General features: G+C 41.5%; 3 protein-coding genes across 4 annotated transcripts in view; all 3 read left to right on the forward strand.

The window, feature by feature from the left end:
* The first annotated feature begins 56861 nt into the window (after nucleotides 1-56861).
* Nucleotides 56862-57622, forward strand: LOC118016915. Its single transcript, XM_035014683.1, has one exon. The coding sequence runs from the start codon at nucleotides 57031-57033 to the stop codon at nucleotides 57580-57582; it is 552 nt and encodes a 183-aa protein (XP_034870574.1). The 5' UTR covers nucleotides 56862-57030; the 3' UTR covers nucleotides 57583-57622.
* On the forward strand, nucleotides 57420-120318 carry CPEB4 (cytoplasmic polyadenylation element binding protein 4). Of its 2 annotated transcripts, XM_035014664.1 has the most exons (9): nucleotides 57420-59867; nucleotides 76411-76492; nucleotides 94966-95016; nucleotides 105920-106093; nucleotides 109485-109574; nucleotides 109950-110068; nucleotides 111818-111932; nucleotides 113250-113431; nucleotides 115887-120318. In XM_035014664.1, the coding sequence occupies exons 1-9, from the start codon at nucleotides 58743-58745 to the stop codon at nucleotides 116112-116114; spliced, it is 2166 nt and encodes a 721-aa protein (XP_034870555.1). In that variant the 5' UTR covers nucleotides 57420-58742; the 3' UTR covers nucleotides 116115-120318. The 2 variants fall into 2 exon arrangements, with proteins under 2 accessions (XP_034870555.1, XP_034870562.1); XM_035014671.1 differs by lacking the exon at nucleotides 94966-95016.
* Nucleotides 120319-138281: 17963 nt separating this feature from the next.
* The window catches only part of CUNH5orf47 (chromosome unknown C5orf47 homolog), a 14725-nt gene continuing 8827 nt past the window's right edge, over nucleotides 138282-144179 (forward strand). Inside the window, exon 1 of the mRNA XM_035012515.1 lies at nucleotides 138282-138564. Within this exon, the coding sequence (XP_034868406.1) occupies nucleotides 138282-138564 (283 nt within the window). The remainder of the gene's footprint in view (nucleotides 138565-144179) is intronic.

Below are 144179 nucleotides of genomic sequence, written 5' to 3' on the forward strand. Positions count from 1 at the left end.
GATCAGGGTGCCAGTGTGGTTGGGGTCCCATACACGGTCTTCCCTCGGTTTGCTGTCTTCTTGCCGTGTCCTGTGGTGGAGAACAGAGAGAAAGAGCCAGCTCTCCTCCTCTTCTTGTAAGGACACTGATCCCATCATGGGGCTCCACCTTCATGACCAACTCACCGTCCAGCCCCAACTGCTAATACTCCCATTCCGTTGGGAGTAAAGGTTTCCACCCATGAATTTTAGGGGGGACACAAGCACGCAAGCCATAGCAGAGGAGAAGAGACAGCTTAAGAGCCAGCAAGATGTCAGAAGGTTGTGTGATTTGAGGTGATCTTCCTTCCTTTGACCTTCAAATGTCCCCAAATCTACTCAGCTAACTTAATTGCTTGTTTAAGTTGAAGTTTTATGAAAACCAATAATGAGGCTCAGTTTCCAGTCCAGGTGGATGTGAAGTGGGCAGGAGGCTGGCATGCAAAATCAGGAGACCCTAAGGGCGGTGAAGGCGTGGCCCCACAGAAATGTGAAAATGAATGGAGAGGGGCTGTGGTTTTCAAGCCTGTGACACTGGGTTGCTCCCGCCCCAAATGCACAGGCTGTGCACCCAACAAGGGATCCGTCTTCGGCTTCAAGGGCAAACAGGGCTGAAACCCCCAGACAAGCTGCCTTTTCCTAAAATGCTTATGGTCTAAACCTTAGGGCATTGGGCAGGGTGGGGGAAACTGGAGTATCTGGTCTGTTGTCTCTGGCCTCGATGAGGCTCAACTATTTACCCCAGGACACCATCCAAGCATGATCGTTTCCTATGTGTGATGTGACTCGAAAATGTTTGGGAAGTCCTACTCTAAAGCTGCCAGGCCCACTTCGGTAGAAATGTGTGTCTAGTACAAATTGAGATGTGCTGTAAGTGTAAAATATATCCCAGATTTCAAAAACTTAAAACAAATAAGAAACTCATTAATAAGTTGCCTTATATTGATTACAGGTTGCAATGTTAATATTTTGAATATACTGGGGCACCTGGGTGGCTCCGTCAGTTAAGCATCTGCCTTTGGCTTGGGTCACGATCCCGGGGTCCTGGGATCAAGCCCTGTGTCAGGCTCCCTGCTTCTCCCTCTGCCCCTCCGCCCTGCTCCTTCTCTCTCTCTCACTCACTCTCTCAAATAAATAAATAAAATCTTTAAAAAATATATTTTGAATATATTAAATATGCTGCTAAAATTATTAGTATTACTTTCTTTTACTTTTTCAATGAGGCTACTAGAAAAATTTAAAGTGGCCTATATGGCTCCCATTATATGTATGGACAGTGCTGCCCTGGGAAGAAAGTTAACATTCTGCAGAAAGAGGAAGTGGTTTTGTGTGTCTGCAAGGGGAGTATATGCGCGCGCGTGTGTTTATCGGTGAGTATGTGTGCGCTTATGTGGATGTGTGTGAGGGTGAGTGTAGATGAGCATGCGTGTGTGCCTATCTGTGTGTGAGAGTGAGTATGTATGTGTTTGTGTATATGTGTATCTGTGTGCGAGTGAGTGTAGACGTGTGTGAGAGGGTGAGCATATAGGTGTGTGTGTGTGTGTGTCTGAGAAAGCAAGTGCATGTGTTGGTGTGTGCGAGCGTATCCGTACGTGTGAGTGTGAGTGTGTGCGTGTGGCTGAGCCACTGGAGGGAGGCAGAGGAGGCCCGGGGGGCAGGCCGGGAGACGGCGGTTCAGCAGCTGGGGCGAGGCCGCCTGACCCGAGGAGACCGTATGGAACGGCCCCGAGAAGCAGAGTGAAGGCGACACGGGGGCTCTCCCGAGTCCCCGGAGCCCCCAGCTGCAGCACAATGCAACTGAAAGAGGAGACGGCCAACAGTTGCGAGGCCCACGTTCACACCACAGGTTCTCGGGCACAGGCTAGCCTGGTGGTTAAGAGGCCGGGCTTTGGAGCCAGATGGCTCAGTTCAAATCCTGACTTCTCCGCTAACTACCGGGTGAGCTTGGGTAAGTTACTTGACGTTGCTGGGTCTCGGTTTATTCATCTGTAAAGAGGGCATCTCTTTATGATTTGTAACTATGCCATTGGGTTGTTATGAGGCGTGAACGTGTTCGTAGCTGTGAAGTGCTTCAGGCAGCGTGTGGTGGGTCCTGCTTGGTCCCAGGCGCCTCTCTGACTTTGCGCGGAGAGTACGGTCGTGTGATTAGATTAGCCTGGGTCTTGTGCCCAGCTCAGGTGGACAGGCAGGCAGCTGGGTCTGTCACCCCACGAAAGGGGAGAGGCAGGGAGGTGTGCCACCAGCTGCCCCGTCTACTCCACCCTCTTGGCTCTGTGACCTTGGGCAAGTGGCTCAATGAATCAGAAGCCCAACTTCCACATCTGCAAAACCTTCCTAAAGGAACTGGAGGGATTACAGAATCTCGGCCCCATGGAAGGTGACCAGCAAATAACTTAAGGCGGTGTTGCTGCAACTGGCAGTGAAGAGCTGACTTTCGGTTTGGGCTAGACAATGACCCAAACTTGGGAGCTGTTCTTTCTGGGGATCGGATCACACGTCAACCTCTCAACTCAGTGTCAACAGAAAGATCAGCTGGGACTTCTGGGCTGAGACCTGCTGGGTGGGTCCTGGCCTGTGTCTGTTTAATAAACATCCCCTAGCCTCCTGGAAGGCTTCCTTCCCTTGCTACGCAGTTTTGGTCCAACCTGTTCTTTTGTAGCTGGGGTTTTGTAAGAGGCCAAATTCCAGGCCGGGGCAGAATAAACAAGATTGCATGGCTAATGATTGGTGAGTTGGCCTGGAATGCAATTTACCACAGGTTGAGGTGGAGGGGAGTTGGCCACCCCCTGGACAGTTTACAGGGAGGTTGTTAAAACAGGAAGTAGGGTCCAAGCTCTGCAGGATGGCTGCTTGGCATTTTTCTCTACCCTTTTTTAAAGGAATGGAGACACCTGCTACTAACTGGAAATTCTCTGCCTCAACCTGATTTACAAAGAAGTAAAAGCCTCTCGACCAAAGCCTTACATCCGTCTGACATTTTGTAGCTTACTCAATTCTACCACCACCCCAGTTTTGCAGGTGGGGAAATTGGAGCTCAGAGAGGGGAAGTAACTTGCACAAGGACACACAGCCGGGAAATAGCAGGGCCAGGATCCTAAAATTTTCCACAAACCAAATGAGGCAAAAATAGTGTTTGTGCTCAGTCTTCTGGATTCAAAGCTAACCCTTCCCTCTGGGTAGGGACACATGAATTGAATGAAATCTGAGAGTGAGGGGAATGGGGTCTAATGTGGGTATCATTAGGATAGGATGGGGAAAGATTTTTCTTTTTTCCTAGCTCAGAATTTTAGAAATCTGCTTTCTTGACCTCACACTGTTCCTCTCTGCTCAAATGAAGCCCCAGTCTCTCCAACCCAACTCTGATGCCTGCCCCATTTCTAAAGGGATTGCACGGTGCACAGGCCGAAGGAAGAGATCCGAGTTCAGTTCCTGCTGCCTGACCTGAAGCAAATCACTCCCTTTCTCTGGACCTCAGTTTTCTTATCTGAAAAAGGGGTATGTAAAGTCTAGATGAGCTCTAGAAGCCCACCCATGCTTCTAAAGCTTTGTGGCCCCTGCCTGTGGCTCTGCCACAGAAAAGCCCAGGCCCAGGGCAACTTCTGGCCCTTCCCCAGGCCTCAGTGCCCTGTCCCACTGGGGACATGTGCAAGTCTCCCCAGGTCTCCATGGATGGCCCCAGCTGCCCTCTCTGGTGAGCTCAGCACAGCATTCGTGAGAACTGATGGTGGAGATAAAGATAGACATGCTGAAATGAGGCACACTCTCTCTCTCTCTCTGCCCCACGCAGCCTTCCTCCCTCAAGGCAGCTGCAGACTGGCCTGGGGGAGGACTGGTTGCCATTCCAGAAGGAGCAAAGCTCAGGGTGGGCAGGTTCCATTAGCTCATTCTTCTAATTGTTCTGGCTGGTTATTGTTTCTCCTGATTTATTTCCAATTAGCACTAGGGAGCCCAGCTTGGGTTTGATTCTGCCAGTTTCCCTGAGCCAGTTCTCAGCTATTTCTGGCTTGGCCAGACCCAAAGTCTTCCTGCTTCCATGCTAACTGCCACTCGGGGAGGGCCCTCTGGGCACTTACACCCCATTGCCGCCCTCACGACAGCTCTTGTGAAACTGGTCTCATCGTCACCATTTTACAAAAGTGGAAACTGAGACTCAGTGAAGCAGAGGGACTTGCCCAGGGTCCCACCAGCAGTGAGCGAGTGGTGAAGGTGCATGCTGTCTTACAGATTGCCAAATGCACACACATTTCAGTACAACCAAGGTTGCCATGCTCTTCTTTTATTGCGCCGAATGCACTGCCTTGCCATTGCATTACTTGAGCTATTTAGAAACAATTAATCCACAAATAAACCCCAGGCCTGGTCTTCCAATCGGAAAACCCAGATTCTGGGACATTCCGGCCGTTTCTGAGCTAGCCGGGAAATCTCCTGGTCATATTAGGAATAAGCAAAGCCATTTGGGTTTTAATAACATGGTGGGAAAATGGTGTGACTTTAAAGTCTTTATTAGCCCTGGAATGCATTTTCCAAAGCAGGAATTAGCTGACACAGGCAGAGTGTCAGCTGGAAAAACAAGGTCTGGGTTAGGTGGCCCAGAAAAAAACCTGCTTTGGTGCCTAGAGCCTCCCATTGATTTCAATTGCTGGTTAGCACAGGCCAGCAGAATAATTGTCCCATCGGTGAATGTGCCATTAGAAATGACCCCACATAGCTAATGGAGGTTTAATACTGGCTTGCTTGGTCCTTGGTAGGGTTCCTGTTCTCATTTTTAGTAAGAAAATTACCTGTCTGTCATTCCCTTTAAACTTGCACAGTAATAATTAGCCAGGCCCCAAAGAGAAGCGGGTTACCCTTAACCTTGGCTGGATGAAGGCTCAGTGACCCATTAAAGTCTGTGAAGTCATTTGACTCTGGCTGGCTAGGGAGGTAATGTAGCAGATATCTGATAGAAAATGGTTATAATAACTCACATCTGTTCATCATTTCACAGTCTTCAGAGCTCAGGGTAACCTTGGGGTCATGAGCAAGAATTCTCACCAAGGGGTCAGTAAACCATGGCCCACCGGCCAATCCGGCCCACCTCAGATTTTTGCAAATAAAGTGTTATTGGAATACCTCTGTGCCCATTCGTTTACATTGTCTATGGCTGCTTTTGCATCAGAGACTGTATGACCTACAAAGCCTAAAATATTCACTATCTGACCCTTGACAGAAAGAGTTTGCTGACCTCTGTTCTAATTCACAAAAGCCAAGTTTGAATCCTGGATCAAGCACTCACCAGCTGTGTGATCTTGGACATACTGCTCTATCTCCATTCTCTGCTTCAGTTTCTTTATCTGTTAATTAAAAGCAATAATAGTGTCTGTGTGGTAGATGCTACCAGCCCTCACTGACTCCTTCAGTAGCACCCACTCCCTTAAACTTGGGCATGACTAGGGGACTTGCCTTGAGCAATGAAATTTAAGTGCATCACTTCTAGACAGAAGCATTTAGAGCCGGGATGGGCTTCCCATGCCCTTTCTCTGCCACATTGACCAAGGTGACCATGTGGCCTAGGTTCCCAAGTACAGGATTCTTGAATGACTAAAATGCCTAGAGACCGCCCCCCCCCCGCCCCCCGCCCCCCGCCCCACTCACGAAGGATGTTGTAGTGAGAAATAAATCTTTGGTGTTTCAACCACTGAGATTTGAACATTGTCACTTCAATATAACCTAGCTTATGGTGACTGACCCACTTCACAGTGTTTTTGTTAAGATTAGATGAATTAGGTGTGTAAAATCTTTAGAATAGTGGCTGGCATATAGTAAGTACTCAATGAATGTTAGCCGAAATTACTAATATCATGATGTCAATCATTATTAATAAAAATGTATCCTATTTTTCATAAATTATCTCATTTTCAAGCTCACAATGACTATAAAGTGGTGACTATTATCTTCATTTTTCTGTCCAGTAAGCATCTAATGGGCACCTGTTTTATGGTGGGTAATATGCTAGACTCTAGGGCATAAAAATAAATCAGAGAAGATTTTGGCTCATAGAGGGAAGATCTGTCTAGCTCAGACTTTGGAGTGGAAGAGTATTATAGGAAGGCATCGCAGAGCTGAATCTTGGAAGGTACGAGGGGGTTTACCAGATGGAGAAGGGAAGGAATGGCTTTCCAGGCAGAGGGAACCAGCATATGCAATGACATAGAAGCTGAAATTATATGCTCTTTTGGGGAAACATCGAGTGGATTTGGTGTGTTAGACAAAATTTTGATTAGGAATATAGCAGACAATGTTGCTTGGCCACTCAACAGACATTTACAATCCACTTCTCCCTCATCAACTATACCACACAGAGAGAAGCAAGATACATGCTTTAACAGAATTCACCTTGCTAGAGATGACCATGTGACACTGTCTCATCCAAAAAGATGTCAAGAGATGCCTCCTGGGAGAGCTTCAGATTAAAGTAAAGAAGGCAATGAAGAGATCTCCTCACTGTTATGTATGAGGGTCACGTCTGGAGCTGTGGCAGCCATCTTGTGATAAGAGGAAGGACAGGAGAACTGGAGAGAGAGGGATCCAATATCTGGACCTTAAGTGCTGCTAAAGCAACCCTGGAAGCGTGTACCCCCAGACTTCCTAACGAGTAAACAATATATGTCTTTGTGATTTAAGTGACTGCTCATCTGTTATTTGAAGCCCAAAGGAATTGTGAGAAATGAGGCTGGAGAGATTAGCAGGGCCTAGATTAGGCAGGATCCCTAAAGGCAATTGGGGCACATGAAGGACTTTGCATAGGGAAAGGAAATTCAAGCTTACAGAGGGTAAGTCACTACTCAGGATCCCACTGCTAATAGGTGTCAGAGCTGGGATTTGCACAAAGATCTTCCAAGCCATAGACCCAGCCTCTTCCCACTGCTGTGTAGGGCATTTTCCTCTTCAACTTCCTCATCGCTTGTTTTGGCCCATGCGTTATTTCTAACTGCATGCTGGATGAATTGAGATTTTGCCAAAGCTTCTTCCTAATTTGAGACTAGATCTGTGAATTTCATAAATAAGGAGAGAGACTTTGGAGGTGGGGGAAGCAATTGCTGAAGGTGAGAAGGTGAAGTAACTTAGGGCCAAATTGGCTTGGGGGAAAGACTCACAAAGACCAGGACAGGGGGGAAACGAAATAGGAAGGATGGTGCCAATCCTTCCACCATCTTGGTTTCATTGGCCAAGAAGTAAGGTGCAGCTACAGCATCCTCTCTTGACTCACCGTGGTTTGCATCTCTCCAACACACATTGCTCTGATGGGCATCTATGAGACCCTGAACTCCTCAGGGCCAGGACAGTGCCTGACCCATCTATATCTCTCAGAGCTTGGCTCCGTGTACGACCTAGAGTGGGCACTTACCAGAATCTACCCCATTAAACTACAACTTAAGACAAGGTGAAATTAGGGGTGTCCTCATCTCTAGGGTAGCCACCTCTTCAAAAGATGACCACAAGTCATCCCCATTTTTTCTCCCCCAGTCTCCTTTAGCCAGGTAGACCCAACTCACATAGCAGATCCCTCCCCTTGCCCCCCCCCCAAAATCCAGCACCAAAGACCAGCTGATAGTCAATCTAGTTTAAGAGTTAAGAAGGCCAGTTACGAGACCCAAAAGGCCTGTTTCTGTCACTTCTGAGCGTGACTGTGGGCAAATAATTTACCACCTTTATGTCTCAGTTCTCTCATCTGTATTAAGAAAGGATTGATTTTATATACTTGTGATGATGGAGTGAATTAATACCAGGAAATGCTGACATGTGCTAAGCACTTGATACATGTTATTATTGTTATATTATGATTTTATCAATTGTTATTGGTATTATGCTTCAAGGCAGCCCTCAGGGCCCTGACTCTAACTTAGACTCTACTCCAGCTTACAGTACACAAATCAAGTCTTGGCCAGGGTACTCCTAGCGGCTGGCACCCATCCTGCCATTACCTGCTCTGGATTTGGAATCAATGTTCTTGCCTCAGGGCTGGGAGACGAGCATTCCCCCACCCCTGGATCTTGGCTTATCCAGCCCCTCAGGCCCAGTGTCCCTTGTTGCCCCTGGTAAGACCAGCCTTGACCCCATTCCCTGTTCCCCGCCCCCCACCCCAGGCTTGCCCCCTTCCACCAGCTTTGCACTCTCATGGGTGGGGGAGGGGAAGTATGCCCTAGTGGCCCTGCTACCCTGAGCCTTGTCTGTGTATTCCCACCTTCACGCTTCAGTTGCTGTTGCCCCTGACTCATCAGTTAGTTAACAAGTTCCAGAACCATTCCTCTTCCCTGTGGCACCTCGTCAAACAGCCCATCTTGCCTGCGAGAGTGCGGGCTCCGTGGGGATGATTCTGCGGGAGAACTTTGCTTGTCTGTTGTTCTATGTGCCTGTCCTCCCTTTCTCATTGCTCCAAGAGCATCTCAAGGGCACAGGCTCGGTCTCTTCTTTCTTTTGCAGTTTGTATGTATGGAGAATTTTGCTTCTCACAGCAGGGAGTCATGGGCCATCTGGCTGGCTGATCAGGAAGGTTACTCGTTTTAACAATAATAATAGTGGCTCACATTTACTGAGCACTTACTATAAGCCAGGCAGTCTAAAAAGCACTTTATGTGAATTAACTTGGAGAATGTTTGCAATAACCTTAGGATGGCAGATGGGTTTTTTTTAAATCGCTATTTTCCAGATAAACACACTGCAGCTCAGAGACTTACTTGCCCACATCAGGCAACTAGTAAGTGACAAAGGTAGGATCTGACACCAGCCTGCCTGCCTGACTCCAAAACTGTGTCCTAAATCTTCTCAAACTTTTGGGGACATACGGATCACTTGGAGACCTTTTGCAGATCTGGGTTAAGACTCAAGATTCAGCATTTCTAAGAAGTTCTCACATGATGATAAGGCTGATTGGAGCACATGCTTTAGGTAGTGAAGATCTAGATTAAATTATATTTTCTCCTGCTTTGCTCAATTGACTACAGGGTGTTCACTTAACTTTTTCCTGGAAGGAATTTCCTGAAATAAGTCATGGAGAAGTTTCGTGGCTAAGAGTCCTGGGTGTGAATTCCTGCACTGACTTAGTTACCATGACCTTGGGCAACTTCCACTCAGAAACTCCGTTTCCTCATCTGCAGGATGAGGCTAAGTACCACCTGATGGATGATTATGAAGGATCAGATGTGATAATGCCCCTGAAAAAACGGGCTTTGTAGACCCTACAGAAAGTATGGGTGTTAGAGTAATTTGCTATTAAAGTACTAAAAACCAAAATAATAATATTACTAATTACAACTCCCAACTGAATGGACCATCTTAGAGTCCTATGTCATGGTCATTCAAGTTGTCACTCATTCCCCAAACTCTCTTTTTTTTAAATTTTTTATTTTTTTGCCATCTGACCATCAAGGGTGAAGGGATTCATCAGTGTTTTATTGCACTAATTAGGAGCTTTCACTGCCTCAGTATGTGAGTCTTATAGAACTTCCTGTGAAGTGTTTTATACCCATAAACTGATTCCCCCCAAGCCCCTTCTATCTTCAGCATTATGGATGAAACAAGAAGAAAGCCTTGGTCCAAAAAAAAAAAAAAAAAAAAAAAAAAAAATGAGATCACAGGGAGGGTGTGACTGAGCAGGAATGCGGAGCAAAGCTGATGGCCACCACTGAATTCCCAGCCATGGAGGTCCTGCGTGGAGAGCAATAGATGGTTGCCATAGGCATCGCTAATGTGACCAACCGACAGATTAGCAGAATTTTAGGCATTTCTCATTAGGTCCCTTGATTTGTCCTCTGTAATAAACTAGAGATGGTGGGTTCATGATAGCTACAAATTCTCTGCTGCTCCTCCTATTAAGAGGTGAAATCTAGCTCCTGTCCCCTGAACCTAAGCTGGGCTTGAGGCATGGTTTTTACCAATAGAATGTGGCAAAATGATATTCTGGGGCTTTTAAGGCCAGGCCTTAAAAGAAAAACTGACAGCTTCTGTGTTCTCCCTCTTGGAAGCCAGTTGCTTCCAAGAAGTCTAGGCCAGACTACTGAGGGGTGAAGAGCCATGGCATGGGAAGAGGCCTTGAGGGTTGAGAGGCCATCTTGGGTGTCGTGACAGTTCCAGCCCTCAGCTCCACCACGTGGAGCAAGAGAACCACCCAGCTGAGCCCAGTTAACCTCCAGAATTGTGAGAAATAACACATTATTGTTGTTTTAAGGTTTATTTATTTATATTAGAGAAAAAGAGAGCATGAGCAGAGGGACGGGCAGAGGGAGAGGGAGAAGGAGAGAGGCAGACTCTCTGCTCAGCATGGAGCCCTACGTGGGGCTTTCATGATCCTGACATCATGACCTGAGCTGAAATCAAGAGTCGGCACTTAGTGGACTGAGCACCCAGGTGCCCCACATTATTGTCGTCTCAAACCCCTACATTTGGAGATGGCAAGTTACACAATTGATCACTAAAACACTAGACATTTTTTGAATCTATTTGTTTTCTAATTTTCCTTCAATTTATTCCTCCCAGTATTTCCCACGTGTGAAGCCAGTAGCGCTTGGTGAAGTCCCTACATCTGCAGTGTCGCCATCACTCAAAAACTTGTTAGAAATGCAGTCTCTGAGCCCCACCTCAGATCTACTGCCTCAGGAATGCTGAGGAGAGACCCAGCAACCTGGATGAGCAAGCCCTTTGAGATTTTCTGACACAACACTCAAGTTACAGAACCACTGGGCTAAGCCAATGGTGCATCTTAATCACCTGGGAACTCAATATACACTGGCTTCAGAGAGTGCGCCGGACGTCCTGAATGAGGCGAGGCTCAGAGGTGTTTGACACGAAAAGTTTCATGTCGACTCTGCTGCACAGCCATGTCCCACGGAGGAATTAGAAACATCCCTCATGAAGTTGGGCCCTCTAGACCAGGGCTTAATGCATAAAGGCACAAATGATTTACCTGAAGCTTTGGTCAAAAGGCAGATCCCAATTCAGTAGTTGTGGGGTTGGGTCTGAGATATGTGTTTCTCCTCATAAATTCCCAGCTGACACGGATGCTGCAAACCTCACGTAGAGCAGCAAAGCTCACGGGAGTCACCGTCCCCTCCAAAGGGTGAATGGCTTACACAGCCACACACAGAAACCCACGCACACCCTTCTAGAAAAGCTTCAATCCGAGGTAGCTATCCCACCGTGGCGGGGGCAGCCTATTGAACAGACTGTGAGCCCCTGCAGGAGATGCTGTTTGAGTTTCGCCCTGAAAGATGATAGATGAAAAAGACTTTGTCAAACAGACCTGGAGAAGAAGAACATTCTTCTTTTTTTTCCAATTCTTTTTTATTATGATAAATACGTATAAGAAAAAATGTACCATGTGAACCATTTTTAAGTGTACATTTCAGTGATATTAGGTACATTCAGGGTGTGCAACCATCACCACCATCCATCTCCATAATTCTTTCATTTTTTTAAAGCTGAAACTCTATACCCATGAAACAACAACTCTCCATTCCTCTCTTCCCCCCGCCAGGCCCTGACAACCACCGTTCTACTTTCTGTCTCTATGATTTTGACTACTCAAAGTACCTCAGAGAAGACCGTCTACGTCCTTGTGTGACTGGCTTATCTCACTTACCATAATATCCTCAAGTTTCATCCCCACTGTAGCAAGTGTCAGAATGTCCTGCTGGTTGGATAATACTCCACTGTATGTCTACACCACATTCTGTCTATCCATTCATCCTTCGACTGGACACTTGGGGTGCTTCCCTGTTTTTGCTATTATAAATAATGCTGCTGTGAACACGGCATACAAATATCTCTTTGAGACCCTGCTTTGAATTCTTTTGGGTATGTACCCAGAAGTGGAATTGCTGGATCATATGGTAATTCTATTTTTAATTTTTGGAGGAACTGCCATACCGTTTTCCACAGCAGCTGTCCCATTTTACATTCCCACCAACAGTGTGCAAGCGTTCCAATTTCTTCACATCCTCACCAACACTTGTTATTTTTCTGGTTTTTTGACAGTAGCCATCCTGATGGGCGTGAGGCTGGAGAAGGCCATTCTAAGGCCACGGGAAGGGTCTTGTTAAGGAGGCTCCGAAGAGCCACTCAGGGTAGCCAGGCAGCATGGGGACAGGGAAATAAAGCCAGAAATGGTTGGTGGCTAGATTATGAATGACCTTGAAAATTAGGCTAAAAAATCTGATTTTTTATCTTATGGGCCATGGGGAGTCATGGAAGTTTCTTTAGCAAGGAAGTGACCACTCTGCAATCACAACCTGGTTCCCACAGAAGGTGGAAGGGCTGCCCTGATTGCCATGACACCCGCAAGATTTATATGATGAGACAGAGTGACACCAGAAAGACTTGAGGGTTTGGTGTCAAATGCGTCAGACCAATCTTTTGAAACTGTGGTGGCTTGCCTTCCTTTAAAGAGAACACTTCTCCAGTCAGTTTGAGGAATTGTCTTGGGGGCGAGGAACAGCAAGGTTTCCACTCGCAGAGAGCATAGCTCTGCTCACATGTTCCAGTAAGTAATGTTCTCCTTGCCGCGACGAACAGAAAAATGTGCCTGATGGAATGAAAATCCCCACTGCCCGGCTAACCGTGGGCAGCCTCCGTTACTATGGAAAATTTCCGATTAAAGGCAGCAGATGAGTTTTCTAGCTAGCGACTATTATTAATAGGAGCTTCAGCCTTGCTCTGACATTCCAGATTGGGCTCTTTAATATGTCATTTCACAAGCCAGGTGATTAAACCCCTATGGTTTTTAAAAGCAAAGAGAATGCACCCACCTTCGCCAGACTGACTACCCTCTTTAATAACCCACGCGCTCCTGCTCAGTTAGCACGAGAACAAAACTGCAGCCATGAAATTATTTTAACAAGACCATAAAAAAAACAATTTGCCTGAGTGATGTTTAGGGAGGGGGGGAACCCACCCTCTCTCTAAACTAATTAAACTGTACTATATGTCCTTGTGTAGTTCCTGACATTTTTCTGGTTCACTCAGTTTGAATGATTGCACAAGGATCGGCGCCAAGGTCCCAAATGGCTAACTCAAAAAACAAAAGCAGGGTCTCCAGAGTATTCCTGAGCATCCAGCAAATTCAGGGAAAGTTATTTTGGGTTCATCAATGTACTTCAGTTGTAATCACATCTTGCCTCATAGAAAAGACCGAAACAAAGAATCACTGTTTGAAGTCCAATTCAGGATGAACTGGAAAGTGACGTTGGCCTTACTGAATTCATTTTATTTTTTATGTTTTATGTTACGTTATATTTAATTTTCTATGCTATGCTACGCTACGCTATGCTATTCTATTCTTAAAATCACACCCTGTTTTGGCTGAAACTATTGACAATGGTCCCTCATTTCCTGTCTACTCAACACCACCCCCCTGATAATTTATGTCTTTCCCACTCACACTAGTTATTACCGGAAGCCACTGGCAGTTTCCCTGAACATCTTTACAGGCAAGTTGTCTATTCTCAGCCTGGTAGGGACTAGACATTGATTAATGTCTGGGAACTTTGGTTTCTGGCAAGACAAGCCTCAGTTTAAGCTGGAGAGGCCATTGGGTGTTGGTCAGGCTCTCGTCAGAGTCAAATTGAAAAGCATAATAAGTGTCTTGGATGCAACACAATTGTACATGTGTTAGATATGAAACCTTCTTCTGAGAAATGAGCCCGAATATCATGCCCTTATACTCTTTCAAACTAATGTTTGCCAATCCCTTTGAAGTTTAAAGAAAATACTCCCCTTTGAAAAGCTCTTTAACATTGACAAGGCAATAAAATTTGTGGAGTATCAGGTCCCTTTAGATTCCAAAGAACCGTGAAGCACAGATAAGACATGTAATTCAGTTCATTTCTGGTTAAGCAACATACAGTGAGCACCTGCCATGTGGGAGATACTGGTGGGGACTACCCTTTGGGTGAACAGGATGAAACTGATAGAGATGCTTCCTTACTTCAAAGAAATTAGACTGTCCAAATTTAAGAGGAGAATTGGGATGATAAACAGTAGAGCTGCTCATTGATAAGCCGTAACATTTTCATAACCCTCTACAAGATGCAAAGTACATGCCTGGATGTGTATGTGTACACCCGGCTACAAGGCTTTTTATCTCCAGGTGGTAGATGCTGCTGGTCTCTAACTGCTCTCCTACTGGTTCATCCAAATCAGTGGCGGAAAAAATCAGCTGGAGTCACAGGGTCACTCTTAGAGGTGAAAATGACCAGGTGATGGGGAAGAAAGTAAGGACCCTCGGAGTCCAACAGAGATGTGAGTGCTGGCTGTGCCACTTGCCAACTCTGAGCTTGTCAAATGAGAGACACAAGGCCCACTCTCGGGGTTGTTGAGAGGCATCTCCAAGATAAAAGATCTCACCAAGGCATGGTACATGGCTGGCTCTCAATGCCTGCCATGTCCCTTCCCCTCTTGAGCGAGGCTTGCTTTGTCAGTCCCAAGTGGGCCTTGCACGAGGTGATGGGCCATGCTGACCCTTCCCAGGGTCACCTAATCAGTGCCATTACACACTCTGTCTCCTGCCACAGAGCGCCATAAAGGGTATTGTCTCACTCTGGAAGAGCTGCCTCGCCTATTTTTCTGCAGGAGGGGCTGCCGGGAAGGGAAGCTGCCAGGAAGGACAGCAACCCACATCAGGCTACTTCCTGTTTTGAAACCCAAGGACTTGCTTGCAATCAAGGATGAGTAGTAGACGCTGGGGACAGCCAGTACCAGTCCCGCAAGCATGAAGGGCTGCTGCCTGTCTCCTGGGGCTAGCATGACTGGTGGTGGGCTCTTGAGCCCGCTTCTGGCTTCACCACACACCCTTCCTCTATGGCATGCGTTTTCTTAGAAATCCAAGATCCAGGAAGGGCGTTACTTGCTGGCCTGACCTGGTGTGGGAAAGACAGCCCATTATTTGGGTTCTGCATGAGCCCATGGCACATGTTGCCCCACAGGTTTAGCACAAGGCCTAAACCTCAGCTCTACCACCACAGTCACCCCCCTCTGGCTGACCGCCATTATGTGTTGCTCAGATACCTGCAATGGTCTCCTAATCACCGCTTCCCACGCTTTCACCCTTGCCTTCCCACAGCCCCTAGTCCACGCAGCAGTCAGGGTCAACTCTCAGAACAGAACTCTGACCCAGGTCTGGCCAGGTGGAGTACAACATGCCCCTGGTCACCGTGCCTAGTTCAGGGATGGGCTGTAATCCAAGCTGGTGAATAATTAAAACTCTCATCTATTAAGCAATTGCTGTGTGCCCGACGTGGGACAAAATCCTTAACCAGCAGCATCTCACTTCTTCACCCTCACAGTAATCTTGGGGGGTCAGAGCTATTGTTATTAGAGTGAGTGAGGAACTTGCCAAGGAACTCAATGAGGGCACAGCCAAAGAATGGAACTCAATTCTTCCCAACTCCAGAACCCACCTTTGCACTTTGAGTGTGAGCATGGACACAGAGCACTCTGTGGATGTTTTCTCCAAACAATAGAATTTGTAATTTTAAGACTCTCTTCTAGTGAGGCCAACATTATGGAGCAATACAAACAAAATGAAGGAGAATAGGGTCCTGCAGCACTCTCTGGCTGCCCGAGGTCTGCCCCTCTCTCCCTCCTACCAGCAATGTGAGGGCAACATAGTTTCTGTCTGATGATATGGGCATTTTTTTTTTCTGGATAAAATGCTACCGTGTTATAGCGATCTGGTGGATTTTGGTACATCTTGGTGGATTGATCAATTTTTCCCTCTGGAACTGATGTGGACAATTTTGCACATTCATCCCGGGATGAAATCTCCTGCAAGATTCTTCCTTTTTGGTTCAATATGAAACAAAATTGGCCTTGTGACCGTAACTCACACCCTCAATGCATTTAACAGACTCCCCCGAGAGAGGAAGAGTCTCGTGCTTCAGACCAGGAATCTCAGGTCAGAAGGACTAGTGTTAAGAGCTCTCTGATCTCCAGCAAGGTACAGGAACTAGCTAAATCCATCAGTTGATGGAATGATAATCCTACCTCTCAGGTCTGGTGGAGAACTGAGCTCATTTAGGTCACCTGCTTAGCATAGTGCCTGGCATATAATAAAGACTCAGTAAACTGTAACTCTTTTTATTCATTTTTCTACTGAGAAGAAGAGTTGATTTCTTAAATTTATGATTACTTGATTAATTTACAACCCCAAGTCCAAACACATGTTGCTGATGCATAAGCAGCCCCATCCTTCTTCCTCCTTATGTCTCCCTTTCTTAATCAAAAAATATTTCTCAGGCACCTGAGTGGCTCAGTTAGTTAAGCATCCAACTCTTGATTTTGGCTCGGGTCATGATCTCACGTTGTGAGACTAAGCCCCACGTCAGGCTCCATGCTGGGTGTGAAGCCTGCTTAAGATTCTCTCTCTTCCTCTCCCTCTGTACCTCCCCCTCCTCAAAAATAAAAGTAAATAAAAATAAGTTTTTCTCTCATAAAATGACTGCTAATACAACTGATTTCTATATTTTTAACTGGAAGCATGCACATGACATCACTTAGCTGTCTCTCTATAAAAAACCCCTGTGAGACAATTCTCTCCAGATTAGATGCCAAGGAAAGCTTTCCTCCTGAGATATTAGTATAACTTATTTCTTTAAAAAAAAAAAAGATTTTATTTATTTATTTGACAGAGAGAGAGACACAGTGAGAGAGGGAACACAAGCAGGGGGAGTGGGACAGGGAGAAGCAGGCTTCCTGCGAGGAGGGAGCCCGATGTGGGGCTTGATCCCAGGACCCTGGGATCATGACCTGAGCCAAAGGCAGACACTTAACAACTGAGCCACCCAGGTGCCCCTATTTCTTATATAATGTAAATAATGTAGCTGGTCATGTTTCTTATTTGTTCTGGCCACTAGGAAACTCAAAGCCAAATTTGTGGCTCAACTTTGATAAAAGCCTAGAATCTTCTGTTTGCTTATTTATGTTATAACTAACTGCCTTCCTGGTCTTGATCTATTAAATCTACTTTTCCCTAATCTTGATTTAGTCTCTATCATTTTCTATTGTTTACTGTATTATTTTATTGCATTATAGTATCGTACATACATAATATTTAATGTATTATTATAAGCTGCCCATAGAATGGGATCAATTATATATAGTCATTGGGATGATAATTTATCAAAATATTAAATATTTTTTAATTTGCCATAATCACATAATCTGGCAAACCCAGATGATAATGAAGCAAGCTGTGGGAGGGGAAGGGGTATGTGTGTGTGTGTGTGTGTGTGTGTGTGTGTATGTGTGTTTGAGAGAGAGAAGCTTCAACCACAGCATATACAACTCTACAGTGGGCTTGAGTCCCTGGTGAGTTTGTCACCTGGGACAGTTGGTGAGCTTTATCTGCTATCTTCTGATAAACCCTGGTGACTCATTTCTGTCTGGTCTGTACATTTGTCCCAGCCCTCTGGCCCCTCCCTGGACCCCAGAATGGGCACCTTTAATCCACTTCCTACTGGATCCCTGAGTAGTTTTCTTTTTGTTTTTAATGCAAATATGAGCATGTGACTCTCCTGCGTAAGCCTTTCAATATTACCCACAAAATAACCTTAAAACTTTCTAATCCCGTGCAATCCCCTCATTTTATAATTGAGAAGAATGAGAGCCAGAGAGGCAAAGGGCCTTTCCTAAGGTCACACAGCAAGCGAGTAGCAGTGCGGGGACCAGAACCGAGGTTTCATTCCCCTGTTCATTCATTCCTACATGCATACATCTATTTTTTCAAAAAAATATTTCTGAAGACGAAGAGGCATCAGGCATATGCAGGCTCCAGAGACACAGCAGTGGGCGAGACCGACGCAGCGCCGGCTGTCTTAGGGCTCACATGCGAGGGCCGGGCTCACACAGAAATGGACAGGTTGCGCTAAGAGCCCTACAGACCATGGAGGGGCACCATGCTAGAGAGCGAGTGGGCGGGCGTGGGGAGGTGGTGGAGGCCACGTCAGCAAGGGTGGTCGGCGAGGATCGCTTTGGCAGGGATGTGGGAAGATCTGGCTCTGGGCGTGTGCATGAGGTCCTGGAGAGGGCACTGGCTTGGCCGGATGGAAACATGCTCAGCAAGGCTGGACGGAGCACAGGGAGAGGGCCTGAAGAAGGTGGCGGGAGGCTGGAGAAGAGGTTGGAGAGGCCGCAGGGCCCTGGCAAGACCTCCTGCTCTGCCATCACAGCGCGGGTCTCCGAAGCTCATCACAGGCTCAGGTGCGCGTTCAGACCAGAGGCCTTTGAAAAACCGCAGAGGAGCAGGAGAGGGGCCTTTCCTTCCCTACCCAACCCAACCACAGCTCATCCCTTCTCCCTGGATCAGATTTACACCCGGCGGTATTTTTAGCCTTCTCTCTCGAGCTCAGTGAATGCACCCCACATGAAAGAGGAGACAAATTTATCTCTGTGGTTGAGAAATACTCACATGTGAGAGGCACGTGATAGCAGGAAAGAGCATGGGCTTTGGAATGAAGGGAAGGTGGGTTTGAAGCTCAGCTCTGTCAGGAAAGAAGGTGCTGTCCTTTAGCAAGATTCCCTCACTTCTCCACACCTCCGTGTCCCACCTGTAAATAGCATTAGTAAGAACCAGCATTTGTGTAGCCCTTAGGCTGAGCCAGGCGTTTTTCCAGGTCCTTTATAAATAGTATCTCAAGTCATCTTCCTATGAACCCTCTTCTTGCACTATTATCATCAAGTCCATTATACTGATGGGGACACTGAGACCCAGAGAGGATGACCTGGCGTTCAAATTCAAGCATTCCCGTGTCTTACATGTGATGCCATGGCTGGGAATCTTAAAAGCGCTAGAGCCCTGCCTGGGCCCTCACAGTATTTAATCAAGCTTCTGTTTACCCTGAGGAAACAGATGGATAGTGTCGCAACCAGATGCTCAGTGGTTGCAAGTGGAAGGCAGTGGAGAGAGACAAAGCTGCTTGGCCGTGTTGCTCACCAGCATCCCTGACCCACCAGCTAAATGCCCGGGATATTCCTCCTGCCTTTCTGCCACAGAAAAATAAATGAGTTTGACTTCTTCCCACTCAACTAGTGGGCCCTCAGCAATGACATTTTCCTCTGGATTACAATATTATTCAAAGAGCACTGGGTCCCAGGCAGAGCATGTGTCTCCTCTGGGCTCCCATGGCACCGTGTACATCCCATATCACAGTCCTTCTACAACCGTACGGGAATTACCTTACTTGCCCAGGGCAAGAGCACAAATAGAGGCCCACATATCATATGTCTAAATATTAAAAGTTATAAATCAAGCTAACAAACTGTTAAATAAAGTATGTTCTATCCACATACTTTGACAGATATACACGCCTAACAATCTGGAAGGCCAAGATGGAATTAGGACTCTCAAGATGCCTCAGGATTTTGTGACTAAATCTGGGGACATAGGAAGGCTGCTTTCAGCCCCAGGCCTGGCCCTGACCCCCAGCCTTGGTCTCTGTCCTATACTGAGATGGGCCTTCGGCAGGCAAACAGCTGAGGCTACTCCGGCCTCACATCCAGTCCCTCTACCCACCGACAGCTGCCCTTTGGCATCCACTGAGCTTCAGGGTTTGCATAAGGGCAGCTAGAGTTCAGCCTTCGGGAGGACAGACCTGAGAAAGGAGTCTATGCAGTTCCCAGAAATAGGCTCTTAGCCATTTGAGCACGACATCCATGGTCCCCACTCTGTATACATGGAGCATGTTCCAGAACGGTATTATCTAATAGAAATACAGCGTGAGCCACAAATGCTAGCCACATGGCTAGCGTTGGAATTTAAATTTTACTCCTAGCTCACATTAGAAAACAAAGGAGTAAAAGAAAACAAAGGAGTAAAAAGAAAGAGGTGACATGAATTTTAGCAATGGATTCACCTAATATTTCCAAAATGCCATCCTTCTAACATGGAATCAATTATAAGCAATTATTTACGAGAAATCTGACATCGTGGTACCATTCTGCTTTGACGGCACATCCGGTTTGGGTCCTGGCGCATTTCAGGAGCTTGGCAGCTACTTGCCTGCTAGTGGCCGCCTCAGCTGGTGGCTCCGATGTGCGCCTCGGCCGCTCCAAGGGCGCTCTACGGACCAGCAGCGTCTATCCCACCTGCAGAACCGCAAGCACTCCCTGCACCCTGGACAGAACCAGCATTTTCACCAGATCCCCAAGTGAAGGAGATGGGCATGAAAGCTTAGCAGGCTGGCTTCTATAGAAGGCTCCCTGACCTGCTGACTCTAACCAGAGAGGGCCAGAGAGGGACTGGGAGCAGAGAAGGGGCGCTTCCTAAGGGTGGTTTTGCCAGACTGTTCCTAGTGATCCACACTGCCTCCCTGGAAGCCCTTCCAGCTGGGCAGAAAGGCAACACAGTGTGAAAAGGGCAAGTGTGGGGGGCTTGGAGAGTAAGAAAAGGACACATAGGAAGTAGAAGTGGAGACATCTGTGTAAAGGGAAAAAAGACGAGAAAGAGCATGGTCACAGGGGGACACCAGGCAGGTCTGGGGAAGGACACTCTGAGGAGACTGTTTCTGCTGGGAGAGAATGGGAAATAAATAGTTTGTACTGGTTTCTGAGCATGACTATATGGGTGTCTAGTAAATGAGAGTGGTCCCAGGTCACCACATGGGAGGCTTCTGAAAGACCTGTATAGGGAATTTTTTTTTTTTTTTTTTTTTTGAGAGAGAGAAAGAGCACATGCAGGGGGAGGGGCAGAGGGAGGGGGAGAGAGAGAGACTCTCAAGCAGACTCCCTGCTGAGCATGGAGCCTGACACGATACAAGGCTTGATCCCACGACCCTGAGATCGTGACCTTAGCCGAAATCGAGAGTCAGATGCTTAACCAACTGAGCCACTTAGGTGTCCCTATGCAGGGAAATTCTGATCACAAGCCCTTATACTGCAAAATCAGGGCTATGTCTCAATAGATTAAATTTGCCAATGGTTTGCATTGACATTTTGTCCTGAGGGTAGAAGCCAGTCCCATCATGTACTTTTCAAGGAGGTTTCTCAAGCATGCTGGAGGTGAGAGGTTCCATTAGAAGTTATGTAGTGGAAATTTCATTGTCTTTACTCTTAGCATAAATTTTTTTTTTTTTTAAATGCATCCTGGGTGCATTGCAGACTGTTAGTTCAAGCTAAACCTGTATCAGGTTGGTGTTGGGGGGGAACACCTGGAATGAAAATGAGAGACAACGAAAGAAACGAAGGTCTACCAGCACTACGGCTTTGCTGGCCACATATGGAGTCTCCATGAATAGCCAAATGCTTCTCTCGAGTGTCATTTTATCTGTTAGGGGTTTTCATCAGCAAGTAATAGGATATGCAGTTAACAGTGGCTTAAAGAATGGTTCTCAAGACGTGGTTCACCAGCATCATCAGCATCATAGGAACTTGTCAGAAATGCACATTCTTGGGCCCACTGCAGACCTACTGAATCAGAAACTCGGGGATAGGGCCAGCAATCTGTGTTTTAATATGCCCTCTGGGTGATTCTGATGCATGCTCAAGTTTGAGAAAGAACAGCTTAAACCGTAAGGCCATTTACTATTTCTTAATGAAATGTCTGGAAGCAGACTCCACACTGCCAAGACTGTGAAGCAGCATTTCTGGGATTCTCTTGACCTTTCCCTCACAGTCACAAAATGGCTGCCATAGCTTTAAGCATCCCGTACTGTACTCACCTTGCAGTGTCCCAAACAGAAAGGACAAGGTGATGGCAGAAAGGGGGCTCCTCTTCCTTCTCTTTTATCAGGGAGGAAAACACATCTCAGGAACCTCCTCAGCAGACTTCTCTTCTCAATTCATTGCCCAAACCTGGGTCTCATGCCTGTCGCCAGGCAAATCTTTGGCAAAGTGGGATAGAGTCTGACAAAGACTTAAGCTAGCACGGCTCATCCCCTTGAGTTCACTGCTGTTCCTCCAGCACCTGAACAAAATCATTCTCTATTGGCAAGAACAAATCAGGGGGTGGGGAGAGGGGATGGCTGCATGCAGGTAACCAACAGTGTCTGTTACAATTATTGCCCCCATTTTACAGATGTGGAAAGTAAAAGCTCAGGGAACACCACATACCTAGGAAAGAGTGGAGCTGAGATTCAAACTCACTTTTTTCTGACTCCCCAGATGTTTGCATTGCCTCATTCCACCTATGGATTTACAATTACCCAGAACTGGTAAGGCAGAAGAGATTGATTCTGTGACTTTCTGCAGCGGCAACCATTCGGACCTGGATTATCATTTGGAACACATGATGTTAGTAGAAGAGAGGTCACCAGCTGGACACCTGTGGGCCTGTGCTTTATCTGGCAAGAGATTTTTTAAATTTTATAAATTCATGTTCAATATTTAATACTGGGAAATTTCACATTCAAATTCCAACTTCTCGGTGCATCTGAAGAAACATGAGAAGCTCTTGCCACAGACCCAACATCCCCTCGTGGCAAGAATCAGTAGGAGCTGAGTGGCCTAGTTTTTCTCATTCCCCCACCATTCTCTACCACCTTACCCCTGACCCAGTTAACATATTTGTATCACTGGACTTGTCCCACTTGGCATTTTGCACGCTCCCACACACTTGCCTGCCCCCGTGGGGCCTCTGCCTGCAATGCTGATGGTGCGCTCCAACAGCATCTCTTCTTCACCCCAAACCCCCAAATCTGCAGCCAAGAGTCCTTGGGGAAGGGATGGGGTCGAGGGAGCTTTTGGAGGGAAAAAAAAAAAAAAAAAAAAAATCTGAGTTTTCCCATGGGACCACCAGCACTGGAACTCCGTAAGACTTCTCTGTGGTCCCAGCTCTTTGGGCTGAGATATGGCCCCAGGAGGAGGTGTGGGGAACCCCTCCACCCCCAGGTGTATGGCATGGCAATGGACCCCAAGGCTGCAAGCGGTTTGGGCAAAAGGTCTGAAATCAAGGTGGTAGGGACTAGCTGGGCTGCTTTACCTCCCAGAAACTGGTTTCCACTGAAACTCCCCAATGTTCCTGTGCAATGTCTTACTACTCAGGGTCGCCTCTATGTCCTCCAGGGCTTGTTTTAGTTGTAAACACTACCTGGGGACTCATTGTCCTTTTGCTTAAACCACTACCAGAGGAAATTGTGTATAAACTTTGGGCCTATTTCTTTATTTTGTTTTTCAATTCTGAAATACCGTTTGTTTGCTTTTTCTTCAGTACACTTAGGGATTTTTCTGGACGGTGTTGCTCCAGGAGCACTCCGTTACGAAAGGAGAAGCCACAGCAATAATAAAAATGCTGATGATAATAGTGTAGCTAAGAAATGAGGTAATGCGCGGGAAAAGCCCTAGCTCAGCTCTGCGCCAGCTCTGAGGACACAAATACTCAGGGAATTCTCCGTCTGTCCGGTGGGAGAGCCAAACACATCAACAGGCCATTCCAATGGAATCTGATAGGGCATCTCCAGAAGTAAACAGAGGGTGTTCTCAGATCTGGAAGGATCAGCACCTACCCTGAGATGGGAAAGCTTCTGGAGGAGGCGACAATTGAATCTTAACATAAGAATCAGCCAAGGGAAGAAGAGGAGAAGGATGCTCAGGCAAAAGGAGGTGTGGGAGCAAAGGCCTAGAAATAGGTAAGAACATGGTGCATGGTGGCATCTGCCTGTTCCTGAAACTCACAGGGAAAAGTTAGGGAAGGAGGCAGGGGAGGAGGCTGGAGGAGTAAGGAGCAAGTCATGAGGTCCATGGATTTCTCCCGGGAGACTGGAGATGTCACGAAAGGCCTTAAGTAGAGATGTGACCAATTGTGCTTGTTGGTACGATCACCCAGGCTTCAGATGTCCTGAGAGTACAAGAGGGCAGTGGATTTGAGAGGACCAGCAACTGCTGAGTACTATTTCCCACTAAGGGAAGAGGGAGTTGATATTGCCCTCTGTCTCCAAGGTTCTCCATCTCTGCGTTCCAAAGGTGTGAAAGTGGAAGTTGCAGATGTCCTAAGGCCCAGCCTTGAGGGTTCCACAGCTCACTTCTGCTGGATTCTATTCATCAAAGCGAACCACAGGCTCATCCAGGTTCTAAATAAACTCCACCTCTTCATGGGAGAAGTGGCAAAAATTAGCAGCCATCTTTGTATGTACCATTTCTTACTTGCCTATCCTCTGAAATCATCCGCTACAGAAGAGGATGTATAATAGTTGCTTGAAGAAATATTTGTTAGGGATTGATTGCTTGATCAATTAGTTCAGTCATTTACTTATTAATTTATGTGGGAATCACTGACCATAAAATAGATCAGTAGTCTTCTTGGAATAAGGGAGAAGGCAGCTCCATGTACTGAAGAGAGCCAGCCAGACCTGTGGTCAGACCTTATCTGTCCTATGACCATAGAGAAAGTCACTCTGTCTTTCTGGAACTCAGTTTGCTCGTCTGTGAAAGGAGGATAACTATACCTACAGAGGAGCGTCACAACACCCACCTCACAAGGTATATCCAGGTTTCATTGGTCATGCATCCTAGCCCCCCTGGTTAGCCTTAAGGTGGTAAGACTGAGTAGAAGAAAAGAATAGTTGGTCTCCAGAGAAACAAGTTTTATTTTGAAGCAGAAAAAAAAAATTCTTGAATTACTTTAGAGCACTTTCATTTGGACTGAATACTTAGAACACTACCAGCAAAGAAGACACTAACCTTTTGATTTACAAAGATAATTAATTGAAGAAGACCCATTACAGAGGTTGCCTCTTGGGGACGAAGAATTAGAAATGGAAGGGAAATACATGTTTTACTCTTTACTTTTTGGCAGCATCTGAAAATTTTTCTCCCAAACATGTATTCTTTTTCTAGTAAAATAATTCAAATATGAGAAATTCAAACACCTTTGAAACATGTTGTCCTGTCACAATGACTTTGAGAGCACAGAGTTGGTCATTAATATAATTCACAGCTTTAAAAAGTGTCAATTCCATTTTTCCTATAACGAAAAGTCTTGAAAAGAACAGGGTAGAACCCCCAGGGTTCTCTCTCTACCCCGACGCAGTTTCCTTCCGGATGCTCTACTCTTGGAATACTTTTGCATTTGTTCATTAAATGCCTGCCCAGGCTGGAGGTGGCTCAGGCGATGTCCTGTCTTCGCTGTACATGATACACACTACACACTCATGGCCTCCTCCTCACCACACAACCGAATCAGCCACCCCAGCTGCTGCTTGGCTTAATTGTTTGATTTGTGATTTCCAGGCAGCCTAATGTCTGTGCTTCTTTTTAAAGCAAGATCATGATATGAGAGCAAGTCAAGGAGGAGAGAGGAAGCCTGAAAGAGGAAGAGACAGAAGAAAGGGAGGAAGGAAGGAAGGGAGGGAGGGAGAAGTGCTGATTCTTGCAGTTGTGCAGACTGCCTCTCCAAAGTCTCTCTTCTTCCCGACCCTTCCCCACTTGCCCCAAGCTTCTCTTGTCCCTCCACCTTGGCCGTCTCTTGCTCTTGCATATTGCACAGACTAGCACAGATCAATAAATGTTACTCTGAAAGACAAAAAGAAGGGTTTTTTTTTTTTTTTAAGTCTTCCACATCCCCCAGTTGCTACACACATTGAATGCACCTGCAGGTGCTGTTAGGTCTATGAGAATGGCAATTAGTCCCACCATCCACTTCTCTAAGTCCCCACCACCGCCATCCTTGTCAGTCTAAATGGGACCATGAGCTGATGTGTGCTGATGTGTGAAAACATCCCCTATGGTTGTTCAAAAAAGAAAGAAGGAAAGAAGGAAAGAAGGGAGGAAGGGAGGGAGGGAGGGAGGGAGGAAGGCCTGCCCTTCGATGTTTGCTGTAGCTCTTGATCTTTTTCTTTTCTTAAATCGTTTTTGCTAAGCGAATCTCCAAGTGGGATCCCCACCCAGTTGGTCCCCAGACTTCAGTGAGAGCTCTGTTGTTGGTTAAATCGTGTCCCTCAAAAAGATATGTTGAAGTCCTGACCCCTGGTACCTTGGAAAGTGACCTTATTTGGAAATAGGGCTGTTGACAGTGTAATTAGTTGAGGGTTGAGGTCAAGCTGGAGGTGGGTGGCCCTTACTCCACTAGCACTCCGTGCCTTACAAGGAGAAGAGACACACAGACACACAGGTGAACGCCAGGTGAGTACAGAGGCGGAGGCTGGAGAGATGCAGTGGCAAGCCAAGGAAGGCCAGAGATTACTGCCAGTACCCGAAGCTGGGAGGAGGCAAGGAAGGATCCTACCCAGAGTCTCTGAGGGAACACAGCCCTGCTGCCACTGTGACTTTGGACTTGTGGCCTCCAGCACTGGGGGAGAACACGTATCTGTTGCTTTAAGCACCCAGGGTACATATTATATTATGGCAGCCCTAGGAAACTTCATGAACAGGGCTCCCCACAGCTGTCTTTGAATCTTCAGTAGGACAAGAGTCTCAGAAGGAACCAGGTGGCTGATTTCAATTGGGTCAACTGGAATAGAATTTTGGAAGTGAAACACTCACATTCTCTTGGATTCTAAAAAAGGCCCACTCCCTTCTATTAAAAATGCAGAGACATTTGAAGATAGAATGTGGCTCCCTTTTTCTTTTCCTAAACAAACAAACAAACAAACAAATAAACGAACAAACGAAGGAACAGGTTCTTGGGATAACAGGGGGCAGAGGGCAGAATGACAGAGAGTAGACAGAGGGAGAACATCCACTTCGTTATCCGCTGCATGCTGCTGTCCAGGTGGATCAGTTAGGGTCCTGGGGGGAAGGCCATGCCCTGCACGTGGTTCTGATGAGGAGATCCTCGGGAAAGGGTCACGTAGAGAGCGAGGGGACAAACCAGGCAACAGAGGGAAGCTAGTACCAGCCGTCGGGCCCAGGGCACAAAGGGAGGAAACCGTGTTATCGGGAACTGCTGTCATGGAGGTCTGTAGCTCCTGGTAGACATGCGTCCAAGCAGGTAGGGGTGAGGACAAAAGACGTCAACCCTCTCTTCGTTCTTTTTGGTTTTTTTCCCCAGCTGTCTCTTCTTTCTGAACTTAATTTTCTGTTTTTGTTTTTGTTTTTGTTTTTTCCCTACCAAATGGCGATGAGACCAGTGACCTGATAGGCTTGTGAGAAGTTAACCTGAATTATAAGCGACCCAGTGCAATGCTTGGCATAGAGGTGTGTCCTCCATAAACATCTTGTGAATAAACAACGACGGATGGAATGAATTTTTTTATAAGGCACACACAATAATTTTCTTTTCGTAAAAAAAAAAAAAAGCCTCAAATGATAGACTTGGATAAATTATGCCTCCACTCCATGTCATAAAAGGTACAGAGGGAATTGTACAGCATATTAGAGATAATTAACTCCAAGTTGAATCAGGGCTGCCCGAATTCAGGAAGGATTCCTCCAGTCAATCTTGCCCTAAAAAGGCACTGAGGCACACACACAGGAAGGAAAATAGAAGCCAATTAATTCAAAACCTTTTGTACCTTTTAGCCTCAAGAGGTTTAGACGGGAGCACTTAGTGACCGTGACTGAAATAGCAAGTGCTTGGGCCACATGGCAAGGTGGCCCGAGCTGATTCGGCCACCATCCAGAGCAGTCCACTTCTAGAGACTGTTGACTCAAAGGCAAAAGACAAGATGGGGTTTCCTTAGGGCCAGTGGGTGGGAAGGGGGTTTGAAACCAAAGGCTCTGTCTCTGGGGAACTTTTCAGTCTTTCCCCAGTTGCAAGAGAAAAGCAAGGGCACCACGGGGTGGACTAGAATGCACCTGCACATGGTCCCTGTGGGTCCTCACAGCACCCGGGGGAGGCAGAAGAGGAGGCAGATGCAAGGCAGGCAGGGGTCTCATCCAAGGTCCCATCGCCGCTGAGTGGCCCAAAAGAAAGGTGAACTTAGGTGGTTTTCACTCTACACCGTGTGTTTCGAGCAGGTCTGCTCTGCTTTGAAGGACTGACAGAGCAGTGACACATGGAAGGACCCTGGGCCCTGATGACACGGTTGAGCACGGCTGCGTCCTCCCCCGCTCATGAGAGTCCCTTCTATTTGAGAACTCCCAGCTCAGGGAGGTCTGAAATGTTCTTATCATTTTCGCCACCTTGCGTCTGGGTTTTCTGTTACTTTTAGTGGAAGTCATCCTACTTTATGCACACAGCCTTTTATTCTTGCTGACGCTCTCCTCTCAGCTGGCTCCATCTCATCCTCAGGCCCAGCTCTGTGGTCACTCCCAGTCACCTCCCTGCTGGCCTGGCCTCCTGCCAGTCCCTCCTTTCCACCCTGCTCAATTTCCTGCAGAACCCTTGGGACTCCTTAAACTGCTCTTTTTTAGGGATAGCACGGCCCTCTCCTGCTAGAACGTAGGCCCCGAGAGAGAGGGCCGTGTCTGTCTTCTTCATCTCGTGCTCCCAGGACCTCGCTCAGTGCCTGGCATGTAGTAGGCACTCACTAAATCATTTCTGGAGGAGTGAGAAGTGGAGGGCGGGCATTCTAAACTGAAGCACCTCCCACCTTGCTAGATGCCACCTTTCAGAACCCTTCCCTTGCTCTTTTTGGATTCAGGTTCCTTGTTTCCCCAGCAGCACAGAGTGCTTGGCTCACAGAGACACCATCCAGTCGATTAGCCTCCCAGGCATCTCCCCCTAACCATCAGCATTCTCTCTTTGCATCTAAACTCTTAAAAAACAGCCGACACACAAGCAGCTTCCTGGTGGGCAGTTCATTTCTCCACCCAGGACTGAGGACCACGTTCTCTAGGTGGAGATCTTGGGCACGGACTTAGAAAGGCCTTCCCATCCCCCTGCTCCCCGTCCCTGCCTTCTCTGCCATAGCCGCCTCCTAACCTGCTGGCTGGGGGGAAAAGCTATGTTGGCGATAGTATCATAGAGCCCAAGAATTCCTCGGAAGATGGAAATTGAAGCTCCGAGGGGGAAAGCGATCTGGTCATAGGCAGTGAGTGGGAGACATGGCAACAGAACCTACATTTCTTTTCTTTCTCCATGTCCCAAGACCTTTTCTATAATTGGTCACTTCTCTTAGATGGAGACAGAGAGAATTGGGATCAGATCCCAGAGTTACCATTATTTTCGGGGTAACCCAGAACATGTCGTTTAAATTCTGTGAGCTGCAGTTTACCCATCTGCATATTGGGGTGCTCAACCAGCCTTCTTTGGGGTGTGTGTGTGTGTTTCTAAGATCATGCAGGGGCTGATATAAGGGTTATAAAAATGTTAAAGCAGCTTGTCCTCTAAGTCCAGGTTCGAGGGACCGCCTAAATCAGGCATTTAAAAATTTGACCTCTTACAAACTTGCAGCCCTGTCCTAGCAAGCTGCTTAACCCAAAGCATCGTCGTCTGCTTGCCTTGTCTGATGGGCCATCTATCCCAGCACCTGGACATCTGGTGCCTGCAGCTGATCCATTAGCTGCCTTGCCTGTCCCCAGAGCAGAGTGCTCTGTCCTCCGCCTCCATCCAGGCCACCATGAAATATTCAAGCATCCCTGACAGCAGATAACTTATTTTGACTGGATTCTGCTAGGGTCGTAGGTTGGGTTACGGATGAGAAGTCTGATCAACTAAGAGAAGTCAGAAGTCCAGAGCAGGGCTGCTTGCAAAATGAGGAATGAACACTCAAAAGTAAATCACAACTCAGGATGCCGCTATTTGAACAAATGCAAACTTGGTGAGCTAAAACTTGCTGCAGGCTCCTAAAGAAGTAGCCGAGGCCTGAGAACCGATTCCAGACAGTGGAGGATTGCAGTCATCAGAGTCATAAAGATCTAGATTTAAATCCAGTGTGGCCGCTTTCTGGCTATATTCCTTTGGTAAGTTACTGAATTTTATTTCGACTTGGTTTTTCTATACCAAGTGGTGGAAAATAAGTCCTACCTGCCTTGAATATGATAAGGTATTTGGAGGGACCTCGTAGATGTTTACATTATGCAAGTTTCCTCCTCTTTTCCAATCAGGGGCTTCTTTTTTTATCTAGGTCAGCTTTAGGAGTGAGAGACAGCCAGGCATCCTCTGATGGCTATAGGGTGACTGAATTAAGGGTCATCTGACACTGGAACAGAATTCACTCTATCCAGGCACTTAGAATGTACCCCCATTTCCAGAATTTCTTCACCATTCACCTCATTCTCCCAAAAAAAGATCTGAAGTTGTTTACTATGAAGTGTGTTTATATTATATATACTACCGTTAGTAAAACAGGAGTAGGAATGATAACAGCTAATGTTTCCAGAGTTCGTGCTATATACCAGGTGCTGAGTTAAGTGACTTACCCACTTTAACGTTTTTTTCAAAGATAAGGAAAAAAAAAAAAAAAAGCAACATCCTGGCAGGCAGGTGGGAACATATCTGCTAAGGCTTGATGGCCCTTTCTGGCTTTAACATCAGCATAACCATGAGTTCTGGGTCATAGTTATAAAAGAAATGGTTTCAGTGGGAGCAAAAACCAAAAAAAGGGGTTTTGGACTGGAGATCTTTAGAGTCACAATAATAAAAATCACTTCTCCTACAGGAGTCCCAGCGGTCAGGCTGTTTCTGTAGCTGGGAGTTCATAGCTGTAAAATCTAAATGTCAGTAGCTCTAAGACTGTCAGAGGAAGTGCCACCCCCTTATGGCCACCGGCTGACTCCAGTGCAAAGCATCTTACGTATTTTTTTACCTCGTTAATCCTCTTTTCGAGCCAATGATAAAGTCTCGAAGCAAATGTTACCACTTCAAAGCCTTTCACCTATGTCCCCTTCGGTTCCCCAGGGGACCCTGTGAAGCTCAGTGCAGAATGCTTGTAGGATCCGGCAGGCCCTAGGGTCCCCCTGCCACAGCCCCAGAACGTGCCAGACTCTGTCTACATGCACGGGTTCCACACGCTCCATTCACACATTCCACTGACAACCTTCCTGTGAGGTAGATAGTACCACCCCCACTTGACAGCAGAGGAAAAGGAGGCTCAGAGAGATAAGGGAAGCTGCCTGAGCTCACAGTCCGCAAGGGGTAGAGCCCCGGCTAGACCCCAGGGCTCCTGACTCCAGCTGCAGGAGTGCGCTGTAATGATGTGCTTGATCACACACGGTGAGCACGTCACAGAGCTGGGACTCAAACTCAGGACTCTCGACTCCAAGTCCAGGGCTCACGCAACAATACTCCACAACCTCCCAGCTTCCAGCCATCCATTTAATAAATATTTACTGCCCACCTCCCAGGCACCAGGAGCTATTGGAAGTCCTAAGGGATACAGCTGTGAGTAAGACAGACAGGATCTGTGTCCACATGGGCTCACCTTCTAGTGGGGGAGACAGACTACTAATAAGGAAGCCAGTAGGTTGACAAAATCATTCTGGTTGAGATGAGTTTCATCATAGAAATATTCAGGGGTTGGGGTGTGGGGTGTGGGGTCACTGATTTAGACAAGGAGGGTCAGGAGAAGCTTCTCTGAGGAGGTGACATCTGAGGGCTGCATGATAAGTAGGAGGCAGACACAGAAGAGAGAACAAACGGGTGAGGGCCTGGAGCTGTGAGGCCTCTGTGACAGGGACTGATATGAGGGTGTGGTGGGAAGGTCATGGATGAAGTCACGAAGAGCTTCAGGTGAAGCTGGACAGAGTTTCGCCACAGGCCTCGAGGACATGTGGAGGGTTGATATTTTCCTAAAAGCATCCCAGAAGCACTGAAAGTTTAGGCACGGGAGCTGACAGGACCGGAATTTGCATTTTAGGAAAATTACTCTTAGCTGCTGTGTGCACGCATGCGTGTGTGTGTGTGTGTGTGTGCGCGCGCGTGCGCACGCGCGCAAGCACGTACCCTGGGGGTGGGGGTGGGGTTGCAAGTGGGGGTCAGGGAAGCCAGCAAGATGCTGCTGGGGGGGCCCCAGTAGGTTTGGACTAGGGTAGCGGTGATGAGAATGGAGGAAGGGAGCAGACTGGGGTCATGTTTAAAAACAAAGTCATCAGGGCCTGTGGATGGCTTGGAAGCGAGCAGTGGTGGGGGTCAGTGTTGAGAATGACTTCCAGGATCCAGGCTCCCTTGAGCATACCAGGTGAAGAATAGGACCCTGTCTTTGGGGCTGCTGGGAAAAGGACGGCGAGGGCAAGACCTGGGGACAGAGTTAGGGCCCTGTGACGAGGCTGAGTCTCAAGTCCCACCCTGTAGCTGCAGCCCTTCCAGCAGCAAGCAGAACCCTCTGCCCGCACAGCAGACGGATAACAAACCCCACTGTGCCCAGAGCCTTCCGGGGGCCCCAGCCAGCCAGGCCCTGTTGCAGCCAGGACACTGCACTTTCTAGATTGGGTTCCTGGAAAAACTGTTCAATTATTGATAAGGAGCCCTGCTGACATCACTGAAAGACAATGAGGCTCACTCCTCACTTAAGTAATGCCTCTCTGCCCTGCGGATCTGGGTCCTCCAGCTCGGCAGTGGGGATACGGGGGAGGTGAACAAGAGGATGCAACAGTTGAAATGCAGCCATAAGGGAAACACTCAGCACGTAATAATGAAGATGCTAATCCTGTAATAATGAACATTTTCTGAACACATGCCATGTGCCAGGCAGGGTTCCCAGGGACCATACTCTTCTTGAGAACTCTAAGAGGGAAGCCCTATAATTATGCCCACTTTACAGGTGAGAAAACTGAGGCAAAAGGAGGTTAAGTAAGTTGCCCCAGGTCACCCAGCTTAGCAATGGCAAAGCCAGGCTTAAACGCCCATAGCCTGGCTCCAGACTCCTTAGAAACACCTACTACTCTGAACGGTCTCCATGTGCTATCACAGGTAGGCTGTTGGAGCTGGTAGCAAAGGAGGCTACTTTCCTTTTCCTCATTTAAAATGAATTAATTAGATAGCACAATGTGGGGAACATATACCTAAATCCCTGTTAGGGGCTTCCATTTACTACTTGACTCAGATATACTAACCCCCTCTGAAATGAGGACTGTCATCAAGCCTATTTTCCAGAGGAGAAAACAGAGGTTAAGAGAGAGAGAAGCATTTTACCTAAGGCTGGGCAGCTAGGGAAGGACAAACCTCGAATTTGAACCTCCGTCATTTAACTCCAAGGGCAGTGCCTTCTCTAACTGCACTGTGCGTATTCATATATGTAAACTGTACGTATAAATTGCTCAAGTTCATTGAAAAGAATATTACTGTTTCAACATAGAGCACACATGCCGTGCAGTGCATCCTGATGCGACTGAGCGTAGCCACTCCCCCAGAAAGGCTGGTGAAAGATTCATCTGCAGCTAAAATTCCAGCAGCTTCTGTGTTTCTTTCTCTGATCTTGGGTGTGTGCCCTTTTATTCTTTTCATGACCTTAGAAGAAAGGAAGTTAGACCCTAGGCCCATTTTTTTAATCTTCCACCAATTTACTGCTTTGAAACAGTCTATTTTTTCTCTTTTATTTTGCGGTCTTTGAGGTTTTTTTTCAGTATTCCTCCTTCTTCTCCAGCTGCGATGTTGTGGGGAGATCACCGGTATTGGGGCAAAACAGGCCAGTGCTCACTGCCCTTGACTGACTAGCTCTGTGGCTTTGGGCCAGTTCTTTTGCCCCTCCAACCTCAGCATCTCCATCTGTAAAATGGGCTAATCCTACAATGTACTCCACATGGGTGGTCACACAAAAGAAGCGTAGTCGCAGCTGTGAAAGTGTCTGATAGGGAACTTGGCATGTGATGGGTGCTCAGTACATGTTGATGGACACTGAGACTTTGGATGTGAGAGGAGGGCCGAGGATGGGCCACAGACCCCACCCTTGGAGAGCCCCTTGCCTAGAGAGAGAGATAGGGCAGAAACAAGGCAGGCTGTGACAGGGCCATAGGAAGGGGAAGATAAAGTGTCCTGAGGATTAGTGGGAAGGAGAAAGGCTTGTCATGAAAATGCCTTAGGTTCTACAGAACAGCCTAGAAACACATTCCTCTCTCTCTTTCTCTATCTCTCTCCGTCTTTCTCTGAGGGGTCAGAATGATGTTTTTCTAGGCCAGATCCGAATCTGCCCTGAATCCTCAGTAAAATAGGGCAGAAGGTAATGAGAAGGAATCGAGGTGGTCCTACCTGTGATTGAGGCCAGCGGGCTTAGACGCTTGAGAAAGCTCCCTCGGGCTGCTCGCATCCACAGGCAAGAGCCAGAAGTCCAAGTCTGCCCTGAGCCTGGCTCTGTCACTTCCTAACCATGTGACTTTGGACAAGTGTCCCATCATCCTAAAACCTCAGCCCAGCACCTACAAAATATGACTAACGACAGTTCCTATATTTAGGGCCGTTATGACGACGGAGAGAACTTAGGCAAATTCAGGGCATACGGAATATGTGTAAGGACCAGCTTTTAACTTTCTTTCTCTTCCTGGTAAGTGGGGGCATGTTGGGGGCTCTTCTGAGACAGGTGGATTTTATTGGCCAATTAGAATTTTGGCAGCTCCAGAACAACTAAAGGGTAAGCACTTGACAATTTTATGTTTTCTATGTTCAACAGAGGAAACTCTCAGAAATAGGTGTGTTTTGAATCAACGGGAGCAAGCTACTTCGGAGAGAGCCAGGATCCTGCACCCAAAAGCCAAGTTTAGGGACAGCACCCATCTGACTTGCTCTCGTGCTTACCTTGCAGGGTGGGTTTAAGATAGACTTGACAGGGAAAATATCCAGGAGTACTCTTTTGGCTGCAACCATCAAACTGGGGCGAGCCCTGCGTGAGAGCCAGCACCATCAATGACGTCCAGAGCTTCCCAAAGCGCGTGCGCGGCGCGCACACACACAGAGGCTCCACTGGGCTCATTCATGCAGTCAGCTCATGCATATGCATGAAGTAACTGTCCAGTGACCAATCGAGGGACATCTTCTGATCAGGAAAGGAAAGGGCATTCGACCAGGGAAGCAGACCTCTGTTCAAATCCAGGCTCTACCTCTTTCATCTCTCTGAACCTCAGTTTCCATATTGGTAAAGATGGGGATAATAGCTAGGGCTGTTTGGGAATATTACGTTAGAGAACTGAGATTAAAATGACCCGACACAGCACTTGGAAAGTAGTAGGGGTTTAATAAATGCTGGTTAAATTGGAATCTCTTGAGGACTACAGGGACTTAAAGATTGAACGAATATTTTTTAGGATTCTAAAGAATGTCAGCCTCGTGTCAGGTTCTGGGCATATGGAGATGACTAAAACACGCCATCGTGGGGTTTATATTTTAGACAATGGGAGGGACATACACAAACATCAGAAAAGAAGTCACAGAAGAAGGCAAATTTATGCCAGTTTTAAAGGACATGAATGCGTTTGCAGTCAGAGACACTCCTGAGCTTGCAAAGTCCTCTGGCTATTTCTGACTTGGAAGAGCTTAGCCATAAAGAAAAGTGAAATTCAATACTCTATTCAACTCAAATTGGTGAAGAGACCCTAGCCAAGGTGTAAGGGACTGAGGGTGATGTCAGGCTCCTGGCTCAGCTGGTATGAGTCTGCCAAGCATGTGTGCCAGCCAGCCCTTTCCACAATCCCTGAAACAGGCCGCCACCATTGAGATGCCAACCTTCTCTTTGCCTGCGAATCCCCAGTCCCAGGGAGGCAGTGGCCTCTCTATGGTTCCATTTGAGAAGCAGTGTTCCAGACATCTTCCCTTTGTCCATCCAGTCCCACACTCCACCCTCTTCCACCCCGCTCTGTGCCCTGGGGAGGCTGATCTAGGTGGATTGAATCAATGGAGCCCCCTTGCCCTCTGGTTCCTGGTTGGGTTCAAACAATGGGGAGCCTGAGCAGGCGATGGGAAGGAGGGAGGAGAGAGAGCAAGGTTTTTATTTATTTATTCCCCTGCCTCCGCCTTGCTGGGCCACTGTGGCTTGGCTGGGTCCCTCTACCAAAAGCCACAGCTCCTGCCAGGTGGGACTCTCCACACAGTACTATCTCAGGGTTCAGGTCACCACTCTGTCCCCTCTCTCTTCAGGCCTCGGGGAGGTGACAGCACTCAGCTATTCCCTGCCCCAGGGAACAGCACTATCCCTGTGGTTTCCCCACATCTTTGTAAATAGCTCCTTTATTAAACTCTCCTCGAATCACTAATTTAAGTGTGCCATCTGTTTCCGGCCAGCCCCTGACTGACACCTCCAGGTTCTCTGCCTGGGTACTGCTTTACTCTGTGCATATATTTTTCTGGACCAGTGGAAAATAAGGCTGGAAATTTGGCCATGACAAGGTTGTCCTTCCACATCTTTGCCCGTCCTGTTTGCTGTTCAGTTTGGGCCAGTCACAAGAATCTGTCTGAACGTGGCCTTGTCCTCCCAGTTTTTCCTCCCAGTTGTAAGAAAAAGTGGTTTTCAGGCTTAATCTGAGATCAGGAATCTCCGATGTATATGGGGACAGAATTCACATGAACCACTGGGGCATATTCACCTACCATACATGGTGCTTCTCAGGATTAATTTGCAATCACACACACCAAGCCCTCAGGAGCGCCCCAACACACACAGTAGCTACTTTTAACCTTACTTGGTTATGTCATTGACTTGACTTTATTCCCTAATGATTCACATAGACTGTGTCCCAAACATCCTCTGCTCTGTAGTCTTGTCATTTATAGATCTGCAACGTGGAGAAACGCACTTCACGTTTCTTTGAACTCCTACTGGGTGCCAGGCACTTCAGGCCATGTGGTAGGGAGTGGGATTGACAGTGAATGGACATGCTTTCTCTACCCACTTGCTGCCTTATCCATTGTCTTGCTTCTAACCTTGAGCCAGCTACTTAAGGCCCCAGTTAATGCCTCAGCCTCCCCATGTGTAAAATCCATATAATAATAATCATCCCTACCTCTTAAAGTTGCTGTAAGGATTAAAGTAGTAAGATGTATAAAGCACTTACACGTGTTTATTATGATTATGGACATGATCTCATCTAATCTTCTAATCATCTCATCTAGAGTGTATGTGATTGTCACAACTTTGCAGGTCTGTCTGACCCAGAGCCTGCTTCTAGTACACTGTGTCTGTGGAGATGATGTGGGGGAACAGAGTGGGGGAAGAGATGTAAGGAATACATTAACAATGGCCGCCAGTGTATTGGGCAGTTACTATGTGCCAGGAACCATGCTAAGCTCCTGACATACATTATCCCAATTCAAACTTAAAATTATGCAACGAGGAAACTATTATCAGCCTTATTTTACACGAGGAAACCGGGGCATCAAGGGTTAAATTACACGCGTAGGGGTCATGCGAACCGCGTGGCTCCCACAGGATGGAATCCTGGTGCTCCCCCCAACCCACCACCTAGACATTCATGTCCTTAACCATGAGGAGAAAACAAAATGCCACACTTTCCAACTGACAAAACTTGGGGATCCCACAGAAACCCGTCTGGGGGAGGGGTTCTGCACTGTGAGCTCCATCCCAGTATAAACCAGGTCGGTGTCCTCGGCTGCAGGAATGAGAAGCTAGCTTAGCACGGAGGCTGGCAAACGCAGGATCTGATGTAATCTATTCCATTACTGAGTGTGCAGTAGCTCCTGTTGAAAAAAAAAAAAAAGGAAAGAAAGAAGGAAAATGGCTGTAGAAATGGTCGGCAGGGAGGCGGCCCAGAAGCCGGCCAACTGAAAAGCAGAAACTGGCAGAACGGAAGCCGATCACCACGGCCATCAGACAGGAAGCAGGGGAGGACCCTAACTGTCCGGGTCATCCTAATTCCCTCCAGCAGGACAGCGAAAGATGAGGCCTCTTTGACAAGGCCGCCTTCAGACAGGCTCCCACAGCCAGGCTCGGTTGTACAGAGCAGGTCACTGCCTCAGAGAAGACCATGTGCGGGGACGAGAGCCCCAGGATATAGGTCCTCCTCGGGGTGGGCTGTCATTTCCAGCTCTGCTTCCCCTTGCTGCTTGCACAAGCGCAGGGGGACACTGCCCAATTTCCCCACGACAGGCATTCCCTCGGGGAGGAGAGAGAAGAACAAAAAGCAACGGGGAAATAGAATCTGGCTTCGTCCACCACAAAAGGGGGTGGGATAAAGGACAATGTGTGTCAAACCTGCCATGAAAGAGATTGGGGACGAGGCTGATGAGGTGGGGACCCTCCTGAGAGAGACGGTCAGTAGGACCTAACAGTGGGCAGCTGCCACTATGTAGGGCCAAAACCTTGCTAGAAGTAGCTCAGCTGTAGGTTGAAATATGGCTCAGATGGCTTCAGGGACAGACAGCCCTGGATTCCACACCTAGCTCAGTCTCCTGGCTGGGCTTCCAGCCGCCAGCCTGTACTCTGTGACCCCGCCCCCGGACACGTTTGATTGGGCCAAGGGAAGAGGTCAGCTGACCCCAGATGGACCAATCAGAATCTCACTGGAAGGGGACCCCCCCCCCCCCCGGGCCGGGGTTTTTTTTGACGTTTTTTTTTTCCCCCCCCCCCCCCCCCCCCCCCCGCCCATTTTGTGCACTGCTGTATCCCAAATGCCTACGATAACGCCTGGCAATGTAGTAGGTACTGCGTGTATATTTAACTGAAACTGTCTCCTCGCTTGGAATCAGGATTCCGCCGGCTGGTCTCTGCAGAGCTGGCACTGAGGTGCCTGCCCTAACTTGGGATCTGAGGCAGCCACGTTCTGCAAAATGGACTAAGGAATGTGCAGAGGGAAAAGGAGGAGTAAGAAACAGAAACCAGAGGGATGGAGGCAGAGAGAGTCCGGACAGGCAACAGGAACATATGCCCGTATCTTCTTGTTAATGTTTCCTTTTCGCCCTAAGCTAGCTTGAGTGGGTCTTGATATTTAAAACCAAATCATTCTAACCAAAACAGCATGTCTCCTTGGAGTCCCTCCCTGAAGGGATTGCTGAGAATTCCTATGCATTCTTGAAGTATTTTTAGCCGAGTGCACTTGGAGGCATGAAGGACAACTGTAATTCTTCACTACATACCTTGTCTGATCGGCCCACTGAGACACCGAGGTGGGAAGGAGGTAGGGCAACTCTAGAGCCCAACTACCTGGCTCCGAGTACTGGCTCCCTCCCACCATCCTGCAACCTATGGCAGGTGATCTAACTTTTCTGAACCTCAATTTCCTCCTTTGCAAAATGGACATGTTAGTAGCATCTACCTCTATGGGTTATTTGAAAATCTAAAGTGCTTTGCACAGTGCTTAGCACATGGTTAGTGCTAGATAAGTAATAATAATGCATCCAATACATTGAACAAGTAGGATTCCTATAAAAGCAATTTATTTTTATCTATCATTTCCTTTATACCTATTCATTGTGTGCAATCTATTCCCTGCTCCAGAATGAGAATTTGGTCAATCCCATGAGTTTCCGAAGCACTGTTAGGTAATAAAAGGTCCTTTGATCACTTTAACTCAGGGACACTGCCTCAATTCAGTACTTACATCCTCTCCCCTCCTCCCCATAAGGTCTGCTGCCAGCATTTCTACTCCTCCATTAGCTTGCTAACCTATTTTCCGGATACTCCAAGAATCACGTGGGGCTAGAGAAGGAAGGTAATGGGGCTAGGAAAGTTCTCAATTGTTTGTATACTGTGAAAGGCTGGCTCTGCACTCTCTGAGTGTGACAAATGTTTTAGGTTGACAGTTTCACACTCAGATTTTCTGGAAGCGTCCCTGCCGGACCACCTGTGATGACAACCTCTCACCTGCCATCGTAGGGTCATGGTGCTACCTTCCCTCCTCTGCCGCCGTCCCCCACTTTCTTGAGCATGCGTCAGACCCAGGCCCACCACATCCCCCACCGTAGGGCACCCAAAACAAGCTCTCTGAGAGTCCCTGAATGACGAAGGGCTAAGGCTGAAGCACAAGCTTCTTTTCCAAAGAAATTTTCACAAAATCTTCCCTAAATCTCAATCACCCAACCCCGTTCTATCCTCCGAAGTGGTGAAGGGCTTTGAGAAGTGTGGGACTGGTTTGGGGATTTTTCTTTTGTAAATTCTTTATTTGGCAGTCCCTGCCCTGCCTACAGAAGGCAGCAGCTGCTGTACCTTGGTGCCTCTGCTGAAACTCCCATTTTGATCTGTTAATAATAAACTGACATGTGCATTTAACCTTTCCGTTCACAAAATGTGATCAGGAGCATTGTCTCAATTCCTCACAGCAACTCTATCAAGGTGGCAATTCTGCTCTCCCCATTTCATGGATGAGGAAATGTGAGGCACAGAGAGGTCGAAAAGCCTATCAGACATCACACGGCTGAAGATTTGGAGGCAGGTTTGCACTGTCTGCCTGACTCCTTTCCATAGCAGCACATAGCTTCCCAAATGAGGAAGGCATGGGAGGGCTCTGTGCCCTTGCTCTGTGCTTGCCTGGCGCTTGGGCTGTGAGCCTTCCATGGCCCAGGGCACTCCTGATTCAAGGGATGTCCTAGAGGCCAGCTCTGCAAGGCCTCCTCAGTACAGAACTCAAACACAGACCGAGACTTCCCTGATGCGGATCGAGGCGGCCAGCCCTGTGACTGGCAGCTGGGTTCAGAGAACCAGCCAAAGAAAAGCCTTGCTTCCTTTGCACATAAAGCGCCCATTCTCAGCCACACACACTGGCACAGACATTCACAGACCAGAGCCTCAGAGGGCTGGACAATGAAACAGACACAGGCAAGAGCAAGAGATTTTTTTTTTTCTTTCCAAATGCAAAACCCAGATAATACTCAACACTTATATATGATTTGCATATGAGCTGAAGTTTTTATAGGAAAGGCAGAGATTTCTTGTGCCAGAGTTTTGGGGGCAGATGGCTGGGGGAGGTGTCTATAAAGACAGCTTTATAGCCTGTGGCCACTTCCTCATGGTGATCAGCACATGCGCCCAAAATACACCAGCTCCCTTTTCCCCCACGTTGCTCGTCTTCTACCCATCTTCCTTTCTCCTACGCCCTCTCCGTCTTTCTCCGTTATTGATACCTTCCTAGTGCCAGCCCTGGGTTAGCTACAGAGATGAGTGATATTCCAACCTGCCCTCTAGGGCCTCGCAGTCAGGTAGGGAGGCAGGAAAGGAAAAACCAACAATGAAAATCCAGGATAATAAAGATGGAGATACATGCAGAGCGCTGTGGGACCATAGAGTAGGGAGGAAGGGGGAGGGAGCGAGGAGATTTTCGAGATATTTTATGACTGGTACAGACAGACAAGGCTGAGTGGTTGCCTAATGCCTCAGAACAGATCCCAGCCTTTACACAGAATTGAGCGAATTTGGCCCATAGTGGACTGAGAGAGAGCTTCTTGGAGGAGGAGATGCTTGAGCTGAGTTGTGAGAGCACATTCATTAGGCAGACAGAATGCAAGATGGGGAACTACAGGCCGAAGGAACAGTCAAGGCAGAGAGGCAGGAGAGAGAGTCTGGTGTGTGATTTCAACACAACAAAGTTCCCGAACGCAAGCCTATACTTCACTGGAGGCTCAATCAAAGAAGTAGTGACCTGGTCCAATGATGGAAACGAAACAATCTTATTGTATGACGCACATCTGATGGGCAAGTCCAGTAATTTTCAAGGGTGGTTTTTTACAATATGCAATGCAGTAGAAGCTGTGGAATTTAATGCCCCAGTAAGACGCAGTTGTGCTATGTATAGCGTCCCAGGCTAGAAATGGGTCAGCTAGTCTTCAGGTTCAAAGGCCCTTAGCTTGGCGGTCATCCTTATGCCCCTTTGTCCTTGGAGTGTCTGGAATCTTCTGATTCTCAGTGGCCCAAATACTTAGATTTTGTCCAAAACCCAGTACTGGTTTTCCCACGTGCAAGAACATAATGAAAATCTAATTGACCCCACTCTGGTCTTGGGATGCTAGCCTCTGATTCTCAACTGCCCCAGTCTTTGTGTAATTAACCTCTTGACCCCAGAAATGAAGGCTCCATAACAGAATTGGAAGGTCCTCTCCAGGACAAGAAGGAGCTTCAGAGTTGAGACCTTGTCTCTTTACTGTCCAAACGTCAAAACTCAATGGAGTATAACAGCCATCGCTTGGATCCATAATTCTAAAGTGACCCAGCCTGACAGGCACCAGATAACATCCAAATTTTACCCTACACAGTGAGAAAGAAAGAAAAATAAAATCAGGCTACTTCATCGTTTTTCTCTCATGAACGCCTCTTATGAATATTTTGCTTTGCTTTAAAAGACTAATGTGCTGAGGACTTGGGAAGACGTATTTGTGTGCATTCATTAAGTCTCCAACTCCGAAACACATTCTGGGACTAATTATTTTTTAACTAACTAATCAGCATGTTTCATTCATAAATTGGGATTTATCAGTATAGCACATGAAAGGAGAGAACATATTATTATTTTAATTTGGTTAATATGCAAAAACGCGCTGTGTTTGTAATGACCTGCTTTCACTGAATAGAAGCAGCCTGGAAACAGTAGCGGCTTCCTCTAATGAGGGTGCTGGCTCCCGGCCCCAGCTGTTCACTACTAGACACTCTGTTTGCTCCCTGACCTACCAGTGCTGTGTGTCTCCTGCAAGGAGGCAGGAGCGATTTCCTCGCAAGGGGAAAAACTGAACGCCAGTGTGTTTGTTCTGCTGATAGAACCAGTTACACCCGCTTTGTTAGTGGGAGGAAGAAACCTGGAGCACAAGGGTGGAGGGTGGTGGGAAGGAGTGTTCACTTTTGTTGGCTATAAAACACGCACATGCACACGCACGCACGTGTGCACACACGCACCCTGAACCTGTCAAGAATAGGGCCCAAATCCATTAATAAGAGATTCCACTGTAATCAAGTGATTCTCGTCTCTTCTCACCCCATTGTGCCTGCCATCCCATGTGTTGTTTGTCTGTCATGCGAATAAATCCTGTTCTGAAGTCCCCGATAAAGGGATTTATTTATCAGCCCAACCTGACTATCCCATTTGTTCCTGCAAATGAGCGGCTCCTCCTTGCTCCCACGCACCCTGACTTAGAGCCACGGAACCAGGGCTGCAAGTTCACCCAGTTTATCAGGAGCCTGGATTATCTCCCCACCCCCTCCAACTGTCAGGTCCTGCTTTGAACCAGAATTGTCTTGCCCCTCTGGCCTGCAGAATCGCTCTGGCCTCACACAGAAGCGCAGTGTGGGGACGGGTGGGGGCAGAAGTCATCGCTGGCCTTTCTGGGACATACTGGAGCAGGGTCCAGCTGCATTCTTTCTGCCCAGCCCTGGTGCCAGTCTGCCTTGGTCTCCGCCCAGGGACATCCTGATGTGGCACATTCTAGATCCAGGCGCTGCTTTTGTGTTTTAAAGAAGGACATTTCCTCTTCCTTTTTTTTTTTTAAATTTTTACTCTAGGAGCTATTTTTAAATTATGAAAGAAATACCCATGCTCATTGTAGAAAATTTAGGAAAAGCAGAAAAAGGACCATTAAAAAAGTCTATAATCCCACGTGCACTCCCATTTGGGGTGTTTCCTTGTGCCCCTTTGTGCCTGTGGCAGAACGGGCCCTCTCGGTGAGTGAGAGCACTCTGGGCTTCTATTCGTGAAGCAGGATGGGAAAAACTGTGCTGTATTGTAATGTTTACAAGCAACAATCAGAGTCACGTGATTGTTAAATGGCAAGAGTGTATCTGTGACTATGTGTAACTCTTCAGAGTATCCCTGTGATTATTTATAAAACTGCATTTAGAGATCATGTCAAAAGGCTAAATTTGAGACCTTAAGCAAACATGAGACCCTGTCAAATTGCTCTCCTGGGTCCCCCACTCCACCCCATGGGTCTTGTATATATGTGTTGGTGCTTTTATTATATTAGAGATCATACTGTTTTCACATTTTTCTATTCTGACTTAATCGTACTTTGTTAACATTTTTACAAGTAAAAAAAAATTCTTCTGCAACCAAGTTTTGATGGCTTCCCAACATTCCATATGCAAACTTACCATCTAAGCTTTTACCCATTATTGAACAGTTCAGAGGATTCCTTTTTTTCCCCTCACTATGATAAATAATACTGCATTGAACACATTTATAGGAAAGACTTTGTGACTTCCCAGGGTGACTTCCTCTGGATGGATTTCTGAAAGGAAAATAACTGAGTCACAGGGTAGGAACATTGTAGTGTCTTGTTTCACGTTACTCAATTTGTTCCCAAATCGGCGGTACTGATTTACCACGAAAGTTAGAACATTTTCCTTGTTTTAATTAATCTTTAATTGCAGAAGTAATTCACAGAATACAGGCTCCTTGTAAAGGAATTTAAAAGGTAAGGCCAAAATCTCTTTCAACCACCTCCTCCGATCTCTGAATCCCTCAGAGGTTTGCAGTTTGGCAAACGTCCTCTGGTAATGCATTTAATTTGTTATCTGAGTGCTTATATGAAATGTGTACCTATGAACTAATAAAAACTTGTATATCTCTGTAACTATAGAAAACATGATATTCTTTGTGTCCGCAAAATGTAAATATCACTTCTTTACACGAATGATAACATGTATGTGTGTACATGACTTCCTCCCCCGCCCTTCAGCTTTCTGTCTTGGAGACTTTACTGGGTATATATAAATCTACCTCATTCTAACTTTCCATACAGTTCTGTGGGATAGATATAGCCTCATTTTGACAACCATTCCTCTATGCATAAATAGTTTGGGTGATCCCATTTTTTTTTTCATTTTTACAAATAGTGCGTGTACCCTTTTACACAAGCAGATTATTTGAACAAATTTTTTCTCTACAGCGGAAACCAAGAACTAGAATGGGCTATGCACATTTTTGATAGACACTGCCAAATGATAGAGGGCATTTTAAATTACTTTCATTAGGGATATTCTAGAATGCCTCGGACTTAGGCTTCTTTATTGGGATGTAGATCTGAAATGTTCTATTAGGTGGGATGTCACCCAAAGATCTGTTCTTGTATTTATTCATTAGCCCATCCATCTCTAGCTTCCGAGGACCCAACATGGCCCTTCAATACAGAGTACACAGTCATCAATGAATGTGGGTTAGGTGCTCTTCTCTTTACCAGCCACACCCTCGAGGGGCCCCAACCGGACACCCGATTCCTTTCCACACCTGCCAACCCCTAGCTCAGCTTTCCAGACAGTGCTCAAATTTCCCCTCTTCTTGGAAGCCCTCCCTGGAGCCCAGGCTGAGTAAGGCAGCTTCTCTCCCGTGTCCCCATGGCACCCTTATTTACAGGCTTATCATGCTTTCTGCACTTTGGAATTTAATCATCTCTCCCCTGTTGCACTGGATCGTCTCGGGATCTTGTTGGTGCATGGCTTTGGGGCATCACCTGATACACGTGTGTGGACCGCTGACTGAACCACAAGCATGTACCCATGGCTGTGTGTCAGCTTCGAAAGGGAACAGGCCAAGTGTGTGCAGTATTTTTCATACAGACCTTCACGGGAAAAGGTTGTAAACAATTAGATGGCTAATGGTTGACCCTTGATGGTGATCATGATGTTGATAAAAATGATGAATGATTGGTAAGTAGAGTATATCATGAACTCTCTCACACACACAAATTTAGAACCATGTCATTCACCTCTCTGGAAAGTGTTCATAACACTCCTCACTTCAATATTTCTCCATGAAATCAAGAAGTTTCTTAGGCAATTTATCTTTTAAAATGCATCACAGGGATGACAAACGGCAGCAGAAAACCTGCTCAAATAGTTGGAGTGTGGCAGCTTCCTGTCATCAATCTCTAGGTAGGGGCTCAACTATGAAAAGGAATGAATGGAAAAAAAAGACTGGAAATACAGATATCGAAATGTGAATAATGCTGGCATCAGGGGAGTTAGGGCAACATGTGAGGTTCTTTTTGCTTTTTTAAACCTTTTGGATTATTTTGCTGTGTATATAAATTCATTTTAAATCAGAAAGCTAGAAATCACAAAAAAAAGTGTCTAGCAATTAATGGCATTTTATTTATTTTAATTTTTTTAGGATTTTATTTATTTGACAGAAAAAGAGAGAGAGAGCACAAGCAGGGGGAGTGGTAGAGGGAGAAGCAGGCTCCCCGTTGAGCAGGGAGCCCGATGTGGGGCTTGATCCCAGGACCTTGGGATCATGACCTGAGCTGAAAGCAGACACTTAACCGACTGAGCCACCCAGGCACTCCAATTAATGGCATTTAAAGAGAAAATTTAAAATAATTGTGAGTGTATACATATATGACAGAAGAAAATAATTTCAACAGGACTAACCTGAGATACCAGCTCTCAGATTACCTAGTTACTCATTCAATATTCACTGGATACCTGGGGAGGACTGGGCTAGGGGCAGAGTGGTGGATGCCACTTTCACAATACTCACATCTAGTGGGAGCCACAAACTCAAACACTAAAGGGGATCAGGCAGCAAAGAGAAAGAAGTGAAATTCACCCACTGACCTACTCCTAATATTTGCTAACATTTGGTGGCCCAGGGAAACAGTGTAAATGGAAGTCCATCTACCATATATCTAAATACTTATAAGTTACAAATAGAATTAACAAACTGAAGTATGGCCTAGTCTCCTACCTTGACAAATACACCTTCATAATGACCTGGAAGGCCAAGTTCAAGTTAGAACTCTCAGACTCCTCAGACTTCCTTACCTGAAAATGCTAATAGGGTCCCTAGCCCGAGGTGCCCCCCTGCAACACACCATCCACACCTCTGTTCCTCCCTTGCCTGACTCCAGCTCACACAGCAAAAGACTGTACAAGTGGGTGGCACCTTGGCCTGCACATTCAAGCTTTATTCCCTTCCCTCCCCACCAAAACACCCTAGCTTTCTCTTGACCATCCCTAAGGCCCAGGGTATGTACTCTAGTAGTGCTATTCACCTTGGGAAAAACTAACTGAGAAAGAGGTCTCCGGAAGCAGGCACAGGTCACATGGGCAGGGGACTCGTGGGTCCCTTGGCACCGGCAGTATGGTCTAAAAAAGGCAGTGTAGGCGTCCCTTGGCTTCATGAACTCCTGGGGAAGGGCACCTTTGGAGAGGGGCCAGAGTGGTGCCTCTAAGTCATGGGGCCAAAGGTAGGGACCCACTTGCCTGGTTCCTACGGCAGCACTATCAGCCGGATGGGTAGGGACTATGGTGAACTGGATGATGAACACCCCATCTTACGAGAACAGCAACTACTTAACTCCAGCCCCAAACTGCCCTATCTGGGAATCCAGATGGCCACATCTTCCATTTTTTTTTATAGATACAAATCTGGGTTTTCTCATAAAAGTGCATAATTTCTACATGTTAGCAAGTAATAGCTTAAAAAAAGTAAATTATTCTGCAGGCCCAATATAAAATATCTGTGAACCACCTGCCTGTGACCTCAACAGAAGGAAAGAAAATTAAAATTCCATTTACACATTCCTTGATCACTCTTTGGCTTTGAAGGTGATATTCACCAATTCATTAGTGTCATTTAAGCCCATAAGTAAATGATATGTCTCCATTGCTGTATATATGTTTGAAGTCCATGCATCTTCTGTTCTCCAGCAGAAATCCAATTTACTTGGTACCTTTCAGTACTGATGAATGTCCCTGTAACCCAGCAGGAAGGGCCTGATGGATGGATCTGCTCCTTTTGCTTTCATGATGCTGGCTTTCCTCACGTTCTCCTCTGGCCTGCCATAATAACCTGAGCACATACCCCTCACTGCACTTCCCATACACTGCTGTCATTAGCTCCTTATGTCTGTCACTTCCAGAATCATCTCCATGTCTGCAGGGCCTACCACAGAGCCTGTCACATGGTAGACACCTAATCTATTTTGTTTGTTCTGAACTGAATTTGTTGGTGGTTGGTGCTCCGTAATCACCCACATCTCCCCAACCACCAATGAATAATAATCGCAGCTGACATTTCTTGGACATTTGCTATAGGTTAGGTGCTGTGCCAAGAGCTTTACGTGTACTGCCTCGTATTATCCTCTCAGCTAACTGCTTAACAATTTTTATCCCCATTTTCCAGGTGCAGAAACTGAGGCTCAGAGAGATGAAGAGACCTGCTCATGAGTCATTCAGCAAATGGCAAATGGCACAGGTGGGATTTGAACCAATCTTGATTCAAAAGGTGTGCGTTCTGAACCTGATTCAAAAGGTGCACGTTCTGAACCAGTAAGCGAGTATGTCCCTAAAATTGCCACTGACAGTCCTTGAGACACTCTCAGGTGGGACACAGGGAAACTCTGAATCACTAGGCTTTTGTTCGGCTCTGTACGTATTTATTTCAGTGTGCGTTAGGAAAACATAAATAGCAGCATCTTTTTATGACGTGACACTGATTTTTCTGCTCACATTAGTGATATAAAATTTTCCTTTTAAACTTATTTAGTTAAGTTCTAAAAAAATTGAGTCCATTTACAAATAAAGTTGGGTGAATAGTAAGATAGGTAATATAATAATACAGCAACAATCATGTGCTTGAGTATATAAAAAAGACTAGAATTTGAAAAACTCTGCCTCATAAACCACCAGATAGGGATTCAAAAGAAACACACACATATACAATGAGATGAATGTTTAAACTCTCACCATGCACTTACAAGTTTGTAAAACGTTGCTTAGAAAATGCATCCCAGACCTTGCCTAAGGAGGGCTACAACCACCCTCTAAACTTCTAAATTTGAAGCATGTTTATTTCTTTTTCCTTTTTCTATTTTTGGAACTTAAATGGCCGAATGGATTAAAAAAAATTGCCTCTAAATAAAAAATGAGCTAGGGGCCTGGAGCTCTCCTCTGCCTCATTTCAACTCCGAGGAAATAGTGAATTACAACACCCCTGGACATAGTGGTTTTTAACTGCCAAGCTGCCAGGCTTTTAAATAACAGCCACACAGAAGTGTGGCCATAATGCTACCTATTTCCCTTGCTAAATTACTTATGCATTTATTTTATTTTACATGGGCTGTTGAACCTGAAGGTACTTTTGTGGAGGCCAGGTCATTTCAAGAAACCCATTACTGAGAATCAACTCAGCTACATTAGAAACTGGTACATCCAACTGTATATGATACTGTTCATTAATATTATATAATTATATAATTATATAATTACTGCCTCTGCATAACTTGATGTGTATGCATATGTATGTGTGTGTGTGTGCATGCACTATCCAATGGCTTCGAGGCAATCCACTTCATTAGGGAGCTGTTTAACATTGAGGGTATATCAATACAGACTAGCTTAATGCAGTCATGGAACTGTACCTAAACTGACTTGGCCAAACGAAGCTATTACCATGTATAATGCGTTTTACACAAGATTGAAGTGGTTTACTAAGTTTTGTTGTTGTTGTTGTTGTTGTTGTTGTTTTTAAAGATTTTATTTATTTATATGAGAGAGAGAATGAGATAGAGAGCATGAGAAGGGGGAGTGTCAGAGAGAGAGGCAGACTCCCTGCCGAGCAGGGAGCCCGACGTGGGACTCGATCCCGGGACTCCAGGATCATGACCCGAGCCGAAGGCAGTTGCTTATGAAGTGGTTTACTAAGTTTATAAACCACTCTCCAGGATTTACAGTGAGTGATTTGCCAGAAGATCAGCAGTGTGGTGGAAGTGTTATGCCAATAGTAACTTGATGTATGCTAATAGGAGATTGCTGTATTTTTCATAGAACAACACAGAATAGCAACAGTAAAATCTAGAGTGTTCTTTGTAAGATTTTCCAAAGTATGCTTATTGTTAAATTCAACTTAACATTTATTACTTTGGGTTTACTTGTGACTTGTATATGTGAAGGGAAAAAAAAATTGATTAATTCAACCTTAATTCAACACACACTCAGTAAAGGCCTACCATGTGCTGGCATAATGCTGGGCCCAGAGGATACAAAAGAGAAAACAGTACCTGACCCAGAGGAGCAAGACTAGTGAGTGGGATCTAAATAGTCATTAACATAATAGTCAATTATATGGCTAAGTGTCTCTGCCCACTTAGGAGAAGACACCCACCTTTGCTGGGAAGTCAAAGAAGGCCAATGAGGGTGCTTGAGTAGGAGCCCTTCTGGAAAACAAAGTAGGTGTTCTTGGCAAACAGACACATATGGAAAGGCCTAAGGAAGTTGTGTGGTACGCATAGGAGACATTTTTTGACTTCTTTCCAAAGACTCTCCCTTTACCTTTGCTAGCAGAATCCTGATTTGGGATTGTTTCATGTTGGGGGTTCTTTAGTCTCAGGGGAGGTGGGCCCAGGTCTGGTCTAGATTATGGCATGTGACCCAGTTTTGAACTAAAAACTGTAACAGGGAGTGTGCTGATGGGCCCTTGGGAAAGACCTACTCTCCTTGATCAGAGGAAAACTCATGACTAGAAAGAAACTTAACTCTTTGAAGCCCTTGGTTTCTCACCTCTGAAAGCCACAGTGTGATGACCGGGTCTGTGGCAGACATCTTAAGACCTTGAAGGAAAGGTCTAGAATCTAGAATCTAGAGATTCCAACCCAGAGTCCTGACATCATTGACCAGCCAGCACGAGCAACCACCCACCTCTAGACTCCTTGATGTGTGAGAAAAATAACCTCTTAATAGTTAGATCATTCTTACTCATGCATTCTGTTACTTGTAGCAAATAGTATTCATGACTGATGGCAAGTTCATGGAACCTCAAGTTTTTCAAGATGCTTTGAACGATGTACTGGGAGAGTTGCACAAAGTGATGTTAAAATGTCATCCAGTTTGTCAGGTGTATGGGATGACATGTTAAGGAGTCTGGCAGTGTTTTTCAGATAGTAGGTCCTTTTCCAGTGGGGTACACGAGATGATTGCAGGTGAAACCCCGACAAGGCAGTGCATACTCTTAAATCACACAATGAGAAATTTAGTTCCCTTTCCATTCTCTGTCAGTCCCTCTAATTATGTAAAGATGTTTCAAGATTGGGCTAGTAAGTCTTTAGCACCTTTCTAACCTTATTAATCTTCCTTTTTAACAAAAAGGAAGAAGCCCTCAACATTAGAGCTTTTGAAATGCATACAGGATCTAGGAGAAATTCATACCATTATTTTGTTTTCAATATTTAAACATGACAATTACTTTTTGGTTACAGTAAGTGATAACTGTTTTTCATTTTGAGTGGTAAATCACGTTGCCTTAAATAAGGTTTTAAGTTTTTTTTAGAAGGTAAACCAACTTACAGAAACATTAAATGTGTGACACTGCAGGAGCTATACTAATATGGCAGAAATTGTGATGCTGGAATGAAAATCACTGAAGTTTGAAAAATACAGTTGAGGGGCGCCTGGGTGGTACAGTAGGTTAACTGTCTGACTCTTGTTTTTGGTTCAGGTCGTGATCTCAGGGTCCTGAGATCAAGCCCCATGTTGGGCCCAGCGTGGCATCAGCTTGTGTTTCTCTCTCCCTCTGCCCCTCCCCCACTCTCTCTCTCTCTCAAATAAATAAATCTTAAAAAAAAAAAAAGAAAAATACAGTTGAGTACATCAGGAAGCCACGGAAAGTGTTTGAACAATGGAGTAATGTAAGTAGACTCCCCATTTAGAAAGATTCAGTGAGCAAGGCCAGGTATTAAGCCTGAAGATAGGAGCTGCAAAAAAATCCAGGTGAGAAATGATCAGACTTGAACCAAAGCAGGATATGGAGAGAAGGAGGAGATGCTGAAGAGAGAAATGAAGAAAACCTAGGGACTAACTATAAGAGGATGGAGGAGGAGAAGGAGGGGTTTAGGATGACTCCTACGTTTGGCTTAGCCAACTGAGAGAATGAATCACTGCACCATTGAGTAAACCAGAGAAAAGGGGAGGAGGACTAAGGCTGGCCACAGTGAACTGAAGGCCCTTCTTAATCCCAGGTGGGGATGTTCTGTGGATCACTGTTTCTCAAAGCATGTTCATCAAACCAGCAGCATCAGCAACTGAAAACTTGTTAGAAACACAGATTCTTGGCTCTACCCCATACCTATCTAATCAGAAATTCTAGTTTGTTTTAACTTGTCCTCCAGGCAATTCTGAAGCATGCTAAAATTTGAGGACTACTGGGTAGAGGAAGAGTTCTGAGTCAAGATACCTGGGCAAAATAACTGAATTATTTTAGACAAGGCCCTTCCCTGGACCTGTTTCCTCAGTTGCAAAATGAGGGCATTGAGTTGGCTATAAGACTCAGGTCAGTCACTAAACTTCTCTAGGCCAAAATGCCTCACCCATCAGTATCCAATTCCCCTTTTCTTCATTGTTAATAGAATGTCACTTTTTATAAAGCTAGGTACATGAGTGTGAAATAAAGACCATACTTCCCAACGTCTTTTGCCCAAGTTGTGCCCATATGGCCAAATGCCCGCCAGTGGGAGGAGAATGGAAGTGATGTGAATGTCTTCTGAAAAGTTTCCTCAGAGAGAAGGGTCATGTCTTTCTTCATGTTTCTCCTTCTTCCTTCAATCTAAAACACAGGCATGATGGCTGGAGCTTGATCAACTATCTTGGATCATAGGCAGAAGTTACATTTTGAGGAAGGAAGCAATGGGATAGAAGGAACCTGGCTTCTGAATGTCTTCTTAAAACCACCCTACCAGCCCTATATTGACTCTCCCAAACCTCTTTCATGTGAGAAAGGAACTTTTTTGTTTTAGCCATTTTTATTTTGTTTTTTTTTTCTGTGTTCTTGTATTATTTTGAGAAAAATCTCTTGAAGTTTAAAATTTTATGAGAAAATAGTATGAGAAAACTTAATCAGAATATCTTGGGGGGCAGGACCTGGAAATCTGCATTTGATGGGCTCCTACTGGGGACCAATGCACACTGAAGTGTGAGGTTGGATGCTTATGAATCAACTCTCTCATAACAGTTCTTCAGGAATATATATACTCCAATAATAGGGGACCAGGAAATTTGGATATAAAAGAAGAGGAGCATCTTTAGTAATTTTTTTTTTTTTTTATAGATGCCTTTCTTTGAACCTTTATTGCTTAAGAGTTCCAAAGTGAAACTTTTTAGGTAGCAAAAATTCTGGCCGAAAGGAAATCACCAGACAAACTGAACCAGTGTCTATGAGTTTATGGCTGTGTTGGGGCTAGAGTTTTGGTCTCTGACTCCCGGCTCTCTGACCTATGGACCCCGAAGCTTCCCTGAAAGCTCTAAAAAGCTACTCTTTTTTCCAGAATCACAGGTGAAAATCCTCCAGCCTATCTACAGGGTGTGAGATGGCAGCTCTTGAGAAGCATGGCTGGGGTTGGGTGCAGGGAAGTGAGGTTGGGTGCAGGGAAGTGAGGTGTGTCCAATCAAAACAGTAAGGGGTAATCTAGGTCAGCAGCCCATCCACATAGGTGGCTGAGGCCTCGAAAGAATCCAAGTCATCCCATGTGATGCATATCACAGTTTGGAAGGTCGACCCCCTGTTCTGCTCACCTAAATCTTTGCCAGGATAAGGCAATTTCAAGTGAAGCATGTCTGTGTCTAGGGCCTTTCCAAGCCATTTATTCAGTAACAATGCATTGGAGGAACTGGCTTCACCACCCCCACCAAAATGCTTGTTAACTATGGACTGTATGTGAATGATAATACCTTAAATGGGAAAGCAGGAGGAAAACAGTGTTTAAAATGCAGAGGGTTTGTGCAGATTATAAAACAACAAACAAGAAGGGAAAATATAACCCAGCAATTAACCATAAAAAAAAACAACACACAAAAAAACGCAAAACACAGTGGTGTTTTCTAAGTAAACGTGCACACTTTTCAATATTAAAACAGGGTGAAGAGCAGAGGTGGGGTTTAATAAAACCTGCTTTCAGGACTTGGCTTTGTTTCTGTCCAGCTTGCCTTCTGGGAGTGAGCATCCAGATACTTTTGGAAAAGAAGATATTCCAAAAGTAATTCCACTCTTCTCTCTTCCTCTACCTTCATAGGACCTACCTTTAAATATTATTGTTATATTCTTTTAATTTCAGTAAAATATATATTCCACCACTACATGAGAAGGCTTATTAATGAAGCTAAGCAAAGTAACCGCTGGGCATTAATCTCTTAGGGGATGGGACCATGGACATGCCCAGACTTGTCTTCTTGCTACAGCTCACTACTCAACAACACCAAGGACACCGTGTCCTTCAATGCCATCACAGAAAGCTCCCGGGCCACCGACTCTAAACTATAAATGGACCAACTGCTTTAAATATTTCTGCATGCAATGAGCATGTACTCATGTAATTTACGGTAGTATCTAGTCACTTTTTTGTACGGGTGTCATATTTCCATAAGGTGCCTCTGTTTTACTCAGATGAACTGAAGCAGGGCTGCCACATTGTACAAGTCCAGGGGGTGGCATTCACATAGTAGTCTGTGGTGCCCTGTGAGTTGTATAGTGCACAAAAGGAGCAGCCTTGGGTGGCAGCCCTGGTTATTAAAGTGACCAGGCAGGCCCCTGGGGAATTGGGTGTGTGCTGTTGGAAGAAGGCTAACAAATGCTTCAAGGGTAGTGGTGGAGGACATCAGAATTGGAATGGGGCAGAGTTCATTCTGTGTGATTATGAGGTGAGATTTATATCACCTGCCAAGTTTTAAAAGAGGCTGGTGAAAGAGATATTAGGGCCATGCTTCGTGGGAGGCTTGGGTTTGGGGTGTGGTTGACCTCAAACCCTAGAGGGGGCTGGGCAGTAGCCAACACGGTACATGCATTCACTAGTCTACAGGTTCTCTGAAGGTGTGTCAATCCCTTGCTGGACAGGGAGGGAGGTTTTTTTGTTTTGTTTTTTGTTGTTGTTGTTTTTAGCTGGTAGCACCTAATGTTTGGGCAGAGCTTAGAGCTTGCTTTCTCTGCAACCTGAAAAGTTCCCAGTGAGCATGCTTCATGGAGGGGCTCTCTTCTGCCAGCAGAGCATTCAAGCCAGCACTCATCTGCAACTGTAGATCCCTCTGGAGATCCTAAATGGAGCTGCTGAATCGTTGTCATGGTTACCTGGGCCAGTTTCTGAGGCCAGAATGTTTTTAAGGAGGGCAGCCTTGAGCTGGGTATCCTGGGTTTCTGAGCAGACAACTGACCCAAGAGACCTGTTTCCCACTTCCCTCTCCCATGCTCCTACTCCCTAACCAGGAGTCTGACGTCTATAGTGATCATCTTAGTTTCAGTCCAGCCCAAACCTACTGCCCACATCTGATTTAGTCTTAAAAGATCAGGCTGACCTAGTAGCATCCTGACTGTGGCTCGGGTGTGTCTCCTTCTCTACAAACCAACACAGGTTCCTGGATTCAGTCATGCACACAGCTGCTTCTAGGCAAAAGACACTTGTGAAATACAAGTTCTCTATGCTTCATATGTTAATAAGGAACTAATATATTTTTTTAAACCTCAGCCCAGCACTTCACATGTAGCTCATGTAATTTACCAACCTAGTGAGAGAGGAAATATCATTCATATTTTATCCATGAGGAACTAGGGGCTGGTAGAGGTAAAGCCCAGGGCAGGACAACTAGGAAGTAGCAGAGGTAGGATTCAAATTACAATGTTGGGTTCCAAAGATAGTCCTTTTTCTTTCAAGTCATGGCTGCCATTTTAGCCACTGAGAACTGGTAGCTGCAAAAGACTCAACCATCTACTGGGTACTGACCATTCATTCATTCATTCATTCAATGATGTTCTGAGTCTGCTTTTGTGCCAGACCTTATGCTGGCCACTAGGGACACAAAGATAAGTCAGATAAAACCTCTGCCCTTAAGAAACTAACCCACTGACAACTAGCAGTAATTTAAAGAGAGAAATCTACAAGATTTTAGAGAGAGGGCAGTCAGGGAAATCATTCTGGAGGAAATGACACCTAACTGAATCAGCAAGTCTCAAGGTATGTCCAGTTGTGGGGAATAAACAGCAGGGTAAGACCCTATGCTCAAAGAACTCGGAGTAGAGTTGCAGAGGTTAAGATTCATGGTCATGATACAAGGAAAGAGAATAAAAATCACTTCTTAAGGCTCTGAACAGGTATTCTACATGGAAGTGTTGGCAGATTGAGAAACTGAGGCAGCAGAAATCAGGGCCATTCAGGGAGGGCTATAGAAATGAAATGGAAGCCACCTTTGTTCATAAGAGTCTTCTTAAAAGTCTTTGATCTCTCTTTGTTTTCCTACTCTGGCTCTACTGTGATTTCTTCTCTTCATTTCTCATTTCCTTCTAAAGGAAAACACTTATTCAATGTCGTTAGAGCCTGTGCTGAGAGCAAGGCATTACCCTAGTCCCTGATGGTGGTCCTAAGCAGAAATGTACAGAGATGAACAAGACACACAGTGGAGCAGCTACTGACAACCTAAAGGATAAAAGTTTGAGAGATGTGAACTCCAAATCAAACAGCAGAAGTAATGAAATAATTCAGACTTGGAAAAGGGATTGTCATTCAAGGTAACTCCACCGTAGTTGGTTTGTTGATTCATTTTTCTCAGCATTCATTCAGCAATGCCTCCTCTCCACAAGGTCCTCTCCTCAGCGAGCCAACAGTGGAGGCCAGGTCTGGCAGACCTAAGCCGCCATTACAATCGTGTGATAAACGAGCATGAAAGACATACACACATAGGACTTACGAGCCATGTATGCTCGTAAGAGCATTCAGAAGACAGAGCCGGTGGTAGCTTTTGAACGGATTCCTACAATGAAACAGGAGTCTACCAAGTGGAGAAGAAAGGAAAGGGCATGTTAAAAGGCACGGAGAGTATCTTTGGAACAGCTTGGTATGGGGCATTTGTTCGGAGATGAGGTGTTAAAATGCACCGCCCACAGAGCGGAAAGGCCTTGAATACCAGACCAAGGAGTTTGGCCTTTTTCATAGAAAGAGATCTGAACAGGTGAGGACCACAGTAAGATTTTTGTGTTGGAAATGTCCCTCTGGTACAGCCTGTACGGTGGACTAGAATAGGATGGAGAAGAGGGCTCAACTACCTACGCTTACAGCAGCTGTATCTTTGTGCCTGACAGACTGCACCAGACGGGTAACTAAGCCAAGCTGGGGAGTGGGGGTGGGGGGATGGAAGGTGAAGGGAGAGTCCCGCGTGAGGGCTACAGGCAGGACGAGGACGTACGCAGTTCTATGCACGGCACAGCGGCTGGGGAGACCCGCCTCCCCTTCCAGATCCCTCTGGGGCGGAGCTCGAGCCAAAGCACGTGATGCCTGGGGACCCACCTTTACTGTGGGCAGGCGTCCCGTTCATCCGCGGTTTCACCGGTCGCCCCTTGGATCCCCAAGACTCTGACTCTTTTTCTTAGTGCTCGAGGGATCTGTTCTCTTCCGTGCATCCCTGTATGCAACTCCTGCAAAGCGTGGTGAGGGGAGAGAAACAGCGAAGGAGTCCTTTGCCCATACTAAAGATGGCAACCTACTGCGCTCACTCTGGGTGGGGGTTCCAGGCGCCAGGCCTCACTGGGCGAGGCCCAGACGGAAGAGGCGTCTCTCGAGATAAGTTTTCGACCTTCCTAGGAGGGGACCTGATCCGGGGGCGTGGCCTCGTCGAAATTCTAACAGCTGATTGGTCTTTCGAGAGGTGGGCGGAGTGCCCTCGGTACCCCACCCCTCCCTCTTCGAACCGGAAGTGTCTCTCGGTCTTTCCAGCTGGTTGTCATTTCACTCGGCTCGGTCCTGAGGAGAAGGACTCAGCCGCGGCTGCGGGACCCGGGCACCGGGAGGCGGTGGCGGCGGCGGCGGCGGCGGCATCGGCGACAGCAGAGGAGGAAGAGGAGGAAGAAGGAGAGAAAAAGAAGAGCCAGGCGGAGTCCGCAACAACGAAGCGGGGACTGCGGGACCGGGGTAAAGCTACGGCGGCGGCGGTGGGGACGACGACGGCCCAGCAACCGTGAGGAGAAACAAAAGCCTTCTAAATTATAGATTTTTCTAAAATCTGGGGGAAAAAAGAGAGAGAGCACAAAGGGGGGAGGCCCTTCTCTTTTAGAATAACTACACTAGTGGGTTTTCCCTTTTTTTCCTCTTTTTTTCCCCCTGCGGAGAATCGAACTGAGAGAACTGAACAAACCGCCCCTGGGTCCCATGAGGGAAAAAAACCCCGGAGCCGCAGAGAGGGGAAGAGGCCGAAACCGCAGGACCTTCCAGGTCGCCCCGTTGGTCCCCGCACCCCCGGGCCGCCAGCTCGCTCTCGTCGAGTCTCGCTAAATCCTTCCTGATCGCGATCCCCCCAAGAGGGAGAAACGGGTGTTTTCAGCCCATTTCATGGGGGAGAGGAGGCCGGGGGGGAGCCCAGGAACAGCGACCGCAGCAAGATCTGCACCCAGAGCCTCAGGAACAGCCCCAGAGGCCAAAACTGCACCCCGTGAAAGAGCAGAAACAGGACCAGGAACAGCAGAAACCTTCCTGCAATCATCTTTCCATTAGTCAATGCTGATTTCCTCTCCCGCAACCAGGAATTCACCTCCCACCCCAGATAACCTAATATAATCTATATATATAAATATATAATATATAATGTTCTTAAATTATTCCTGATTTTTTTTAACCAAGCTGCCAAGAAAAGAACGTATTCTCCTCTTAGCCCTATTCTAATTTTTATGTGAGTGAATCTAAACTGCTGAGGAAGACCATATGTGATTGTTAAATTATATATATATATATTTTTACTCCGCGCAATGCTTATTCTTCTACATCCATAGATGCTTGAGAAGCTGTGTTTTTGTCATTCATGTACATTTTCCTTTGGAAAAAGAAAGCGCCTATTTTACTAACCAAAGACTTGATTTTTACCCTCTTCGTTTTTATTCCCTCCTAGAAATAAGCCCAGTTGGATTCATGTCAATGTTTTAAGAGATTTTTTTTTTAGTTTTTTTTTTTTCCTTTCAGAGGCCAGAATTCCAAATCAGAACTATTTCAAGTGATAAGCTGCGATCTTTGAGCTAGCTATAAATAAGACATTTCAAACAAACAACTGAAATTTTGGGTAGAGGATACAAAGACGTGAGACATCAGGTTGTCATTTTTTATTGTAAGAATCTGATCCTAAAAATAATAAATGGGGGATTACGGGTTTGGAGTGCTAGTGCAAAGCAATACTGGGAATAAATCTGCTTTTCCAGTCAGATTCCATCCACATCTGCAGCCTCCACACCATCACCAAAATGCCACCCCCAGCCCTGCTGCTTTTATAAATAATAACACAGCTGCCAATGGCAGCAGTGCCGGGTCAGCTTGGCTCTTTCCTGCTCCAGCTACCCATAACATTCAGGATGAGATCTTGGGGTCGGAAAAAGCAAAAAGTCAGCAACAGGAACAGCAAGACCCTTTAGAAAAGCAGCCGCTCTCCCCCAGTCCAGGTCAGGAAGCTGGAATACTGCCTGAACCCGAGAAGGCAAAATCAGAAGAAAATCAAGGGGACAATTCTTCAGAAAATGGCAATGGGAAGGAGAAAATAAGAATCGAGTCACCAGTGTTGACAGGGTTTGATTATCAAGAAGCCGCGGGGCTGGGTACTTCGACCCAACCCTTGACGTCTAGTGCATCGTCTCTTACTGGTTTCAGTAACTGGTCAGCAGCGATAGCACCTTCTTCCTCTACAATCATCAATGAAGATGCAAGTTTCTTTCACCAGGGAGGGGTCCCGGCTGCTTCGGCTAATAACGGTGCTCTGTTGTTTCAAAATTTTCCCCATCATGTCAGCCCTGGCTTTGGAGGCAGCTTCTCCCCTCAGATCGGGCCCCTCTCACAGCACCACCCTCATCATCCTCATTTCCAGCATCATCACAACCAGCCTCAGCAGCAGAGGAGGTCTCCTGCCAGTCCCCATCCCCCACCTTTCACACACAGAAATGCTGCTTTTAACCAGCTGCCTCATTTGGCGAATAATCTTAACAAACCCCCCTCTCCATGGAGCAACTACCAGAGTCCCTCTCCTACACCATCTTCTTCCTGGAGCCCGGGAGGTGGTGGATATGGGGGCTGGGGAGGTTCCCAGGGCCGAGATCACCGCAGAGGGCTGAATGGAGGAATAACGCCCCTGAATTCCATCTCGCCTTTGAAGAAAAATTTTGCAAGCAATCATATTCAGCTGCAGAAGTACGCTCGCCCCAGCTCTGCATTTGCTCCTAAATCCTGGATGGAAGATAGCTTGAACAGGGCTGACAACATTTTTCCTTTTCCGGTAAGATTATGTTCCATTAATAGATTAAGATGAATAAGGAAATTGTATGGTGTAATATCTATTTAACTAAGAGGTTTGAATGGTCCATGTACATATCAGAACTCTTCTTAGAAAATGAGTTAATTGCCAGACATTATTTTGGCAGGACAGGAGTATAATTGGGAACAAAATATTCAGCTGTTTGTTTGATAAATTTCTAATTGTAATCTTCCCCATAGATAATAGTATGAATTGGTATAATTATGACTACCAGGTAGCTAGTGATGTTGGAATTATTAACTATAATATCTTTCTAGCCTGACAGGATCATCAGGGTTGTTTTTTCCTACTTTTTTAGGTGAGAATAAATAATATATAGATATAGTATAATTCATTGTGCAAACCGATGATAATTTTCTGCTCAGATGAAGTAACTGTGTAACAAAAAAATTCATTTTTTTCCTCCACTGTAGGATAGTGATTTACTGAAAACCAACTATTGAATTACAGTTTTCTCACTGGTTACACTTTAAACCTAGAACCTCTCTGAACCTTGCAGTCTGAACAGTCTGAATTCATCAATTCAGCAATTCCTCTTAAACCTCTCTGCAAATTCTGGCCTGCCCTGTGTCAGTAAGGACTGGTACAGAAATGATCTAAATGTTTTCTTCATCCCCATTTATTTTCAAATACCATGAAACTGTTGATCTCAGAGTGACTCTTTTATGATGCCTTTCATCCATTTGTTTATTTTCCAGTGTTAACACTAGGGGTGTAGATAAACCATTCCTAAAAATAGATCCAGGCAAAGATCACTTGTCTTTCTTGCCACCAGTGTATCCTTATTCTGCAAGAGTCACATGGTTTGATGTTTTTGAATTAATGAGCAGCCAGTCTAGGTGATAGATATGAGATAAAGGGAATTTCATAGTTAATTGAGCATCAGATGCCCCACTGAGTTTGTATATTTGAAGGTATGATTGTTTATATGTGTTTAGGAAATTTATATGGGATAATAAGCTAACATTGAATCAGTCCTCACAGTGACCCCACAAGGTAAGTTCTATTATTATCCCCATTTTGCAGATGAGAAAATTGAGTATCAGAAAGATATAACTTGCCCAAAAGCACACTGCTGATAAGAGTACAAAGTCTAGGTTAAAAAACAAGGATTAAAATATATATCTGTATAGACACATATGTATATGTATATACACATGTGCCACAGATAGAGGATTATTTTAGAGATCTTTCTGCAAGGACTAACACAGATTACAAGACAGTTGCAATGTCCCCAAATATGATGTCAGCACAAGCAGAACTATCTGTTTGATTAATAATTTGCTTAGTGGGAGGGCAAGTTTGCTAAGAGAATCCTGTGTCATTCCAAGGAATTAAAAGTCCCTTCCCTGAAGGATTCAGGTGGAATAGTTAGGATGTATCTTAAAATACTTGATTTAGTTTTAGATTTTTAAAAATAATTTTTTTGCCTACATATCAGAAAGCTGTTGGCTTTTGCTTTTAAAAAGGGTTTTTACTGAAACTGAAGAGCAATTATCTTGCATTAGTAGCTAGGTAAAAGGCTTTTAGACATTGGTAATTTCATGAAGTCTATTTTTAAAAAGTTGCTTTTAATATTCTTTTGAACGTAAATTTAAAGAAAATTTAGTGCAAAGGTGACTTTTTTGAATTACTCATTTGTTGCTAATTTTTAAATCTAAGGTGGCATTTTATACATTTTAACTGGATTAAGATTGGCTCAGAATTGAATACACTTTTTTCATTTTGCTACAGTACACTGACAGAACAAACTTATATGACTGAACTTATATGACCTCATGGTTTATTTTCCGTTCTCAGTTTATAGACTTTTGATGAAGGTTTGCTTTGGGAAAAATAAAATTTCAGAAAATAAATGAACTGTATACATGCATATTCTCAGTATTTTGGGGGGCTAATGGAATGTGTTTACATGTGAAATCTTTTGGATTAGTTGGAGATTAAGCTGGTTTATGAAACAATAATAAAATTAATTTAAGGGCGCCTGGGTGGCTCAGATGGTTAAGCGTCTGCCTTCGGCTCAGGTCACGATCCCAGGGTCCTGGGATCGAGTCCCGAATCGGGCTCCCTGCTCAGCGGGGAGCCTGCTTCTCCCTCTGCCTCTCTCTCTCTGTCTCTTATGAATAAATAAAATCTTAAAAAAAAAAATAAATAAAAATAAAATTAACTTAAGATTGCTACTAAAAAACTGTTAGAAACTAACTCTTCCCTTAGAATTGTTGTTGTCTTATGCTGAGGATGGAAAAAGGATGAGTCAATATACCTGGCTCAAATATGGTAGGATTAGAAAGTAAATTGTTGATTTCTGCTCATCATCCCCCACCACTTTTAGAAACAGGAGGGAGGGTTCAGGGAGTCAGGAGCAAGTGTGGGGGTGATTTGAAAGTCACACTGGAGTTTTGGGTTTTGAAAAAATCACAAGAAGTTAGTAAACTGAATACTGTATGCTTACTTAATGTATGTAGTTCTGTGTGTGTGCATGTGTGTGTGTTTTAACAATTACTCTTTTGAATTGATTTTGGCAAAAAAAAAAATACAGTTTTGGGTTGGTATGAATTACTTGGTTAAATTTGATATGAAAAACGTGAAGGAACATTTATTTGACTGGGAGCCTGGAAACTAGGTGTGCTCTTTGCCCTATCAGTATAACATTTGGGGGCCTCAGTTTCTCCATAAAATGCGGGGGTGACGGAGGTGATGTCTAAGTTCCTTATGGTCCTGAGGTGAGCTCCTGTGAAATTGAAATTGCTGCAAACACAACCACACTTTGAACTGCTGCCATCTTATTTAAATCTATTACCCTAAACACTATTAATTTTAGGAAAGAAATTTTACAGATGTTAGTAGTTCAGTTTTAATGGCTTTGTCAAGAATTCCTTAGGTGTTATAGAGAGATCTGGAAATACACCACAGAAATGACAGGATCCAGCAGTATACATGGCTACATTATAATATTAGTATTATTGAAAGGAAAGAATTTACCTGGTACGTAACTAATACTGGGCAATGTTTGTTTTGACCCTTACATTAAGGGGAAAAAAATCCTCCCATGTCCTGCCAAACACATCCTGGAATTCCAGTGTCCAAACCAAATGATATATTGGGGCACTTGCCAATAATTTTATTTGAATACAGCACTTCTTTGGAGGGGTGCCTAGATCTTCTGTCCTTACAGGAAAGTAAAGGAGAATTGTGTAGAGTATATTCTGATAGTCTCTTATCTTCAGCTCAGTTATGCTCACACCTCCATTAGCTAAAAACCAGGAAGTAGGCAAAAAAAAATAAAAAATGAAAAAATAAAAAGGAGGAGGGTAGACAAAATCTTTCACAAAGACCATCCCTAAAACTTGATAGGGAGACATTTTAGGATTTAGAACCCATTTGCTCTGACTTCAGACACAGTCACCATGGATTTGTTGTCTTAGCCAGGCAAATAATTCATGTCACTTTAATAACTCTGCTTGTGTTGTCAGTTTATTGATCCTTAAAATTATATATGGCATCTAATATTTGAAAATAGAAAGTTACTGCGTTGCTTCAGTTCTGAAAGTCATGGTGAATTATTACAATTGTCTAAGTATAACCTCATTACACTTTTTGGTTTTTTATATAGTCCCAGGAGGGATCTTTGTATGGGAAACATTTTCTTTGACTTTGTATTTATTTATATTAGAAGAAGGGAAATTAATTTCTTTATTATAAAGTATGGGTTGGATGGTTTTGGCTCCAGCATAATTGAGAAAAAACTTGGGAAAGCATACCAAGTACAATTTTATGCCTTTTTGTAGAAAGCCTTTGAACTAGGTTTAATTGCTTTTCTGATGGAATCAAAACTTGGGCGGGGTAGTGTTTTTTGATTACTTTTTGTTGTCTTCACAGAAGCCATGGAATATGATCAACACATTGTTCCACACCTTTCAGGAAAAACCTATTGATAGCTAGCTTAGTGAACTGTTGCAACTAGAAAGATGCTCTTAGTTCATGGGTTTATGCTTTTAAGAATAATCCTTGTTGGTGTTCATGAGAAAGAAATGGAAAAGTAATCTTAAAGTTAACATATGCCTAGTTTAAATTTTATAGCCTATATTTATTTTTTTAATGACTTTATCATGCTATAAGGAGAATTAGCTTGAAGATCCATTATCACATTTTTTTCAGCACTACATTGTACCTCAGGTTTTAGTCCCATCACAGATAAGATAATGTGTATAATGCGTTTCTCTTTAAGGCAGGGAGCTCATAACATGAGCATTTGTTTTAATATTTCCTGACAAACTCATTTTATATTTAATTGTTCAAAGAAAATTACTCTTGCAGAAATTAAAGTATATTTTTACCATGATAAATTTATAGCAATCTGTAATTTTTTTCACTTCAAGTTTAGTATAGATTCTCATCACATTTTATATTATTGAAACAGAAAGAGTTCCACTTTCAGGTTTTCAGAAAATTCTTAGTAGATAGAATAATAAAGGTATAGTCCTATTTTTAATCACTTTCTGAAGGTGAAACTTGAATAATTACTGAGATAGGTTTATTTTCTGAGGCCAAACATGTAGTAGAGTGAAACATAAGCTCTGGATCCAAGCAGACTTGAGTTTGACTCTGCACTGTAATTAGCTTTGTGACCTTGAGCAAATTGCTTAAATTCAGGAAGAAAACCTCATCAAGGTAATAATACCCAATAGTGAAGGGTTTTTGTGAGGCACCTTAAGTATGTGGCCATAGTAGGTAGCTTAAATTTTTTTTTAATTTAAAGTATGCCTCTCTAAAATTTGTAAAATAATGAAATTAATTACAAATATAGTATCTATGAAAGATTTTGAACAGTCCTTTGTATTGCTTATCTTATTATATGTACTTTACTTCTTAGAGTACTCTTTTGAATAAGCTAGATGTAACCTAGGACAGATAAAACATTTAGCAGAATTAATCAGTTTTCTTGAGAAGTTTTATAATTGTATATAACTAAACTTTCATTAGTATTGGTAGACTACATCTTTCAGTATTTTGAAAGATTTTGCCTATGGTTATTTTAAGAAATTTAGAACATTTGATTGCTTTTGTATACATTAAAAGAGACTATTTCAAAGGAGAATTTGTGATTTTTTTGGATAAGAGATAGGAAGAGTTACCATAGGTTTGAATTGGGTATATTTTAGCTTTTATCCTGGAATTCAGTATTGTTTTTTATATTTTAATTAACCTATTTTTTTTAAAGATTTATTTATTCATTTTGGGAGAGCGAGAATGAGAGAGAGTACATGAGAGGGGGGAGGGTCAGAGGGAGAAGCAGCCTCCCCGCTGAGCAGGGAGCCCGATGTGGGACTCGATCCCGGGACTCCAGGATCATGACCTGAGCCGAAGGCAGTTGCTTAACCAACTGAGCCACCCAGGCGCCCAATTAACCTATTTAGTACATATTTATTGAGCACCTCCAATGTTATGGACTAGGGACAAGCCTAGATATCTTATAAAAGTTGTTTTGGTTTGGTTTATAATGTATTTTTGATCTGTGCTAATCCCTGAATGATACTAAACATGCTTTTTTTCCTCATTATAAACACATTAGCAACTGATAATTTCCTGTCATTTTAATCTATGAGCTGTTTTAAACTTTAAGGCAAATTAACAGATCCAACTTTAGGTATAAAAAAACAGTGTGGTATTTTCAAATATTTTATTAATGGTCACATTTATAAATGTATTACTTGTATGCAGCATGTGCTTATTTAAGTCTTGTGGCAAAATGGTACCACAAAAGGCAAACTTTAACCTATGGGTAGTCGAGTTCGGGTCTCATTACATGTCAAGGAAGAAACTCCATCAGCCACTTATAGGTCCTCTCTCATGTTTGCAAACTGAATTATTAAAGTTCAAAGTCTTAAGATGTACAAGTACTTTTCATATTGTATTTAGATTGGGCAATTTTTGTTTGCTGAATAATTACCAGAAATATCCCAATCATTATTTTTTTATATATCTAAACTAAGTTATAGCTAATCCCTCAGTATTATACATTCTAAAGCCATATTTATATTTAAATATTATGTAACATACTTTTAATAGTAGTCCTTCCAGATGTTTTTGAGGAATGCATCTAGTGCTAGTCAGTAAAATAGCTGTTGTCATCTTACATCTGTCAGAACCTTAAAAAAAAAAAAGTGAGCATAAGAATGTTGCTATTCAGAAAAATCTCCTAATTATAGTATGGAAGTCAGATCTGGGTTCCAGATATGGGTCTGCCACTTACCAACTATATGACCTAGGGCAAGCTACTTAACCTTCCTGATCCTTCATTTTCTTGTTTGCTTTGACTGGTCATCAAATAGAAATATTAATTCAAAATCTTGAAAATAGCACATATTCTTAAAATATTAAATATGGTATAACTTGTATATGGTAATTCGAGCATAATTTTAAAGAAGAATTTCATAAACTAAACTATAATTTTTTAAAATAAAGTCACTGTACTTAAATAATAGTGGGAATCAGGCTAGATGATGTCCTCGTTTTCTTGAACACTGCTAAAAAATTTAGTGACCAACCGTTTTTTTTTCTTTTTTTCCCTGTCTCTATTTTGGTAAAGTGTTTTCCCTCACGTCTTTTAAATTTATTAGGGAAAAATTTAAACATATTCAATAATAGGCAAAATAGTATAACAAACCCCATGTGCATATCATCTGGCTTCAACAATGATCGACTCCTGGACAAACTCCTCTGTCTTCTTCCTAACCTTCTCCCCTTTCATGTTATTTTAAAGCAGTTCCCAGAGATTGTATCATTCCAATTGTAAGTGCTGGAGTCTTTTTTTCTCCCCATAAAAACAACAACAAAGAAATTTCCTAGTGGTTTTTAAGAAAAGATAGAAACCTAAGCAAGGCCCACATTTCTGTTGCACCTGCTCAGCTTGTTTCACCACTCAAGCTGGTACTAATCTCTAAGGAAATCACTGCTGGCCTCATCTCCTCCCTTCTGGACAGAGAAGTTGTTGGTGGTCACATGGCCATAAAAAAAATAAATAAGGGAGGGGTGAGAGATCCAACAAAAGTGCTAAAACATCAATTGGTGACTGAAAATTTGGGAGGAGATTCTCTAGTTTTCCTTTCTCCAGCTTATTCTTACCTTCTTAGCCCAGGTTTGAGCTTCCATGGACTTGTGGGAAGGATCTCTGAAAGGACAGGGAGCTGGGAGCTCTTTGGTTGTATTTTTGCTTGTCTGTTTTTGTTTTTAAAGAAGAATTTAGAGGTTTGGGGCCTTTTGCTGGCCTTTGGACTACATCAAACTTTTTCACCTCTTGCTCTCTTTCAACCTATAAATGTTTGATACTTTCAATGGCCCATATGCTGGGAATACATGACCAAGGCAAGCATGCTCCTTCTCCTCGTGACGTGTACAGTCTGGTGACTTCTTTGTACCTGGGTGTTTAGAAGTGCCTTCTGCTCAGGAAACTCTGGAGAGCTAAGGATGGGGGGGGGGGGGAACTATGAGGGCCCACAAAGGCTGACACTGGGCATAGGCTGCTTTTTGACATTGCTCTCAAGGCTCACAAGAGAGATTTCATAGGTTACAGAACACAAGCAAACCTCAGTTTAGGAATAAAGATTGTGCATTTGGGTGGCCATTTTCTTTGCTGACTCTGGACCCTGATCAGGCCCAGCAGACATAGAACAGAGGAAGGGCCAGAAGGGTCTAAATGACTTCATTCCTTAGGGTTGAGTTTTAGTAGTATTTACCTGTTTTCCTGAAATGAGTGACTTCTTGCCCTGAGTAGCTTATTATGTAGGAGGAATATTTTTTTCTGTTTCATTTTCCTTTGAAAATGGGCTACAGGAAATAGCACAGAATAGCTGAATTATTCAGATATAACAATATCTAACTTAATATGTTAATTTCAGGCTCTTTTGCCATTTCACCAGAGAGAGGAGGGGCAGAGGGAATGTTTATTGAATGGATCTACTAACTGCTGCACCTTTTGTACAATCTGTCAGATACCTTATCTCATTTCTCCTCACCAGTTTTATAAGGGAGGGGTATCATCCTCATTTTGCTGATGAAACCAAGGTTCAGAGATTCTGTGATGTCAAGATCACTTGTCTAATAAGTGGTAATTTAAACTCAGGTGTTGGAATAGAATAGTATTTTGTTGTTTGTTTTTGTTCGTTTGTTTTTTTCTAGAGAGAGAGCATGAGAGCCATGTTGTGGGGGACAGAGGGAGAGGGAGAGAATCTTAAGGAGGCTCCACACCTAGTGGGGAGCCTGACGTGTGGCTTGATCTCACAACCTTGAGATCATAACCTGAGCTGATATCAAAAGTCAGATGCTTAACTGAGCCACTCAGGTGTCCCTTGGAATAGAATAGATTTTAATTATTTCTCTCTGCCAGGCAAGGTGAGAATGTACACATAGTCAAGAGAAGAAGGGGTCTGTTGATCCAGGAACTGACTAAGCAAGTCTGGAATGGCAGTTTGTTTTTTTAAATTCAGTTAAGTGGTGACAAGAAATGTTTACGATTTTAAGGATTTCTAATGCTCAAAATAAGTTGTTTATTTAATGAAGGTGGAATTAAAGAAAGTTTTCTCAAAGGCTTTCTGAAGAGATCTGATTCATCAGTTCACATGGGAGCAAACAGAACTGTTGCTCCAATCGGGGTAATACACCAAAGACATTCATTTATTTAGTTATAGTTTTTTATAGGGAGCATTTAGTAGCCTACAGTCTATAAGATTCTGCCTTCATTATTAAGCATCATAATGAGAAAGTACTGACTAAGAGGGAACATGTTCAGAAATACAAGATGCTACTGAATGTGGTTTCTTTTACTTTAGATAATTACCTCTTTGACTTTAACCTCTGACCCTCGTTCTCAGCATTCAGGCCCTGTGTATAGTGAAGGACGTCATATCTGCCAGGTGTTTGTTTATAAATTGAAATTTCGAGGTCATGATGAGGCTTATTTAAATGAACCACTTTTCTGAGCTTCTGCTCTGAAGTCAGGCTCCTCCACTTACTGTATGACTTTGAGAGCGATTAGTTAACTTCGTATAGCATTATTTGCCTAAAATGGGGATGATACTTGTATACGCTTTACATGATGGTTGTGAGGAACAAATGTATGTAAATCATACATAATCCATATAAGATGCACAACACTGAACCAGGAGGGACATGTTAGCCACTTTAATAATGGTGGCGGTGATGATGATGGGACTACAGTATGCTTCACATATGCTACAGTCTGTGGCTATGGAGAGGTGAGTGGTACTCACAGTCCACTGGGGGGGTAGCTGTAAGGGAACTGTCAACATCATATGGAATGGCATCATGCTAGGGGGATGGGGAAAAAGGGACTTGTGCCTGCACAGGGATGTGAGGATCATCTGGAAGTGGAATCTTGAAAGTTGACTATGTAGTCAATTTTTGATGCCTGTGGTCTTAAATATTTAATCCAAGAAGAACATTTACATTTTGGCAAATCTCAGATTAAAACTCCTGTAGTACCTTTGATTAATTATGGGCTCACTGGCATTTCAAACTTCGTATTTATTTTGGCAGCTGACATACTGGCATATACTTAACTTTCAAACCAAAATATTTTCTTTTCCCTTCTTCACTAGGGAAAGTTTAAGTCAGAAAGAGAAACCTCATCAGCTGATACAGATACATAGCTGTCTGGGAAGTGACGATCACAGTAATGTCTGTCTTTATAGGGAGAGAGTGAGTTAAGGGAGTAGCTGACTTTTGACTTTGGTTCTTAATGATGTGTTATATTCAGTTAAGTACTTTGTGTGTTTTAGACCCCATCTAGTGATGGGAAAACATACTAACTCAAACATAAAAAGACAAGACCAATAATAGAGTGGTCATGGTGGTTGATTTGTTGAAATTGAACTTGATTGTAATCTTTTTTCAAGTTGGGCATCTGAGAGCTTGGAGAGGGCTTCGTTTTAGGTTCTGAGAGCAAGGGCTGCCTCTTCATGTGGAAACCTTAAAATGGTTGATGTAGAATATTTAAGCTGAACTGTATCATGGCCAGTCAGCTACAAGTGACAATGCCACCTGCCTAAGGAAATTAACCTGTTGAATGTAATTGCTTAACTCAGTGCTTCTCAAAATGTGGTCCCTGGCATCACTTAGAAACTTGTTAGAGATGTGAATTCTTGGACCCTACCCAGACCTACTGAATGAGACACTTTATGGGTACTCTATGATTTAACAAGACCTCCAGATGATTCTGATATGCTCTCAAGTATGAGAAACACTGGCTTAGAGTATCCATTTGGATGTTAAAAAAAAGAAAAAAAGCCATGAATGATGATTTTGGTTTGTGATATAATTGCAGTGTAGTTATTCTTCCTGTTGGTAATAGACCAACAGGTTCACATGTTTCTTTTGGCTACTTCTGGAATGTTAGGAAAAGTCATGTCATCAGCTATTTGCTGATGTAAGTCTTCCTATTTTGCCATGGCAGTCATGGGTTCTGATTTTTGAAATACTAATTTGTTTTATCAGAACATTATTATTTTTATTTTTTACCAACTTTGATTTTCATATTGACTTGTTAGAGATCTAAGTATGGTAATCAAGTTTGCTTTGCTGAGCCTTGAAGATAATTGGTGCTCTTCTATTTTCATTCATGATTATTAAGCTCACATGTTGTAGAGTCAGAAGGCCTAGGTTCAAATTCTGCCCTTCCACTTACTTTGCATTGATAGAGTTATTTAATCACTCTCAACCTCCGTTTCTTCATCTGTGAAATGGGATACCTAATTGTGTAGGATTTTTGTGAGGAATAAATAAGATCACGCATGTAAAGCATTAGAACTTGATAGCTGCTGCTATTATCATTATTATTGCTACTCTTCCTACCACTTTTACTTCTGTGGTTGGCAGTAGAAAACCTAGAGAGGCATTTGTGGTAGCTTTCTAATTTGTGCACCACATCTGTTTGTCACCTCAGTAGGAAGAAGGAATATCTTATCAGGCTTCTTATCTTTTTTTTTTTTTAAGATTTTATTTATTTATTTGACAGAGAGAGACACAGCGAGAGAGGGAACACAAGCAGGGGAGTGGGAGAGGGAGAAGCAGGTTCCCTGCTGAGCAGGGAGCCCGATGTGGGGCACGATCCCAGGACCCTGAGATCATGACCTGAGCCGAAGGCAGACACTTAACGACTGAGCCACCCAGACGCCCCAGACTTCTTACCTTTTTAGTACCTCTGATATCATTCCTATATTATTCTTATATATACATTTTGTTCTTTTTTTGATTTATGGAGAAATATTTGAGTGCCTGCTGTTTGCTGGGCACTTGCCAGCGTGTTCCTGCTCCCAGGACCTTTATAGCAGAATATCTCATTCATTCAAATGTATGTCTTAATTAGAGTGGTCCTTTGACTGCCATGACCATTACCTTACCCAAGGAATTATCGCCTGCTTTGGAGGGAGACTTAGGCTTGAATCCCGACTAAGCTGCTGAACTATGCAGAAACCTGTCTGTGCAGTAATTATGGAATTTTCCTTGGTCTTAGTTTTAATCATTAAAACAGGAATAATGCCATCTAACTTATAAGGCGGTATTAATTAAGACAGTATTAATAAAGTACCTAAAATAAAGGCAGGTACTTAGTAGATGCTCAATAAAAGGTAGTTCTGTTTTTCTCCCTTTTCTCCCTTTAGGCTGCCGAGAGAAACTGGCGAAGGTGGCTTGAAGCAAATTTGGTTGCTGGTGTTTTTTTGTTTCACGATAGATTCTTTGCTCCTATTATCTGAAATCAGGGCATCCCACTTCGACCAATTGTTTTAAGTAATTTTTTTTATTTAAAAAGCTTGTTATTTTGCATTATGTATAGCATAAGAAGATGTAGTGACTGTCCTAAGACGCTAAGGGTTCATTTTCTTTCTTTTTTTTTTTTTAAAGATTTTATTTATTTATTTGACAGAGAGAGACACAGCGAGAGAGGGAACACAAGCAGGGGGAGTGGGAGAGGGAGAAGCAGGCTTCCCGCGGAGCAGGGAGCCCAATGCGGGGCTCGATCCCAGGACCCTGGGATTATGACCTGAGCTGAAGGCAGACGCTTAACCGACTGAGCCACCCAGGCGCCCCAAGGGTTCATTTTCTTATTAACCTGTGATTGACCCTCACCTTCTTGTGGGCACAAAGTGATGAGTTTTTATTAGTCATTCTCCTTTACGCTTTGCTTCCTGCCATACTCATCACTATAATTTAAATTAAATCTTGGGAGAGCACAAGCTAAGGATGTCAGGAAGCTAGAATACAAATATATTTTGGAGTTAGGAAAAGGACATTAGAGATCTAATCAAACTCTTTCCTTCTTCAGATAAGCAAAGGTCTAGAAGATGAAAGGGCCCAAGCTCACCTGACACACCAGTGGTGGAGTTGGGGCTTCCTAGTGTCTAATGCTCATTCTTCTGATTTATGCTGATGTTCATATTTTGGTTATCAGCTCACATTCAATCAAGAAGAGTTGTCACTTAGCAAGGTTTCTATTTTATAGTTAGTTTACTTTCTGGGAAATGGATCCAAGAAAATAGATAAGTGATTATGATATTTGGCCCAATTAGCAATCAATACGGGTAAAATCAGAGAATGAAATATGGCAGTCAGAGCCCTCTTGATTTGACACTCTATCGGGTAGGAAAACCAGCATCGTTTGTGCTGCTGTTCTTATTCCTTGGGTTTATTTATTTGTTTCTACTCCTCCACCTATTTCCTAGTGGCACACTTACATTTTAGTTTTTTGCTTTTGTTTTTCATTAGAGGTTAAAAATGGTTGGAAAAGATCAGTGAGAGGGAATAAATCAAGAAGGATAAACTTTAGACCCTCTCTGAGAACAGAATGTTTACTTGACAAAATATGTGGCTTTTGAACTCTTTGAATTGCCAAAGCATCATAAGAAATAAAATGTTATACAAATGTAGTCATTTATAATAATTATAATAAGGTTGGACTGTGGGGAAGAATACATATTGGCAAGGGTTGGCAAGAATGTGGTAACTGTGCCATTGGGTCCTGTACCTTGCACTTAAATCATCAGCAATCTGTCCAGACCCTGTTCTCTTCTGAATCCATACAAAGCCTGAAAATCCTTCCCAACACATTGCATCTGAGGGTCTATACCAGTTGATCAGAGTTTGTATATTGGTATTTATTTGTCACTCTTGTATTAAATCATGACAAAGTATAAAAAGGATAGAGGGTTTGTTTTTAATCCTATAAAGCATTACTTGAAAATTTAAAAATTTCATTTAGGATTTTAATTTTAATGTATTCCACCAATTAGAAGTCAGGGGTTATCTTAGCAAAAATCTTTTTTTAATTGTTATGTTAATCACCATACATTACATCATTAGTTTTTGATGTAGTGTTCCATGATTCATTGTTTGTGCATAACACCCAGTGCTCCATGCAGAACGTGCCCTCTTTAATACCCATCACCAGGCTAACCCATCCCCCCACCCCCTCCCCTCTAGAACCCTCAGTTTGTTTTTCAGAGTCCATCGTCTCTCATGGTTCGTCTCCCCCTCCGATTTCACCCCCTTCATTCTTCCCCTCCTGCTATCTTCTTTTTTTTTTTTTCTTAACATATACTGCATTATTTGTTTCAGAGGTACAGATGTGTGATTCAACAGTCTTGCACAATTCACAGTGCTCACCATAGCACATACCCTCCCCAGTGTCTATCACCCAGCCACCCCATCCCTCCCACCCCACCCCCCACTCCAGCAACCCTCAGTTTGTTTCCTGAGATTAAGAATTCCTCATATCAGTGAGGTCATATGACACATGTCTTTCTCTGATTGACTTTTTTCGCTCAGCATATCCTCCAGTTCCATCCACGTCGTTGCAAATGGCAAGATCTCATTCCTTTTGATGGCTGCATAATATTCCATTGTATATATATCACATCTTCTTTATCCATTCATCTGTCGATGGACATCTTGGCTCTTTCCACAGTTTGGCTGTTGTGGACATTATCTTAGCAAAAATCTATGTTTCAGGCAATATGTGGGGGGAGAGAGTAACAAAGTGGCTTTGCTAAAATTCCAGTACCACATTTAGAAACTCAGAGGTAAAAAGGAAGCTTCTTTATTTAATGGACACAGCTGTCATAAACCAAAACACACTGTGTAATATTCTTTATCAATTGCTTCTCTTCAATGATCTTGTTATTCAGTGATTGGCAAAATGCAAGTTCTGGAAATTCACAAGGTTGCTTACTGCTTTAGTTGCATTAAAAAAAAAAAAAAAAAAACTGAGTACCCCCTACCACACTACCCATTACAGTTATTTTGGCAAAAGAAAACCTACAACGCTACAGCAGGGTGGGAAAATACAAAAAACAAACCTTAAGGAAGTAGAAGGAAAGAAATATTTTAAACATTTACGAAATTACTTGAAGGAATTCATTTATTCATTGCTTTAGCAAACATGTGTACCTTCTACCTGTCAGGTCCTGTGTGAGGCACAGTGATACAGAAATGTAGGACAAGGTTTCTCAACCTGTGTCACCTCATGGCACACCTAGAAAACATAATATTGAAGCAGACATCATCTGCTAGGGAGTTCCTACCGCATCTGTCAGTCCTGTGGGCTTAGGAGATGAATATCTTGGCATACTGTCACCCTGTGGAGTTGTATACATTGGGAACATTTGATGTAAGATATAACTTCCTACCCTTGGGAAACTGGCCAAGGACATAGACAAGTTACTAGACACCGAGAATTATTGCCTCCAAGATTGGTTTTATATTGGAGATAGTAGAGTGGCTGGCCTGGTTATGGGTGTGGTTCATAGATTTCAGAACAGAGGACAAATCTAATAACTGTAGAATGAGTGGAATTTCGTATTAACTTATTTCTCAAATTTTGCCTCAAATCCACTTTGCTTCCAAAAGAATATGCAATACAAGTTTTGATTTAATTCAGTGCTTAAGATGAAGAAGGATAAAAAAAAAACCAGAACAGTATTTTCCTTTTTGTGAACACTAACCTTTAGAAATTCTGATTCTGACCATGTGTCCTCCTTCTTCTCTATTGACCATGTTGAGTAGATGAAGATGATAAGGAAAGAATCAAGAATAAAAGTGGGAAAGATGTTCTGGAGGGAGTCATACCAGTTCAGAGCAGAATAGCATGTTAAGGCACCTGCTCCCCATCCCCATCTTCATCCTCTCCACACACACCCCCCCACCGGAAAAATCCTGTAATACTCTTTGTTTTAAATATTGGATTATAGCAAATATAACTGTCTTTGGACTCCTGAAGTTACAGAGGTGAAAAAAAATTGGTATCGTAAAACAATTAATTCAGTGAACATTCTGATTACCTGCATGGTGGGATGGGGTCAGGAGAAGTGATCCCTATTTCAGGGAAATAGGACAAGTAGTGTTATGGAAGGACAGAGGAGAAATGTCAGGTTGATCAAAAAATGCTGTCCAGTGGAGAATGTACTCTATCAGCCTTAAGGTTCTAGAAGTTAGCTAGGAAAGGGAGAAAGTTTAAAAAAAGTTTAAAGTTTAAAAAAGGGTGGGGGATAAAATCAGGTGAACTTTTTTAAAAAGCCGGAGCTTTGAGTTAAAAAAGTAATGTAAGAGAAAATAAAGCTGAAAAGAAAGTTATAGAATTCTGCTTGTCAAATTCCTGTGGAAGCCCCTTTTTTCTTTAATATTCTTGCAGTTGTGTCCATGTGTGTACCACCAGTTTTATTCTTGAGGTGGGTCAGAAATCTGTATTACTGCTTCTTAAAATGTTTCATCTCTTACTTTTCACTTATCAAGCCACACTTTAATTTTAGTTATTTCTAGTACTTTTCCTCTGGAAGAATGCCAGAGCAGTTGGGTCATTGTATATTTTAAGATTCCTCACCCACTCTTGAAATGCATTTTGTTAAGCCAGGGTTTAGACCAACAGTGTTGACACCCTGTCTTCCCTTTAATTTTAATGGCAACAAAATGAAGACTACTTTGCCACTTAGTGGTCTTATAGACCTTGGATAACTATTTTCACATTTTGGTTTATAAGAAAATATAGCTATTCTGAATAACTATTCTGAATATTGCTATTCAGTAGCAGTATCTGCTGAATGGCAGCGCAGTACATGACTGCTGGAGCAAGTTTGGAAAGTTTTGCCATGTTACTGCAATCTTAAGTGGCAGACAAAGATTATGAATTTTATTTTACATTTGTTTCATGTTGTTGACTATATGGAAACTGGTTTTAGTTGCCTCTGCTTTATTAGTAAAAATAATGCTTTTATTGAAATAATTATTAGAAATCAAATCACTCTTTGCTGAGGCTTGGCTACTTTTGTGGTTTTGATGTTTTGTAAGTGTTAAAAAATAAAATGCAGTAATAATGTACCTTATACATAGAGGGAGTAAAATTGCCTTTTTGATCTGTGTCCCATTGAAAGCAGCTTATTGTCTCCTTTTACAATTAAAAGCTATTTTAAAAGTGGTTTGTGGCTGTTTGTGTTTACAGGATCGCCCCAGAACATTTGATATGCACTCACTGGAGAGTTCACTCATTGACATTATGAGAGCTGAAAATGATTCCATTAAAGGTAACTTTAAAAATCTATTTGATTTTAGTGAATAGTTAAAATTTTGTATTATATATATAATCTCAGGAGCAGTATGGCAAATTTTATGGATTCATATTTTGTATGTAGTCAGTTCCATCAATTTTATACATGTACCTCTCTTATTAAAAACTCAAACATATTTGATGGGTATCCACTGTACGCCCATCACAATATCAATTAAGAGAACTACAAGAGTACTAATTGCTAAGGGTGGGCAGTTAACTGGAAAGACATGAACCATGTACCTCATTTTTTTATATCTGAGGCAAAAAAAATGCTCAGTGCCTCAAACCTGTATGTCTCTCCACCCATGACAATGACTATACACTAGTAGAGTTCAAAGTGTTGGTAGAGTTTTTGGTCTAGTTTCACATTTCAAAAAATGGCCAATGAAATTGTATTCTTGAAATATTTTCTATGGATCATGTTAAAAAATAGTGCTATTTCTACTTGGATTCTGGTCTCAATTCTAATACTAACTAGGTGTGTTATCTTGAATAAGACATTTCATTTTGACTAGGCCTCAATTTCTTTCTTTTTTTTTTTTTAAGATTTTATTTATTTTGAGAGAGAGAGAGCGTGCATGAGTACAAGTGCAGGGAGGGGTAGAGGGAGAGGAAGAAGCAGATTCCACGCTGAGACCCCAGGACGCTGAGGTTATGAATTGAGCTGAAGGCAGACGCTTAACCGACGGAGCCACCCAGGCACCCCAAGGCCTCAATTTCTAATCTTTATAATTAGGGACTTAGAATCACTATGGCAGTAAGGGACTTATAATGGGAAGCTTTAAAAATAAAATATAGATGCCTGGGCCCCATTCCAGGTGTGGGGTAGGGCTTGGCATGTTAGTTTTTAATGTCTCATGTAATGCTCATGGATAACCAGGATTGAGAATTACCAGAGGAGGTATTCTCTAAGGGCCCTTCCAGCTCTGATTTTGTGAAAACTACCCCACAAAATAAAATATTTTTCTGCACAAAAGTCTTTTAATTAGAAAGGAGGGTTTTTTTGTTCTTGTTTTTCTTTGCTTGTTTTTTTAAGAAATTTGGAATGTTTGGTATATTTGGTCATCCCAGTTGTTTATTTGTTCCTTCATTCGTTCGTCCATTCATTCATTCATTCGGTGTTTATGATCCTGCTTTGTGCCAGACATAGCTTTGCACTGGGTTCAAAGGTGGCAAAACAGCCTGTACTTTAAGTGATGACCAGCCTGGCCTGGTTTTCCTTTGAGTTTGGTTTATTACATTACTAATGCAATGAAACTTTTAAGTATTTTTCAACAGACCAACAATGGTAAATTTTTTGATGAGGAGAGCTGTTTGAGGTCTGGAGAGATGAAAAATAATATGTGAAAAAAATATGCATCCAGCTGTTGAGATAACTTTGAAGTAAAAATATTTTGAAGATCTTTACTGAATTCCTCTTGGAATTCTGATGGGTGACTCTAATCCGAATACACACTCTTGTTTCTGAGGAAAGATGATCTCTCATTCAGAGTCAGCTTTATTTTTGCCATTTCTTAGCACTCTGACTTTGGGTACTATTTCAGCCTCTTTGACCCTTCTTTTTGTTTTCTCATCAGAAAAGTGAGGAGAGACTAAGGCCCTTTCTAGCACCAGAAAAACTGCACACTCTTAAAAACTAGCTAAAGGAGAAATTTGAATATGGTCTGTGGATTGATTGTACCAATGTCAGTGTCCTGGTTTGTACTATAGTTATGTAAGATGTCACCACTTGAAGACACTGGGTAAGGGACATATAGGATCTCTCTGTACTGTTTTTGCAACTTGCCAAGAGTCTGCAATTATTTCAAAATTAAAAGCTAAGTACAGAAAAAGTAGTTAAAGGTAAAGGACTTTGTTTATTCTTAATGTGTTAGATGACTTCAGCAACTTTCTTTCTTTCTTTTTTGGGGGGAGCCTCTTACGTACTTGATACTAGGGATAATAACTAATTAGAACTCATTTTCATTATAAGAGCCTATTTCTTTTTATTTTATGATATTTTATTTTATTTATTTTATTTCATGATAAGGGCCTTTCAGAGAAAACACAGTTTACAAACAGTAGCAGATATAAACCATTTATTATGTATTGCTTCTAAGAAGCAAGCCTCTAACTAGTACTTAGGTTAAATATAAGAGTTGCACACATTATTCTAGTAAGACTAACAGTAGCATTTCCTGGATTTAGATATAGCCAGGACATCTCTCAGGTTTATTTCTATTTCTTCTCCTAGTTTGCTAAATCATTGTGTAAAGTTCTGCTTTTATTCTATATTCCCTTTTTAATTTCCTCTACCAACTTTTACTTAAATTAAGTTTCTTTAAGCTGATTCTGTAGGGATAATGAAAAGTTAAGTCTGATGACAGAAAACATTAAATCTGATTGGCCTAGTCTGAGAACATAAAGGTTTTGTAAAATAGTTATTTATAAAAGGAAGTGTGGCAGAGTGGAAAGGCCATGGGTGTTAGAGTCAGGTAGATCTGGATTTAAACTGCCATTCTGCCACTACAGTTTGTGGTGGTTGTGAATATCAAATGGTATGATATATCTATGAAATGCAGCATACTGCCTAGTTCATAGAAAACACTCAGTAATTGGTACAGATTATTACTAAATATGTATTAAGTCTGTTTTCATGCTTATCAAATGAGAAAGTCAGTTTCTACGTAAGCTTAAGTGCCAAAGTGACTTAAGCATATCAAATGAACTTTGTCCCTTTTTTTTCTTCAAAGAGCAGTAAAGAATTCATAGGTGAGTTCATGGTCCTAAAATGCCACATTTTAGTTATGCTTGTTTTTTTTTGTAAACCAAGATGATGAACTTTATATCACTCTAGTCTGTCACTACCAAAATGTAGTTTGGCTCAAGGGAATACTTCATTTCTGGTCAAACTCTCCTTTGATTAGGTAGCTATTAGGAAAGCTATGCTTGATTTTAACAGTGATTCTATTGTGAGATTTTGTTTAAAGATGATAACAAAGTTGAATATCTTAAAAACAACATGTTGTCCTTTTAAAATAAATATAAAAACCTGCCAATCCATTTTGAAAATAAAAACCCCTCCATGTGCTCTGCTACCTTAGAAATGGAGAACACAGAAAATGGACAATGATTCTGTGAGACTAATAGAATATAATATGCCTCTCAGGAAAAAATTATAAGAATTCAGTTAAAAGAATTAATTTGACTGTTTTAAAAAAGAACCCATCATAGGGAGGCAAATTTTATATTTGGGTTTATTTTATCTTAAAAATAATTTCATAAAGTATATTATGAATGACCTCATTTATTTTTATCCTTCATTTGCAGTTCCTCATAGAAATGTGATTTGTTGTATGTATTCAAATAATAAAGCCTAGAGTTGATACAAGAACTACAAGTTGAATGGATTGATATGGCTATATTATTCATTTAAATTTAAAATGCAAACAGAAAACTGAATTTTGCTTTTCATTTTGGGCAAACAAAAACAAAAACAAAAACAACTCCCTTAATGTAGTGCAGTTTAAAATTTTATTTTTGCAGTCAACAGACAAAATGCTTAATATGCCTAGGAACCTTCAAATATAGCTTTTGAGTTCCTTTATGAACGTGTTATTGATTCCAACTGGCTTGCTGAAAACCTTTCATGTTCTTTTTTTAACATTTTAACAAATGTGCAAAAGGAGTACCTGGGTTTCATTTCATGATTTATATTAGTGTTGCTTACTGTTTAAATAGTTTCTCTAAGAATTTTAAGGCTACTATAATTTTCTCCATATACAGGGGATTAGCCCTTTGGGAGGAAAAGGGTCCTCCCCCCTACCATATCTCCATGTCCTTTCTCTGATCAGCTGGCATGTCTGTATGTTATTTTTATCCACGAAATTGTATATTGCCTTCTCCATAACCAATGCCGGTAACAGTCCGTAGAAGCTCTTCCCCTGAGACTGATTTCATTTTCTTTACTACACACCCAGTCTCATAAGCTAGGAGCCTAAGCTACAGACAGTCAAATGAATTTTGATATCCCAGGTGACAGCTTGCTCATTGCTGCAAAATTATTAGGCTTATCAAGTATTTGCTTCACCTGGACAGAAGAATCTTTTACTATTACAGGTAGTCAGCTGATCATTTGGGGAATATTGTATCTTACTGTTATTTGTGCCTTGCTTGCCTGTGAAATTGGTACTTACTGTTTAGAAATGGAGCAGCATGAAATACATTAAAACCACATGTGAGTACATCTGTTTTCAGCCTTCTGAAGCATAGGTTGGACACAGTGAAATAAAGATTCATGAAATGGTATTATATTCAGTGTATAGTAGGAAAGACCTCAGAAAATTAAGGAGCCTTTTTTCTTTTCTGTGTGGGAAGGAAATAAAAGACTGTAGATATAAACCAAGAAGTAGCAGTTATGGAGTGGAAGCAGAAGGAGACCACACAGGAATAAAGACGGAAAAAAAATAGTACTTGAAAATTATCAGATGTCAGATGGAGTAGAACAATCCAGAGTTTCATAATAGTGGTTGAGCATTTTAAATCCTATATATGAAAACAATTTAGTACCAGTGTGCTTCATTTCACTAGAAAGCCAAATGAGACAGCAAAATTACTGAGAGAAAAAAGGCAATCTGTAAATTGTCAAAACATTATAATTGTTCTTCAGATATTAATTAACTAAATTATGAGTCAGAATATCTTATTTTTCCTCAAAATATTGTGAAATTGGAATCTTTTTCTCTTCATATCGTTATAGAATGTATCTTGCTTTCATTTTTTGGAAGAGGGAACTCAACATATCCACCCAATCCCCTTGAGTTTCAGGCATTTTAAATACTTGATATGAATGTAAGCAATAATGATTGCATTCAGAAATGCAGGTTGTTTCAGGTGCCGGTCTTTTACATATCCTATGGTGCCCAAAAAACCTATTGCATATGGAGAGTAAGTAGTGGGAGTATGTTATACAGCTAGACATTACTGCCACACTTATTTCATGTATTCATTTAATAAGAATTTATTTTAAGAGCTGGATCTACTCCAAAGATACTATGTATTTAATTCCTGACTGCGGAAGGTATTGTGACCTTGCGTTTTAAAATATTTTTGATATATGTTTTTCATTTTTTACTGCACGTTAAATTTGGGGGCCCTTCCCCCCACTAGTTTCATTCCTGTGGATTTGTTTGAAACGCTTAAATGAGTAGGCAAGCGATGATTCCATCTGTGCCACTTTTCTTTGTTGCTAAGCAAAAGAATTTATAATGATCTCTCTAGAAGAAAATCATGAAACTCTGTTGAAAGTTTAGTACACAAAGCCTGTTTCATTTATTTTGTATAAGGTTTTTTTATGTCACTGTGAGAGAATGACCGTTGGGATAATTTAAATTCTTTATCTTTACAGTAGGGGGAGGAAAAAAGTTAGTGCTACTTAAAAAAAAGATACCGTTAAAAAATAACTAGGAAACCTTAAATTTTCCTTTGAGGAACAATTTTAAAAATATTTCTATATTCCAAATTGCAGCCACGTAGTTCTCTATTTTAAAGAGCAGATGTTGCAGACTGATACAGATGTTTTAGAACATAAATTGCATACCGGCTTTCTGTAGACTGAGATAGCTCCAAAAACTTTCTATGAAAGTTGCTGAAAATAGGACTAAATTTATTTTTTTATTTTTTATTTTTTTTTACTTTTTTTTTATTCTTATGTTAATCCCCATACATTACATCATTAGTTTTAGATGAAGTGTTCCATGATTCATTGTTTGTGCATAACACCCAGTGCTCCATGCAGAATGTGCCCTCCTCAATACCCACCACCAGGCTAACCCATCCTCCCACCCTCCTCCCCTCTAGAACCCTCAGTTTGTTTTTCAGAGTCCATCGTAGGACTAAATTTAATATCATTGTTATAGATTTGAATTTTGGAGTCAATAAAAATATAAAAAACAAAAGGAGTTCTTACTAAAATAAGTTCTGTCGCTATAATATTAAAATGATTTATTTAAATGGTGGTGAGGGGTATCATTTCTTACAGTATTTAACCCTTTTCTAGTTGAATCAGTTTGCCTCTGGCAATTTGAGAAAAGACTGCTATGCACTCCCCTGCACCCCACTCCTCCATCACTTTTGTACAGGACTAAATGGACATTTTCCTTTAAGGGAGATGTAACAGAGCACAATACAAAGTGCCATACAGAAGAAATGGATAGTGCAAACCAGCTCATTTTACTTGTGGTTCTTAATCAGATTTCACCTTCCAAGTAAATTACCATCACTTGATGTCAGATGTCTTCTGGTGAACTGGGGGATCTTTAAATATTACCCTTCTTCTTGAAGAAGAAGGGTAATATTTAAAGACCCTTCTTGAAGATTCAGAGTCCGCCAGGCGGCTGCTCTGAAAGCCCTGCTGGAGCCTTCCTGAACTCGGCCGGTTCCTTCTAGCTCTGTTTGGATGATACCAAGTAACTCAAAGCAGCATAGCAGGGGAGTGGGCGAGGCCTCCAGAGAGTAGAAAATTGCCTTACTTCTAGAAGCTTCATAAGTAATGGAGTAAGGTACATAGCAAAGAAGACAGTTTAAACTCGGCCACAACAAGCTTCGTGTGTGGCTGTTTAGAAATGAAGTGGTTTCTTCTCCTTTTGCACTCTCCCTTTTATGACTGCTGAAATGGAACATCCTAAACAGTCTCTCTCTTTTGCTTGGCTTAGTTGTGCCGCAGGATGGGACCTGGGCTTCTGTCTTGAGGTAATTCTTTTGTGAGCAAGGAGAGGACAAAGTAGTGGGGCATGATTTTCTTTGTATTACGGATGCAGGGTGTATTCTTAATTTTGAATCACCGTCTCCTTTCTAGTTTCCTACTGGTCAGGATTTGTTGGATTCCTCACAGCACTGTGTAGGCGGAGTTTACAAAGGTGTGGATTTTGAACAGTGTGACTACACTTTTTCAGATTGGGGATTGCTGTTGTTTTTGGTTTGGTTGTTTTGTTTTACGTGGGGGAGGGGAATGCCTGGGAGAACAAAATGTGATGTGTGTGAACACTGATGTGCTCATAGCATTGGATTGAAGTCCTCCTCACTCTAGCCTCTGAACTGAAACCAGCGCAGTTCATACTAAACACTCCTCGTGCGGTGTCCAGATCCTCCTCTGCCCAAGTTACTGACTTAACATGTACTGGTAAGTAGAAAGTAGTGATCCTTTGCCCTCTGTCCTCTACACATTTGTGATAGAATATTGACCCTTGTTTTTATTTGTTCTGAAAGTCATATAAGCAGTTGTCACAAAGGGGGAGTTTGTCTTATGTCATCTGTGATGTGGGTCCATAATTACTAAAGCAGTCCTCTTAATCCTGAACATGGAGCACAAAGAATCTTATTTTGAGTCCATGAAAATTGAGTGGTCCTCTTAAAACATTGTTAATCTCTGATTTTACCTGGGTGGAGGTGAAGGTAAAGGGGGTGTGGGGGGTAAGTGAGAGTGAACTTTTTATAATACTAGAAGGTTCAAGTTCATAAACATTTCTTTAAAAGAGGCTTTTAACTTAGTAACTTGTTTTTTCCTTTACAAACTGTGTAAATATTTTATGGCTGTTTTGACTTAATTTTGTTGGACACCTTCAGAACAGGGACTGGTGATAGTTAACACTTAGAAATATGGAGAAAATAATAACTTCGAAAACAAGCAGCAGTCAGGTAGCAAAGTAACAAGTGCTTTCCCGTAATGTTTTACACTTCCACAGTGTTGTGTACAGCTTAATAAGTATAAGTATTATAATATGGACAGAAATTAATATTATTTTCCATTCAGAAATGAAATTAGGATGACATTTCAGTAGTAAGGTTTTCAGATGTTGTCAACAATTTGTCAGTGTTAAATATTAGGGACCTCTCTACACTATAAACATCGTAGAAGGAGGTCCAGAGTATTTATAGAGATCCATTTTGTTGCTGCTCTGCATCCAATTTAATAATAGAAGTGTACCTTTTGGTACTGTCACTTACTATTTTTCTGTTTTCCCCTTCTGAATTATAAAATTCTATGGAGAAGTGACTTGCTCTCTCATTTTGTGACTAAACCAGCCCTGTATACTAATATCTGCATAATGAAAGCTCTTTTGATAATGGAGTAGTACAATAGCGAGCTGTCTGTGAAGGTCTTAAGACTTTCCTTGATCCTGTTATATAATCCTTGAATGTTATTTGCTGACTTTGAGGGAGGGAAGCAATACCACCTGATTCATAGCTGTCATAAAAATACCCAAGATTCTCTTTGTATTCAGTTTAGTAACAGGAAGGACAGAACCGTTGCACGATTGTGCCACAAAATTATTTCTTCCTTGATATGCGTGGAATTTCTACCTAAATATTGTATGCAGTTGATTCATTTATCACCTACGTATGCCTCATACGGTGAATTTCTCTACCCCAGTGCTCCTTATTTTTTTCCCCTCATGTTGCCACTGTCCTCACTACTAAAGTTAAAAGATGGAAAAGAGCAAAAACTCAGTGAATTTGTTGTTGTTCAGCAGTAAAAATATGCAGCAAAAGGACTACTTTTTACCTAATTCTGAATAGTTACTACTTTTTTCAGTCAGGTACTGAAATGGCCAGGCTGCCTCTGGGCTTCATTATTTTGTCTAACTGACTGATTCCGAATTCAGTCCCACGCCATGCACTCTGTTCTAAAAGCAAGGCTTTGTTTTATTCCGGGAATTACCTGGTAACCAGTCAATTAAGAACATTAGTGGAACTCTGAAGGGAAAGCAGTTCTATAATCTCTTTGGAATCCAGTTGGGCTGGTGCCAGTTGCTATACATTGGGAAAGAGAAGGAGGAATCAACCAATTAGAGGACCCTTTTTTAATTCTCAAGAAACCAACAATAAGTGCAAATCTTAATTCTGAAGAGTAGCCATGATTAATTGAAGTATAAAGAACTTAAAAAAAAATCTAACTTCTACTAGCTCTAATATTCCAAATAATAAGTGCCTGGTATGGTTAATTAAATACAGATATTTAAATTAGCCACTCAGTCTCTTTGTTGTAAATGATCAGTAGTTGTTAGCTTATAACAGACTTTCCCAAATTGTAAGAGGTAAAAAGAGAAGCATTTAGGATTGTGTTTGAGCCTGGCTCTGCCATTAGCAGTTATATGGCCTTAGGTCCATCACTTCTCTCTAGATCTTGGTTTCCTCACCTGGTAATGGAAGGACAAACATCGTGACATTTAAATTACTAGTAGCAATTCCATGCAGTCTCTCTGACCTGGTATTCCTGAGGGACAAAATTGAAGGTTTTTGTAGTTTAATGACTAAAAGTAGTGTATGAATTTCATGTGAGTTTGCGTGTAGCAGTATTTAATATTGAGTGGTTATAGAAAGGGTATACCAGAAATCAGTCAAATGTAGCCAGTTGAATGAAGGCTTGTTTTTAGACAGCATCTTTTCTTCTTGAGATAGGCCTAAAAATATGTTTTAAGAAGCAGTTGTTTAAACTTGGCCTCATGGAATGTTTTTGTTCTCAATGTGTGGACCACAGGCCTCTTCACCCATGGGAATTATTTGATGGGGCCTGTGAATCCATTAGGACTAAGCATTCCAGTTATGTGATAGATTCATTTACATATGTAGGATTATTTTTCAAAACCATGTGGATGCTGATGTAATGCAATTAAAATACATTTAAAGGTGTTGCAAAATTTACAGAAGCCTTGTATTAAGGTTGTTTGTCATTGTTTTACTTGTAGTATTCACTGGAGTGGGGGTTGGGGACCTCAGTTTTAGCATGGTGGGGAGGCTCTCTGAAATATTTTGATTAAAGTTAGTCTTAAATACAGAAGTTTAGGAAATACTGCTCTAGAGAACTTATCTAATTGTTCTGCTTTAAACTGCCCATTACCAATAAGAACACAGCATAAGAAGGAATTTAGTAGAGGAAATGGTGAGGATGAAGACAGAAGAGGGAGGAGGTCACTTGCCCTATCCTAGATTATTATCTCCATCAAATAGCATTTTGGAACTTTGTCTCTGACTTCTGAAACCGTCTGTTTGCCCTGTGAGGCAGGGCTAAGAGTGTGGGATGTTTAGGCTGCATCTGGCACGATGCTAAGGTACAGGGGGAGCCATATGACAAGAGGAATGCACCTTGGAGTTGGGTGTTAGGGGGAGACAGCTCCCCCTAACACATGATTTGGAAGTATCTTACATTTTAGCTCCTGCTTATATTCCAGTTCCACAAATATTTGAGCACACTCTAGGTACCAGGTAGTAGTAGATCAAAGGACACATTCGGTACCAGTCTACATTTTTCTTTTTTGAGATAGACCTGGACATTCTGTATAGGAAGCAGTGTTAACAACCAGTTCCAAGTAAAAAAGCACTTACTTCTGATACTATTTCTCTGACTTTTACTTTGTGCCCCTTCTGAGATTTATATAACTTAAATCCTTACAATAACCTTTTATGTGAGTTTTGTGATCTCCATTTTACAGCTGGAGAAATTGAAGTTCAGAAAGACACAACAGCTTCTATAGTCACTCAACTAACTGGTACCTAGAGGGTCAAGACAGGAGCACACAGCTTCTGACTCCTGGTTCAGTTGCTTGGATATTTATTGTGTAGCATTTAAGAAGGAAACACACATAAAAATAACTTAAACTTTTTTTTTTTTTTTTTCCAGTATGTTTTAGACAGAGAGTAGGCATTAAAAGTTTCTTAATTTCTACTTAGGAGACTGGATATAGAATTTAAGATCTGTATTTTATCATAGTCTATAAAAAACTCACATCTCACATCTGCTGGTTTCTTATTGAAGGGTACATTTTGGGGGTGGAGGTCAAAATAGAATCATTGAGGGAACTTTTCCCAACTGGCTTATTCTTTTCCCTGATTCTGATTCACCAGGTCTATCATGAGACTTAAGCATGTGTATTCTCCAAATGATTCAAATACACTGCTCTCCTGCCCCACCCCCATCTTCACTCCCTTTGTGAACCACTTTGATATAAAGCGATGGCAGGCCATTCATACAGCAAATACATATCAAGAATCAACCACGTGCCAGACACTATTTTAGGCTGTTGGGATATATCAGGGAATAAAAACAAAGACTCCCGGCCTCGTGCACCTTATCCTTCAAATAATTAGCAGATATTTTTGAACGGCCTGTTTATTATTTAGTTTTGAAGGCTAGTAAGTAAGAGGAAGACTCTGCCTTGAATATAGATAGGAGAAAATAGAAGCTAGGGCCTTCTGAGAAATAGCAAAAGGTGAAATTATAACACGTATGAAAATTCAAGCACATTCTTCATTAAAGTTCAATAAAGTCATCAGAATTTGTATTAAATAAGTGATTAGAATTAATGATAGGTATGTATGCAGAAAGCCAACTAATGACTTTACTGATTGCTTTTTGGGGGTTGGACTTCAGTAACCAGCTTTAAGAGCAGTTTATCACTCTTCTCTCTAAAGTTCTCAATCTTTTGCAGGTATCTTGGCTTATGGTCCCTAGAGATTTCCTAAGTTTGTCTTGATCTTTTATGTTCATGTCAGTACAGAGAGCCATTTCTCATAATCATTTTTTACCTTGGGGTCAGATCTACAACTCTTTATGTTTATTCACTGGTTCTTTTCAAATGTGTCTCTTGTAACACATGCCTTTTTTATTCAACCTTTTTTGCAAGGTAGGAGAATTTTAAATTACTGTCTTGACTTTTTTCTAGATTACTTAAAACTTTTCTACTACCCGTTGGTCTATTTTTCCACTTTTCTTTCCATTATATTATTCTTTTTTTAAGACTGGCTTTTGTTAGTTTAAATTTGGACAAAAACTGTGCCTCGTTTTTTAAGCTTAAAAAATTGCCATTAATCACTGGTATCATAACATCCTCTTAAGGCAAGTTATCTTGTTGTTCTGTCCTCTAAATGTAGCATCCAGAGTCAGAAGGCCTCTGGCAGGGATAAAAATAGCCTTCCTGCTTGCTGGCTTGTTGTTGGTTTACTGGCAGTAGGAAATCTTTTGAATTCCTTAATTGGGTCAGCTCTTCGCTAGTTTCTCTCTAGACATTCCCTTCTGCCTGAAATTCTTAGATGCTTTTAGATCTTGCAACTTTGTAACTGCCCTGAGTTACAGTCAAAGCCATCCTTTTATATGAAACCTTCTGTAATCTATAGAAACTTACCCATTGACTTTCCTTATCTTATGGATAAATGTTATTATTATTATTATTATTTTTGCCACTATTACAGTCTCGTATCACAACTGAAAAAGTAAATTTGAGCCATTGGTACAAAAGGAAGACCTCCTTAGTTTTTTTAAAAAGGAACATTATTCAGTTGAATTTTCAGTTTTCATTTCCTAAAATACTTCTGCTATTTTGCCAATTTGGCTATTATAAAAGTAAGGAGTTCGATTTTTTTTTTTTCCTCTTGCTTTCCCCAAAGAAGAATTACATCCATTTGTAACCAAGAACACTAGCAAACTCTGATTTTTCTGAAGCTGAAAAATCCCCCAGATGTCCACTCCCTTCTCCCAAGTTTTCAGTTTGGATTTTATTTGGCTAAAATGAATCCTTCCTCTTTCTTTCACAAGTGGAAAATTGTTGATTATCTCTGGCTTATATTCTGAGAGGGGAAAGGCTTTAGTATTAATAAAGCACCTATTCTATATCCGGGGAATTTTCTGAGCATTCTGAAAAAATGGTCTCATGAATTTCTCAATAGCCTTGTGAAGTAAATGGAAATATTTGTTTTACTGAGGTTCGTAGAAGCTATGTAATTTGACCTAGCTCACAAGATGAGATTGTACTGACTCTCTACCCTTTCCACTGCATGTTCCATGGCAGGGAGACCACCAGTTGCTGGCTTAGCTTTATTCATTCATTCATTCATTCAACAGCTATTTATTGAGCCTCTTTGCTCCAAGCTCTGCGATGCAAAACCCAGAATTTATCCTTAAAGATTCTGTTGCCTTAGAGAAAGAGAGAGTTTAGAAATAGGTAATTTAAATATAGTGCAATAAGTGTGAAGGATATTGTATGGAGCACATGAGGTCATCGAATCAGAACAGGTGGTTTGCGGCAGGGAGGACTTTCCATAGGATGTGAGGCCTGAGATAGAAGATACCTAGGCAAAAGGGTAGTGGCTTGAGTGGTGAGACATTGGGAACAAAGAGAGGAGGGCATTCCAGACAGGGAGGATCCCAGAGGTAAAAATTAATGGGCCAGTAGTTCTGAATGTCCGGAGTACCACCTAATGTGGGAAGGGAAATGGTGGTGTGGAGAGATGAACCTGGAGAGATAGGCAAGAGGAGTCAAGAATTTTTAATAAGCCCTGGCTTTTAAAAAACTGAAAGCCACATCTTTCCTGGAGAAGGGTTTTGTTTAGCCTAAAAGGTAGATGTGTGTGTGATTTAAATGGCTCTTTGAGTGGGTGAGGGGCAAGATTCTTCAGCTGATGTCAGCCCCAGCCAGCTCCTCCTCTGTGATTTTGCATGGAAGCATCTTTACTGGAAGTTGGTTGTATCATAGATAGGTAGAGAGTAAGGTACTGATTTTGATTTGGGGAGTTATTTTTGGGTCAATAGAATAAATTATTAAAATAATTATCTTTATATCATTAAGTGATAGGATACAGTCAACACATTTTATTCGTTCATATTGATATGTGTTCTGCATCTGTAGAAGTAAAAACTTGGTATTCAGAAACTGAATTTATTACGCATTTCTTGAGCCTTGCTCTGCGTTGTCTAGGTCCCCACAGCGCCATCTTGCTGCAAATCTCAGGCAGTGTTGGTGAAAACCACAGATGCAAAAAGGCAGGTGGAGTAGCACCTCCTTTAAACAATTATTTGTGGCAGTATAGCTTTGACTTTCTTAAACGTGAACTAAGGAAAATTAGCAGGAACAGGAGCAGGAGGAACACTTCTAGCTAAACAACAACAAATGTTTGTGTATGTTCATGTATGGATATGTGTGGTGTGTATAAATCTTTGCTCTACCTTAAAAATGGGCCTAAGCCCATACGTCTCCTTTTCCTGTTAGAAATTTTTAATGGTGTCCACTGAAAACCCTTCCCTTTTCTTTGGAGTATCCAAGTTTTTATAGTGTAAGTCAATCAAAAAAATTAACTTAGAATTTCACATTACTTGTCACTTTCTAGGACTGCATGCTGTATTTTGGATAACCTTGCAGTTATTCTGTATTATCATTCCTTAGCCTACACACATCACCAACAATGCTAGTATGACTGAAAAAGAGAAGGTCATAGCATGAAGTCTAATAGCTCTGTAGAACATTTGATATTTTTCAGTGTTTGTATATTTGAAATAGCGTTTATTATATCAATTCCTGCTGAATCATCAGTAGCAATAATATCTGCATTACATTTTAGAAAATAACTTTTTCTCTCATTTTGAGAAGAATATATACATTTATATCCTCTAATGTATTAGAATATTTCCTTCTAGTCCTTCCTCCTTTCATCTCATTGACTAGGTTACTTTAGTTTTAGTCTTAAAAGAATATGATAGTACATAGTGTTCTTTTGGGCACTTACTCACCCAAGCAGTTCTTAGTCTGGTTGGTAAATATTGGTTCTCCAACTTGCAAATGCCTGGCATAGAATTGCCTAGTTGAAGTACGGATCTTTTCTGGGCTGTAGAATTTGGTAGTGTAGTTCCCCAGAGTCACACTGTATCAGTTGCCTATATTTGGCTAGGTTGAGTCATATCACCAAATATAGTCTATGCCTTCTGCATGATGTATGCCAGGCTTCTGGCTCCAAATGCCACAGCTGGCCTCCAGAGACGACTGCTTTCCTGTCATAATGTCCTGTCATAAGATTAGGACTGCTGATCAGGCAGTATTTCTTTATATTTATAACACAATCAATACCAGGAGCCTTCAAAGATTGAATTTTATCCACCAAATAGGGTTCACTTGCCTGAAATCTCAAAGCCCTCCTTCTCCCTTGAGAAATTCAATTCTAGATGTGCCAAAACTTCGGTTATATTTATGGATAGTTGAGTTATCAAAAAAAACAAACAACAAAACAAACAGAACCCACAAACACTGGATTATATTCAGCTTCAGATAGCTTATTTTTATTTTACTTCACTGTATTCATTTGTGAAACGCTGGTGTTTTAAGTTCAGTGGAATGAACTCATTGAGTGCTTACATGGTACTCAAACAAGGAAACTCAAGGTACCTAGGTAAAAAAAAAAAAAGCTCTGATTCTTAAAGGGGGCTATTATGGTAAAAGAGAGAAAAAAGTTAACTAAAATGATTTACCTAAGAAGGTTGACTGTTGCAACATAGCTAGAAAGAAAAGTTGGTGAATTAATCTTAACAAGGGGGTTGCCTTTTTGGGAAAGTTGCCCTGGAAAGAGGTGAATCTGAAGGAAAAAAAAAAAAAAAGATTTGAAAAATACCCTCCACTGGGAACAAAGGAAGAGGGCACTGTCTCAGACTAGAGAGGGGACTGTCAGTGATCTAGCTGTGGGACGGAAAATGCAGAAATGCCTGTATAAATTGGCATCCATAGAACAGAGAGGATCTTAGAGCAGAAATGAAGGGTATACAAGGAGAATGAAAAGGTGTACAAGGAGAATGAAAGGAAGACTTGAAAGTCTCACGACACTTATAATGAGAGCTTACGGAAGATTTCCAGAAAGGAAGTGATATGGGTTATCCGTAATAGATGTCATGAATGGATGACTCTAGATATTTTAATTGTAGAAAAAATTTACAGAAAAATAGGACAGGCAGGATAAGAAAGCATTATGAAGTTAAAAAAAAAAAGTTTAAAAAAAAATGTCATTGCTTATATTTTAAAAATTGAAATAGAAAGCATTACTGATTGGTTAACAAAATGTCACAGGTGTATTTGTTACTCAGAGGCCAAAATTGATTCCAGCCTGACAGGACTCATATCACAAGATCAGGTTAGAAAATTAAAAACAAGTATCACTTTCAGAGTTAAACTATGGACTTTGCCAGTGATTCTTCAGTGCCCTATTGTCTTAGCTGAAGGGTAGAATTACTGCATTCAGAAGTCTGAAGAGCAGAAAAAGTATCAAAGGTCACCTACCTTGGCGGTAGAGGGTAGGATCTCTTCAGGAGCTGTGCATTGAGGCAAACTCTGAGAACTGAATTAAGGGACATTTTTGTGTCTGTCAAGTTGAAATAGTCTTCTTATCTCTCTCCTTAAAAGAGGTACCCAAAAGGTGAGTTTCTGATAAGGTTGGAACTTGATTTGTTTAAACTGGGCCAGCCGGTTTGGTAATTTGTCTTTTGGATTCTCATTGTTCATTATCCCTTCTTGGCATCAAATGAGAAGCATTTAGTTCATATGGAACAGTTCTGGTTTCAGTTGAAATGTTAGCGTTAAAAAAATTAGAGTATCTTCTCCGAAATAAAGAATTTCCTCTTAAACTTTGTTTAATATAGTTAAATACTTTGTGTGTTGACCTACATCAACTTAAAAAAATATTTTATGGTAAATAAAAATGGTATGTGTGATACTTCTGTTAGTTTATTTACTAGAGGGTTTTTACAGCTATAAAATTTATACATGTTTTCCATTCCAGAAAATCAGCTGCTACTTTGAGTTAACTGATTGGGAAACACTACTCACCCCCTCCTAACTTTTGTAACAGTTAAGGTCATGTTCTTCCAATATCTCCAGTCTGTGCTTTTTAAAAAATGTGCTTGTGATAGGTTATACAATCCAGGTTTATAGTTAAAAGCAGTTCAGATGGAATTCACTGGATTTGGATACTTGGCTCTCTATGTTAGCCTTAAATAATTGAGCCAATTTTTAGAAAGAAATTGAAATATCAAAATTAATTTTTGCCGCCTCCTTCCCCATCTCCATCCCTACCTTCACTCTAAATAGAAACAAGCTGAAATTGAAGTGACCTAATTAACAACTTAATAACCCTTGTATCTGGTTTTAAATTGTAGTAGGAAAATTGTTAAGTTCAGATTTTGTTTTGTATTAGACCCCCAAGCTTTGGATATGGGTTAATTAAAGCTATTAGCAATAGAGAATGGTTTTCTTTTTTGATGGTGTGAGTTCAGTTCTTTAGAGACTATTTCAAAGAAGCAGAATTTTGAGAAGTTGTAGGATAGTTGAGGCCTAAAGTTCCTTTTTCCTCAAGAGTTGTAAATATATGGCTCATGGATTGATAGGACCACATATTAGCTCTGGTTCCCATAGTGTTGTTCAGTGGAACCAGATAGAGCCTTTCTGGCATCTTGCAAGGCTTGCCTCAGCCTTAAGGCTGCTTCCCCACTTTTTCCATAGCTTTGGAGAGTCTGCTGTGATTCTGTGGAAGTAGAGTTTAGGCTGCTGTTTCCTAGTAGAATGTCTCTAATTATGAATCAATTTTAAATTCTCACACTACCCAATTTACAGAGTACTGACTATGGTAGATAATTAACAGTCACATTCTTCTATTCATTCTCTAAATGATCAAGACTTGTAGAGGGTTTTCCATCATTTTTATGAAGGTGGGTGTAGATGTAGAATATGGAGACTTAAAAATGTTGCCCTAATGATTTTTTATAACTTAACAGCATAGAGCTAGGCATATGGTATGGTACTCAGAATAGGTATATGGTATGTGGTTTGGATACCCCAACTCAATATGTAAAAACTCTTCCAAAACAGAAATGTAATTCCTGATAAAGGGAGAAATCCCAGTGCTGTTTCGCCCCTTTAATTGTGGCTACCAATTTGGAAAGATGTTGCATCCTCCAAAAATTTTAGTACTGTCACAGATTCTTTTTTGATGGACATCTTGGGTGTCCATTTTAAGTTCAAAACTAGATTTTGAACCACTTCAAAATTAGAAGGAAACTAACCCAGCATTTTTTGAGTACCTCCTGTGCTCTGGGCATTGTGCTATGTGCTTTGATACTTTCTGTCACCTGTAAGTACAGCGATATGTTTTTCTTTACTTTCTGTACTTTTCCTCCAAAGTGAGAATTTAAACCCATTAGTGTGTCTGTACATGTAGGCATAAGTCTGGCACTTTTGTTATGAATTATATAGAGAAATCTTCCTGCTAATTATGTATTTTTAAAAAACAAAAAAACTACACACATGAAAACATTTTCACATTTATGGGGCAAAAAAACTATTATTACGAGTTTCATTTAGAATATAATGTTATAAAGAAAATTACTTTGTATGGGAGTTTGGAAATTAGAGACCACAAATAGTTAAATATGAGGGATATTTTATTTTCCCACTTTCAAACTTGCCCTTTTTGGATGTTTGTGAACATGCTGATTGATATGTCCTCTGACTCATTGTGTTCATTAGCACAGCAAAGTTTTATCCCATAATAAAGCTTTTTAAAAATACCTTACCTATTAAAGCTATTAATTCAGCTTTGTTACTGAATACATTTAAACCATCTATGAAAAAAATAAATTTAGTAACGGCCTTCTTTTACCTTCAGGTCGTCTAAACTATTCATATCCAGGATCCGATAGCTCTCTGCTTATTAATGGTAAGTGATAATTGATTTACCCTAGTGAAGTTCACAGAACTGAAACAAGTTAGTCCTAGATGAGAAAATATAGTAGGTATGCTTTGACAAGTGGAAAAATGACATTAGTTTGTTCTGTAATGATAATTGCAAGTTGCTATTACTTTACTAGCTGTATAATGAATAATTATTTTTCCTCCAAATTGCGGCAGTAACTTTTTTAAACTTTGAGAACTGACTTATTCTCTGTCTTGAAATTGATGACAGAATAAATGAGAACCCCATAATTATACATAAAGAATGGTTTAATCTACCATTAGATTCTGTAGAGTGACCTTTGAAATGTCAACATGAAAACCATTTCCATGTAGTTAGAAAAATGTTCTAGGAGAAAGGGAGGGTAATCAGAGATCTGAAACCAGGAAAAGCAGCCTGAGACCACAGGGGTTGACATTGTAAAGGACAAGGTCAATTCACTATTTGCTGTCTAATGAGAACAAGAAAAATGAAGTTTTATTGACGTTTACAGTGCCTTTGGTAAATTCTCCTTTCTGGTTCTAAATATTACCAATGTGCTGTTGAGTTCTCTTTTATATGTCTATGCTGCAGTAGACTAAATTGCACAAGGAAGGGGCATCTCCTCATAGAAGGAATTAAAGAATCAAAAAGTGTCTGTTTTGTACTACTATAGTTTAATTGGGTAAAATACAAAAGTCTTATTTACTTCTTTCCTACTCATTCACTATTGAATATGGCTTTTAAATTTGTGTGTTCACAATGCTTTCCATCTGTCAAAGCTCATTGTAAGTCCCACCACCTCGAAGAAGTGTTCTTGGCTAAATAGCTATATTCTCATCATTCCAAAAACAAAACAAAACCAAAAAAGAAAGCCCCCCAAAACAAACAAGCAAACTTTGTACTCGTCTATGGTATATTGTGAATGGAAGATTAAAAATTATTTTTATGACTGGATCTACTTTTGGTTAGTATTTGACATCAGTATTCTGTAGAACATAGGATTGTTGAGCCAGGAAAAGTTAAAAGGAAATTTGATTTATGAGAGTTGCCGTGGGTACATCAGATCCTCTGAAGACTATACAGTTTGTAAAAGCCTCACTTACTCATCAGACTTTGGTCTTTTCATGCTACAGCTACCAGAAATAATGCCAAAATATAATATTTCAGTATAAATGTGTGTGGACTGAAAACCAAATCCAGTGGTGATAATGGCATCAAGATAAGTGGGAATAATATAAGGGTTGCCATTATAGCAGGATTTTAGCTTTTCCTGTGGAACGAGTTCCCCAGTCTGTGTGCTGGAAATGGCAATGAACCCAAGATTTGAGATGCTGATGTGCGATCTTAGGCAAAGTAGTCAACTCTTCTTTGTCTCAATTTCCTCATGCAGTTGCTAAATTAGATCAGTTGCCCCTGAAGTCCATCTTTGTTGAGGTGAGACTCTCTAATGGGTTTTCCTTAAAGCTAAATTCACTTCATTTTTTTAGAGTCTATTATTGTGAGATTGCCTCCTCTGCCCCTGCCATTAATATCCTTTCTTTTATGAATAGATTATTTTTTGTGACCCTTACTTGGCAATGAAAAATAAAGGTAATTTTTCCCCCAAATAATTGTTTTGAAATTTTACTTGTCCATAGATTCTAAAAGGGACTGGATGGTTTTTGCTGTCGTGTGCATGGAAACTGTGTTTATTAGAAAGGTATACCAGCTGAGGTTAATATTGTCTCAAACTGAAAGATAGGAAGATAAAGAACAAAGAGTTGTCAAAGAGGGAGAACTTGCTGGTTCCTTAAGCATAATCCCAGAAGGGTTATGACTGCCATGGTCTCAGATCCAGTGTTCATCTCAGAGGGTCCTAGAACTTGATTTTATCATATTTGATCAAGTGTTAGTTCTTAATAACCAACCAGCTAGGACCAGATGCCAATTTATACTTTTTTTTTTTTTTTTAAAGATTTTATTTATTTATTTGACAGAGAGAGACACAGTGAGAAAGGGAACACAAGCAGGGGGAGTGGCAGAGGGAGAAGCAGGCTTGCCGCGGAGCGGGTAGCCCGATGCGGGGCTCGATCCCAGGACCCTGGGACCATGACCTGAGCCAAAGGCAGATGCCTAACGACTGAGCCACCCAGGCGCCCCCAATTTATACATTTTAATAAGGAATAAAACTAGGTAGACCAGATGCTGGAGGTGACTGACAGAGTCATTCTTTCTCCAGTAGCAAAGTCCAGATTATAGCAGATTACTTTAAAATCATGAAATTAAAGCAAGGTGGGGGTGGAGGGATGTTGAGACAGTTTTTAGTCACCTTGTGTAGATGTAGGCATTGCCCATTCTCTTCAGTCAAATTTATGAAACCTCTTCTATGGAGGATTGCTTCTATAGATAAATTCATCTCATTTGTGTGTTGATGTTTTAGTAACTTTGCTGGCAATTTAATTCATGATTTGGGGGTACCTATCGTATAAATCTACTGTAAAGCACTATTTGTATTTAATGAAGATAACCTTTGGACTCATAAATACTACCCATTTCACAGAATTGTGATGAAGATGAAATGCGTGTAAATCACTTAGTGTAGAGCTGCTACATAGTTAAAATAATTAGAATATTTAGGAATATTTGTGGCTAGGAATATTAGTGCTAATATATACATATATATTTTGGTTAGGAATATTAATGCTGAAAATTTATAAGGAAAAAACAAAACGGGATTAAGATGAGTGTAAAAATCATCTATAGTTGAACATGCTTTCTTTGGCTGATTATTAAAATAAATAACATAAAAATTACTACATTCATTTTTAAATGCAGTCCCTTTATCTCCTATCCATGCAGTCTTTTCTTAAGACTGAAATAAAAGCCTAGTACATTGTGTTGCTTTACATTCATTATTCAATTTTAAGACTTTAAGGAACTATAAGGAGCTGTTCTTCCCTGTCCACCATAAATAATCTATTCAGGCTTAAAAACCTTTAGAAAGGTGATTTTATATAGCTACTCTACTTGTCTCAACGGTAACTTTCAGAGCTTTTTCTTCCAAGCCGCTGTTGAGTTGAAAGCCATTTCTTTTTTGTTTAGACAAAAATATGTGAGAACTGTTTACTCTCTTCACATGAACATCTGAATTTCGACTATAATTTTCATTGTATAACTTGTTTTGAAATTTTCAAGCAATGTCCAAGCTTTTTGGAAAAGAAGTGGGGTTTAAATCCTGAATAAATAAAATGAAAAAAAGATTCAGAATAGTCTACCAGCTTCAGCAGTTTATATTGGAGTAATGTTGGGATTTGCATGTACAAAGATAAAAAGAGCTTACTCATCTAGTGGATCAAATTACTTTTTTTCCCCTTTGGCCATGCTCAATCATCAGTTTTTATACTACGCAGTGACCTTCATATACCACTCATGACTTTCAAAAGACACTGCCCATATAATTCAACAAATAATAATTGATAACTGTGCTAAGAGTGTTGTGCACATTCTGGGGAAATTACTCAATCCATCACTGTTACTAGTTTTACAGATTTTTTTTTTTAGAGGACATTCTTGGGGGAAATCCTTGGATTTTAAGTGTATAAAAAAACCAAACTTCGTAGCTACTTTCTGGATGCTGTATTAGTTTGCTAGAGCTGCCTTAAGTACCACAGACTGGTGGCTTAAACAGAAATTTATTTCCTCAGAGCTTCTGGTCCTGGAGGTTAGAAGTTTTTAGATCAAAGTGCCAGCAAGGTTGATTTCTTCTGAGGCCTCTCTCCTTGGTTTGTAGATGGCTGTCTTCTCTCTGTGTTCACATGATTTTCCCTTTGTGCATGAATGGTGTCCTAATCTCTTCTTTTAAGGACATCCGTCATATTGGATTAGGGCCTACCTCCATGACCTCATTTAACCTTAATTACCTCTTCGAAGACCCAGTTGTCAAATACAGTCCTACTCTGAGGTTCTGGAGGTTAGGACTTTAGCATATGAATTTTGAGGAAGAAACACAATTCATCCCAGATCACATACCTTTTCCTAGTAAATTTTATGTAATAGGAATGTAGTTAGAACATCCATATTATGGTTATGAAAAACAAGCCTGAAACTGACTCAGTTTCTCAGCCAAGTCAGAAAGGAGTGTTAAGCTTGGGCCAGACTTACCTCAGATTCCTTTGGTATGTCCTGGTGTAGTTTTGAGACAGACATCAGATTGAAAGGTTAATTTTCCCTTTACCCATCTTGAAAACTTAGTTTGCCTGAGAAAACTAACATGCAATCCCAACCGCCTCTGTATAAACGTGCTCGTGCATGGTCCTTTTATGCCCCACCTTCCATTCCATTGTGTTAGCCCATAGGATTAACTGCTTCAAAAATGAAACCTCTGGCAGGGGAAGTTATAGAATAACAGCAAAATATATTAGGTTTTAACAGATTTATGTATGTATTTCCTTTTCTCTGTGGATGTCTTTCCCTTGGAAGCATCCACTAAAATATTTGCTTGTCCCAGAGGAGGAGATTACTTAAGAGATCTTTTAAAAAAAGGTTAGCATAGAACAACTCTTAATTATAGTTCTTTGGAAGGGAAGGAGGAAGATTGTTTGCTTAAGGATTGGGGGTGGTACACAGAAATCTATGAAAGGGGGGAGGGTATAATTTACCCATGAGAAATGTACATTATAGTCACTTACTGAAAATGTATATAGTGTGGATCTAGTTGCTACAATAAGGAGGATGTTGAAAGATGCCTTCACGAAAAAGATAATATGGAAACATATTGTAAATTCTAAAGTGCTCTGCAATTGTTAGCCTTAGAATAGTAATGAAAAGCTGAGAGTAATTATTGAAGACAACCTCAGAATATAGACACAGGAGTTTACTTTTGCGGAAAGGAAAAAATTACTACTTACTGAACATCTGACTGTGTGGTCATCATGTATACATAGGGTATCTTTTGTTATTCTCTGATCAGCTCTCCATTTTTGTAAAAAACTGAAGGTTAGGGATGTAGAGAAACTAGAGTCCCATTCTTTGCCCTTTTTTTCCTAAGATAGCTCTTTACAAATAATATCTTTGTCTCATCTTTATTGTATCTTATTGACATTCTTTGAATATTATACCACCAAGTTAGTATAAACACAAGCCAATGTGACATATGAAATCTCAACTACTAGGCATATATTTAAAATAATTTTGTGACAGTGAGTCAGTCCATTACATTATGGGTTGATTTATAAGATCATTTAACAACAACAACAAAAAAACTAAATAAATAAAATGATTCTTTGCATCTTTGTTGAATTGTATGCCCTGGTCTTTATGATGATTGTCTACTTTTTGGTTCTATCATCTTTATTCTTTTGTTAACAGATTAATTCCTTTTAGCTTCTAGTCTTTGACTTAAATCTTTTTAAATGATTTACTAATTTAACTAATTCCCCTACATACTTTTTTTTTTTCAGTCCTACTGAAAAAATCAGTTATTTGTTAACATCTTTTAATCTGAGCCCTCTCCCCTTGTTTTTTTCCAAATAGAATTGCTATCTGCTTTCTCAGCTTGGGGGCAATGAGAGGTAGATGGAGGGCCTGAAGTGGGCCAGAGTAGCCTGAGTATGGGCAGTCTTTCATTGCCTACTAAAATCTAGTAATATCTTAGCCCTTATCTTCTTTACAAAGATGATTAGGTCTTCTCATGTAGGAAAGGATGTTTTTCTTTAATATATCATTTGTTTGTTTTTAACATAAGTACCAAGAAGAAAACACAAAAGGGTCTGTGAACAAGTGTAGTAATATAGTTAATAAATGTAAATAGTACAGAAGGGGATAAATCAAGAAGTGAAATCCTTCTTTCCTTCCCCATGCCAGTTTTTCTCTCTAAAGGTTCTTGTGGTTGTTTCTAGAAAAAAGATTTACGCTTATTCCCACATACTTGCTTATATTTTCTTTATTTCTACATGTACACAATAATGAATCATACAATACACACGTAGAAAACTCATCTACATCTTAGAGAGGTTTAGATATCAGCACGTGAATATGTGCCACTCTTAAAATGGCTGCATGCTAGGTATTTACTTCTTATGATTGTATCGCTGTAATGGCTACTTTATTTCTTTTTGATTATAACAAATGTTATAACAAGTGAGAAAATGATACTTTCTAAGAAAAATAGTATCTTCATTTTTATAATGAAATATATATAGATGTATATTTAAAAAAGATCTGAAAAGTCTTTCTGTACCTTCTTTGCAAATATAGTATCACAGAGTAGTAAAATGTTTTACTAGAGGGAATTTAATGGTGAATACAGGATATTTGTAAGCAATCTTATGAAGACATTTTGAAAATAAAGTGCTTTTCAATAGATCTAATAGCAACATGCATCCAGAAATTATAAAAATTTATAGTAGAATATTTCCAGTCTATTAGAACATTCTTGAATCATATTAGTACTGAATATGAAGTTATCGAGGACCTCATAAGTAAAAACTAAGAAATAAAAATGAAAGATAAATGTATAAATAGTAGTCATTTTAAATCCTATGGCTACTAGAAGATTTGTATTCAATAGCAGCATGCATTTTAAAAATCTTTTTAACAGTGTACTCTTTGGTAAAGGAAAGATCTGGGCAGAGTTTATTTCAGCCAACTTAGCTGGAAGTTTTCCAAAATGTAGATTTCTTTAAACATATTTAAAGTGAATTATATTTTTTACCTTGCCACTTCCTTGGATGTTTCAGAACCATCAAATAATATGCAACAGTTGATAATCATGAGATTGGAAATCTGTCTGACATTTTCCTCAGTAAAGTGGTAAAGATCTGTGTTACAAGTATGGCATCATAATAGTCTTAAGCCAAGTATAATTTGAAATAGTTGGGGAAAAGGTGCTTAGTACATCTTTCACGTGTAGGATGAAGGGGCACCATTTATCATTTTGTTACTGTTTGGGTTCTGGTTACATAGGTATGTTCATGTTATTGGAAATTCATTGAATTCTGTACTTATGCTTTGTGTACTTTTCTGTATACATGTCATGTCAAAATCTACACTGAAAATAATGTATAGTTATTAACAGCATTATAACAGCATATAATATAACAGCATTATATTATAATTATATATTAACAGCATTATAAAGTAGAAGTAAAAAAATTAAACACTCACTTTCTGTGTTTCAGAATATCATTGTTTTTATTTTTTAATACTAATTTATATTAATTTCCCTTTCTGATTTGGCAGATTTTATGGTTGTAAGCATTGTACACCTATAACTTATTTTCTGTCAATGTGGGAAAACATTTCTAGGTAGTTTTCAGAATTTAACCATGAATTCTTTTAGATTAAGCAGCTTAATTATGTGGCACAAGATCAAAGTTTGAAAGAACATATTTAAAGAATTTGAGATTTATTGGATTTATTGGATTTTTAGCACTGAAACTAGTTATTTTTGATAAATGAAGCTATGAGAATTTTATGTTAATTTTGTAGCTTTTAAAAGTCTCTATTCTTTTCAAATATCCTTTTTCTTGGAAATCTAAGCAGCATCAATCAACTTTTTAAGATTGACAGAACCAGAATTTTCAAATAATTTATTTTCCCAAACTCCCTTATCATTGAAGCAGTCATAGGAATAGAATGTTCTTAAGCATCTGTTTTTATGATATCTTTGTCTTTTTAGCCTATGTCAGGTTGACTGAGAAGATACCTGCCCCCCCCCCCCAAATTTAAGACCTCTAGCAAAGTGAAATCCTAGCTGAGGGAGATATTATGGGGTTTTAATCCATTTGTTCAAGTACTTTGGTGAAAATTCAATGTATCTAGTAATGGGAGAAATGTATTTTGGTATAAGATAATTTCATTTTGGAAAATATGCACATGGTACTTCTAAGTTACAACTCAGTTATAACTGAGTTATACATATTGAGCATTTATCTAGTAGGCTAAGAATTAAAACCCTGACCAGTCTGTAATAATGACTTCTTAAAGGTGCTACACCTTCTAACTCAGGAATCTTTCCCAGCTTCCTGTTCGAACACTCCTCTCTAGCCAAGCCCTCACTTGTTCCGTATGCTTCTGTTCTAGGCATCTTTCCCTGAACATTATAGCACCCCTATTTGCTGCGTTGCCAGGCCTGCAATGCCCTTTCTCTGTTTTTTTCCTTAAGGTCTCAAATGCTATCCCTTCTCCTCCTCAAATGCCACACCCCCCTCTCTGATTCTTTAATAAGAGCCAGTTGCTTCTCCTCCTCTGTTCTTATTGTACCTAACATATAACTACAATAGCAATAGGTATGCTGCATTGTCATTATTTGCTTATGTGGCTGTCTGGCATTTAAGGTTGCTAGTTCCGTTGTAGTCAGGGCCATGTGCTGTTTATCCATAGTCCCTAGCAAGATCAGGCATTTAAGCAATGTTTGTTGAATAGGATTGAGGTAACTGGACAAGCTGGGCTTATAAGTGCCCGTTTTGTTTCAGGGAAGACATTTTCTCAAAAGTTTCTTGATTTAAAGTTTATACTGCCATTTCCCAAGTATTCAGGGAAATACATATATTGTATTATATACTTTTTTTCTCTTCTTAGCTGTAACCTACTTGGCAATAAAATGCCAAACCTTTTACTTTTCAGCATTTGGGACATGGTGGAAAATTTGACAAGGGACAAGAAACTTCCTTTGTCTAAAAGGAAATTTATAAATTGTCTAAAGATTTCATTTGTTATGATTTTCTTTATTAGGGATTAATCATAAAGCCATGGTGTAAAATTGCTGTTTATCCTGTAGTGGTGAAAAAGTCATGAATTAAATATTGAAATATTTACTGAATTGCTAGTTAGCAGGGAATTCTGGGAGCATTTAAGATCAGTGTGGTAGGAATTGGTTTAGATCATGTTACATATTACCTTAGTGTCATACTAGTCTGGATCCTGAGTGACAGTTGCAGCCAACTACTTATCTTACCACAAGTAAAATTCAATACAGCTTTACAGTGTCCTTGAAGAACTTTAAAAAAAAAAAAGCGTGCATTAAATTGACCTCTCACCATCTAAATTCCTTGTTTTTGACATTTACTAGGAAATGAGGAACATAGCCAATTTTTTTTTCAGTTTCAAAAGCTGGTAGATGAAATCACAGTTGATTCTTCTGACAATGTTTGAAAGGTTGTTTTTTTTTTTTTCTCATTTGACATGCAGCAAGGACATATGGGCGAAGGAGAGGTAACATTATTGTTTCTAACTTTTGAATGTACCAGTTGTATTTGGAGAGGACCCAAGTTTGCTCAATTTCTTACCCTTGTGGGGAAGGAGGGGAGGGGGAAATGCGACGTAGCTTTGATCCATACATACTTTGTATGTCATAGTTAAAATTATAGACTTTCTAATTTGAAGGAGTCAGAATGATAGGATCTGGATTTGAATCAATATCCTGTATTATAAACTCAACTTATTTATATCTGAAGATTTATTTCACCTTTTTCTTTTCTGAAAGGAATTTCTTGGAAGAAAAAAAATTAAGGATCTTTAAAAAGGAAAATATAGTGTGACTTGATTATATTGGAAGCTCAGTTATACTTTAATACCTTATGTCTATTTTTTTCTACTATGTCAGCATAATACACTTGGTTTAAAATGAGATTAGCTAAATAAGTGACTACTCCTATAAATTTCAAACATTGGGGGAAAAAGCTCTAGAAATTTTAGAGAATTTTAAAGAATCATTTCCTAGAGGTGCCTGAATAAACCTTATTTTTGCCGCCTGTGATAGTTGAGCTATTTGACTATCTAATTTACTTGCCTTTTTACAAGCAAGTAAATTAGATAGTCAAATAGCTCAACTTCCAAATGTGACTTTTAAAAATTATTTAGGAAATACCCTCCAATTTTATAGTCCTTTTTTATCTTCATTATATAACTCGAGTTTTGTAGGGTAAATTCATAACAAATATACTATTACTTGTGTTTAGTTAGCAAAGCTGAAAGGAAGACAAGTGTGGCAACAAAGGCATTGGAGTGTTTCAGTAAAGGAAGAGCACTGAAGCTACATTTCTCTAGGATCCATTAACAAACTCCTTATGTAGTACCTAGAAGTAAATTGGCCAGCCTGACAAGTGACAAAACAGTGCTTGAAAGATTCTGGTTTTTTGTAGCTCCGTGTTTTGCTTATGATTTCCAAAGTTCATATTTTGTTGTCAGGTAAACACGGGAATAGTATTAACCACATTGGCATCTCTGGTCTTTTCTGCTTATATATTCTGTATGATAGGATTTTCAAACAGCAGACTTGATGACGACTTTTTAGAATTAGATAGCACTAGTGGCAGCTGCTAATTACTCAACTAAAAAAAATAAATCTTTAGCATGCCTAAAAATCTTAAATTCTTTAATACTAGGTAGTGAAGTTGGGTAACAGCGATAAATGGGTTTTGATTATATCCCATTAAGGTAAACCAAGATGAGTGCTCACTTTAAAAATGGACCTGTTCATTTTAAGGACAGTCTTAGAGGAAACTGGGTAGGCTATATGATTTTGTGTTTTAAAAAATTTAAGTGACCTAGCATCTGATAGTCGAATTCAATCCGTAGTGTACATGTCTAGGCTGCCTGCGGCCCTGGGGCCCTGCCAAGGCAATGCGTCTACTGCCAGCGGCTTTCAAAAGAGTGCTCCCTCCTCCTGTACTTCCATTTCACCTCACTGAAGTTTCTGGATCCCAGGGGGATAGTGGAGCAGCCTTCTCTTGAACCATGTACTTTCTCTCTGACTCCACTAAGACTTCAAAGTGATGGGAATTCAAGAGCATATCTAAGTGATTAGTTATTCAGTGAGAAAAATAAAAGCCATTTTATTGAATCTGCTGTTTCCCTTGTTTCTTGTGTAAGATCAGCAATGGCAAGGAACATGTGCTGTTAGCTTTTTTCTTGCTTTCTATTCCAGGTCAGTCTTCACTGTTTCCAATGGAAGATGGATTTTTGGATGATGGCCGTGGGGATCAACCTCTTCATAGTGGCCTGGGTTCACCTCACTGCTTCACTCACCAGAATGGAGAAAGAGTGGAACGATATTCTCGCAAGGTGTTTGTGGGCGGATTACCTCCTGACATCGATGAAGGTATATTTACAAAGAACTATTAATTGTACAGTGCCTGGGCTGTGGCACATAGTAGCTAACTCATAGATAGTGGTTGCTGTTACTATAATAACAGTCTTATCTGGCTCCAGGTATTCAGTTTTGATTGCATTGTTCTCTTGTCCTGTCTTTCTATCCTGGCATATAAGATTAGTTTACAACGGAAGGGGTGCAGGACTTTGGGAACCAGCTGAAGCAAGTGATTAAATGAAAAGAGTAACTGTCATTGGGAAACCCATCTCAGGGGTTCTGTTGTGGGCAAACATAGTGCTTACTGCATTTTTGTCTGTGTGTGCTGCCTTGGCCAGATTCGGTATGTTTTCCTGTTTGTTTTCTACCTGCTCCAGAAATGTAGTTAATTGAAAATTTGAGATCTTAGATTAAGGATGAACTTTTGAAAAATAAACCCTAAATTTGTACCACAAGTAAGGGAATCTTAAGAGTTTTATCATTTTCTGAGTATTTTTTCACTTGCCAAATACAGGCTTTTTAAAAGTCACACACTGTTCTTAGGCTTGTTTACCGTGTAACCAAGATAGAAAGTCTTTGTGTGCATAGAGTTTCAATTCTAGCAGGGGAAGGCAGATAAAAAGTGTGTAATCATGCAAGAAAATATCAGAGAGTAAGCATTGAAAAGAAAATAGCGTGATATTGCACTATTTTATGATATGATTCAGGGTATCTTCTTAGATTAGGTGGTTAAGGAAAGCCTCTTTTTTCTATTTTTTATTTTATTTTATTTTATTATTTTATTTTATTTTTTTATTTTATTTTAATTTAATTTTAATTTTAATTTTATTTTATTTTATTATTTTAGTAGGCTCCATGCCAAGTGTGGAGCCCAATGCGGGGCTTGAACTCATAACCCTGAGATCAAGACCTGAGCTGATATCAAGAGTTGGATGCCTAACTGACTGAGCCACCCAGGTGTCCCAAGGAAATACTCTTTAAGGAAGTGATATTTGAGCTGAGATCTGCATTAGGAGCCAGCCAAAGGTTTAGAGGATTAGTTGTTCAGCAATATTTTCTGCATCTGTGGGCCTAAGTGACCCTAGTTCAAGTTCAGACTAAAACTCAGGTAGCAGACCATATAGCAACCATATATCCTTAGTGGTGGTGGTGGTGGTGGTGCTGGTTGTTTTCCTAATCTCTTTTGTCTTGGTTTCCTAAATGGAAATGGCAATAAACCAATTAATGTTATGGAGAATAGAATTGTTTTCTCTAAAACTCTATAAGGTCTAATAATAAGGTTTTAATAACTTCCAATTTAGACTGAGATTAAATGTGTTGAGTCACTTCATTTTCCTTAAGATGGTCAATCTTTTGGAAGGTTGAGACAAAGTTTTCAAAAAGCCAAAGATTGAAATAAACACAGTTCTCTTTTGTTTTGTTTTGTTTAATCTATGAAAAATTGTCTTGGGTGGAAGCTGTGTTGGGATTTCAGGCTAGGCTGAATCAGTCTTCATCCTGCTCTCAGAGGACCTAGCTTTTCCAAAGTGTTCATCCTGGGCTGACCGTGTGGTCACAGTATTGGCCTCTCTAATAAGCTCCTGGGTGTGGCCTGCTCTTTTCTTTACCTGGAATTCTCATTTTCCTTAGTACTGTGGATTCTTGTTTTTTTGACCCTTGAAAGTCAAGTCTTTAGCCCAGATGGTGTTTAATGAATGAATTATATGCTTACAAAACGAGAGCAAAGACTGCATTTTATCTGACCTTGCCTGGAATAAACTCCTTCTCTGGCCCAGATAGTCTATATGTTTTTGGAAAATTACTGAGCAATCTTAAATGTGCAATTTCTAAAATTCTTAGGAGCACAGATAAATAGGACTAGTCTGGCAAAGGAGATGGTATAAACTGAGCAAAATTAATGGGAATTATGATAATCATCAAGCATATTGATAAATCAGTAGCAATTTAAGTAGACAGACCTTTCTACTATAATGTAAAATATGTATTCCTGAGAATATTGTGTTCTGTAGAATTATACACTAAAGAGTATAAGGTTTCTGGGGAAATAGGGTAGGAAGCAATAATTCAGAACCCAATGACCTTTGTACCGGAAGCACTAACAAAAAGAGAATTAATACCTTGAAAATAACTTGGACAATTCAGGCAAGTAGCTCAGTGTGGTTAGAAGCTGCCTCAAGGAATACTGAAAATGCACAAAACCAACAGAGCAGAAATGCTGGCTTGCAGGCTTGGAGGCAGTGCAGATGTAACCAGACCTCTGAGCACCTGAGAAAGTGCACGCTCCCAGGAGATGAGAGCCCTGCAAGGTTGGGAGTGTGCCTTTCTAGTAAGAGAGCCCTGGTTGCTGTGCTCATTTTTTATTTCCTTATAAGAGAGTAGGAGGGCTCCTGCCTGCATATCAGACAAGTGAGGGGCTTTTTCTCTTCCTGATGAAGGTTATAATTCTACTCCCACTATGCTAGCTCACCTTGCCCGGGAACAATCATTTGCGAACCAGGACAGCTTCCAGGTTATTGTGATTTCATTCCTCTATTCACCAGTCTCTCTTACATGAGCTAAATGGTACTGCAGAAACAGGCAGCAGAGCAGAGCAGACTGTACTGTTTTCACAATCTGGAGGAGAGGAAAACAGTTCTACCAGCTTGGAATTTGAACACATCCCCCATCTCTTCTTTTCCTCTGTCCTGCCCTCCTCCCAGGTCTTATCTATACATGCTTACCTACTCTTTCCAGAAGTTCTTTGGAAATTTATTTTCCTATAGTCTACTCATGAGTCTGGTCATGAGGAAACGGTACAGGCTGGGAGTCATCTTACAGAATGAATGGCCTCTATACTTTTAGGACTGTCAAATATGTAAAAGATAGGAAAGAGTGAGAAGCTGTTCCAAAAGTGAAGAATACGGATACCCTATAGGGACAGAACATCTTAAGCGTATCGTGTGTTCTGGATAGGATTCTGGATCAGAAAGGGGAAAAGAGATACTATTGGGATAGTTTGAAATTTGGATGGAGTCTTGTGAATTGGGGAGTAATACTGTATGAATATTGATTTCCTGATTGGGAAGGTTACATGGTAATATATGAGGAAATGACCTTGCTTTGAGCAGGTGCCAGTGGTTGTATTTCTGGGTTATAGAGTGTCACGTTAGAAAAAAAAAAATGATAGGTAGGTAGGTAGATAGGTTAATTTATGCATACATAGAGATAGAAAGAAGGAAGAAGGGGAAGGCAAATGTGTAAAATAGTAACAGTTGGGGGAATCTAGGTGAAGGGGATACAGGAGTTCTTTGTATTGTTCTTGTAAATAGTAGATTTGAAACTGTTTTTTTCTAAACTACTTCCCCAAAATGATTATAGAAATATTTAAATTTACTTTTTTTTGCTTTGCTTTGTTGTTCATTAGATGAGATCACAGCTAGTTTTCGTCGCTTTGGCCCTTTGATTGTGGATTGGCCTCATAAAGCAGAGAGCAAATCCTATTTTCCTCCTAAAGGTAATTCTCAAGATTCAGTATACATGTACAGTGTATCCCTATATTGTTTAATGTTTAGCCTTTTCATAAATGTTTACCTCTGTTGTAAGATTTTCCATTGTTAAACTTATGTTTTCCCAAATGCATCTTTAAATTTATACCTAATACATACTTTCAGTTCAAATTTAATTTTACTTTAAAAGATGTTTCAAGATAACAAACTGAACTCAATGTTGATACTATCAGACTTTGCCTAGGAAGATTTAAGTTTTTTTAAATTTTTTTTACTCTTTTTCCCTTCCTTAGTTTCAGCTTATACTTCCTTTCTGTTGAAGAATTAAAAAAAAATTAGAGAACAAATAAGCCTTTTTTTTTTTTTTTTTTCCTTTTTATCAGGCTATGCATTCCTGCTCTTTCAAGATGAAAGCTCTGTTCAGGCTCTGATTGATGCATGTATTGAAGAAGATGGAAAACTCTACCTGTGTGTGTCAAGTCCCACTATCAAAGATAAGCCAGTGAGTGCTGTCTAACATGAAAATAGCTTCTTGTTTTTGCCTTCATCTCTGCTTTGTTTGAAAACCCACAGACATCTTGATGTATCTGTTAATTGATGTGTTTGTAATCTACCTACAAATGCTGTTTTGCCAACCTCATAATGTTGACATTCTATATTATTTACACACATTATTTTGACATTGAATTTTTTGGTTAATTAAAATAGTGGTAAGTCTTTACCATTAAAAGATTTAACTTGATAATGCATTTGATAGGGCGCCTGGGTGGCTCAGTTGGTTGGGCGACTGCCTTTGGCTCAGGTCATGATCCTGGAGTCCTGGGATCGAGTCCCACATTGGGCTCCCTGCTCAGCAGGGGGTCTGCTTCTCCCTCTGCCCTCTTCCCTCTCGTGCTCTCTCTCTCTCATTCTCTCTCTCTCAAATAAATAAATAAAATCTTTAAAAAAAAAAAGATAATGCATTTGATAAAGTAGCTGAATTTCCTCTGAATAATAGAACTCAAAAATCACAAATAGATATTTGTCTGTCTCCTTCCTCTCTTTGTTCAAGATTTTACCCAATACTATCCTTAACTTTTTGCTCATGGTACTCTCCCAAAGTAAAATGAATTATGTATATACAGAAAGGTACATGGCATACTGTTTTTTCTTTTTGAAAAAGTTTTTGTCATAAAATTTAGTCTTTAGGAATAGTAGCAACTGGCCTGTTTGGACGAATCTGGCAAATCAACAATTTATTATCACTCAGCCAGATCTAGTAATGGGGTACAGTTCAGAATGGAGGTGCCTATGGGTTCAGCTCAAACAGTAGTTAATGGAGCTCCTCTTGGTGTCTTGGGATTGCCTAAGTCCGGAACACTTTTCCCAGAGTTCCCATGGCCTAAATTCTCTATACTTGACTTGTTTATGTTCCCTTGCAGTCCCCATAGGTATTTGAATTTGGGACCTCTGGCTTAGGACTTTGTTGATGTGCATATTGGGAATATCTTACTATGAACCCATTCATAGCCTTTGGTGTGGGCATTTAAAACAATTAATAAATGCAAACAATAAAAATAAGGTGCACGATTCTTAGTTGACTAAAGCAGTGGGCACATTGAAGTGTTTTATCATAAGTTTACTGCAAATATATACCTTTTTACTTTGAAATGCTTTTTGAAATAATGCAACAGATTTGTTAGTATCAGGAGTAGTTTGCGTTTGTAGGATTGGACACACAATCCTAGTTTACTTAGCACTGTATTCTGATCAACATCAAATACTGTACTAACTTACATTGTGTGGATATTGGGGGATTGCGGAAGATAGAAGCCCAAATAATTTGAGAAATAGCTGATTGACTTACCAGTAATTAAGGACATGTTAGTGATTTAGCTTATAATAGATAATAAAAATTGAACTTTCCACTTTGGTTCACTTAAAAATGGTTCACTTAAAAAATCAGTTGGTTTACTCTTAAAAATGAAATGAAGGGTTGGGCTACGCTATATGTAAGTAACAAAACCTAATTTTATAGCTTTATTGATTTATAATGATGTGGATTATTCTAATTTTATAGCTTTATTGATTTATAATGATGTGGATTATTATAATGATGTGGGCTACGCTATATGTAAGTCTTCTAATTTTATAGCTTTATTGATTTATAATGATGTGGATTATCTTAAAATACTCTGCAATAATTTTAAACTTATTTCCTCATAAATTGTCTGCATTAAAAATGAGACATTTCGGTTTGTCTGCTCCCTAGGTACAGATTCGGCCTTGGAATCTCAGTGACAGTGATTTTGTGATGGATGGTTCCCAGCCTCTTGACCCACGAAAAACTATATTTGTTGGTGGTGTTCCTCGACCATTACGAGCTGGTATGATGAAACAAACAGAAATACCCCCTTTACCCTTTAGTATAAGAAATACCTTATAAAGGTTTTTAGGAAAATTCTCCAGGAGCATTTGAGTTAATGTCCAAGAGCGAGAGTTTTAGAGTCAGAGTATCTGGGTTTGAATTCATGTGCTCTGCTCCCAGTTAATAGTAGAATGACATTGGACAAATTATTTTCCCTAATTTTCAATTTCCTCATCAGTCAAATGGAGTAGTAAGTGTATCTGCTTCATATAGAATTGTTCTGAGGATTAAGTGGGAAAAAGTGGTGCCAAGTGCTGTGTGTGGTGTTAGTGAGCATCATTCTCATCATCATCTGGAAAAACCCTTCGAGAGTAGATTATATGTCAAGAAGTTCAGGGTTTGTTTCCCATGCCCACATTTGCTTACCAGCTATTTACTGAGCTCCGAAATACAGTAGGCTTCTCAGCAGTGCATCGTATTTTTTTTTTTTTTAAGATTATTTATTTATTTATTTGACAGAAAGAGAGACAGCACAAGTAGACAGAGTGGCAGGCAGAGGGAGAGGGAGAAGCAGGCTTCCTGCTGAGCAGGGAACCCGATGCGGGGCTCGATCCCAGGACCCCGGGATCATGACCTGAGCTGAAGGCAGCCGCCGCTTAGCCGACTGAGCCACCCAGGCGCCCCTGGTGCATCGTATTTTTAAGAGTAGTACTTACAGGAGAAATTTCATCCCTAACTTCAAGTAAAATGAGGTTTATTGGTATAAGTGAGAAAAAAAAAAACCCATAAAATGAACAAGAATGCAGTTTCAAAATTGTAACATTTCATGGAGAACATGATACATTCATTATTTCAGGTTTTCATATAAAAAATTGGTGAATAGCTAGACTGTAGGGAAAGGTAACAAGGATAGGATGATGATAATCTAGGAGGACCTCCACACAAAGTCTGCCAATCAATTTTCTAGTGTTCACATGATTGTTTATACTAAGCAATACGTTATTAACTGTAAATGTGTGGTGTCAACATGGTATAGAAGCAGACAGACCAGGGTGCCGAGCCCAGCACTGTCACTTAACCATCTGTGCCTCGATTTCCCCAGGAAATTACTACCTACTTCCTAGGGTTGTTTGTGAAGATTAAAAGAGAACATATGTGAAGCACCCAGCAGAGCACCTGCCCTTACTTAAAAGATTAAAGATTAATGATTGATTTAGTAATTATTATAATAAGGATATGAGCTCAGAATACAGATGAACTGCTTTAGATGAAACCTTTGGTGAACTAGATGGATTTTCCTGATTTCACATACCCTCTTTGCTCCTTTCTCATTTAGTGGAGCTTGCCATGATAATGGATCGTCTGTATGGAGGTGTGTGCTATGCTGGGATTGATACCGACCCTGAGCTGAAATACCCAAAAGGCGCTGGGCGAGTTGCATTCTCTAATCAACAGAGTTACATAGCTGCTATCAGTGCCCGCTTTGTTCAGCTGCAGCATGGAGAGATAGATAAACGGGTAAGTCGTAGATTATATTCCAGAAAGTTCTAGAAATGGCCCTCTCAGTGTGTCATTACCAAGATTGGAATGGGGGGATTTTATATGACAGTAAAATTGGCAGCTGACAGTTACGCCTCTAGGACCAATTAGGTGTATGCTTTGTAATACAGCTAAGGATTCCTACGAATTTTTTCTATCCCTTCGTGTTTTGAGTAGCCTAACCAGAACGCTGTATCAGTTTACTCGGGGCAATTTAATCTCCTAAGCTATCGCCTCTATTCATTCATTTATTCAGTTAGTCAGTCATTCAGTAAATATCATTATATCAAGTACAAACATCAATGCCCTTGAGATCTCCTGACCTTTTTTTTTTTTGATCATGAATACCTCAGTAAGCCCTATTTTTCCAGTGTACTATGTAACAAATGACTGAATAAATTCACTTGTAGGACTGCATATCTTAGCAATATTTCATTGTAACAAATTAAGTAGAAGAAATCATAATCTTTTTATTTGTAGTGTATTCTACCACCTGAAATTAGGTAGTAATTAGCATTATTTTCAGCACTTTAAATTCCTCTTTGTTGGTTTAGCTTCTGAGTTAAAAAGCTGGAGAAAACCTCAGAGATAGTGTTCTCCTCTGTTTCCTAAGGTACTGTATTTGAAACTCTGTGTTCCGTTGTCCATCTTATTTCTTTGCATTCACAGATTTATTTCTTATCTTTGCGTTTCATGCATTCAACAAATGTTTTAGCCTCTAGGACAAGAAGTCCCTGTCCTCAGGAGTTTATGTTCTGATCGATAGAAGTGTATCTTATACTGGTACTACTCAAAGTGTGGCCTGGGTATCGATGGCCGGCAGCCAATGGTTACGAGCTTGTGGTGAGATAGGAATTTACACCAGAATGTGAATCAGCTGCATTAGTAAGCATAATGTTTAGTTCAGCTGACTTGTTTTTTTTCCTCCCTGTAGAAAGACTCTCTTGATGAAAGAAGCAATGCGTTGATTTATATTCTGGTGTCAGCTCCTTATTTCATGGGAGACTGGCACTTTCATTAGGACTGACTTAGCTATCAACACTCTGAGGCATTGTGCTCAAAAAAGTCCTTATTGATTGATTGTATTGTGCTGTTCTCAATTCATTATGTAGAAACTATCAAGTCAATAGTGGTTTACACATACTGCGTATGTTTCATTTCATGTGTATGCTACTTCAGTGTCAGTATAAAATATAAGGTTATAGTGGATATCATACTATATTGTGAATCTATAAAAAGAAAGGTATAGATTCTATTATAAACACAGAGGAAGACGGCAAGACAAGTTGCAGTATACATTAACAAGCCCACTTGTTTTTTATTCACACTAAAAAATTCCTACATCCGTGTAAGCAGGGTCTTCTGCCTTGCCGCTTCGTCCCAACAAAGGTGTCAAGAGGTGTAAGGTTAGTCATTGGAAATGCAGACTTCATTTGTATTCCTCTGCGATCAGATCTTTGACCAGGGTTCTTGCCACTCCGTAGATGTTTATGGAATGGCCTCAGGGCCGGAAGGCTAATGCTCTAGTTTTGTCTGCTCTTCCTGTCTTCATGTCACTCGTCTTGTTCACAGCTAACCTTTGTCAGGATTCCTTGTCGGAATGAGATGGCACCAGTGGTAGTGATAGCCTGATATAAGGGAATTTACCCATGAATCTCTCCAAGAGTAAAAATAACCTACCCTTTTCTCACTGGTGAATTAATAGCCAGATTATTTTTAATGCTTGAGAGACCCAAATGACAGGTTGGCCTATTGAACACTGGAACAGACCCAGTTGTATAAATTCACCTCTGAAGTTTTAGACTGAAGTCAACCATTCTTACTGACAAAGAACAAAGCAAGGTTTTAGGTTGTGAGTACTATGGCTGAATCTTGTTTTCTCAGAGTTCTGAGTTTGTGGTTATAACCCAAGATGTGTACACTGTAAATAGAAACCCTGACCCAGGCTTTATTACAACTTAGAAGCTTATGACGCAGAAGCCACGCATCTTCCCTCTGATGTGAATATTGAAGTGCTGTTTTGTGGAACTGGGAAGCTCTTAGGTGGTTTGTTTACATTATAATTCCACATATGACAAAAATCCAGATCCACTAATTAAAGTGATGGTTTGTGCCTATAAATACTCTCCTGTGGGTTTAATCTCATAATGTTCTAAACAGTTGGCTTCCCTTTTTGATTTCTGGTAGAATCCCATTTTCCTTTGAAAAGTGGCTTTTTAATAAGACAGAAATGTAAGACGATGGATATAAAAACCTTACCAGGTTCTGAGAAGATGGATTATCTTAATTCCAATAAAAGAGCTATTGACCCTTGTTTTTGGGCACCCTGGCATAGATTCACTCAGACAGTGGATGGAAATGTACGCACCATAGTCAGAGTTGCCTGGGCACTCATTAAAAAACGTAAACTCATTTCTTTTATTTTTAATTGCAGGTGGAAGTTAAGCCATATGTCTTGGATGATCAGCTGTGTGATGAATGTCAGGGGGCCCGTTGTGGGGGAAAATTTGCTCCATTTTTCTGTGCTAATGTTACCTGTCTGCAGTATTACTGTGAATATTGCTGGGCTGCTATTCATTCTCGTGCTGGCAGGGAATTCCACAAGCCCCTGGTGAAGGAAGGCGGTGACCGTCCGCGACATATTTCATTCCGCTGGAACTAAAGGGTAACTACAGCGCTCGTTTTCAGGCCTCAGAATAAGTGCACTCTTCTGTTAATTCTGACCCCTTCCTCAACCTCTTCACGCTGGCATGTCCTTTTGTAGCAGCCCGTAACTTAACAATAGTCTAATGAAAAGAATGACCTATAATATAGGCGTTTTGTAGATTCTTGTGTCACTGAAAACAATATGTAAGAACTCCTTTTTCGTATTGCCATCGTGTTGCATGGAAGTTTTGTCCTCTTGTTTTGCTGGAGACCGAGAGGATCCAAACTTCCTGTAACATTTTCTTAGAGGAGAAAGAGAAATATTAAAAGAGAAATGAAACAACAGAGTATTTTGGGTTTTTAATTAAATTATTGTTAATAATATATAAGAATACTTTTATTAAAATTAACCACGCACCGATAACACTATCAGTCTGTCCTGACACAGTTTTTCCCCCAGAGAAGTGCTTTTGCCTTTTCCTTTCTCTCTTTTTTGCCTCTCTTTTTTCCCCTCCCCCACTTTTTTATTCATTTAACAGCAGTGGAGGAAGTTAACAATTATTAACAGGAAAGAGCATGTTAAAGCAAACACAAATGCATGAGCAAGAGTGAAGCAGCATTAAAACAAAAGTTGTGAGGGTGTAGAGGCCGAGTAGAATTTCATGACGCCTCCGAGTTACCAGTAACTGCATCAGACAACAAATAGTTAAGTAGGCAGAGCTAGGTTGATTTTCTTTTCAACCATTTTTAAAACTAGAGTGTAAAAATTGGGTAAATTTACTGCTGAGGGGAGTGCACTTACTTCTTTTTAAACTTCCTTATCCGGTCACAGCCCCAGGAAACCTACCAAAGCTAGAATTAATGACAACTGGTGGGAAAACTAGCATTTCCTCTCCTGAAGAACAAATGTATAAATTTTATTTTTGATGTTCTGTATAAACTCTCTATCCTAATTTACGAACACTCATCAGGTGTCAGCCTTTGCTCCATTTTGACGTTCAAAAACAAGACCGAACAGAACGGACCTAGAGATACCTCAAGGATGTCGTTTTTGATTTTGTGTTATAGTACAATTGTAGCCCAAACTGGAAAACAAAACCAATATACAAATTGGCTGTTGATTGGCTTACTTTTAGATTTAAAGTTACTTTGGGTATCCTGTAATTTAGTTGTAACATAGAAAATGAAAAAAAAAAAAAGTTAAAAAAAAAAAAAGTCAAGTAGTTGCAAAGTGTTTTGCACCGTTGAACTAAGTAACTGTGTAAATCTGTGCAAAGGTACGTATGTTTATCTTACTCTTCCTATAAGATAAAATAACATTACCGTTTCAGAACTTAGCATGGGACATAGTCAGTGTTTGAAGTGCCAACTTCATCAAGTAATGCATGCTTTATTATAAATAAAATTCTAGCTTTGAAAGGCGTTATTATGTGTTGAACGGTATGCTTCAGGAGTAAATTTAAAATAGTCTCTTGAAGCCCTGGTCATGGAAGTAACTTTTATTTTAATTGACATTCTCTTATCAAATGCCCTACCCACCATTAAAAGGACGATTACCAGTGTGCAAAACATTAAAAAAAAAAAAAAAATCTAACGGCAATCTTGCTAGTTGTGCTACCTAACAGTACCATCTTGGATCCTTCAAAACCAAAGACTTGCCCCGGCACTAAGGTGGAACCACCTGGCTGATGACCCCTACTGATTAGCGCTAGGAAAAGCAGGCCTTTATTTTTAATACAGGCTTTAATGAACTATATACCTGTTCAGTTCCAAAGGTCAAAATGGAGGCATATGCTGTCTAATGGTCAAACATAGAAAGGGAGCTGCTTTTAAAGAATTCCCTGCAAATACTGAAAGCAGTCATGCGAATGGAGGGTGCTCTTGTGTAGCTGGTCAGGGACTTTTTTTTCTTTTCTCCTGAACTACATAATTCTAATCAGAATGTTCATTTGCCTCTTTTTATTCTTTTAAATGCTTGTAGGTGGCTTGGGGTGTGCTATTGTGCTGGTCCTACTCAGTAAACAGGTGTGATGAGTTACCGAGAAATAACACTGTTTGAGAACTAGCTTTGAATAATAATTTTTCCCTTTGTACATGACCTGCTGAATTTCGGTACAGTGTTTTTGTAGCTAACTTATTTTGTCATGCACATAATGTATATTTGTTATGCACTACTTTTGTATATCTTGTTTTTCCAACAGTGAACATTTTTAGGCACACTTTTCACTGACGGGATATCTCTTTATGCAATACCTCAATTTTTCATATTGCAAAGAGTAGCTTTTTGTACTTTTATTACTGAGAGATCTTCATATACTTCATTTTTTAATATAAATAATTTTAATAAATTTTATTTTCTTATATTCTGCTTTTTATACATTTCAGTGCTCTGCATACAGTTTAGATTACGGCTGTTGTGCACTGGCAATGCTATTTTCGAGTCTGCAGAGAAGAGAAAGCATGTTGCTTAAACATCCTTCCCCAGCACCAGCTATTGGTGCACCTATAATTTAAGAAATAGTCTATGTAAAGTCACAAATTAAGGAAAACAATTCGCATGAGAATGACAGATGACACTGTAGTTCCTAAAAAGAAAAAAAAATTAAATGCATAAGCATAGGGTAGAAATTTAAAATAACAGAATTGTCTACAGCTTCTTACTAAGTTTTTAAAATTATTCATAACGCAGACATTCTTGGTGAATGTTTAGCCATTTTTAATATTAATAAATTGATGTTAAGTGTTTGATTCAGAGATGTCTGCTCTTTTAATTATATATAAAGAAAAAAAAATAGCCTGCCGTGGGACAGGTGTGTAATGTTAGTATGCATGACTAATGTAAGAAATTGTTATTCTACTAATACTTACTTGTGATTGTGTGACAAGCGTGTTTACAGATTATTTGGTTACACTTCAATTTACAGGGCATAAACAATTATTATCTATTACTCTGAACTTTATTGATTACATGTCCTTCAGATTACATGGGATTGTAGTTGGGAGTTACCGTGTAACTCAAAACATAATTAACATGTAATTAGTTTACAGATTTTAGGGTATCACTTCAATTTACCAAGCATGTAGTTCTAGCGCACTAGCATGGCACTGGCCATGTACTTACAATGTAGTTACAGAGTAATTACATGGTTATTTTTGCAATGTAAAATAAAGTGTTTCTGATTATTTTCTATGTAAAGGAACCCTCTCCCTTCCCCTTTGGTCCCCACGCTTTGGTATAATATATATACTTCTCCATACACAGACCTCTGCAGAATGCAAAATAAAACTTGCAGTGAATGAATTTAGCATTTTATGAGAGTGCTGTTGGAAAGACTTGATAATTCACCCCTTTTGTTTTGAAGAGTTGAATCTTCTGTTAAAAGGTGATTTAAAACTTGAATGTGATGAATTGTGGCAAGTTAACTTCAAGTTATGTGCAATACTTATTTCAAACTTTTGAAAGATCTTTGCAGTGTAATTCTTTGTTTTTAATTGCAGACATTTAAAAATGTCATTTTCTACTGTTAAGAGTAATCCTCTTTCTTGCTGGTGTTTCTAAAGAAAAGAATCAGAAATCAATCTTTCTACTAATGTAAATTTGAGATTATTTTTAAAAATGGAATAAAAGAGGTTTTGGTCATTTGCTTTATTTTATTATCTTATTTTAAAGCTACTGTGATTGATAGCATTGTAAGAATTGGGACAATATTGTATTCAACTGTTTTATTTTTTATATTTTTAAAATTTAAAGTATAATTAGTTTTTATAATTTTCATCAGATTTTTGTTATATTTTTTGGAAGTGAAACTTTTAGCAAGTGGGTGTCTAGTTTTTACTAATCCCTAATGTTTTTTTTTTCCAGTGTATTGCTCATATTATCAGAAGGAAAAGTTATTTAAGTATGTCAGTTAATTGTACTACTTGGCTGAATTTCCATATAGTTTTTACTGTGTATGGGGAGGTTGTAGTATTTATTATAGCATTTTAAATAAGGGTAATTCATTTTTTATTAAAGTCATTTTCACGTTAAGTTCCTATTTTTGTATGTTCTACTCTTAAGTTATATAACACAGTTCCTTTTTTAAAAGAGTTCATTTGTTGAAGTGCTAGTGGAAAATTAATGTTATTAAATAGTTTGCAAATGACTATTTATACCAGTATGCATATAATTTTTAAATATTTGTAATGTGAGATGTTGAATGAATAAAACTTTTAACTCAGCTTTCTTTTAATATACTTATTTATTGTGAACATAAGTAGATTATGCTTCCATGATTAGGAATGTATCATTAAAAAAATATTAGGTATGTACTCTCGGGCCAACGCAGAACAAACTGATATGAAAAGATGTCCAGTCATATAAGTGCTAGTGGCAAGTGTGTATTGCTTATGTAAGTTTATGAGTATCGGTGGGTTGTGGTCTTTGATCTGCACTATTTGTTCACATACTGTCCTGCACAGTCCTTTTTTCTTTTTCTCTTTGCCTTCAGTATGTGTGTTGAGGCCTCAGTCAGGATCCGAGCTTAAGGCCAAGTCACCTGCTTAAGGCCAAATGTCCAACAAAAGTAGGGGAACATGTGTCTTCATAGAGAAGGTCACTACCTGGGAAGTTTAGTTTGTGGTCTTTGCTAATGAAGAACCTTGATTTTTGGCCGCCGTGCAAGAGGATCACGGTCAACAAGTCTTAACTTTCAACCCCCAGTTCCTCCCGAGATCCTAACATCATAGGATATGGCCTCAGGGATAATAATCTCTATAGCATGTGAATTGAAAGTACCGTCTTTGATTTGGCCCATTAATTGTGGGGACTACCGAGTACTGTGATGTATTAGTATTTACATTTTAAACTGCATTTTCAAACTTTTAACTTAACGCTTTATTATGACATAAAGTATGACCCGGAGGATATTCTGTTTTGTCAGATTTGATTTCTGTTCTTTCTCACCTTGAGTACAGTATTCTTTTTTTTTTTTTTTTAAGTTTTTTATTTATTTATTTGACAGAGAGAGACATAGCGAGAGCAGGAACACAAGCAGGGGGAGTGGGAGAGGGAGAAGCAGGCTTCCCACTGAGCAGGGAGCCCGATGTGGGACTCGATCCCAGGACCCTGGGATCATGACCTGAGCCGAAGGCAGACGCTTAACGACTGAGCCACCCAGGTGCCCAGAGTACAGTATTCTTAAGACTAGAAGAAGCAATTCTCGTCCTGAGACAAATGGATTGTAGAGGTCTTTTGCTTCTAAATTTTTTCCCCCCAATATGCAGCTCTATGAACTGTAGGGGGCGCCTGAGGGGCTGAACCAGCAGCACATGGGCTCTCCCAGGAATACCGGGTCACAGAAGCTTTGGCTGACAGTAGCTAAAACTCCTGTTCAGAGTTCAGTGAAGGGTCCCTAAGTAAGCCCCGGGGACATTGGAGATGTGGGTGGCGTTTGATTGCCACCTTCTACAACATCCCTTGGCATTCTGGGTTGGTTTAGGCACTTGAAGAGAAAAAAAAACAAACATGAGTAGATTGTGTTTCTTTATTTTAGGACTATTTATTTTAGGCATATCAACTACAAGTGATGTAACAACTAAATCTTGAAATAATCTTGATGTAACAACTGAATCTTGAAATAATATGTAGGTGCAGTACTTCGGTGTTTTAAATCACAGAACAGTGAATCTGAAAAGGGTGTGAGAGGCCATCTAGGCTGTGTTTCCTTATTCACTGGTAGTTCACCCAAACTCACCCAAAAAGGAAAGTTCTCTACCCCATTCTTAACCACTATTAACAACTAAGTTATCTCCTAACCTCTTTTGGTAATGGTTTTGTATTCATATCCAGTTCAAAAGGAAAATAATCTTTTTAGGAATTTTTTTTTTTTTAAGTTTGATAAATACTCCCTAATGTCTGGTCAGAAGTCATGGGGGAAGTAAATTCCTGATTTTAAAAATTAAAGAATTGTGAAGATGTCAATGAAATAAAAATATTCAAAGCGTAATTCTTTTTCTGAAGTATGTAATGACGGAATGATAAACTCTTAATATTTATTTGACAAATTGTGATCTTCAGATCACTAAGGTAATCCTCTCTACAAGAAACAGCAAAAAAAATTTAAAGTTTTGTTTAATAAATAAAACTTTAGGGCAGAGGGAGAAGCAGACTCCCCGCTGAGCAGGGAGCCCCATGTGGGACTCGATCCCCTGTCATTAAATAAGCCTAGAAAATAAGGTACCCTGTTTCGTAGAAAATCAAAATATGCAGCTAGCTTGTTAAGGCTTTGAGAAGTTGTACAGTGAAGAAATCTCTCTTTCTTTGTTTAAAGTGTCTCTCCCCCCACCACCAAATTACTTTGCCTATAGTCTCTGATTACAGATAACATGGGAGCCCCACGGGACATACTTGTGATACATTGCTGTACATGTTGGTATGTTTACTGGTATCAGGAAGTCAAAGAATCTCACTTTGTTTTTTTTTGTTCTGCAAGGGCTCTTGGTCCTGTCCCTCCCTAGTCATACCCAGGGCTGTTGTCCTTGTCCACATTTAACTTTATGGGGTTTTGACGTGGTTGCCTTGCTTCTAACCCCTGCACCATTTCCAGTTCAGCTCCTTAATTCCCCTCCCTCTACTCCCAGTTCCAAAAGAGAGAAATTGCTTTGCAAAATGAACCATCACCTTGTAAAGCGATTTTGATTATGCCACTCCCTGGCTCAGATCAGCCCTTACTTCTCGTGAGGGCCATCCCAGGTACTACTTCAGACAAGCTGCTTGTTTGAATCTGCCCTTCATGACATGCTATCTTTCTGATCATTTATATCATTTCTCTCCTTGGAAAATTTTCCCTTGCAAATGTCCCCCTGCACCCCTGCCGATGCTCTGAGAATAGGGACCGCAGGCTTTGAATAAATTCTAAGAATTCAGAAAATGAGCATTTGTGCCCTACTATGAACTCTTCAGCAGTACCAATGCAGTCTCTCTTACTAAAGAACATTTTGTTTTGGCATGCCTGAATCTTGTCGGGATATTTTAAGTTCGAATCTTTTTCTAGTCAAATTGGGTGTCATTGTTGACTGGCTGGAAAAAGTGTCATACTGTGATTCAGTGTGGTGACCAGAGGTGGAAAAGTACAGTTTGTCTCAAGGAAGTTAAAAATGAACAGTGGCGTCCAAATGCACTGCATGCGCAAGCCACCAGTGTTTTCTATTGGGTATAATCTGATCAAGTGTCAGAGAAAAACCGCTGGTGGGTAGATGGGGGGTGGAGGGTGGTGAATCAGTGAATACAAATGCCAAAAGCTAAGCTTGAGCTTTCTTTATCCTTTTCATTGGAGTTCTATTTCAGTAAGCAGGGCTTTGATACCATAAAAATGTCAATGTCATTAAGCAAATGTCACCATTTTAAAGAGATTATTTTCAACTCATCTCTCACCCCCCTCCAACACCAAAAGAGAAAAGAACCAAATAGACCCAGGAGCGACCCTCCCACGCCCACCCCGCTGCAGAACCCACTAAGGGCAACACAAGGCATTTAAAATTTGTTCTGAAATGAGTTACCCAGGATGAGAACTGGTGGTAATAAAAATCTGCAAAACTTCATAAAAGGTTTTAGGCAGGGTCCACTACAGACCTGAGCCTCCTTATTTGAATGAAAAGAGGCATCATTCACCTCTCATGGTTGAGGGAAAAGTGAAGCAGCCCTTGTGTGTTTAATTGCTGGTTGAAGATTTGATTTCAAAGATCTGCCACAAGGGTGGGGAGTGGGGAGTGGGGGGTGGGGGTGTGGAATGGGCTCGTCTATCAGGGGACTCAGCTTTCCTAACTCAGCAATGATGGAGTGGTTCTGAAAGAGCAAAACCACTAATTGCTGACCACCTTGGTAGGTCAGGCACTTACATACATTAACATAGTTAGCACCCATGGGAGGTACTGAACAGAACACAGAACTATCTCCAGGAAAAGTTGGGTGACTTACAAGGTTACACAGCCAGTATGTGGTAAAGGTTGGATTCAATCCCCATCTACCAAATCCCACATTTTTTCCCTATAAACCTCACTGCCAGGGGAATAACAGTGGACAGGATATTTTTTTCAGTTGGTATTTGCTTTTTTTTTTTTTTTTTTGAGAAAAAGAGAGAGCGAGAGAGCACACCGAGCAGGGGGAGGGGCAGAAGGAGGGGCAGAGGGAGAGGGAGAAGCAGACTCCCCACTGAGCAGGGAGCCTGAGCCAGGGCTCCATCCCAGGATCCTGAGATCGTGACCAGAGCCGAAGGCAGATGCTTAACTGACTGAGCCACCCAGGCGCCCCTTGCATTTGCTTTTAAAACCGAAGCTTCAGGGGCGCCTGGGTGGCTCAGTCGTTAAGTGTCTGCCTTCGGCTCAGGTCACCATCCCAGGGTCCTGGGGTCAGGCCCCGCATCGGGGTTCCTGCTTGGCAGAAAGCCTGCTTCTCCCTCTCCACCCCCCCCCCCGCTTGTGTTCCCTCTCTCACTGTGTCTCTCTCTGTCAAATAAATAAAATCTTAAAAAAAAAAAAGCTTCGTTCTTTTTTTTTTTCCAGATTTTATTTATTTGACAGAGACACAGCAAGAGCAGGAACACAAGCAGGGGGAGTGGGAGAGGGAGAAGCAGGCTTCCTGCCGAGCAGGGAGCCCGATGTGGGGCCCAACCCCAGGACCCTGGGATCATGACCCCAGCCAAAGGCAGACGCTTAACGACTGAGCCACCCAGGCGCCCCCAAACAGAAGCTTCATTCTTAAAAAACGAATCTGTGTGCTAGGTGTCATGTTTGAAAGTATAGAGACAGGAAGATGAAACAAAAGTTGCAGGAGAGAATGGGAGTTTTGATTGTGAGTCCTAACATGAGGCTACTTGCCCCCAAAGAATTGGCTCTTGCTTGAGGGATTCACTCAAGGTCATGGAGTTGGGTAGTGGAAACCAGGTAAGAAGGCCAGCTGGAAGCTCTCCTGTCATCAGGCCTGGATGGCTCTGGCTACCTCTATGGTTCTTGTCTGGCTACTGGCTTCCCTTAAGTGTGTGTCTGTGGTTCAGTGGCCAGACTTGGTGTACCGTTCATTCCAGGAGATGGGGCAAGGGAGTTGAAGTGTCATTTCTATTCACTTTGAAGAACTTCTTAATGCATATCTTTTCTCTTTGACCACCAGTGAAAGATCAGTCTGGGGCAGGAAACAAATAAAAAGGACCGTTTTCTGTAGTACTACAAACCCCCAAATCCCAGAACTACAAGCAGTTCTGGGAGGGAGAAGAACAACAATAATTACAACGACAACTGGCATGGATGCCGTGCTTGCCAAGTGCCAGGCATCTTGCTCTCGAGAGGTGTTTCCTCTTTTCAACGTCCCACAACTTGATGCGATAGGTACTGTTAGTGTGGTCACTTTCAGGTGGCTAATGTTCCGAAAGGTTAACTAATCTGCAAAGCCAGGATTCAAACCCAGGCACACAGATACTAGGTCCTGTTTCACCTTGCCCCTTTTGAGTTTCCAACCAGCCGAAGAGGAGTTATACTGAAAGGATACCATTTTACAAATGCATTGAAAAGTTATTTCTCTTTATTTTGTCTGATGAGGATGTCTTTAACAATACTGTGATTTTTGTGGTAGTTATATCATCTCCTAAATTGAGAGAACTAAGGAGTGGCACAACCAACCGAATCACATGGGTGCCAAGAAAGGATATCTAACTAGCTAGACGGATGGATGGCTGGGTGGATGGATAGATGGGTGGGTGGGTGTATGGATGGATGAATGGGTGGGTGGATAAGTAGGTAGGTAGGCAGATAGACTGACAGATTTACATACATATATATCTATACATCTTTTTTTAGATTCAAGGAAAATCCCCCCCAGAAGAAAGTGTTTTATTTCTTTATATAGAACTATAATTGAACATGTTCTATACATAGAAATCAAGCCTTCCCTCACGCATCCCATTCTTTGAGACTCTGCAAAATCTCTGTAATCTCACAAAAATAGTCCTGAAATCCAAAAGAGCAGGGAGAGGCTTTCATACTGATGAATTTTCCTGGTGAATTTTAAAACAGCACTTGAATATTTTGCTTTTGGACTGAGATGTCAGAATTATTAAAATAGATTTTTGCAGAGAATATATATTTATATATATTTCCTGATTTTATATATATATATATATTTAAAAAGAAAAAGAAGTGTTTGCCATTTTTAGAGCACTGGAACTCTGGAATGCAGAGCTTTGATCATTGCTGCAGCCTGAACAGCTGTTCCTGAACAGATGTGATGCTGTAGAGCCTAGAAGAACCAACTTAGAATGTTTGAACATAGATTTGCAGCAAAACGCCCTTCTGAGGGAGACATTAAGGCCACAGCCAAATACAGTCATCAGCAACTTCCTTTTTCTTTGCCACCCGAAGAATTCAAATCTAACAAAGACCAAACACTACATTCTAAAATTGGAAGAGATACAAATGGGGACGCTGATTTGGTCCCCTAAGGTGTCCTACTTAAGTCAGAATCAGCAGCCCTCCCTGAGGGATGTCCCTGGGTCGGGGGAACGAGGGAGGGTGAGGGTGGACAGTAGGGGGAATGGGATGGACAGGAGGAGAAGGGGAGTGGAACTCAGTTAATCAAATGCAGCTTGCTGTCAGAAGTCAGTAGCACCTCCCTCCACACACAGAGCCAGCAGCTGGGGCCACAGCCTTCCACACCATCTCTCTCTTCCAGAATGAGGACATTTTTGCAATGACGGCAGTAGTCGCCCATGATGGCAGAAAATCGGAATCTTCCTTGGCTTTCATTATACTTCTTTTATAGTACTTTCCCCTTTGAGTTAATATGGAGAGCACAGCTCCATGACCTTCCAAAGTGGGGTCTGTGCATGTCTTAATCTGTTTCTGACAGCAGTTAGTGCCCTGGGTGTATGTTAACTATTACTATTAGCATCCTAATGATTCTTGTTGCTGTTATTATATGTACAAAGTGCCGGTGCGGTCCCTGGGCTGGCTTGGAGGCAGGAGGGGGTGGCAGGGTGACTGTGTGTGTGGCAGGCAGGAGCCCTCTGCCGCCGCCATCCTCCATCATTTCCCTTCCGCGTCTTCTCTGGGTTCTGCCCCATCCAGCCTGCCAGAGTTGCCATGGTGATGGAGAAAGTGTGGAGGCTCCAGGCCAAGTGCCTGCCCTGGCTGCGCCCTGTTCTTGCTGTCTCCTTCGCACGTTGGGAAGGGGATTCCTCCCACGGGGGGAAACCATACACTGCAGCGGAGGGCCCGGAGTCCGGGCTGCCAATGTGAACACAAACTCCCAGGGACTGTGCCCTGGTGACTTTCAGCTCTGGAGAGCTGCCCATGAGCCGAGATTCTTTCTCTTTAGGGAAAGAAGCAGGAAGAGAAAGGTAGGAGCTAGAGATTCGGCCTGGAGTCTGTCAGCTGACAATTCAGTTATACTGCCTTCGAGGAAATCCAATTTTTAGTTTCTCGGTTATTTCCCTTCTGCCTTTATAAATGGCAAAACGTAGGCAAAGGTGGACCCAGGCATGGCGTGAGGTAGTAGAGGTGACTTGGATTTTGAAGTCAGGGGTCCCTGGGGTTAGGGACATAGTTCTGGGGTGAGACCCCAGGATTTCTGTCCCATTGCCACCTCTGGGCGAGTGAATTTGGCCACGTTAGGTAACCTCTGAATATTGGTTGTCTCACCAGTGAGAAGGGGCGGAAAATAATATCTCCATCATCGGGTTGAGGTAAGGCTTCAATGAGACAATCGGACAAAAAAGGACTTACCCTGGGGCACCTGGGCGGCTCAGCCGTTGGGCGTCTGCCTTCGGCTCGGGTCATGGTCCCAGGGTCCTGGGATCGAGCCCCGCAGCATCGGGCTCCCTGCTCGGCGGGAAGTCTGCCTCTCCCTCTCCCACTCCCCTGCTTATGTTCCTGATCTCGCTGTGTCTCTCTCTGTCAATTAAATAAATCTTTAAAAAAAAAAAAAAAAAAAACTTACCCAATACACATTCAAGACTGTCATCATCACCTTTGTTGTCCCAGATCTGGCCATTGCGGGCCACAACTACCTTGGGGACGTCCCCTCCTCTGTCTCCCTGAGATAGTATACTCACTGTCTCTGTACAGAGGGGACAGTGATACCCACCTCCCAGGACTGGGGTGAGAACCAAGTCAGGGGAATGCCCTGTTGCCACTCCTCCATCCCCCCCACCCCCCACAGTGCCGTGCCTTCTCCTCCTGCCACTCCTTAGCTGGAGTGGAACACAAATCTGGCTTTGCCAAACCCTCCAATGGCATCCCACAGCCCTGGAGATAAATCTGCATCTGTTTTCTCAAGTCCGTAGGCCCTGTGGCCTCTGGCCCCGGCCTCCATCCCCAGCTCCTCTCCACTGGGCACTCTAGCCACACTGTGGTCCTCAATCCATTCCTCTGATGCAAGGCCCCTCCCCTGGGGCAGGGTCTTCTCCCCACCCCCACCTCCACCCTGGTTGTTTCCTCAGGGGGAAATTCTCTCCCACCCCGCTGCCCTGTCTCCCTGACTTTCAGACTTCAGCTCAACTCCCCTTTGGCCCTGCAGGACTTAGCTCAGACATCACCTCTGAGAATAACTTCCTGGGTCATTCTTTCTAAAGCACCCCGCCATCCCCCCAACACACTGTGTCATCAGAAGCACTCCTCTGACTAGTACTTCTTACAATGTGTAATTAGCATTATATATAATTTGTTTACCTGGTTTTTCTGGGCGGGTGAGATAAATATTGTCTTAGGCATATTTGTGTCCTCAGGACCAGTCATGTGCCTTGCACATAATAAGTGCTTAATAAATGTTTACTGGACGAGTGACTCACAGGATCCGGACATTAGTTCTCTTTCCTAGACCTGCTCTCAAAACAGCCACTAAAGGATCTGTGCCTCAGAAGGGGGGGCCTGACAGCTAACGGGGCCCCAAGGCTCAGGTATTTCACAAGTAAAATAGAGATCGGAATGCCAGATAAAGGTAGCTCAGAGCCCCGCAGTGCTCATGGGCACCAAGTTCACCTGGGGATATTGTTCCAATGCAGGTTCTGATTCAGCACTGCTGGGGGCCTGAGACTCTGCCTTTCTAACAAGTTCTCAGGTGAACCCACCGCTGCTGCTTCTCAGACCACACGGAGAAGCAAGAACTCAGTCCCCGAGGAAGCCTTGGATTTTTAAACCTTGGAATACCAAGGACAGGGTGAACGTAGTGACTGGGAGAGCTGGGTTGTGGGTGCACCTCCTGAGCTGGAAGCTGCTGGAACCCAGGACCCAGGGGCCGGGAGGGGAGGAACATCCTCCTGATGCCAGAGCAGACCAGCCAGATAGGATGAGAGGCTGGAATCTTGTTATTTAGAATGTGCCTTAGTTCCAGAGCGAGATTTCTATCCAGGAGTTTGCTCATTCATTTATCCACTCATTTCTCCAGCAAATATCTGCACATTATTTATCCTGAGGATACTGTGGGGACAGGACAGGTAAAGTTTCTGTCCTCCTGGCATTAACATCCTGGAAACAATGACCTGGATTTGAGACCTCAAGTAAGTGTGTGTGTGTGTGTGTGTGTGTGTGTGTGTGTGTGTTTGTGATTTGGGTGAGTCATTTCAGCTTTTGAGCCCTGGTGAAATGTGATGCCCATTCTCAACATAGGGAGTTGCCGGGAGATTCTCAGGAGATAGCCCCTGACAAAGATAACACATTCTTGTGATGCACAGAACCACTCATCTGAATTGTGAACTTGCTCTCTGTTAGCCAAAGGTGGAAATCTGCAAAGGAGAATTACATCGAGGGGTTTCCTTGTTCATTCAATCATTCATCCAAGTGTTTGTACTGTTCTAGGCTCTGGGGATATTGTGTGGGCAAAGTCATCGAAGTCTCTGTCCTGTTGGCATTTACATTCGGAAGGGGATATCAGATAATCAACAAGAAAACACATACATAAGAAAATGTTCTGAGTGTTATGAGGAAAATAAAACTGGATAATTTGGCGAGACTAGAAGTGGGGCTACTTTAATTGGAGGTTTAGGCATTTCTGACAGGTGAGATTTAAGCCAAGACCTGAGTAATGAGAAAAACAAGCCATGGTGAAATCTGAGGGAAAAGTACGTTGGGCAGAGGGAACAGCCCATGCAGGAGTCCCGAGGCAGGACCAAGCTTGGCATATTTGGGAAAGGACGAGCAGTGCAGCTGGACACAGCGACAAGAGGAAGAGGTCATGACATGAGCTCGGAGAGGTCAAAGGGCCAGAGAAGGCAGAGGACTATTAGCCACGGTAGAGGTTTTGGGTTTTATTTTAAATTAGATGGAGAGCCGCTGGAGAGTAGCTGCAGGGGAAGGACGGGAACTGATTTAGGATCACTCTGGTGATGGCATGGAGAAGAGGCTGTAGCGGAGCAAGAGTGGGAGCAGAAGAACAATTTAGGAGGGATCGCAGAGTGTTTGGGGGTGAGGACAGTGGATTTTGGTAGCGTGGGCCAGCGTGATAGCAGAACAGGGAGAGGTGGGCATGTTAGGGCTACAGGTTGGAGGGACAGATACAGGAGAATGACTTGGGTTTTGGTAAATGCCACCTGCTGTGCTATTTTTGGAGGAAACACAATTTACCCTGTAGTACTACAGGGTACTCCCTTGGAACACTTCGGCAAAAGTAAAACCGTCGTGGAACCAGGAGGAAACAAGGCAGTGCTAATTCTATCTAGACACACGGAAGCTTCGAAAGGAGGATATCGTTTGCAAAGGGAAATTTTTACCCCATTCCCCTCCCTATCCTCAGAGGTCTCATTGAAATTCTTTGCTTGTTTGAAAGGGCATGAGACATCCCGCTTTAACAAGTAATGAGTGGCACTGAGACACCCTGAGCAGGATCTAATTCTGATTAAGCATTTATTTTAATTCGGAGGGGTTGTATGGAAGGAAGATGAGATAGATGGGTGACACAGACAATTTAATTAATCTTAGAGATGGGCTTAATAACCAGGGGCCGAGGCGTGTGTGCACACATGTGTATGTGTGAGAGAGTGTGTTGAGTTGGTGGAGGGGAGGCAGCAGGGGAGGGAAGGAATGCTCAGTTTCCCTGGGACCACGTCTAGAGAAGTTTCTCTGCATTCCCCACAGGGCAGGGTCCTCCCATCCATTCAATCATAACAAACTCAGGTGTTGAGCTAGGTCCCCTGGGGCCCAAGGTTCTCTCATTCACAAAGGGCCAAAAAATGGAGTCAGTCGACATTATCTTGAGGTTAAACAATGGCCATAGAGATCCGCTGACAGGTGTGAGAATAGAACCATCATACACATTTATGCTTGGGTACCGTTACCACATCCTCTGCCTGTAACACATAAAGAATCCAGTCTTAAAAAGGAATACCTATAGTTTCTGAGAAACACATAATTCTGTTACATTGTATTTCGGGAGTTAAAACTTTGTTTAAATAAGCATTTTTAAATGTATCAGAATTTCTTCATGTTAAAAAATGTGCTTTCCCTCATGCTTCCTTCCCCCTGAAATGGAATTGGCCTGGGCCCCTTTCTTTCTCAAGAAGCCCTGGGCTTAGCATTTTGAAAGTTGGGGCTGGCTTAGCAGCAGGGACCATTCCAGGTCCCCCACCCTTTATACTCCCAGGAACATGGTGGAAGCTGCAGGAAGGACTTGTCAGAACCAGGGGAGAGCGAAGGAAGAGCATTTCAGACACAGATGAGGTGGGAAGGCCCTTTTCCGACAGTCATCTGTGGCTGTCTCCTTGGGGAACCATATGTCCCAATGCCTACAGCTGGCCAAATGAAATTCATGACTAGGAATATGCATCCGTTGGTTTTTCTCTCAGCTCCTGCAGCTGTTTGATGAGGGGTGAGGGAGGGAGCAGCAAATCATCTCTTTTGTGGGCTGAGATGACATCTTATACAATTGTTCCTGGTCTTTCTATGCAGTGCGCTACCTGAGCACGCCCCCCCCCCCCCAACACACCAGCAGCCAGGGCCACTCACCCCACAGGGCATAGGGATTGGAAATGCATTTTCCCCAAGTGTTATTTTCAAAAAGCTCAAATGAAAGAGTCGTGGTTTGAATTCAGGCTACTAACTCTTGGTAAAAATAAAAATTGAGTTGTCTCTTTTTTAAAGGGTGGGGAAAAAAAAGGGAGACTCTTTTTTATATGGGAGCCGTGACTGCCACCTGGTGGATGATGTTAGCTGAGCAACTTCCTTCTGTTCTTGGCTTTTTTCTAATGTGTCTAGTCATTTACTTCTTTCTTCATAGGTACAGCACATGAGTCTGGAATGCTTGTGTGTGTCAGGCACTGTGTTAAGTGCCTGGGGACATGTTGTGGGAACAAAAGGGTCAAAGCCCTTGCTTTCATGTAGCAATTATAGGGGTTGTGGTGTGATAATCAAGGAGTAAGCCACTAAATTAGATACTTCCAGACTTCCATGCAGAAAGAGACTGGGGGCAGGGAGAGAGAGACCCAGGGTGGCTGCTCTCAGGAGGGTCCTTTGGGCTGAGATCTGAACCCTGAGAAGGTGCTGGCTTTGTGAACTCCTTTTATCTGCCAGGCTCTCCTGACATCCACTGGTTGTCCCGTCAGGGGCCATCCCCCCCTGACTACTCGTAGAGCACTGGGTGGGCCCCAGGGGACAGGGGCAGTGAGAGTGAAATCTGTGTTTGTTCCATGTGGGTAGGCCAAAAAACGCTCATGAGGTACAGTAGCCTTGGTCTTCTCCGTTCCCGGCATCTGCCCCAGAGGGCACTAGTTTGTGTCAGATCTATTGTCTCTCCTGCCAAGAAAATCATCAAACACTGGATTAAAGAGGAAAAATAAATCTGTCCAAAAGGATTGGAGAGCTTGGGCTGAGGTGAGAGGACCTCGAGGGGTCAAGATTCCAAGGACAAGAAAAGCACCAAAGTGACTCTACACCATAGCTTTCCCCCACCAGAGGTTGCCCAGTTTATGAGTGGCAGCCTAGTGTTCAGGGACACCCAAGGAGGCCCTAGTAAATGCTCTAGACTTTAAGGTGGGACACCTGAGGACAGCAGATTAGATAGTACTGAAAGGAGGGTTAGTGGACTGGTCTACAGATGAGTAGAAAATAACCAGACAGAAGCATCGAGAGAAACAAGGACAGAAACCACAGAAAAGAGCAAAACGGATATACGGAGCAGGGTAAAAGATTTAACATGTGTAGTGGGGTCTCAGGAAAAAAGGGAAAGAATTTAGCAGAAGCAATCGTGGAAAAACAATAACCTAGAATTAAATAAAACTCATAAATGAGATCAAAGTACACATTCAAGAAACACTATGCAGCCCAAACAGGATAGATGCAAAGACCATTATACTGAGTCATTTCACGATAAAACTGCTGAAAAGTGAAGACAAAAATAAAATCTGAAGAACAGAGGGAGAAGATGCATTACTTTTAGAGGGGCAGTAATATGACTGACAGTTGACTTCTCAAAAGAAATAGAAATTGTAAAACAATAGAATTTCTTCAAAGTGCTAAAAGAAAATAGCTGGCAGCCTTGAATTTGATTCCCACCAAAAACGTTCTTTAAAAATCGTTACAAAAAGACATATCAGATAAACAAATACTAAGTGAATTCATCACCAGTACAACCACACTAATGTAAAATGTAAAGGTTGTCCTATAGGTAGAGGGAAGATAATCCCATTTGGAAAAATGGATATGTATGAATGGATAAAAACACAATGGAGAGGGTAAATATATCAAAAATCAGTAAATCAAAATGAATATTGACTGTTTAAAACAGTAATAATATTAATGTCTCATGATGTTTAAAATACACTGTAGAATTACCAAAATAATCTATATGCTGCTTACAACAGACATTATAAACTCAAGAATGAAGAAAGGTTGAAAGTAAAATAATGAAAAAGACCATGAAACACTAACCACTAGAATATATGATAAGAAGCATCATTAGAGATAAAGAGAATAAAGAGAAACTCTTCATAAAAATAAAATAGGGTCAAATTACCAGAAGATATAACAATTCTAAATGTGTAGGCATCTAATAACAGTTAAAGCAAATATTGATAGAACAAAAAGAATAAACAAAAAATCCAGAGCTATAGAGGATGATTTTCAGCATACCTCTGCCAGTAACTGATAGAACAGTCTGACCTAATTTAGCTGATAGTACAAAATAGATAAAAAGAAATCAACAGGATACGTTGATTAAGAAACCTATTAGATAAGGCACTTCACAAATTTGACCAAATTGGCATATATAGAACACTAGACCCAACAACTACAGAATACACATACTTTTCAATTGCACACAGTTAGTTCCCAAAAGTAGACCACATGCTGCATTCTAATGCAAGTCTCAGAAAATTTCAAAGGACTGAAATCATTCAGAGTATCGTCACTGACCACTATGGAATTAAGCTAAAAATAAATAACAAAAAAAATTGAAAAGCTCCCAAATGTTTGGAAATGAAACAATATACTTACCCACATCCCTACCTCAAATATTACAATTAAGATATCTTGAATAATGAAAATATGACATACAAAACTTGTGGCATACAACTAAAGCTATGCTCAGAGGAAAATGTATAGCTTTACGTGCCTGCATTAGAAAAAAAAGTCTCAACATCAATGATTTAAATATCCATCTCAGGGTGTTATAAAAAGAATTAGGGAACAATAGAGGGAATTGACAAAGTCAAAAGTTGATTCTTTGAACAGATTAATAAAATTGATAACGTACTGTTGATAAATCAGATAAAAAGAGTACATAAGTTATCAATATCAGGAATGAAAAGGGGATATCCCAGTGCTCCTAGAGACATTAAGAAGATAGTGTAGGAATATTTGAACAATTTTTGCTACTGAGTTTTAAATGACAGGAAGAATGGACAAATCCTAGAAAAACACAGTTTACTAAACTGACCCAAAAAGAAATAGAAAATCTGAATAATCCTATAATTATTAAAGACCTTCTCATGAAGAAAACTCCATGCCCAGATGTCTTCATCAATAAATTCTACCAAATACATAAGAAGTTGTAAGCCATTCTCTCTCATGAACATAGAAGTGAAAAGTCTAAAGAAAACATTGTAAAAAATCAAATTTAAAGGTATAGCAATCATATAGTATGATAATATGTTACAAGAAAGTAGGATTTATCCCAGACAGAGGGTTGGTTTAACATTAGAATTCGATCAATTCATCACATTTACAGAATAAGGGAGTAAAATTACATAATAATCTCAATAGATTATAGCCAAAGTATTGGATAAAATTTAACACCAAACTAAACTCAAAATAGAAGGGAATTTCCTTAATCTGATAAATTTCATGATAAAAAAACAAATTTACAGCAAATACTATACTTAATAATAAAACACCGAAACTATGATTTGAGATCGGAAATAAGACAAGGATATTCACTATCATCATTTGTATTCACCTTATATTGGAGGTTTTAGCCAAAGTGGACTGGAAATCCATATAAACAAATAATTAATCTTGACTCTCTACATCATACTATTCATAAAATCAATTCCAGGTGGATTGAATATTTAAATGTGAAGATAAAACAATAACGCTTCTAGAAGATAACAGAGGAGAATATCCTGGAATATGTAAAGATTTATTAAACCAAGTGCATTAAGTATAATTCTAAAAAAAAATATTGATATATTGGACTACTTTAACATTAAAAAACTTTTAAGAGTTCATAGAATAAAAGGTGAGTCAGATGAGGAAAGAATTTGTAATACATACAGCTAACAAATAGCTAATATACAGAATATATAAAAACTCCTCATAATGATTGAGAACACAATGAAAACCCCATATAGAAATAGACAAGAGATTTATTTTTAAAAATTTTTAAAAATATTTTATTTTGTTACTTGAGAGAGAGCAAGCGAGCGAGCGAGAGAGCAGAGTGGGGGAGAGGAGTGGAGGGAGAGGGAAAAGCAAACTCCCCACTGAGCAGGGAGCCCAAGGTGGGGATAGATCCCAGGACCCCAGGACCATGACCTGAGCCAAAGGCAGACGTTTAACTGACTGAGCCACCCAAGCGCCCCTAGACCAGAGATTTAAACACAAAAGATGATATCCAAATAGCCAATGAGCCCAACTTCCTAAGTCATCAGGGAAATGCAAATTACAAGAAAGCAATACCACACTGTGTCGGTTAATTTTATGTGTCAAGTTGCCTTGGCCACAGTACCCAGATGTTTGGTTAAACATTACTGTAGATGCTTCTGTGAAGGTATTTTTTGATGATCTTAACATTTAGATGGGTAGACTTTGAATACAGCAGATTTCCCTCCATAGTATGGTTGGACCTCCATCCAATCAATCACTTGAAGGACTTAATAGAAAAAGAATGACCTCTCTTGAAGAAGGGGAAGTTCTGCCAGCAGATGGTCTTCAGACTTGAACTGCAGCACCATCTCTTCCCTGGGTCTCCAGCCTGCTGGCCTATCCTGAAGATTTTGGACTTGGCAGCCTCCATATTTATGTAAGCCAATTCCTTAAAACCTCTCTCTCTCTTTACACCCCCCCCCACACACACACATCCACATCTTTATTGGCTCTGATTCTCTGGAAAGCCCTAATACACATATCCATCACAATGGCTAAAATGAAAAACACTGACAATGCCAAGTGATGTTGAACATTTGGAGCAACTGGAATTCTCATGCTTTGCTGGCGGAAGTGAAAATTTGTACGAGCACTCCGGGTACCTGTTTGTCAGTAGCTACTAAAGTTGAACCTATGAATGCCCTCAGTAATTCCACACTAAAATATATACTTTTTAATATATGTTCAACAAAAGATATATCTTAATGTTCCTAGCAGCACTATTCACAATGACCCCAAACTGGAGACAACCACATGTCCATCAACAGTGGAATAGAGGAATAAATGGAGTTATAGTCAAATGATGTACAAACTCATATAATAACTTGTATCTCACAAACATAGCTTGAGTGAAGGAAGTCAAACAGAAAGGGCAAACCTCACTGATGCTGTTTGAATCTGTTTGAATCTGAAAGAAAGCAAAGGCATTGGGCCTGGGCGAGGACATGAGGTGCTTCTGCAGTGCACCATTTCTTAACCTGGGTGGATATTACATGGATATGTTTAGTGTGTTAAAATTCATCCATCTGTACACTGATGATCGGTGTACTTTTCTGCACATATTTATAATTCAATTAAAAAGATTCATTTTAAGAAAATATGTCTCTATCAAAACTGCCTGTTACTTTGGGGAAGTCACTCGTTCTGGAGCCTCAGTTCCTCTGCTGTAAATTGCTGCATGGATTTAAAAGGATGGTCTATGGGAAAACCATCTGTAAAGTATAAATGTAAAGATATTGCCACGTGCACTTCATAGGGTATGTACAATAAACGTGACATGAAGGTTAAGTCTAAGGGAACTCTATGTGCCAGATGCCTAATATGCTTTATTTTGATTTACCAACCCAGTCATCCCGAATATACTTCTGAGGAAACTGGAAGCCTAGAGAAGAAAAGTAGCTTGCCCAAATAATCCAGCTGGGCAGCAGCGGAACCACGATGGGCCTCAAGTCGGTGTGAGTAAGACGCTGGCCTTAGGCCCATGGCCCAGCGCAACATATACCAGGCCAAGGTCCCGCTGGAACGCTCCGGCAGCAAAGGGTGCTGTCTCCTCTCCCCTCCCCCAGGCCCCCAACTTCACTGACCTACGCCCCAGAGTGGTCAAGTCCAGGGTCAGCTCCTCACTCGGAAACCTTCCCCACACCCAGCCGCGGGGAGGGTGCCCCAGTGGCCCACTCCCTTTCCCCCTACCCTCATTTGAGTTCAGCTCATTTCTTCAGAGGGCTGTGCCCCCATAGTCTGCTCCCTACCCACAATGATCCGGTCCCCAAACTTTAGCACCACTTTCCAGCTGAGCGGTCCACCATCGCCCCAACCAAGCCCTTCCCGCTCCCCGCCTCACTCCAGGGCGGTCCGCCCCAGGCGCGGTCTCCCCGCTGCCCACCCGGCGTCTCGCCGGCCTCGCGCACCCAACCTGCGCAGGCCCGCCCCGCGGTCCCGCTGCAGCGCGCGCCCCCTCCCCCGCACGTGCACAGTGGCCCCGCCCCCGCCGCCCGGTCCTCGCAGGCCGCCCGCGTCCCCGGTCGCCGGCCGTGCGCTCCGCGGGTCGCTGAGGAAACTTGGCGGCGGTTCCGCGACCAGGGCGGCGATGGCGGCGGCCGGCCGGGAGCAGGAGCGGGACCTGGCGCGCTTCGTCTACGTGACACGCTTCGGCTCGCACCGGTGCGGCGGCATCTTGGAGCTCGGCGGCCGCCGGGCTCAGGGCCTCGGGAGCACGGGGCGCGGGGCCGACTGCAGCCCCGAGGAGCCGCGGGCGGCGGCCCCGGCCCGCGTGGAGCTGGCCCCCGGCCCTCCGTCCCGGGCCTCCGCGGCCTCCCCACCGGCGCGGGCGTCGAGCGCGCGGAGCGGTCCCCGGCCTGCGGCGCGAGCAGGTGCTGCCTAGGGGGCGGTGGGCGGGCGGGAGCCTCGGTCTCGGGGCGGTGGGCGCCTCAGCCCTCGGCCTCCAGTCAGCGTCCTGTCAGCCTTTCCGCCCGGCTGCGGTAACCCCGCGCGGCCCGCGGCCTGGGGGCCCCTCGGGCCGTGGGCGGCCAGGCTCGGCCTCCTGTCAGTCCAGCCGCCTGCGCGGGGCCGAGTCATGAGCCCCGCGGGTCCCTGGCTTCGCGCGAGTCCCGGATAGGGGGCCGAAGGGCACGTGCCGGTCATGTAGTCAGACTGACAGGAGTGGTCACTGGATGGAGCCACTTGCGTCCCCCACAATGAGGGGGGCCAAGGCGTGCTTGTTGGTATCCCTAGGAGTGACTGAATTTTTATATTAGCTTAAGGAGAACTGACGTCTTTACCAGGTTGAGGCACTGCCTCTCTAAAAATAGGATGTCTTTCCATTTGTTCAGTCTGCTTTTGTGTCTCTTGGGAATGTTCTAGATTTGAAAATTTCCTATAGGTCTTGCGTGTATCTTTGCTAAATTGATTCCTAGGTGTTTGATTTTCTGTTGTAAATGGGGTTTCCTCCTCCATAATCCCCTCTATTTATTGTTAATATATAGGAAGTTTCTTGATCTTTATTTGAGAGAGAGAGAGAGAGAGAACAAACGGGGAGAAGTTGAAGGAGAGGGAGAAGCAGACTCTGTGCTCAGCGTGGAGCCTGAGGTGGGGCTTGATCTCAGGACCCAGAGATCATGACCTGAGCTGAAATGAAGACTGAGAAGCTCAACCAACTGAGCCACCCAGGAGCCCCACTTCTTGATCTCTTAAAAAAAAAAAAAAAAGAAAGAAAAAGAAAGGAAAAAAAATCAACTGTATTTAGGATTGATTTTATATACATTTTGAGGAGGTTTGATAAAGTTATATCTCTGGTAACACCCACCACAATTAAGATATAGAGCATTTCTATCTTCTGGAGAAGTCTTTCTTCTTTTTTGAAGGCTTATCCCTCCACCTGTGCTTTTTAAAGAGTTTATGGAGAAACTCTTTAAATTCTACCAGGTAGTCACAGTTCATTCAACTCACCTATTAAACGTGTACAACTCAATGCTTTTCACAGAGTTGTTCAACCATCATCGCATTCAATTTTGGAACATTTCTAATGCCCCAAAGAAAACCTGTACCTATTAGTACTGTACACTATACCCATTAACACTCACTATTCCCTCTCACTGCCCTCCCCTACCCCTAACCCCAGCTCTAAGCAAATGCTAAACTTTCCATCTTCATAGATTTGCTTATTCTGGATATCTCATATAAATTGTCTCATACAGTATGTGAGATTTCTTGATTATCTTCTTTCACTTAGCCTGTTGGTTTTTGTATGTTAACTTTCAATCCTAGCACTTCACCGCATTCTTTTATTATTAGAATAAGTTTTATTATTGATACTAATGATTGTCCAGGTATACTGTGATGTTATTTGTAAATAGAGATGATTTCATTTCTTTTTTTTTTTTTTTTTACCCATTCCTATGCCTGCAGTAGATTTGTTTTGTCTTACTACATGCATTACTAATACCTCGAGTACAATGTTCAATAGTAGTGGAGATTGTGGGCATCCTTGCCTTATTCCTGACCTTAAGGGAAATGCCTCTAGTGTTCCTCATTAAATAAGGTGCTGGCTTTAGGACAAAGGCATATATATTAAAAATATTAAAATGTATTCCTCAATTTTTATTTTCTTCATTTTTTTTAATAGTAAATGAGTCTTGAATTTTGTCAAAGGCTTTCTCAGACCTATGGAGATAAACACATTTTTCTGTTAGATTTATTAGTATGGTATATAATATAAACGGATTTTCTAATATTGAACCAACCTTGCATTCCTGCAATAAATCCTACTTGGTTATGATGTGTTATTTTCTTAAAGTAGCTCGGACTCTGCTAGTAATTTCTTTAGAATTTTACATTGGTATTCATGAGAGATAGTGATCTGTAGTTTTTCTTTCTTTGTACTTCTTCATTTGGTTTAGGTATTAGAGTTATACTTACTTCAAACAAGGAATTACAAACATTTCCTTCTTTTTCAGTGCTCTGGAAAAATTTATAGAACAGTGGGACTACCTGGTAGAATTTTTCTGTGAAATCATCTGGGTTTAGTGCTTTTTGTGGAATAATTTCTTAACAACTTTTTCTATATCTTCTATGAAATTGCTCTTTTTAAGCTTTCTAATTCTGATGGGTCAATTTTGGTAATCTATATTTCCCTAGGGAATTCTCTATTTCATCTGCGTTTCTAAATCTATTTGCATAGAATTCTGCAAAGTAGTATCTTATAATTAAAAAAAAAAAGTCTTGTGTTTCAGTGGTTATTTCCCAGTTGTCATTTTTTTCTGTATGTATGTGTAGTCCCCCTTCTTCTTGAACTTCTTGATCAAGTTAGCCAGTGTTTTGTTTGTTTTAATTTAAAAAAAAAAAACAAGATTTCAATTTATTAATGAGATATCTTGTTTTTCTAGTCTCTTCCACATTAAAAAATAAAGATAAATAATAAAGATGAAACTTTGTTATCTCCTTATATGTGCTTTCTTTTGACTTACTTTGTTCTTTTTATACTTTTTTTCAGTGGGACATTTCATTCATTTATTTTTATTCTTCCTTTTTATTGATAACTGTTTAGTGCAATGCATTTTCTTCTAACCACTACTTTAAATCCCATAGATTCTAATATGTAGTGTTTCCATTGTCACTATATTTTTAAATTCTGTAATTTCACTTTGTATTACCCTTCTCACTCTAGAGTTGCTTAATAGATTCAAGTTTTGTTTTGTTTTTTTAATTTCCAGGAATTTTCTGTTTTGTTTTTGTTAGTAAACTGTTTTATTGCATTATTTTTTTTAAGATTTTATTTACTTATTTGTCAGAGAGAGAGCAAGCAGGGGGAGCAGCAGATGGAGAAGCAGGCTCCCGCTGAGCAAGGAGCCCAATGTGGGACTTGATCCCAGGACCCTGAGATCATGACCTGAGCCAAAGGCATCCCTATTTTATTGCATTATAATCTGAATGTTTGTAAGGTCTGCACTTTTATGGATGCTACTGATGTTTTCTTTGTGACCTAATTTGTGATCCTTCAATTTTGTTCTTTTTCTCCCCTGGAAGTCATGCAATTGGAAAACTGTCCCTTTAAATCATGCTTGCCCCTTAGTAAACTGAGTCAGTTCCATTAAATGACATATTTGGTACTTTATGTGGTGTCTGGCCCTTTAAATTGCCCATTGAAATCCCTTTTCTGTAGTTTTTGCTCTAATCTGTAGGGTTTTGTTTTACTATTTTCAGATTTAGGGTGGATTTAATCTTTCTGTTGGTTGCTCCAGCTCTCCTGCAGGCACTTTTTTTAGTGTCCATCTTCTCTTCCCTGCTGGCCACAAAGCCCTGCTTGGGGTGGGGCTGGAGCATATGGGATCAGAGCCCCGATATTTCTGTGACTGAATGATTTTTCTTATTTTACTTAAACAGTTATTTTGCAGTTTCAGTGTTCTCTGTCTTCAAGTAATGCGGAAGGTGTGGTTTTATGTAGAATTTTCAAAATGTGAAAGTGTTTGGCATGAAATTTTGGGAAGTCAACTACTCTACATTCCCCATTGTCTTCAGTGACTCAGAAAGTCCAAAACTGAAGGTTTTTGAACAAGAGAAGTGAGGGGCACCTGGGTGGCTCAGTTGGTTAATCAACCGACTCTTGGTTTCAGCTCAGGCCATGATCTCAGGGTTGTGGGATCGAGCCCCACATCGGGCTCCATGTTCCGCACAGAGTCTGCATGTCCCTCTCCCTCTGCTTCTCCTCCTCTCTCTCTCTTTCAAATAAATAAATTTAAAAAAGATAGAGAAGTGATAGGGTTAGATTTACTTTGGCCATGCTATATAAGGGAGATTGAATTGGAGGCAGGCAAGACTGAAGCCCAAGTTGAGGAATATATAAATATTTTGTTTGGTATCCTTCCAATCTAAATTTACTTTGATAATTTAGATGTATGAAACTGTACTCTGTGTGACTTGATTGACTGCTGAGAATGAGCTGTGGCGGGAAGCCTTCAGAGGTACCTAAGCAGGGTCATGGTTTTGGACTCCAAGCCCCTCTAATGGCCTCATTGTTAAAAGGCGCTCACGTTTTTGTTTTGTTTTGTTTTTTTCTGGCTCCTCTGCCAGGGATCAAAAAATCCAGGGGTAGTAGAAGACACTTTAGCCCTGGGTTTCCAGCTTCTTTGAATAGTTGAAACAGGATAAAAGGTTTATTCTAGGAAGAGAAGAGAGTATGGTGATGGTGGTAGTGGTTGTGGTGGTGAGGAGCTCTACAACTTAGGTGAGATGCCAGGAAAAAAGATAGTGGATTCGAACGAGAGCCTGTATTGCTTTAGTGCCACAAATCAAAGGACAAGTAATAGTCCATCAGCAAGATAGTGGATTAAAAGTGAAGAACACTGAAAGTGGATGAAGAAGCTCCCAGAGGGGAGGGGGACAGAATGGAAGGGATGCATGAATTTGTGCTAGAGATCCCCACCTATGTGGGTTAGGAGTAACTGGGTAGCCGAGATTATGAAACCAGTGTTATGCTGTTGTAACTTAGCGCCGTGCAGACCTAGGTTGGCTTTCCTCTGGTTGACTTCTCTGCTGGGGTGGGAAAAGACAATAATGCAATTTGCCCTGAAGTTTGGTTTTGAAATTTTGGGATTTTTGCTGCTCCTTTGTGGTAGGGATGACATGGTCACATCTGGAGAAAGGAGAACTAGGGCGGAGCTGGGCTGGGAGACACTGGAGGCCAGAGTCCTGTTAGAGGGCAGTCATAGTAGTCCAGTGCAAAGATAAAAGGTCTGACCTAACATAGCAGCAGTACAGAAAGCAGAGGATCAATGACTGAATAAAAGATGGAGAAGGAAGGGTTGATGCCAAATCTGAAGTTTCTGTGCTAGGCAGCTGGGCAGATGATGGAGCCATTAACTTCAGAGCCCCCTTGCTGTGCTTGTGAGACCAGGAATAGAGTTACATATTTATATTTAAACCAAGCCAGAAAGTGCTTAAGTTTTACTCAGCTTGGGGTGTATTTAATATTAATATTATGGGGAAGTTTATTAAATACTTATGCTTGCCACTCTATGGGGAAGTAGGTAAATTATTTATCCATTCAACAACATTGAACGTCTTCCACACTGTGGGCACTAGATTAGGTGCTACTGACATAGAAGAATCAGAATATTCTGCTGTCAAGGAACTTCTAAATGAATAATATGAATACAAGCTAGTCGACTTGAATGCTCTAAGAAAGACACCTGAGAAAGGCTTTGATAGTTTAGAGAAAGGAGAGGCATAAAGGTAGGAAATCAAGGGACATGAATGGAGAAATTGCTAGTGGAAGGTAGAGATTATCAAGAGCATTGGCTTTGAAGTCAGAAAGACATAATCTTGGCTCTGTCATTTATTAGTAGTGTAATATCGGCCAAGTTAACTACTCTGATTCTCCGTTTCCTTATATGTAAAGTGGGGATAATAGCTCTTTCCACAACAAGTTACTACAAAGACTAAGAGAAGTATGGAATGTATGCAGAGTGTCCAGCACAGAGTTTGATATAGA

The sequence above is a fragment of the Mirounga leonina genome, unplaced genomic scaffold (genome assembly GCF_011800145.1).
Source record: "Mirounga leonina isolate KUSES-001 unplaced genomic scaffold, KU_Mleo_1.0 Mir_104, whole genome shotgun sequence".
NCBI classification, from domain to species: domain Eukaryota; kingdom Metazoa; phylum Chordata; class Mammalia; order Carnivora; family Phocidae; genus Mirounga; species Mirounga leonina.

Coding starts and splice junctions, on each gene's coding strand:
- LOC118016915 (XM_035014683.1), top strand. CDS start 57,031: ATGCAACTCCTGCAAAGCGTGGTGAGGGGAGAGAAACAGCGAAGGAGT.
- CPEB4 (XM_035014664.1), top strand. CDS start 58,743: ATGGGGGATTACGGGTTTGGAGTGCTAGTGCAAAGCAATACTGGGAAT. Junction 76,493..94,965: donor TGAAAATGATTCCATTAAAG/GTAACTTTAAAA, acceptor TTTTACCTTCAG/GTCGTCTAAACTATTCATAT. Junction 110,069..111,817: donor CCACTATCAAAGATAAGCCA/GTGAGTGCTGTC, acceptor TCTGCTCCCTAG/GTACAGATTCGGCCTTGGAA.